Source organism: Canis aureus, unplaced genomic scaffold (assembly GCF_053574225.1).
Source record: "Canis aureus isolate CA01 unplaced genomic scaffold, VMU_Caureus_v.1.0 ptg000124l_RagTag, whole genome shotgun sequence".
Classification (NCBI taxonomy): domain Eukaryota; kingdom Metazoa; phylum Chordata; class Mammalia; order Carnivora; family Canidae; genus Canis; species Canis aureus.
Window position 1 is genome coordinate 817,430 of NW_027554438.1, and position 144,179 is coordinate 961,608.

Sequence of the window (144,179 nt, forward strand, 5' to 3'; positions counted from 1 at the left end):
CGACCCAGCAATTGCACTGCTGGGGACTTACCCCAAAGATACAGATGCAATGAAACGCGGGACACCTGCACGATGTTTCTAGCAGCAATGTCCGCAATAGCCAAACTGTGGAAGGAGCCTCAGTGTCTATCGAAAGATGAATGGATAACGAAGATGTGGTGTATGTATACACTGGAATCTTCCTCAGCCATTAGAAATGACAAATACCCACCATTTGCTTCGACGTGGATGGAACTGGAGGGTATTATGCTGAGTGAAGTAAGTCAATCAGAGAGGGACAAACATTATATGGTCTCATTCATTTGGGGAATATAAAAAATAGTGACAGGGAATAAAGGGGAAAGGAGAACAAATGAGTGGGAAATATCAGAAAGGGAGACAGAACATGAGAGACTCCTAACTCTGGGAAATGAACTAGGGGTGGTGGAAGGGGAGGTGGGCGGCGGGTGTGGGTGACTGGGTGATGGGCACTGAGTGGTCACTTGAGGGGATGAGCACTGGGTGGTATTCTATATGTTGGCAAATTGAACACCAACAAAAAATAAATTTGTAAAAAAATAATAATAAATTTAAAAAGCCCCCTCCTTTCCACGCGGTGGCCCAGTGCCGCAGCTGCCTCCTCCAGGCTGCCTTCCATGAACTCAAAGAGACGGAGAGCTGGGATATCAAGCCGGAGAGCAAGTACTTCCTGCCCGGGAGCTCCTCCACGATCATCAGATCATCGCTTGTGCTGTGGGAGGCCAGGGTGTTCCTGGCAATGGTTTCAGCCTCACCGGGGCCCACCCGGACAGTCCCTGCCTCCGGGTGCAACGGCGCTCCCGCCGTAGCCAGGTGGGCTTCCAGCAGGTTGGCGTGGAGACCTCTGCTGTGGGATCTGGAGCACCCGGTCCGACGGGGACCTGACCTTGACTGGACGCGTCCTTGTCAAGTGCCCTCCCTCAGGCCGGCTGGGTCAGCGGCTGGGGCACGTGCACCGGCCCATTCTCCCCATCCCCCACCTGGCCATCCCTCTGCCGTGAAATGTCAACGAGAACTTTGGGCCCCACAGGGAGCTGCCCTTAGTCCCCATTCTTGCCGCAGCTGTCCCGGAGGAGCTGGAGAAGGGGACTCCTGAGCCTGGGCCTCTCAATGCTGCAGATGACCGCCACCACTCCTTCTCATGTCCCTTCTGTGGCCCCTCTGGGACTGAGCCCCGAGGAGATCTTGGAGGTGGAGCTGGGCCTTGCTGGCACGCAGCCTGCGGTCCTGGCTGGTGCCTATGAGGAGTTCATCTTTGCGCCTGGCTAGACAATCTGCACAGCTGCTTCTGTGCCCTGCAGGCTTTGATCGACTCCTGTGTGGCCCCTGCCTCTTTGGCCCTGGAGCCCCACTGTGCATGGTCGCTCTCTATGACAACGAAGAGGCGGGCTCCGAGGGTGCCCAGGGGGCTCAGTCACTGCTGACAGCTGGTGCTGCGCCGCATCTCGGCCCCCTCCCAGCACCTGACGGGGGTCGAGGAAGCCATCCCCAAATTCTACATGATCAACGCAGACGTGGCCCACGCCGTGCACCCCAACCACCCAGACAAGCACGAGGAGAACCACAGGCCCCTTTTCCACAAGGGCCCTGTGATCATGGTGAACAGCAAGCAGCGCTGTGCCTCGAATGCGGTTTCCGAGGCCCTGATCTGACAGGTGGCCAACAGTGTCGGGGTGCCCCTGCAGGATCTCATGGTGCGGAATGCCTCTCCCTGTGGGACCACCATCGGACCTCTCTTGGCTTCTCGGCTGGGCCTGCAGCTTCTAGATTTAGGCAGCCCCCAGCTGGCCATGTACTCCATCCAGGAGACCGCCTGCACCTCAGGAGTCCTCCAGACCATCAGCCCCTTCCAGGGCTTCTTGGAGCTCTTCCCTTCTCTGAGCTGTAACCTCTTAGTGGATTGAGGCCTCTTGGAAAGACTTCTCTTACACTTGAGAAGTTGTCAACTGAGCTGAAGCTAGATTATTAAAGTGGATTTTTCGCATAAATAAATGGAAAGAAAGAAAAAAAGAAAGAAAAAATGCTATTATGAGTTAGAATAAGCACAAGTGGATTGCCACAGTTCTATTCTGGTATTTGGTATTATAAAGAATGACTGTATTTAAAAAAATGCTTGTATTTTAAAAATCTCATCTTACCGGACCTCTACCTTATCTACCAAATTTGGCCTTAAAACCTTGCTTAAAAAAGTAATGTAATCCTATACATTCACCAACATTTAAGTCTTGTGAAGGGTAGGAAGTAATTAGTATCAAATGTTTCTTAAATTAAAGACTATATGCTTTTAATTTTTCCTCAGCTGTCTTATCCACTTTCACTATGGAAAATATTAACTTTCCACAGATTAGACACGATTGAAACAATTTTTAAGAGGGGAGAAGTATTGGTAGAACTATTATACAATAAAGTTGAAATGAAAACATCTCAAATATGCAAGTGAGTGCTTTTTTTCTTAACTACTTTGCAAATGTTTCAACTCAATGCTTCTTATTATATGACTACTCGCTTAAAAAAGGAAATAAATATTCATGTGGCCTTCTGAATTATTTTATGTATCACATTCAGGCATAACTGATGAGGTCTAGCAATCAGATTTTGAACATTATGTAAAATAATTTACTGAAGTCTTAGAGTTTTTTTTGTTATACCATAGTGAAATGTATTTCACTATATTTCAACACATATTAAATTAGTTGTTTCGAGCAAAATAAAGTCAATCTATAGTTTTTACTTAATATACAGCTTATAAACTTCAATGTTAAATGATTTTTTCCTGATTTCAGAGTTGTCTTGCACACTGCTCATTGACGCATGATGTGAATAAGAACTGAAAAGGCATTAGACATGAAGGGAGGCATTTGCAGATTCGTGTAAATGTAGGCCAAACAATAAATATAAGAATCCTGTTAACTTGCCATTGTAGTTTTCAGTTTTAAAAATGCTAACCCAATAATTAAGCTATACTCCTTAAGAAGCATATTTAATTAATATGAAGCTCACTAACTAAAAACATATTCACTAGTTTTAAATGTTATCAAAATCACGGTTTAATTCAAATGGACATAAAAATGTTTTTCTTCAGATAATTCCATTTATATACATGTTGATGTTCTCACAGGCTGTATAAAGTCCCTGCCATGTTCATTTCAAGATGGAGATATACAGCATTTACTTCAGTTCACAAAGTGTGGGCATAAAACAATCTACAGAAGCGTTTTATAGGGTTTAAAAGAGTTCTAATCACCCATGCCAACTGCACTCCTCTCTCAACACAAAACTGCTTTTGAAACCAAGCATTCATTTGCTAAAACAAGGCATCTGCTGTTAAAGAGATTGATTATCCTGGGGCCTGACCTAATTGGGAGATTAGATATGCTTCTCTACTATGGATAGCATGGTTTATAAAGAAAAAAAAATAGACCAAAAAAAGAGCAAACTTCTTTTGGACTCCAAGTGCACTTTTATTTATTTCTAATTTTTTTAATGATAGTCACAGAGAGAGAGAGAGAGAGAGAGAGAGGTAGAGATACAGGCAGAGGGAGAAGCAGGCTCCATGCACCGGGAGACCGATGTGGGATTCGATCCCGGGTCTCCAGGATCGCGCCCTGGGCCAAAGGCAGGCGCCAAACCACTGCGCCACCCAGGGATCCCTCTAATTTTCTTTAAATGGAAACAAACAGTATTACAAATGTCAGGTTGGTGTGTTACAAGTTAAAAATTCATTGGGTTCATGTCATTTCTTTGGTAACAGGTACACATTCACTTGCATCACATAAACCAAACATTAACAAAAAATGACATGTTGTCATATCCTACTGAGTTAAGATCATTATGTAATACATACACACACACATGCACACACACAAAATCTGGCCTTTTACTGATTCATTTCAGTGTTTTCTATTGCCAGTTAGGTGTCGATTTTTTCCCCCAAACACAGACATCACCTCATTGCTGTGGCTAATTGCATTTTTCTTTCTAGCCTTTGACAACCAGACCTTTGTTAATGCTATTCACCAATATATCAGACTCAGGTCATCCATCCAAAACATGACAAAAGACCCAGATGCTCATGTAAATTGCACTCCCCAAAAGTACTGCCCTCTGCCTCCATACAGATACAGATCTGTGACCCCCCCCCTTTTTTGTTCACTCCCTTTGTTTTCTCTTAATCTTTCATGGTTGGAAAAAGTGATTATTTATAGGCTTTCAGAAACATTATACTTTGTTTACATAATAAATCAAATAATCAAGTTAATTATGAAGTTGGATAAATTGTCTACCCAAAATTCAAAAATTGCTTATTCCAGTTGAACTTCAAAATGGATTCATTTTCCACAATAAAGACTTCTTTCTACCCATTTTTTGCCCTTTCTTGAGCTCTTGAGATAAAACCAAGTTTGTCCTCTTTCACTGAAGAAAAAGGAAGAAAAAAAGGTTCATGTAGAAGCGTCCAAGCAGAAATGCAGGAGTGAATCATTTATGAAATATAATTTAAAAGACGATCTTAGGTACTCGATGTTTTCTTACTGCCTTTGGCACAATTTGCATTAAGCATTAGTTACTCAAAATTTCTACTTTCCTAAAGCCTTAAAGATAATTTTGAGATACTTAGAAACTAGTGTAATGATGCTTTTAAAGGAAGGTTATTATGGATTCAAATGGCAGAGGGAACAAACTGTTGTGTAGATATATCCACATGCCAGATCCAAGACTACTTTCTATTCATTTCCATTCATTTTTATATACATTTTCACCTCATATACTTAAATGTTTACTATGTTTCAGAGTCTAAGTCACTGTAAGGGAAGGCAGAAACTGAGAATTTATTAAATAAGAAAACAATGTATCCAGACAGAAAACCAATGGCAATATTTTAGTATTCCAAGGTGAGCTTCAAGATCAAGTTAACATATATGATTTTCTGAATTTAATTTTAAAGACTTTCAAGTCCGAATACAATTATGTGAAAACTTAATAAACGTATAGGGTTACTGGAGCGACTATCCTTATCTCCTACTCAAAAATACAACCACACTAAATTTGACATGCTCATCTGTTAGTTATAATCCCATGGAAAAAAGAAGAAATACTTTATTGAATTTATTCAATAAAATGACATCAAACATTAATGACCATTACAGCTTAGCAAATATTATGGAATATGGCAGTAACATTAGGAATGGAACATCAGGTCCTCAGTTGATTGGACTCTCCTGTGGCTAGGCCCAAATGTGCAGGCTTACTCTCTGAATCAAGTAAGAACAGAGCAGAACAGCTCATACAGATAGAGCAGTGGAAGACAAACCAAACAAGGCCAACAGCAAAGGGTAGGAGCTAAGAAGAAGACTGAAAGTTTGGAAGAATTAATGAAGCAGAAATCAAAGATACCGAAGATAGGAAAAAGTGAGGGGGGGAGTGATGACTTTATGATGATGGGGTAAAACAGGCTTCTCCTGGTAATTACAACATTCACCAGATTTAAACAGAGAAGAAAGTCTTGAGTGCTTCTTGCCTAGACTGTTACAGAGCTTTCCAATCTGTATTTCATGGCAGCTACCATCATGTTACTAAAACATCACTTTAGTTACATTCTTCCCGAGTTTCAGAACTTCCAATGGCTTCCTCATGTCTCCTGGGAAAAGTCCCAACTTTTCCACCTGCCACACAAGGCTCTCTAGAAAGGGGACCCCGATGTGATCTAATTACATGAAGACTGTGTCCTGGGTAAAAAGTGAACTGGTTTGGCCCTTCCATACTTTTGGTCTGTTGATTTTAAGTTCTGTGCTTGTAATGTCCTACCTATATGTCTACATCCAAAAAGGTTATTGTCCTACCTTTTCTTTATGATCCACATAAGACTTCATGTGCTCAATGTAACCTTCCCCAACAGCCACCCACCATCTTTGCCTGCTGAAGTTCCAAGTACCCTTCAAGAACTACTATGTCCTCCAAGAAACAGTCCCATAGTTACCTTTGCATTCATTTTGCATTTACAGCATATATTCACTTGGTTCTTATGTTATACCTCTTCCTTTACAGCTATTTTTGTGTATTGGCTCCCCAGATAGATTTACCTGGAAAAGAAAAGCCGTTTTCTCTCCCTCTTGTATCCATACAGCTCCACATCATGTGATAAATAGTACTCGGGAAACATCTATCGAGGAACAATGCTCTGTGCTATTGTTTTTCCCTTGGTTGATTTATCTTCCCATTTCTCAGAATGGCTACCCCCAGAATCTTTCCAATCCCTTTTCCTTGTTTGCCTATCTTTGCCCTCCCCAACTTCCCTATCTTACTTCCTCCTCCATTGAGAAACTGAAGGTCATTCCGCACTTCATGTAATGCTTCCCAAAAAATAAAAGTTCATCTACACTCCTGCCTCTCCTTTCTTATATATTTTGATTTTCCAAGAAGGAAATGTCTCTTCTAAGGCTTATTCTCCAGTTGGGTCCTTGATGTCACTGCTTTCTGTGGTTTCCAGTGTCTGGCTCTATTAGTTCCACCTTTCTGACCTTCAACTTTAGTTTTTATATTGCTCTGGCTCATCCTTCCTCTTTATTTTATTCCTAAAAATAATTTAAAATTAAAATTTAAAAGAATAAATTAAATTAAAAACACATATTTCCTCTTTGTTTTATTTCTAAAACTAAAATTCCTCAAACCCAGCAATGGCTCATGTTATTTCCCCACCCTCCAATTTTCTTATTCACGAAACTTTTGCTTCTATCTCCTCATCCCTCACTTCAAAACTCAGCAAGACTTCTGTCCCTACCATGTGGCCCAAATTGCTTCCTCTTAATTCATCAAAGATCTTCTAAATACAAAATCTGATGATGTTTTCCCTTTCTTATTTGTGTATAGTGTACTAAGCTACTAAAACTTTTTTTTCACCTAACTCAAATAGGTGCCTCTAACTAAATAGGTTTTTATGACATTCATCTCCCATGATTTGCCTCCTACTTCTTCTGACTTTCCTTCATCGCCTTTTTTTCCTCTGTGTGACATTTTATTAGTTACTACCCCTAGATCCTTCCCTCAGTCTCTTCTCTTCCTGACCTAAACTCACTTGAAGGAAAATGAATCTGATCCCACAAACTTAGTCATCATCTCCATGTATACAACTCTACTATGATCTCTAAGATTCCAGACTTTATTTATCAGAGATCAACCAAACACATATGAACACATTTTCAAAATGTCTCTCAATATCTCATCTTTTTACATTCTTTAAGATATTTATTTATTTATTTATTTATTTATTTATTTATTTATTTATGGCACACACACACATGTGTGCAAGAATGGTGGTGGTGGGGAGGACCACAGGGGGAGGGACAGGATAGGGGAAAGAATCCCAGGCCAACTGGTTCTCACGCCCCTGAGATTCTGACCTGAGCCAAAGCCAAGAGTCCTGCACTTAATGGACTGAGCCACCCAGGTTCCCCCCCTGCCCTTTACACTCTTACTGTACTGGATATTCTTTCTCATTTCCTTTTGCCAGAACTATCCACAGAATTGGCGAGCTGAGCAATAGACTGGATTTCAATCATTCTGTCCCTGGCCAGGGCATTTGTAAACAGCACAAAATAGAAAACAACTTCTAATGTTGTAACCCTACTCGGGATACCCCTTGGGCTACCTACTCAGAAAAGCTGATACTCCAACCTGGATCCCACTTCTGGTCTCTCTTACTCTACTTAGGACCTCTTCCCCTCATTTCCACCCTTTAAGATAATATCTTAAAGTGCAGGGTCTTCTCTTTGAGTGTCCACTAGGTTTCTGGCCATTCATCTACATTGTATTTCACTGCTACATGACTCCAAGGAGTTTTATGTCAAGAATGGAGGGGGGGACAGGACATAAGGGCCCACTGCCCATCACCTCAAAGGAGATTATTTAAAATATAGCCAGACTTTTCATATTTTCAGGATTCACATCCTGCTGCAATCTAGATTGTCAGGACTTGACCTCAGTTCTCTAAGTTGGGTGACCTTGGATAAATTTTTCAGATTCCTTCTATAAGTTAATTTTCTTAGCTATAAAATGCAGGCAATAATAGTACCTGACTTGCATGCTTGTGAAAGGATTAAATAAGTAGATTCACATAAAGCCCTTGGAAGAGTGCCTGGCAGAAAAGAAGTGCTCAAAAAATGCTAGCCATTATAATTCCACCTTGTTAGCCATAATGGTAAGAGAGTGTCTGTTCTCACCTTTTCCTTAGGTTGCATCATCTGAGGACTCCTTTAGTTATCCTAGATGTATCAGGATATGCTGGAGAAACTTGGAAAAAAGCTATCTAAATAAGAATGATAATTAATAAGAAGAATAGAACAAGAATAATATATTTAAAATAACCAAAGCTTCAGTTTTATTATCTCCTGTAATCCTCACAAAAATTTTATGTGACAAGTTCTATTGTTTTCTGGCGCATGTGCCCATGAACTATGCTTTTGGTAGACTGATTGGAGATTGCTGCTCCCTTAGATGATCCCATGACATTCCACCTCTGTGCTACCAGTAGTAAAATTATTTTACGGGATCCAAATGGACTTTTACCACATGAGAATTGTTGAAACTCATAAGAGGGTTTTTATTCTGTGCCTTCAGTAAGCTTAAGTGGAAAATGAATGGTGTCCAAAAGTCTGGGGCACCCTTTCCCAAAGAAATAATGTATTTTCCTCACAGGATTGGTCTGGCAGAGGCGACATGGAAAATGATAGCTCAACTTTCCACACAGGCAGGTCAGTCATCCAAGCTGCTTCCTGAAGGAAAATGTCTCTCAATTTCTCATGTCTACCTGAGAGTGGGGGCAAGCAGGGAACACTACCATCCCCAACTCAGGATGCCTTATCCTTCAGGCAATAGGATTTCTGTACACATACTTTCAACTAATGATTTGCAAAGTGAGATATGTGTACAAAACAATCCCTTGTGGGTATCCCCAGTGGTTCAGTGGTTTAGCACCACCTTCGGCCCAGGGCATGATCCTGGAGACCTGGGATCCAGTCCCACATCAGGCTTCCTTCATGGAGCCTGCTTCTCCCTCTGCCTGTGTTTCTGACTCTCTCTCTCTCTCTCTCTCTCTCTGCCTCTCATGAATAAATAAATAAAATCTTTATAAAGAAAACAAAACAAAAAAACAGTCCTTTGGGGGTATACAAAGAACTCTTAGAACTTCTACTTAGGTTGTTTTTTTAATCTAAGAAAATAAACTAAACTGTAATAAAATGTAACAAATGGATTGACACCAGCACCCTCAAGCAGCCTACACATCAGAAAGTTACAGGTCACTATTGGTATCTTGAGGAAATGAAAGTCAACTGTTTCAAGTTTGCTCACCCTTTCTCTATGGAGGTAACACGTGGTACTGGGCTATCTGACAAGAATTTCAGAAAAATTAACACCCAAAATATTCTTTTAAAGAAAACGTGACTTTTTTAAATGAATGAGCAAATGTTTTTCAAAAGACAGTCATGCTGCTGAGAGAGCATGTTGTATCAATTATTAAAAAAAAAAACAGGGGCAGCCCCGGTGGCACAGTGGTTTAGTGTCACCTGCAGCCCAGGGCATGATCCTGGAGACCCTGGATCGAGTCCCATGTCAGGCTCTCTGCATGGAGCCTGCTTCTGCCTCTGCCTGTGTCTCTGACTCTCATTCTCTCTCTGTGTCTCTACGAATAAAAAAAAACAACTTCACCTGTACAATTGAAAAACTTGGAAACAAATTTTTCTAACTTGTTTATAATTTTTCTAAATTACAAATTATTTCCAAAGGCAATTAAAAGATGGGAAACATTTAGTTCTAAACTAATAGAAAGATGTATTTTCATATTTTTAAGAAATGGGTCAAAACTGATTAATTCTTTCTTTTTAGATACATTCATTAAAATTAAAAATACAGATAAATAAAAATAAATAATAAGTCAATAATGAACTTTTTCCATTTTCATCTTCATATCTTTGTAATTTATCTTTTTAACTTTAATGGTCAAAAAAATTCAAAAACAAACAAAAAATATAACATTTGAAATACATTTGGTGTTAAAATAAACCAAACTCAGTATCCAACTTTTAAATAATTCTTTACAAATAATTAAATCAACTTTTAAAAAAGTGAGGCATATTAACCACATACACTTTAATATAGTTACTAATACATGAAGTGAAAGTAAAAATAAATTATCTTTCAATGTTATAATAAAAGTCATTTTTAAAGATTTTATTTATTTATTTTAGAGAGAGAGAGAGAGCCTGAAAGGAGGGAGGAAGAACCGAGTGGGAAGGAGAGAGAGAGAGAGAGCCTGGTGCAGACTCCATGCTGAGCTCAGAGCCAGACTTGGGGCCTGACTTCACAACCCTGAGGTCACAAGCTGATCTGAAACCAATGATGCTTAACAAACTGAGCCACCCAGGCTCTCCAACAAGAATCATTTTGAAAAGAAACATTTATCTCATCGTTCTCCAATTTCTAACTTTAGTATGTTTTAATATATATATTTATTTATTATGTTTAAATATAACATATATAAAATATAACAGTTGAAATACACATGTAAATATATATTTTAAATATATATAAAGTATAATAGATAGCACAAGTGCCTAATAGCCTGGAAATGTTTATAATTTCGAGATAAATAAACCATATTGGTGTATATTCATCACTTTTTCTGTTACTAATGGGATACACTATTTTAAACAAGATCTTTGAGAAAGAAAAGAGGCAGGTATATTCACATTTCCAGAGTCCTTCAAGCAACCTTCCTTCAAGTGCCAAGTGTACTTGGGGCATTAAGTAATGGCCTGCTTTTCCCATACTCCTTATCATTATCCTAAGGCAGGCAGCCATCCTAGGGATAGAAGCACAGAACTTCCTAAGTCCCTAAGATGTTTAGCTGTATTACAGTAGCATATTTGGCTGCCCTTAGGAGCTAAATATTATAATTTCTTATTAATTCAATGGAAAATAAAAATAACTCAAATTTAATAAGAATCTTGATGTAAAATTCCAAAACTAAAAAGGAACCTATCTTATTAATAACTGTTTAATTATATGAACTCATATCATCACTTTTAAGAATAACAAAATTCTGTGAATATCTAAATGCTTCAGCCTGTTGTGTCTCATACTAGGGTCTGCAAGAATATTCTTGGAGACCTAGAAATTAATGAAACTTCATTTCAAGTTTCCTTTGATACTAATGTAACACAAGCTTAAAAAGGTATATTCTGGATCATCCAAAAGACTACCTGTCAAAAGATGATTGCCATCTATTTCAGTGTGAAAAGTTAGCATCTTTATTTATAACTATACTGAGACCAAGGAATAATAAAAATATATCATTTAACTTTTAATCCACTTGATCTCCAACACTAAACCAAAAACTCTAGGGTTCAGTAAGTCTTTTTGTTGTCAGTTGATGTTTTAAAGACTATGTACATTACTCCAGAATAAAAAACACTGTCATATTCAATTTTTAAGGGGGAAATCCCAGCAGAAATAATAGAATTAATGTGCATGACTGATCTGTAACCTGATAAATATAGCTTGACTACTACATTGTTTGAATGAGTTATAAATACAAGGCAGGTTATAAGAGAATTGTTCCAGTTGAAAAAACCAAGTTTATCCAAAGAGAAAAAATATAAATTTAAAGTAAAGTGATTTTCCATGTTTTCACAAAGCTTTTTCTTCTCATAAGTATTTTATAAATTGGTATTCACAAATATTTGATAAAGACCCGTAGGTATGGTTTCTTTATTTTGTCTGTAAAGCTCAACAAGTATCTTTCCATTCACTCAGATAACATCTTAGTCTATTAGTTGATAGATTTACCAGAACCAATTCACCTTTACTTACATATAGATAAATAATAAAAATAACCCTACAAACAAAATATTCAGAAACGATAAGCTAAAAATGTATCATGGGCAAACGATGTTTGATCAAATTTAGTATATAATTATAAAATCATTTAGGAAATTAAATCTATTTTATTAATTTAATAACAACCATGGCTTGTTAATTTTTCATAGAGGCTCTGTATTGATAGTTTCTATATCTGAAACTGTTCTAAGTTGTTTTGAATTTCAATTATACTTTAAACACACTGTGCTGTCAAATCCAACTGACTGCAGAACCCATTCTTCATATATACATCATACATACACACATACACATTCCATCAAACAGTCTCCGGGGATTAAATATGAATAAGATTATCACCTACCTTTCAAATTATACCTTTGGTACCTAACATGGTTGAGCCATGAAAAGACTTCTAAGTGACTATTTGCCATTACCATAACAGAATTAAAATATCAAAACAAAATCATAACAAAACATGGTAATACTTTCTGATAAGAAACAACCCATATTGCTCTTTATAAGAACTTATGGAATTATTAATATGTTCTCAATAATACTTGGTTCTTAATTTTTACTAAAGATTATATTCTGTATAAGCAACTGGATTGTTAAAAAATATAAATTATACCAGTATGGAGATATATTTGTTCACTTTATTAAACCATTACTTATTAATACAATGTCATGATTCAAATTTGTTTTGCTACTTTTTTGAACATGTGGGCCAACAATCAAAGAAAGTCCTTAGCAGGAAATATCTAAGGGAAATAAATGTTTATAACAACATCCATATTTTAAAAAGAAAAAAGCAAATTCCCCAAAATGACATAATTGTTAATTTATTAACTAGGTGCACAAGAATCTTATTCAAAATTTAGTAAATGCATTTATTATTCTTCTTCAAAAACAAAGGAATCGGGTTGGGGTTAAAGGGGTGAGCCGCAGCCCTTGTCCTGTGCTGTCAGCCGGGAGCCGCAGGGGCAGCCTCTGTGCCCGGGAATAAGCTGCTCGGGAATAAGTTCCCCCACCAAACAGGCCCAGACACACTGAAGAGGTTGTCAGGGAATTTTGACCCACGAATTCACGGATTTTACCTTAGGATGAGAAGCTTGGAAGAGAGCGCACAATCCATGTCAATTGCAAAAACAGTGTAGTCCTTGAAGGAGCTAGAAATATTATTTGTAAAACTCAAGCCTCGAAAACTACCTACCAGACATGCTATCCTACTTGCTTAAATGAGAAATGCCCTAGTGTCTTACTGTTCTATGATTGCATGACAAGTTACTGCAAATTGATGGCTTAACACACATTTATTATGGTCGGGTAGATCAGGGGTTGGTGTGACACAGCTGGATGCTCAGCTTAAGAGTCTCACGCAGTTGAAATACAGGTGTCTCTGCAAGTGGAATCTCATCCACTTGCATCCATCAACCCAGAAGATCCAGGGTTCTCTTCCAAGCCCCATGGTTGTTGGCAGAATTAATAACTTTGTGTTTCTTGGACTGGCATTATTGTTTTGCTCGTTGGCCAGAGGGGAGTCTTGTGCCTTAGCCAGATGGCTCTTCCATAGACCTTCTCATACTGTGAGTCTCTCTGACTTCATGGAGATCTCTTTTAAGGATTCATCTGATTGGATTAGACCTAGTCAGTTAATTTCCCCTTTGATGATTTTTTTTTTTTTTTTTTTACCTTTGATGAATTTAATCCGGGAAGTGAATCCCATCATAGTCATGGGCTCTGGCCACACTCAAACAGAGATTATCTAAAATGTGCAGAAATGAAATTTCTAAAGCTAAAATCAAGTGGAACTTTAGAGGCCATGGATTTTTCTGCCATCTTAGAATGCTGCCTATGACAGTGTTACCATATATTGATCAGTTTGAATCATAGGTAATAGGTCAAGTAGCCCTACCATATTTTCCTTACACCCTTTAGTCTTTTGTACCTGTGTATATACACAGGTGTGTTTAAATCACCATCTTTTCACTCCTTCCACCAGGAATTTAGAGGCAGAACTCAGGCATCATACCGGTAGAGCCACATGCTCAGCTTACTACAAATAAAAATTGTTTCTCTTTCTGAGGAATTTTATATCGATACTCAGCACTTAAGGAAAAAATTTTCTTCGGTTTCATTTATCTGAATATATAAATAATTTTTGGTATAATTTTGGATATTCTAGAATTTAAAAGGCTGGCAAAGTATGTTTTTCATGTATAGAAGAAGCATTTATTAAATGCTTTTTTAAAGATTTTATTTATTCATGAGAGACACACAGAGAGATAGAGGCAGAGACACAGGAAGAGGGAGAAGCAGGATCCACGCAGGGAGCCCCACATGGGACTCCATCCCGGGTCTCCAGGATCATGCCCTGGGCCGAAGGTGGGCACTAAACCGCTGAGCCACCTAGACATCCCTTATTAAATACTTTTTTTGTGCGCTATGAGGAGATGTGAAATATTTAAGTTTAGAAGACCAGGTCTATACCTTTGGAGGAGTTTGTAATCTAGTTTTGTTTAAGTATGCACACTTGAAAAAAAAAACCAAAATTGAAGTCTCATAAACTTGGCTTTATCTGGCTTCTGCCTAACTCTATGGCTGTCTTTCAGATTACTTTACCAATCTGCGTATTCCTTTAGTCGCTTTTGCATCTCAGGGCTTTTCATAATGTGCTTACTGCTGCCTAGAAATTTCTGCCTGTTCAAATTAATTAATTGATTGATTTTTACTTAAATGTAACTGTATTCTAGAAATTTCCTTTGGCCTCTCAGGACTATAAGATCCTGCCCTTATGCATTCTCCTAGCATTTCAGAGCACTATTTCAAAGCAATGCTTCCATTGTTACAATGAAAACGATGACATTGTAATACTTCTGTAATGATTTGTGTTATATCTTCCCTGTTACCATGGAGGATCCATGATGAGATTTAGTGGGTACTCCATCAATATTTGTTGAATGAATGATCATTTGACTATTTGCCTAGGAAAATTTCATGGAAGAACCCAAGACCTTTTCAAATTGGAGAGCAGGTTGGATGGATGAGGTGAGGCCACATTTTGGGAGCTTCAAATATCCACCTGAGTTGGATGTACCAGGGATTTCTAGGCTCTTAGAACTGACATAATTAAAGGGGCATTTTTTTGAAGTGTAAATTCAATAGTGGTTGTAGAGTGGATTGTATATAGGTCAGTCTAGAGTGGTGGTCCTCAAACTTGAGAGTGTGAAAGAATCACTTGGGTATTTTGCTATATGTAGACTCCTGACTTTTATTCTCTTTTCTTCGAATCTGATTCAGTCCAGTACCATAGCCACTAGCCACAGCTGGCTCGTAGGCACTTGAAATGTGCTTGTCTGAACTGAGATATGCTACAATTATAAAAATACCAGATTTCAAAGACTAGTATAAAAAAAAGAATGTAAAGTTTCACACTGATATGGTTTTTAATTGATTACATATTGAAATAATATTTTCACATGCATCAGGTTAATTTTACTTGTTTCATTTTAGTTTTTGAATCTGACTACATGACTATTTAAAATTACATTTGTGACTCATCTGAAATTTCTGTCAGACAGTGCTGGTATAGGAGATGACACACTTTAACCAGCATCCCAGATGATCCTTACATTACTTTTAGAAAAGCTTTTATGCTTTTCAGATATTCCATAACGGATATTTTAGTAATGCAGGCCTAGGAAGTTGAGAGCCTAGACTAGATGGATGCCAAAGAGTTTGAATAAGAAGGTATATGTGTATCAGAACAAGATATTTTGAAAATTGAGTTAATGACTCAAAGGAAGAAGGGTACACTAAATAAATCCGAGGGGACAAGCCTGTAATACAGGCTAGTGTTGGTAAAATCTATGGGGATGTTAGGAAGAACTGCCCAAACTTGAGCCTATTCTGTTTCTTATTTATTTTGTAAACACTTAAGAATCCAGAAGCTTTGGAGAGATTTCTTTTTTTCTTTTTTAAGATTTTATTTACTTATTCATGAGAGACACAGAGAGAGAGGCAGAGGCAGAGGGAGAAGCAGGTTCCCCACAAGGAACCCGATGTGACTCCATCCCAGATCCTGGGATCTGGACCTGCACCAAAGGCAGATGCTCAACTGCTGAGCCATCCAGGCATCCCTGAGAGGTGTCTTTGCTATTTTAATTGCTCGGTTTGACATTGACATCTTATTTAAATCATCATGAAAGTTTTTAAAAACTTGTTTTCAGTTACTTCAGTTTAGTTTTATTTACAATTCAGTGATGTCTTTCTAATGTGTAGGAGAAGGCTATTTGGGCAATGAGAAGGATAAATATAAATTAAGATTTATTTCTGTAGAAAATTCAAGCAGAGAGCATAACCAGACAAAACCACATCAGTAAAAGAGATAACTATGAAAAAGTGTCATAAACAGGCCTACACTCAATATTGGGATGCTAAAACCAGAAATGAAATTTTTAAACTAAAAATCAAGTGGAACTTTAGACTGAAAGTAACTTAATTAATGACTTAGTTGAACAGTTGAAGAGTCTTATTTCCTCAGTTGAGGAGACTGAGGTCCTGAGTAGATATGTGATGAGTTTAAGATTCAATATCTAGTTAGAATATTTAGTAGTAGAATCTAGAGTTCCTGACTTAATCCCTTTTTAAATTTTATCAATTTAAAGACATGGTAATGAATGCTTTTATTTTTAAAGGCTATTTAAAAAAAATCAACTGATTTTAGTTTAAAGTTATTCCCCCCAAGACTTATTTATTTATTTATTTATTTATTTATTTATTTATTTATTTAGAGAGTATGCATGAGTGGGAAGGGCAGGGGGAGAGGCAGAGAATCTCAAGCCGACTCAGAACTGAGCTCTGAGCCCCATACAGGGCTCAATTCCAGGACCCTGAAATCATGATCAGAGCCAAAACCAAGAGTCGGAACTTTAACTTCCTGAGCCAACCACATGCCCCAAGATTATGGGTTTTTATTCGTTAAACTACACATTACTTGCCAAGAAAACGACAGTACAATCCATAATGAATTGTAGGTCAATACACAAATAGTTTCAACTGCCAGAAGATGGCACTGTTTACATGTGAAATAATACCTCTTAAAAATTCAGGGTATATGTTTAAATTCAGCTCAAAGTAAAATGAAGGAAAAATGTATTTAATGGCTTCCAAGCTATCAGTATATGTGAAATACATCAAAATGAAAAGCTGAATCATAATACATTACATATTTCATATCCTTGTAACTATTATAGGGATACCATTTATATTTACATTCACTTTGCATATTAATTTTTTACATGGACAAAGTATTGAATCATTTTTCTTCTTTTTTTTGAATCATTATTCTTATAGAAAGGTTTCTTTCAAATCACTAAGTGTTATTTTATTCTTGAGGCCAACATCTTGTCATAAAGCAAGTTTGTTCTAAATCTGAGAAGAATGTATTTATTCACGATAGACACACAGAGAAAGAGAGAGAGCGAGGCAGAGACACAGGCAGAGGCAGAGGCAGGCTCCACGCAGGGAGCCCCACGCGGACTCCACCCCTGGGCTCCAGGGTCAGGCCCAGGCTGAAGGCGCGTCAACCGCTGGGCCGCCCGGGCCGCCCCCAATTTCTTAAAAGCTGCGCGGGCAGACAGTCACCAGGCCCTCTCCAGCTGTGCTCGGTGCCACGCAGGCGGCTTCTTGACTGGCTCGAAGCATCTAAGCAAAAGTTTGCGGGGGGGGGGGGGGGGTCCCTGGGGCCACGTTAAGATGCAACCGGCGCGCAGTTCACATCACTTTGAAAACAAAAAAAACCAGAAAATCGCTTTGAAACTGCCGAACTGGGATCCTGGGCCTCACTCCGCAGGCCTCGGAGCGGGCGTCAGAGCCAGGTTTTGCAGTCCTCTCGCCTCAGCTGCGGCCCCGCGACCACAATTCCAGGTGCCCGCCAGGACCCTTCGAGCCCCGACAGCCCGGAAGCGCCTGACCACGCCTACCCACTGCGCCTGCGCGAGGCGCCCCCTCCGGCGAGCGGGGAGACTGGCGCTGGGCGGGCCGAGAGGCTCGTCGCGCCTGCGCGAAGGCCCCGGGGAGCAGCGTCGTTACTTTCCAAACGACTGGCGGGAACCGTTGGAGGCTGTGCGGTCGCCGTCTGGTCTGCCGGGCAGCAGCGCGCTCCCTCGTCCCTAGGCCTGGCCGTGGCGCCGCAGCTCTCCCGCGAGCAGAGGCGGAAATCGTGGCCCAGTTCTTCTGTGAGTCCCCCTCCCGCAGGCCAGAGGGCGGGGACAGCTGAGGCCAGCGGCCCTGGAGGCCCGGCCGGCCCGGAGGCGGGGGCCGGGGGTGGGGGGCGGCTCTGCTCCAGCGCCCGCCTGGCTGGAGAATCTAATCTAGGCGCCTTGCTCCTGGGGGAGCGGGAAGCCCAGGTGCTGCCCGGCCTGCCTCGCGCCGCGCCCCTGCACCAGCAGCCTTGCGGGAAACTGCGGATCCCACAGGCTGCCCAGCCCGGCCGCCCGGCACCACCCCGAGCGGTGGAGCCCAGTGCACTTTGAACAGCCCATCCACCAAGCTTTGATTCCGGTACTGAGGGCGATGGGCTAGATTTAGGACCAGGCCATGCTTGTACCCTCTGATAGACTCTGGCAGGAGAAGAGGAGGGAAAAGTGAGGAGAGGCTTGCTCTGGAGCATCCGACCGGTTAATCAATCAATTGCTAATCCAGACGCAAAAGTCTATTTCCACACCCTGTGATCACGTAACCTGAATTGGGGCTTGCATTACCCTGAGCTTGTAGTTCTACTTGGACGCTAGGTTAATGCAGTTTGGCATTTTTATTTCCGCATAAACGCAGGTATCGTGTTCTTTTGATTTAGAAGCAACATTTTTAAGGATTTTCAGTGGTACTTTTCCCCTACTCTGCTTTCAGCAAGACACGCACAAACGCACGTTTAGGCTTTTTCAGTTTGATGCCATGAATGAAACCGCAGCCACATCTAAATAGGCTTTATTTTCCAGAGTTACAAAGTGGAAATAACTTTAACATTCCTTTTGTTTTCAGCATTTGGCATCAACAGCATTTTATATCAGCGTGGCATATATCCATCTGAAACCTCTACCAGAGGGCAGAAATACGGACTCACCTTGCTTATAACAACAGATCCTGAGCTCATAAAATAATTCAATCATGTAGTGGACAAGTGAAAGGTATTTAATTGTTGAAAACCAATTTGAGTTTTGCAGGTCTTCTTGGACCCGTACTTTCTGGCATCTTGGTGTTCATTTTTCAGCTCTATACAAAGAGGTGTAGAACACTGCAATCTCAAATATAGTGATTCTCCATCGGAAGGAAGCAAATAATAAAGTGAAAGAAAGTCCACTCTTCCCTACCACATTTTGAGTGGGTTAAATATGTTGATGTTAGGAATCTGATCTGGCTTCACAAAACAATCTCTATCAACTCCTTTTGAAGTGATTTTTGCAGTTCGTGTAGCCACGTGGAACAAGTTGGAATTTTACATAACTATGATGATGTTTATTATTGGAGAGAAATCCACTACATATTTTTAACATGATATATTTTCTATAGCTGCCTAGAGTTTAAAACCGTCATTATTTTAAGATAAAAGAAAATGAAATTGGATCCAGCCTGGGAACTAAACTTAAAAAAATACTACTAATAGAATACCCAATAAAGTTTTTTAATGTCTTACTGTCTTCATTTGTCTTTGTTAAAATCCTGCCTGTACGTTAGCCATTTCTATCTGAACACCCCTTGTTTTTTCTTAGCTCAAGAAATTACTGAATACTTGTTGAATGGATACTTGTTCTCCATCTATTCTGTCTCTTTTTTCCATGTTTTTCTCTACTTAGGATTCTCACTTCTAATTTTTCTGTGTTATAGGATATTTCTCCCTGGCTCCTCATTTCACCTTCCAAAACTAGTTCCAAAAAAAAAAAAAATTACAGTAATTTTTTTATACCTGAGTCATATATATATATATATTGTTTGTTTGTTTGTTTCAAGAGGCTTTATTTTTAAAATTCTATTAATTGTGTTTTTATCATCTTCAGGGCTAAATCACCCAGGGTGATACTCAGATTACTTAGCCTGAAACATAGAAGTAACTAAGAATCTATGTCACCTTAATTTGATGAAGAAGCAAGCCCTGCCTAAGTTACTGGTTTTTAGGTTGTCTCCTTTAAGGCTACACTTAGGACATTTCACCTCAGTTGTATGTAGACCTTCTTATTTAATTTGTCCCTTTTATTTTAGTTAGAATGGAGGAATTGTTTTTCTTAGAGGCAAATTGTTCAATCTCTTTGAATCCCCATCCCTCTAGCCTTCTTAAGGAATCTACCCTAGTTCTTCTCTGGTATTTCTGATTTCTTTGTTTTGAGATATTTTCATTGGTTTCATGTGTCTTCAGTTTTAAAAGAAAAAAATTTCCACCCACCCCAGATCTTTAAGTGACTACCTAATCTCTTCCTCTTCCGAGCAAAATTGAGACAAGGTTGGTTTTTGTCAAGGGGTCAGCAAGACTGATGGCCCATATCCAGCAAATGGCCTATTTTTGTACTACCTGCAAACTGAGTGTTTTCAGATTTCTCAAGGCTAGTTTTTTAAAAACTACGCAAGAGACCTAGGTGGCCCACAAGTCCTAAATATTACAAGATTGTTTTTGTGTCTTAAAAAACAAAACAAAAAAAACTGTGTATTCTTGAGTATATTATCCCAAGTTCCAAGATTAATTCAGGGCTCATTATGAGGCCCCCTTATTATAATCTCTAAGATGACTTCTGACACATTCATAACTTTACTAACAATCTTTGTGTAGTTGACTCATAAACATACATCCAACCCAAGTCTTCTCTTTGCTCATATAGTAAGTGGCTCCCTTGATATCCACATGTGGCTAACCTAGTGATACTTGAAAACTAAATTTAAGGGGGTCCTGGCTGGCTCAGTCAGTAGAGCATGCAACTCTTGATCTTGGGTTGTAAGTTCCAGCCCCACATTGGGTGTGGAGATTACTTAGAAATAAAACCTTAGGGCAGCCCGGGTGGCTCAGCAGTTTAGCACTGCCTTCAGCCCAGGGCATGATCCTGGAGACCTGGGATCGAGTCCCACATCAGGCTCCCTGCATGGAGCCTGCTTCTCCCTCTGCCTGTATCTCTTCCTCTCTCTCTATCTGTCATGAATAAATAAATAAAATCTTTAAAAAAGAAGAAAAATAAAACCTTAAAAAAATTGTAAGCATCATGTCTCATTTCCATTCTCTTTCAATGAATGGATCAACCTTCCAACCAGTGGTATAAACCAGAAAGTTGGCAACTATCTCTGAGTATTTCCTCTTCCTTAGTCTCATAAGTATCCAATAAATCTTAACAATTTTAATCACGAAATCTCTTGACCCTACCTATACTGATCCATCTCTACCAATTTATCCTTCTATAAGCCTTCAGTACCTCTTGCTTGAATTACTAATCAATTAGCATCCCTAGATCCTCTCTTTACTTCCACTCTACTTTCCACACATCACAGCCTAAAGGATAGTTCTGAAAGTAAGTTTAATCACATCACACCCTACTTCAGACACAGTAATGACTTCCCTGATTCTTGAAGTATAAGTTCTTTAATTTACCCCATGTGACCTTGTGTGGTCTGACCCCTATGTATCTTGCACAAACCGACCTTGTTCATTCTCCCTTTCTTAACTGTATTTGTATTACCCTTTCAATCCTCTGGTCAGATACTTTTCGCTTTTCAGTATTTTAGACCTGTACCCTTTTCTGTAATCGTTTGCATATTTAATGGTATTTATTTGTAGAACTGAAGTCAAGTGAGAATTCCCTGAGTCAAATTTTCCTATATTCTCTCATTGGATCACATACTGCACCTTCTTAACATTTATTACAATTAAAAATTTGCATTTATTGCTGCAGTGATTAGATTAATGCTCATCTTCTGGAATACCTTGGATTAGAGTATACTGCATGTTCACTACTCTGTGCTTAGCATTCAGTACTAACTACATCTGGTACGGATACTGAGAATTGGACAATGGGAGCTAGGTTATTGTGAGGCAAGTTTTCTGTACAGGTTGGAGGAGTTCCAAAATACCAGTGGTAGGAATTTGCTAAGGGCAGAAAGTGAGACCTGGGAAGAGTTACTTTGTAATGCAGTGAACCAAAAAAGATGCCCTGTTCTGTATTGCAGATTGGTTATACAAGTGTTCAGTTCAGAAACTGGTGGTATTCATCTCAAATATTGAAAGCGGTGAAGTCCTTGAAAGGTGGAAGTTTGATATTGAGTGCGACAAGACTGCAAAAGATGACAGGTAAGTATGAATTAAACTGCTTCCACTTTCATAGATTTTTTTTCCAAAACTTGTTTTCTTGACTAAATGAGTTCTAACTATATTGAACTAGTTTCGTATAAGGTAGTTTGTTTCTAACTATGTTAGATCTCCCGTGGAGAAGAATAAGACTCACAAACTGTGCTCACAAAAGAGTCGTGCCTATTATGGACTTGTATAGTGTACTTTTAACATAACTGCCCTTAGTCTAAAATCCATAAATTTCACCCTTTAGTATTTATGGTGCTATATGTAAGCTACACATGATGTATTAGGTGGGCCATTTAATGGATTGTGTCAAGGTACTTTTAACCATGAAGTATTATCCTAGATTTTCTCCTAGCTTGATATGCAGCTCTACTGTATTTCATTTAACGCTATAAACTTCCTAAGACACTCTGAACTGAAGTTCTTAGATCCTCTGGATGGGAAATGCCCCCTCATTATATGCTAATTCTTAGCATTGTCCCAGGCATGCTTACCTGTAAACTCAGAACTCTCTCTCATAATGAAATATAGTTTGTTCCTGAAGCCTTTGGTCTGTTTTAGAAAATGTTTATTTTATTTTTTTAATGAATTTATTTTTTATTGGTGTTCAATTTACCAACATACAGAATAACACCCAGTGCTCATGCCGTCAAGTGCCCCCCTCAGTGCCCACCACCCAGTCACCCCCACCCCCGCCCTCCTCCCCTGCCACCACCCCTACCTAGTTCGTTTCCCAGAGTTAGGAGTATGTATGTTCTGTCTCCCTTTCTGATATTTCCCACACATTTCTTCTCCCTTCCCTTATATTCCCTTTCACTATTATTTATATTCCCCAAATGAATGAGAACCTACAATGTTTGTCCTTCTCCGACTGACTTACTGCACTCAGCATAATACCCTGCAGTTCCATCCACGTTAAGCAAATGGTGGGTATTTGTCATTTCTAATGGCTGAGTAATGTTCCATTGTATACATAAACCACATCTTCTTTATCCATTCATCTTTCGATGGACATCGAGGCTCCTTCCACAGTTTGGCTATTGTGGACATTGCTTCCAGAAACATCCGGGTGCAGGTGGCTGCAGGTGTCCCGGCGTTTCATTGCATCTGCATCTCTGAAGTAAATCCCCAGAGGTGCAATTGCTGGGTCATAGGGCAGGGCTATTTTTAACTCTTTGAGGAACCTCCACACAGTTCTCCAGAGTGGCTGCACCAGTTCACGTTCCCACCAACAGTGTAAGAGGGTTCCCTTTTCTCCGCATCCTCTCCATCATTTGTGGTTTCCTGCCTTGTTAATTTTCCCAACTCTCATGGTGTAAGGTGGTATCTCATTGTGGTTTTGGTTTGTATTTCCCTGATGGCAAGTGATGCAGAGCATTTTCTCATGTGCGTGTTGGCCATGTCTATGTCTTCCTCTGTGAGATTTCTCTTCATGTCTTTTGCCCATTTCATGATTGGATTGTATGTTTCTTTGGTGTTGAGTTTAAGAAGTTCTTTATAGATCTTGGATGCTAACCCTTTTTATCTGATACATCATTTGCAAATATCTTCTCCCATTCTGTAAGTTGTCTTGTAGTTTTGTTGACTGTATCCTTTGCTATGCAAAAGCTTCTTATCTTGATGAAGTCCCAATAGTTCATTTTTGCTTTTGTTTCTTTTGCCTTCATGGATGTATCTTGCAAGAAGTTATTGTGGCCGAGTTCAAAAAGGGTGTTCCCTGTGTTCTACTCTAGGATTTTGATGGAATCTTGTCTCACATTTAGATTTTTCATCCATTTTGAGTTTATCTTTGTGTGTGGTGAAAGAGCGTGGTCTAGTTTCATTCCTCTGCATGTGGATGTCCAATTTTCCCAGCACCATTTATTAAAGAGACTGTCTTTCTTCCAATGGATAGTCTTTCCTCCTTTATCGAATATTAGTTGACCATAAAGTTCAGGGTCCATTTCTGGGTTCTCTATTCTGTTCCATTGATCTATGTGTCTGTTTTTGTGCTGGTACCACACTGTCTTGATGACCACATCTTTGTAGTACAACCTGAAATCTGGCATTGTGATGCCCCCAGATATGGTTTTCTTTTTTAAAATTCCCCTGGCTATTCGGGGTCTTTTCTGATTCCACACAAATCTTAAAATAATTTGTTCTCTCTGAAGAAAGTCCATGGTATTTTGATAGGGATTGCATTAAACATGTACATTGCTCTGGGTAACATTGACATTTTCACAATCTTAATTCTGCCAATCCATGAGCATGGAATATTTTTCCATCTCTTTGTGTCTTCCTCAATTTCTTTCAGAAGTGTTCTATAGTTTTTAGGGTATAGATCCTTTACCTCTTTGGTTAGGATTCTTCCTAGGTATCTTATGCTTTTGGGTGCAATTGTAAATGGGATGGACTCCTTAATTTCTCTTTCTTCAGTCTCATTGTTAGTGTATAGAAATGCCATTGATTTCTGGGCATTGATTTTGTATCCTGCCACACTGCCAAATTGCTGTATGAGTTCTAGCAATCTTGGGGTGGAGGCTTTTGGGTTTTCTATGTAGAGTATCATGTCATCGGCGAAGAGGGAGAGTTTGACTTCTTCTTTGTCAATTTGAATGCCTTTAATGCCTTTTTTTTGTCTGATTGCTGAGGCTAGGACTTCCAATACTATGTTGAATAGCAGTGGTGAGAGTGGACATCCCTGTCTTGTTCCTGATCTTAGGGGAAAGGCTCCCAGTGCTTCCCCATGGAGAATGCGATTTGCTGTGGGCTTTAGGTAGATGGCTTTTAAGATGTTGAAGAATGTTCCCTCTGTCCCTACACTCTGATGAGTTTTGATCAGGAATGGATGCTGTATTTTGTCAAATGCTTTCTCTGCATCTAATGAGAGGATCCTATGGTTCTTGGTTTTTCTCTTGCTGATATGATGAATCACATTGTTTGTTTTATGAGTATTGAACCAGCCTTCTGTCCCGGGGATAAATTGTACATGGTCATGGTGAATAATTTTCTTAATGTATTGTTGGAACCTATTGGCTAGTATCTTGTTGAGAATTTTTGCATCCATGTTCATCAGGGATATTGGTCTGTAATTCTCCTTTTGGTGGGGTCTTTGTCTGGTTTTGGAATTAAGGTGATGCTGGCCTCAAAGAAAGAATTTGGAAGTACTCCATCTCTTTCTATCTTTCCAAACAGCTTTAGTAGAATAGGTATGGTTTCTTCTTTAAACGTTTGATAGAATTCCCCTGGGAAGCCATCTGGCCCTGGACTTTTGTGTCTTGGGGGGTTTTTGATGACTGCTTCAATTTCCTCCCTGGTTATTGGCCTGTTTAGGTTTTCTATTTCTTCCTGTTCCAGTTTTGGTAGTTTGTGGCTTTCCAGGAATGCATCCATTTCTTCTAGATTGCCTAATTTATTGGCCTATAGCTGTTCATAGTATGTTTTTAAAATCGTTTGTATTTCCTTGGTGTTGGTCGTGATCTCTCCTTTCTCATTCATGATTTTCTTAATTTGAGTCTTCTCTATCTTCTTTTTAATAAGGTTGGCTAACGGTTTATCTATCTTATTAATTCTTTCATAGAACCAACTCCTGTTTATGTTGACCTGTTCCACAGTTCTTTTGGTCTTGATTTCGTTGAGTTCTGCTCGAATCTTTCTTAACTCTCTTCTTCTACTGGGTGTAGGATCTATTTGCTGTTTCTTCTCTAGCTCCTTTATATGTAAGGTTTGCTTTTGTATTTGAGATCTTTCCAGTTTTTGAGTGGATGCTTTTTTTTTTTTTAATTTTTATTTATTTATGATAGTTACAGAGAGAGAGAGAGAGAGGCAGAGACACAGGCAGAGGGAGAAGCAGGCTCCATGCACCGGGAGCCTGACGTGGGATTCGATCCCCGGTCTCCAGGATCGCGCCCTGGGCCAAAGGCAGGCGCTAAACCACTGCGCCACCCAGGGATCCCTTGAGTGGATGCTTGTATTGCGATGTATTTCCCCCTTAGTACTGCTTTTGCTGCATCCCAATGATTTTGAATGGTTGTACCTTCATTCTCATTAGTTTCCATGAATCTTTTTAATTCTTCCTTAATTTCCTGGTTGACCCTTTCATCTTTTAGCAAGATGATCCTTAACCTCCACGTGTTTGAAGGCCTTCCAAACTTCTTGTTGTGATTTAGTTCTAATGTCAAGGCATTATGGTCTGAGAATATGCAGGGGACGATCCCAATATTTTGGTATCGGTTCAAACCCCATTTGTGACCCAGGATGTGGCCTATTCTGGAGAAAGTTCCATGTGCACTTGAGAAGAATGTGTATTCAGTTGAGTTTGGATGTAAAGTTCTGTAGATACCTGAAGTCCATCTGGTCCAGTGTATCATTTAAAGCTCTTGTTTCTTTGGAGATTTTGTGCTTAGAAGACCTATCCAGTGCAGAAAGCCTTAAATCGAAGTCACCAAGTAGAAGTGTATTATTATCTAAATATGTCTTAATTTTGGTTATTAATTCATTGATATATTTGTCAGCTCCCACATTCAGGGCATATATATTGAGGATTGTTAAGTCCTGTTGTTGGATAGATCCTTTAAGTATGATATAGTGTCCCTCTTCATCTCTTACTACAGTCTTTGGGGTAAAGTTCAGTTTATCTGATATAAGGATGGCTACCACTGCTTTCTTTTGAGGACCATTTGAATGGTAAATGGTTCTCCAACCTTTTGTTTTCAGGCTGTAAGTGTCCTTCTGTCTAAGATGAGTCTCTTGTAGACAGCAAATCGATGGGTCCTGCTTTTTTATCCAGTCTGAAACCCTGCACCTTTTGATGGGGTCATTAAGCCCGTTCACGTTCAGAGTTACTATTGACAGGTAGGAGTTTAGTGTCATCATGATATCTATTCAGTCCTTTTTTTGTGGATTGTTCCACTGAACTTCTTCTTAAAGGGAAATTTTAAGAGTTTCCCCTTAAAATTTCTTGCAGAGCTGGTTTGGAGGTCACATATTCTTTCAGTTCCTGCCTGTCTTGGAAGGTCTTTCTCTCTCCTTTTATTCTGAATGAGAGCCTTGCTGGATAAAGTATTCTTGGTTGCATGTTCTTCTCATTTAGGACCCTGAATATATCCTGCCAGCCCTTTCTGTCCTGCCAGGTCTCTGTGGAGAGGTCTGCTGTAACCCTAATACTCCTCCCCATAAAAGTCAGGGATTTCTTGTCTCTTGCTGCTTTAAGGATCTTCTCTTTATCTTTGGAATTTGCAAGCTTCACTATTAAATGTCGAGGTGTTTAATGGTTTTTATTGATTTTAGGGGGGGGATCTCTCTATCTCCTGGATCAGAATGCCTGTTTCCCTTCCCAGATTAGGAAAGTTTTCAGCTAGGATTTGTTAAAATACATATTCTGGCCCTCCGGCCCTTTCGGAGCACTTGGGAAACCCAATTAAATGTAGGTTTTTCTTCCTCAGTCTGTCGTTTATTTCTCTTAATCTATCTTCATGGTCTTTACATTGTTTGTCTCTTTTTCCCTCAGTTTCTCTCTTTGCCATCAACTTGTCTTCTATGTCTCCCTCTCATTCTTCTGCCTCATGAACCCTCATTGTGTGGACTTCTAGTTTGGATTGCACCTCATTCAATTGATTTTTACTTTCTGCCTGATTATATCTAAATATTGCAGTCATGAAGTCTCTTGAGTCCTTTATGCTTTTTTCTAGCCCCCAGTAGGTTTATAATAGTGCTTCTGAATTTCCTTTCTGACATTGAATTGTAATCCAGATTTTGTAACTCTGTGGGACAGAGGACTGTTTCTGATTCTTTCTTTTGAGTTGAGGATTTCTTTCTAGTCATTTTGCTCTGTGCAGAGTGGCCAAAAACAAGTTGTATTGGGAAAAGGAGAAAAAGAGAGGAGAGATAGAAGGAAAGAAAAGAGAAAAAGAAAAAAGAAAAAAGGAAGTAAAAAAGAGAAGAAACAGAGATAGAAAAATAAAGAAAGGAAAAAGAAGGGCAGGGTAAGCAAACAGAAATCAAAAAGCAAAAAAAACAAAAACAAAAAAAAACACAGGGGAGTATCTTCTATTTCTGTACTTTAATTCCCTTGACTTCCCCTGGAATTTGTCCATCTAGTTGGTCTTCTGGGAGACGGGCCTGTTGTGCTGATCTTCAGGTGTTAGCACTTGGGGGATCTGCTCTGCCGCCTGCCTGTTCCAGGGCTCAGTGGGGATTTTTTACCCCCTTGAGGCTCCAGAAGGAACAACCACAGTGGCAGCGGCCAGCTCTGGAGCTCTGGAGTCTACTCCCGCAGTAACTACAGAGCTCTCCATCTGCAGGGACCTGGATGCTCTGGGGGCGGGGCCGCTGATCTGCTCAGCTCGGGGCAGGAGCGTCCTTCCCGTCCTGGGCCCTCCTGGCCTCTTCCTGTCCTGGGGGGAGGCCGGATCCTGGGCTGTGTCCCTGGCGCCCTGTGCTCCTGGGCCTGCGCTGTTGGATTTGCACTCCACCGCATAGCCACCTCTCCGCAGAGCTGCCGTCCGGGCCCCTCTGAGCTGCTCCCGGGTCCAGCGATGCCATGCTGCAGCCCTTAGGGAGCTCAGCGCACTCTCCCCAGGGCACAGTTGCTCTGTTAGTGTCCCAGGGAGCCTGAGGGCATCCCCACCTTTCTGGGGTCCTGCTCCAACTCCCTGTGAGGCCTTTCCACCCAGGAAGATTGGTGAAGCTCCTGCTTCTTGGGGCCTGGGCTCTCCTGTCCTGGGGACACTCACCCCGGCCTTAGCCTGGCTCTTCGCGGGGCCCCTCTCCCTTGGATGCCTTTTGTTTCTTTATTTCTTTTTACCCCGTCTTCCTAACTTGATAGAAGCGTGAACTCTTCTCACTGTAGCATTCCAGCTGTTCTCTCTTTAAATCTCAGGCTGAATTCATAGATTTTCAGGATGATTTGAAGATTATCTAGGTAATTGGTGGGAACAGGTGATTTGGGGACACTAGTCTTCCGCCATCTTGCCCCTCCCCTAGAAAATGTTTAATTATAAATACACCTTGATATAACATCTTCTTTGAAGCACTACAGAATTAGACATTTAGGTATTCCTAAAAATACCAAAATGATTATGCCAATTAAAGATCTTAGATACTAATTGTTATCTTTATTTTACAACATCCTGAATGTTTCCTGACTTGAAGCACTCGGCAGGTTTTCTAGTCATCTGTTATTTAATGATCTAATACTAAGATCAGCCTTAATATCTGGAATAATAAATGAAATTATAATTGTTTTTTAAAAACTCCTTTGGAATGCATTACTTAATTTGAGTTTTGAAGCATTTAATCAAACAAATAATCTTATCAGTGTTTTAAATAACTTGTTAAAACTTAAAATGAATCAACTCATTTAGTTTCTTTGGTAGCACACCCAGAGAAAAGTCTCAGAAGGCCATCCAGGATGAGATCCTCTCCGTAATCCAACAGATCACAGCTACCGTGACATTTCTGCCGCTGTTGGAAGTCTCTTGTAAGTATTATATGACTTCACGTTGGTTCAGATTTCTTGTGGAAAGACTAAGCTATTACTTTAAGAATTAACCATTTTGTTGAATTTTTTCTTAATTATCCATGTCATGGTATATAAGTGAGAAAAACGTCATGAATCTAAAGCAATGCTGGTTGTGTTTTATTTACAAGTGCTGAATAGGGAAAGAATGAAAATTTTCTACAGTGCTCCTGAATATTTTGATGTAATTTCTTCCATTTCTTTTATTTTATACACATTTCCTTGTATATAATTAAGACTTAGACAGGTATAACTGTGTCTTTCTTTTCTAGATTAGTTACTCCTTCATTCATCAGATATACCCTAAATGCCTACTGTATGCCTAACACGGTTCTGGGCATTGGGATACAGCAGTCACAGAACCAAGATGTTCTTTTTCTCTGGCTTAGATTCATGCTGTCTCGTGATTAATTATATACTTTCTGCAAATATCTTTAGTGGTTCTTTGAAGAAAAAAATCAAGTTTTTCATTAAGTAAAAGGGAGTACAGTATTTTCTGTACTAAAATTTCCATTGAAGAAAAGCAATTAGCTAATATAACTGATTAGAGATCAAGCTAAACTAGCTTTTCTGACATGATAGCTGGCTCACATGTGAGGGAGACAGGAAGGATAGTTGTACCTTTCGAAAAATAATTGTACTTTAATGATCTTATCCAATTTAGGTTCATTTGACCTACTGATTTATACAGACAAGGATTTGGTTGTACTTGAAAAATGGGAAGAGTCAGGACCACAGTTTGTTACCAATTCTGAGGAAGTCCGTCTTCGTTCATTTAGTACTACTATCCACAAAGTAAATAGCATGGTGGCCTATAAAATTCCCACCAGTGACTGAGGATGAGATAAGGACAGTGATGTACTTGTAGTTCTCAGATGCGGTTTTCCTGAAACCAAGTCAACTATAGTTGATAAATTTTGTATCACTGGTTAATTTTTAGACTGGGAAAACTTAACATTCTACATCTATTGAACTGTGCATAATTGTCCAATTTTTTCTACCTGTATAACTTTATACAGGGTTGACATAAATTATTGCACATTGTTCAAAAGGGAACTAGCAGATCACATCAGCATTGTTGTCAATTCCTTGAAAGTGGTAACTGTAGATGGATAACTTTTGCCATAAAACTAAATGCCTTCTTAAATCAGACCTTTTGGTCAAGGACTTTGACTCTGGAATATAGGTAGGGAGATATTAAATGTAAAATACAGCAACAGAAGTCTGAATATTGAGAGTCTTTGTTTAGATTCTGAAATTATCTAACGATAACTTGCAAGTAATGAAACATTGCTCATAATAGGTCTCTGCCATTTATTTTATTTGTCTATTTTCCATATTGAAAACATTTCCAATGATTTGATTTTAATTTGTTGTAGAACTCGAACCTACAAAGCTACGTATATTGCCACTGTTTAAATTCCTGTGATACAGAACTCTTAATTTTTTTTATGTTTTCTAAAATCAAGCTTTAAATGATGATGAAATAAAGTTAAATATGTATGTTTAAAATTTGTCTTAAAATATGTTTATATTGGTGTGGTATTAACACATACAATAGAATGGATTCAGTATAGCAAATAATATCTTGTGCCTACTGAGGCCTAAGGATACAAATTTGAATAAATCTGGAGTTACTTTCAATTTAATGAACAAGCTTTGATTATATCCCTTTAATCTTATAACCTTAGACTTAAAATAAGCATCATTCTCTGTAAAAAATAATAGATGTCATTGGAATTAATTCATTTTAGCATGTAGTGTACTGGAGAACTTTTCTATCCTCTTAGCCTTATTGCCAGCCTAGTTTTCCTTATTTTTTAAGGGTCAGTTTAAGGCAAACTTCTGACGTCTTTTCTCATCTCTATTCTAAATGTTACCTTGTTTTGTAATTAAGTGCTTAGTATCAGACACCGTTCTAAGCTTTTTATATGATTTAACTCATTAACCTTCACTATAAAGTAAAACACATGGCCTGTATCACTCATTCAGAAATTACAAAGTGAGCACCTGTTAAAGTGCCAAGTATTAGGATGAATGAAACAAAGTCCTGGTCTTTCTAAAGCGTGAGATATGGAGAGGAAAATAGATGGCAATCTTCCAGGCAGTTACTACACAGGTTTATCTCATTATGTATTTGTCTTTGTTTTTTCACCTGAGTAATCTAATCTCTTTGATCCAGTTGCCTGCTTGTTAAGAATAAAGGGCAATTCTCTCATTGCAAGACAAATAAGTGCCAGTAATTGATGACAGGTATCGTGAATGCTACTGTGAAAGCCCATTGCCTTGAGAATTGTTGAAGCTAATTGAGGTCCACCCACATGTGTCCTTTTCCTGAATAAGAAAAGTAGTTCTGCAGAAATGAAAATGATGTTGAATTAAGGTATGGTCAAGAGTCTGGTTTTCCAAACATGAGGTATGTTACAAAGTGGACACTAGTAAGATTAAAACATTTAAATTCTGGGCTGTTTGTAACCTCTAAACATGAAACATTAGGTTGAGAAGGAAAGCAGAACTGAAAGTTCAGTAAAAATATGAAGAGTTAACAATTCTGGTCCTACTTTTGGGACAAAAGTTTGAAATTCTTTTTAGAAAGCAGTAACTGCTTTAGGAAACACTAAATACCTCTGCTAAATAAGCAGAAATAATGTGGTCATTCCCTGAAAAATGTTCACCAGTAGCAACTTTCTTAATAGATCACGGATAATACTTAAATTTCTGTCAGTTGTTTTTATTCGCCAAATTAAACAGTCCTAATATTACCACTTATACTTTGTGGCTTATAACACTACTGAGTCCTACTAGTACATATATTAGAGTTGAGTGGGAGCCAAGCTACAAGCTTTATTGGCAAAGCTCAATCGGAAAAGCTTTGGCCTATGGCTCCAACTAAACTTGTCCTGCCCTCTTTTCCTATACCTTGAAGTCCACCTTAAGAGGAAGATATTTATTTATTTATTTTTTTAAGAGGAAGATATTTAAACCAACAGATGCAAGAATTGCGAATGACCTATGAACAGTGGGTATTATGTGTAAGTGATGAATCACTAAATTATACTCCTGAAACCAATATTACACTATATGTTAACTAAAATTTAAATAAATGTTTGGAAGAAAAAAAGAGCCCTACATGACTTCCACACCATGTTATACAGAGAAACCAAGATTCTAAGAGAGCCTGATGGGCCTGCCCTGGACTCTTGACTCAGTTTTGCTTACCATAGGTGGAGGAATGGAAACATGTTCCGACTGGGCCTATCAGGGTCTGAAATAGAGCCCCAGAAGGGACTGAACCACACGTCTCCAGGATTCTTCTCCCAGTGTCATCAATTGGAGAGAGGAGTCAAGCCTCCATGGGAATTCACACAGAGGTGTGTAATAGTCTCATGTATTAATTGGCTTTTGCACAAACAACCATAGAATAACAATTTTTTCCCTGTAAGTCAGTGGGTTATCTGGAGTGCTTGTCTTCTTATCATGCAAATCTGCAGGGTACGTGTCTCCTTCTATCATTGAAGGGGCAATGCCTCACCAGGACTGCTAAAGCTTATCTTCAGAACTTTCACACTGACATTTTTGCCCATATTCCACTGATGCAGGTAAGACTTAAGGCTAAGCCAAACTTCAATGGGGCCAGAAAGTACACTCTTCCCATGGACTTGGGGAGAGGGCTGTGTGAAAATCTGGTGAAAGTGATAGTATACAGGATAGATCAGGATATCTAAATAATGCTACCCTGTAACTTGTTTTCCACCAGATGTCACTAATGCTACAATATTCAAATTAAGGTGAACTTTTAACTTTAATATTCAGCCTTTCCTATTGGGAATTAACATTGGGATTTCTGGCTACAAAGATATAAAGACATCAGAGGAAGAAAACACAGCACCTGTATTCGTTAGGTAATATTTCATTTAATTTTCCTGCTTTAGTGCACAAGTAGAATTGCAGGATCAATGGACACACAAACAGCTCTACATTTTTTAAACTTTAGATGGTCTCTTCTGTTCATGATCAAGAAGCTCATTTGGCTCCTCAGCAAGCTCATCAAGAGCAGTGTTTCTTCACCTTTCCTAATGGCTCCTACCCTTTTACATCCTTTTAGCAATTGAATGTCCATAACAAATTACTTTCCATTTACTGTACTTTACAAAGCTCCAGGTTTCTTTGGGAGCATTGTAATTACACTGTCCTCAGATGACTTTAACCAATTAATGGCAGGGACCAAAAGACAGAGGACTTAATCCTGTAACTTACCTATATCGTTCAAAGAATAAATCAAGTGTGAATTTGTGAGCAGTGGTGCAACAATTTCCCAACCAGTCAAAAGAATTGTTCATTAAATAACCTTTTACTCTTTAGGGAATTAATTTTTGGCTAAAGTTGTAAATAATAATATCTTCATCTTTTTATTAAATATGTAAAGTTCTGTTTTAAGTTATTTTTGTTCAATGTAACCATGATAAAAACTTGTGTTGGAATACTATGGAATAGAAATGCTGCTAAATTTCAAATTTTATTAGTTACATCTTCTTAGAGCAGATCTTTATTTTTTATTTCTTTTTTTTATTTATTTTTTACTGGAGTTCAATTTGCCAACATAGAGCAACATAGAGCCCCCCTCAGTGCCCGTCACCTAGTCACCCCATCCCCCTACCCACCTCCTCTTCCACTACCCCTTGTTCATTTCCAAGAGTTAGGAGTCTCTGAGAGCAGCTCTTTAAAGATCTTTCCATTCTTCATGAATATGGCTTTGAAAGCCAGCAGCATTAACTGATGCTTATTTTTAAAAAATCTAGTTGGGAAAGCTACTTAATCTTCATTAGAGTTAACAATCCTCTTCCAATCTGGCAAAAACATGGTAGCCTTAGCAACAAAACTATTAGAAAAGCTTAGAGAGGAAAAGGCCAAGCGTTGACCCTCTGATTACACAAGTCAGTTTATGTTACCATTTCACCTACTTTTGTGCTCTTACCATTTGATCTATTTTTATACTAGAGAAACATAATTTCATTTATTTGTATAAAGTCCATTCATCTGTGTATATCTGCACCATTTTGCTAGGCAAGCTTGTTTGCATAAAGGAACACATGAGATCAAAATCTTTATTGTTCTGGCATTTTATCTGTGCTAAAAAAAAGCCTCTGAGTATAAGCACGACCACACATACTCCACTATCCATGCAAGGAAAAGATCTCAAACCTCTTCAAAAACTATCTAGTTATGGACATACCCAGTGGATACCTAGACATGGATCTGAATTTCTTTCTGAATGGCAGTGTCACTGACTCACATGCATTATTACTTAATCCTCACAACAAACCTAGAGGGGTTATTGTTCCCATTTTACACGTATAAAACCTGAGACTCAGGAAGGCTAGGTAATTTGCTGAACTTCAGACATCCAGGATCTAACCCCAGGCCTGACCCTAAACCAATATTCTTTCTCATTGGTTTTCAGAAACTAAGCAACAGCGGAAGGTGCCCTGCTCCAGCTGCAGGGACTCAGCCAGAAAGACTGGAATACTACATGACTCTACCTGCAAGTTGGGGAAGGAGAATTCAACACTATTTGAGTATTGAGTTGCATTAAATGTTTACATATACATAGTATTTTTGCTGTATAATAGCATCATGCATTTTCTTCCATCAATGTTTTCTTCTCTCAATCTTTCACTTGTTTTTGTAACTACAAGCTGTGTTGGAATTTGCGCTTCTTTACAGGTTGGAACCAGTTTGAGAAAGGGGAGACAGAAGGCAATTTAAATGTATGTTATCATCCAAATGATAGGGTTCCCTAGTAAAGCTGGGTAGAGGCTTAGACCTCATGCAAAAACAGGGTTTGCTACTGCATCTCCATAAACAAGCCATGGGATGGCCAGACAACTGCAGTTGTCCTCACTCAAGCCCACTCCAATAGGGGACCAAGAAACTCTTTAAGTACAAAAGCTCTACACAGCTTCTATAGGTCTTTTAAAAGGTCTGTTCTACATTGTTTGGGATGGTGTGAGAAAGTGAAGAGAGCGACCCCAAATCTCTTCTCCAACACCATGTTCTGTCATCAGGATTGGAGTAGAATCCTGAAGAGGGGAATAACATGTATCCCTCTGAATGTTTGCCAGCTTTTTAATTTTTTAAATATATTACATTGTGGGTTCCACTGGCATCATGTGAGTTGTTTTAAGTAGCATACTCACAGGCATATTTTTTTTTCAGTTTTAGTAATTATGTATGTATTTTCATCTGTAGTCAGAAAGATACCTGTTTTTTTTCCTAACATGTTTTAACACATATTACCCTGAGCAAAGATTGTAAAGTCCATGCTGAATACTTAAAAACATGTATTTGTAGAGAAGTCATGAAGGCGGTGTACACATGATGGAAGGCTGAAAAACAATGTCATAACCCTTTGTACTCAGGCATCAGAAGGGGACCAGGCAGCTGTCCCTCTCAGCCGAGTGGTGCATGCTCAAAGTGCTGCTGTGCTCACACAGTCCCCAAGTCTGCTTCTCCCTACACAGAGTCCTTCTGGGACTTCTTGAAGGGCATTTTGTTTTTTGCCCATACAAGACTAGCACCATGAGTCAGATAGTACTAAGCTGAAAGTTCACTCTCTAATTCTATTTCTTATCTCTAATTATGCCCAGTCATGTCCAAAATAGCTCACCAGACTTTATGAAATGAATACAGAGAACTATATCAATATTAAAATGTCCCAAATTTGAACAATATGAAACTCATTTTTGTTACTCAACTTCCCCACAAACTAAATCCCCTTGCAAATAAAAGCTCATAGAGCTTTTATTTAAAGTCCAAATGCTCTCACTCTCCATTTTATACAATTGGCTCAGTGTCAGCCAGAGGCTTTTACTCAGAGCCAAGGTTCCTATAGCTGCAGCTGTGTCCTGGGATTTCACAGGAATGAGTATAGCTTCTTCAGCCTCTTCAAAGTTGCTTCAAATCTCTAATTAGTTCTAGTCTCCAAGGGGTCAGCAGTCACAAAAGAAACTGTCCACTATAGAAGTTGTCACAAACAAAACTGTGGTACCCCACTTAAGTGACTATGTAATGTCACCTGACACTGCTATCAGAGCACAGCAGATAACTTAGTAGCACCTATGCTGGAGACAGCAAGGACCTGGTCTCAGTCCGGTGGCAAGCCAGCCAGCTGCACCAGCACTGAATCCACGGCCTGTGAATCTGTATGACTGAGCAGAAAGTGCCCATCAATAGTTGTGCTTCCACATATTTAATATAGGTATTCCTTTGCTTTTGCTGTTGTTATTGTTTTGTTTTGGTCATGTGTCCCGGGTCTCCCATATATATTACCTACTTTCTCTCAGAGAGTGACATTTGAGACATTATTGCCTTCTTCAAAAATGTAGATAGGTATTCTGGTTTCTTCATTTCCTTGTGTCTTGTGTCTCATGTTTTGGCTACTTTGGTACAAGATTGTGAGACCACAAGTCTAGAGAAAACTTCTACTCCCAAATTCTTCCAAGTCTGTTCTCTCTAGAACAGGGAAGTACACTCTCCTCTGTAAATGCATGAGGAATGGGATAATGAACATCACCGTACTCCCTTAGTACTATGTTTAACTTACTAGTATATGACGTTTTACTTATTCTGAAAATGGTAATTGTCATCTCTCTTCCATAGACGTTTCATTCCTACCTAGGCAGGTTGAGTTGGGCCAGGCAAAGCAGTAGTTGGCCAGAATCAAGATTCTAAGAAAATAAAATACTGTGATCACAGTAAGAGGCAATGAGTCAGGATTAGTCTTTTGTCAAGAAGTAAAAGAAGGATAACAAAGTTTAGCAAAACTTTAAGGAGATTCTAGATATCCCAGATTAAAATAGTCAAAAGTTAGTATTCCAAAGAGTTGCACCATTGAAAAGATAGAACCCAAGCACAAGCCAAAAAGATTCCAAAAAACTTAAATTCAGGACAGAAACTTTTTTAAAAGCTTTTTTTAAAATTTTTTATTTATTTATGATAGTCACACAGAGAGAGAGAGAGAGGCAGAGACACAGGCAGAGGGAGAGGCAGGCTCCATGCACCGGGAGCCTGACATGGGACTTGATCCCAATTCTCCAGGATCGCGCCCCAGGCAAAAAGCAGGCGCTAAACCGCTGCGCCACCCAGGGATCCCCAGGACAGAAACTTTTCTAGTCTCTCTTATTCCTTCCTGCCTCCATAGGATCGGACTACTGGTGTAAGGAGAGAGATTGCAGATGGGAAGGAAGTGGTGCCAAGAGCTGCAGCTGCAAAAAGTCGAGTTGGTTTTGTTTCTTCTAACTTTTCAACTTAAAATTAATACATACACACATTTTAAAAATCAAGCAGTAGAGAATGATACCAAGTGAAAAGTAAATTCTCAGCCTGAACTTGTTCCCCGACTCATTTCCAGCTCCCTGTTTTTAAGTATTTTCTGTTTTCCTGGTGGTTACCACAATACCTCTGAAATATATGTTAATACTTGATTTCTTCTTTTATCTTGTTTATCAACTCTAGATAGCATTTATTGGAAGATGAGAAACTTATTTCTTTGATCCATCCATGTCTATGTTTTTCCAGTTACATTGCTTTGATATTTCTGGTGATTATCATTTTAAAGAGTATACTTAAACTCTATTTTGTTACATCAATTTTAGACAGTATATAATTGATTTCTTGCTATATAAATAAATAGGTGAGAAAAATCTGTGACATTATCTTCCATATCTCTCTGCTGCTTTAATATTCAGACTTCCATTGTTTCATATTATCAGTGTTACTATTAGATTCTCTTTTACAGTTGTTGTCTTCCAAGCTTTGTTTGTATGTTGATTCTACAAATTAAAATAGCATTTCCGTTATTCCAATGATTAAATTACTCCTTACTGAAGGACTAAATAGCTCTAGTTATTGAGAAAAAAAAGGGTAACCTTAGGTCAGGAAAACTGAAAGATGAATGTTCCAAGTGTCAAGGTCAAATGGGATTCCTTGAACTCAATCTTCAAGACTTTCTATTAAATTCAATTTGGTCGATGATACCTTTATTTTATTTTATTTTTTTAATTTTTTTATTTATTTATGATAGTCACAGAGAGAGAGAGAGAGAGAGGGGCAGAGACACAGGCAGAGGGAGAAGCAGGCTCCATGCACCGGGAGCCCGACGTGGGACTCGATCCCGGGTCTCCAGGATCGCGCCCCGGGCCAAAGGCAGGCGCCAAACCGCTGCGCCACCCAGGGATCCCCCGATGATACCTTTAATATACAAGAAATATTTATCTGCCTTTGTTCTTATTTCATAGCCACCTCTTTTTTGGCTTCTTGACTCTAAAGATGTTAGTTGGTTTTGTTTTCTTAATTTTTTTTTCCATTCTCTTGTTTTCCTCAGGAGTCTACTGTTATAATATCTCTTCCACTTGCACCTTTTTTTTTTTTTTTTTTGGTTTATTCTAAATTTTCTGGGTCTTTTTCCCAAATATGCGAGTGATGAAAAAGGTTCATCAGCACTGGTAGCATGATTTTCCACTGTGGTATTAGACCTCTTTCTTGAATGAAAAGATGGATGGCAGGGTCTTTGTACATATAAGCTAGTAGTACTGTTTTAGGGTACATTTCGGTATTTTGTTCATCATGTATCTTTTGAAAATTGACTTCTTTTATTTTTTTTGAAAATTGACTTCTAAAAATATTAAATTAAAATATCATATCTTATTTACTTAGTTTTTTGGTGCATCTCAAATTTTGTGTGCCTGGTTTCACTCACTGCAGTATCTATCTGCTTTGGGACAAGGACCTGGAAGGTTAAATGTAATTTCCAGATATGGTCAGTAGAGGGCAGCAAAGGGTAGTAGAGTGAATACTCAACTGCCAAGGCCTGGGCAAACCTTTTTTCCCTCTTTATAGAGATCAATTAGTGGTAGTAGAAAATCCAGAGTGCCAGAATCAGGATAGAAATTATCCATAATACTGATCCAGGATGGGTATCAAGCTTAGAAGGCAGTGGAAATGTTTAGTCACAAATTCATAGCCTGGTATCTATCAAAGAGATGTGAACCACTGGACATTAGGAGGGGAATCATTAGACTTTCACAGTCCTGACTCTTACTCCCAGCCTGCCTAAAACCTAAGATCTCGTTCTGTAAAGTCCCAGGAGTCTCCTATCCACATTGAGAGCTTTGCAAATTTCCTGTCTGACAGTCAGTTCATGGTACCAGCAGTGGCTCTGGGTTCCACAACCAGCCATTCCTGAGAGAAGAGACAGAGTGGGACATGGGCACCATACATAAACACTGACAGTTGATGAAAAACTCACTTATGTGTCAGTTAAATAATTTGGGAGCCAACCTAAATGGGATGTGGCTTAAAATACATTTTCTTTCCTCTTCCAGGACGGACACATTCTTTAGGCAAGGAAAAATTATAGGACTTTGAAATTAGACAAACTTGACGCTATGAATTATTAGGTATGTGGTTTTCAGTGCCTTAACTTTACTAAACTTCAGTTTCTCCAACTATAAAGTGGAAATAATGATTCTTACCTCACAAACCTGCTGCAAGGAAATGAGATGATGTCCATAAACTGCCTGGCAAAGAACTTGGCAATTTGTAGTTACTCAATTGGCATTACTACAATCTCCCCCTATCTTTGGTCATGGAGAATACCCATGATATTGTTACTATTTCTGAATAAAAAGTCTCATTGTCTCCTATAAGCATAACTAAATCATTTGAAGGATTACTCTGTTAGATATCATACTAAGATTTCTGCGGTATGATCTCATTTAATTCTCATAACAGCCCTATGAAGCAGGTGCTTTTATCACCATCCTGATTTTATAAATGACAACAGTGAGGCTTCAGAAGTGTAACTAGTTTACCCAGTGTCATGTAGGTAGTAAATTATGAGGAAGGATTAAAACTACATAATTTGATTCCCGACCTCGTGCTCTTGCCATTACATAATGTTTTCTGATGTACACATGTAATCAAAGATTTAAAATTTTAAGCGAAGAAATCAAAGAAGAAGTTTAAAAATAATTGGAGACCAATGAAAATGAAAACACAATGGTCCAAAAACTTTGGAATCCAGCAAAATCTGTTCTAAGAGGGAACCTTAGAGCAATCCAGCCCTACCTCAAGAAGCAAGAAAAATATCAAACAACCTAACCTTACACTAAAGAAGCTGGAAAAAGAAGAACAAATAAAACCTCAAACCAGCAGAAGAAATAAAATAATAAAGATTAGAGCAGAAATAAATGAAATAGAACAAAAAAAAACACACCAAGGTACAATCAATCAGATGAATGAAACCAGGAGCTGGATCTTTAAAAAGATCAACAAAATTGATGAACCTTTAGCCAGACTCATAAAAAAACAGAGAGAGAGGGGACCCCTGGGTGGCTCAGTGATTGAGCATCTGCCTTCAGCTCAGGGCATGATCCCAGAGACCCAGGATTGAGTTCCACATTGGGCTCCTTGCATGGAGCCTGCTTCTCCTTCTGCCTGTGTCTCTGCCTCTGTCTCTGTCATGGATAAATAAAATCCTTAAAAATAAGACAGAGAGGGCGAGAGAGAGGACTCAAGATTATAAATGAAAAGGATTTCTGTACATGTCTTTTGCCCATTTCATTATTGGATTCTTTGTTTCTTTGGTGTTGAGTTTAATACATTCTTTATAGATCTTGGACACTAGATATCTGATATCTGATATGTCATTTGCAAATATCTTCTCCCATTCTGTAAGTTGTCTTGTAGTTTTGTTGACTGTATCCTTTGCTGTGCAAAAGCTTCTTATCTTGATGAAGTCCCAACAGTTCATTTTTGCTTTTGTTTCTTTTACCTTTGTGGATGTATCTTGCAAGAAGTTATTGTGGCCAAGTTCAAAAAGGGTGTTTCCTGTGTTCTCCTCTAGGGTTTTGATGGAATCTTGCCTCACATTTAGATCTTTCATTCATTTTGAGTTTATCTTTGTGTATGGTGCAAGAGAGTGGTCTAGTTTCATTCTTCTGCATGTGGATGTCCAATTTTCCCAGCACCATTAATTGAAGAGACTGTCTTTCTTCCAGTGGATAGTCTTTCCTCCTTTATCGAATATTAGTTGGCCACAAAGTTGAGGGTACAATTCTGGATTCTCTATTCTGTTCCATTGATCAATGTGTCTGTTTTTGTGCCAGGACCACACTGTCTTGATGACCACAGCTTTGTAGTACAACCCAAGAATTCTCACAGAGGAAACATAGACATGGCCAACAAGCACATGAGAAAATGCTCTGCATCACTCGACATCAGGGAAATGCAAATCAAAACCACAATGAGATCCCACCTTACACCAGTGAGAATGGGGAAAATTAACAAGGCAGGAAACCACACATGTTGGAGAGGATGCAGAGAAAGGGGAACCCTCTTACACTGTTGGTGGGAATGTGAAATGGTGTAGCCACTCTGGAAAACTGTGTGGAGGTTCCTCAAAGAGTTAAAAATAGACCTGCCCTACGACCCAGCAATTGCACTGCTGGGGATTTACCTCAGAGATGCAGATGCAATGAAACACCAGGACACCTGCACCCCGATGTTTCTAGCAGCAATGTCCACAATAGCCAAACTGTGGAAGGAGCCTCGGTGTCCATTGAAAGATGAATGGATAAAGAAGGTGTGGTTTATGTATACAATGGAATATTACTCAGCCATTAGAAATGACAGATACCCACCATTTGCTTCGACATGGATGGAACTGGAGGGTATTATGCTGAGTGAAGTAAGTCAAGCGGAGAAGGACAAACATTATATGTTCTCATTCATTTGGGGAATATAAATAATAGTGAAAGGGAATAGAAGGGAAGGGAGAAGAAATGGGTAGGAAATATCAGAAAGGGAGACAGAACATGAAGACTCCTAACTCTGGGAAATGAATAGGGATGGTGGAATGGGGGGTGGGTAGTGGGTGGGGGTGACTGGGTGGTGGGCACTGAAGGGGGAACTTGACAGGATGAGCACTGGGTGTTATTCTGTATGTTGGCAAATTGAACACCAATAAAAATAAATTTATTTTAAAAAGAAATGAAAGAGGAGAAATAACAACACCACAAAAATATAAAGGATTTTAAGAGAATATTATGAAAAAATTATATGCAAACTAATTGGACAACCTAGAAGAAATGGGTAAATTCTTAGAGACATTATAACCTCTCAAAGATGAGTTGGGAAAAAATAGAAAATTTGAAAAGACTGATTATCAGCAATGAAATCAAATCAGTAATCAAAAAACTACCAAAAAACAGATGGCTTCACAGGTAAATTTTACCAAAGATTAAGGGACACCTGGGTGGTTCAGCAGTTGATCATCTGCCTTCAGGTCCTGATCCCAGAGTCCTGAGATCGAGTCCCACATTGGGCTCCTTCCATGGGGCCTGCTTCTCCTTCTGCCTGTGTCTCTGCCTCTGTCTTTCTCTGTCATGGATAAATAAATAAAATCCTTAAAAAAAATTTTTACCAAACATATAAAGAAGAGTTAACACCTACTTTTCTCAAACTACTTCAAAAAACAAAGAATGAAAGCTTCTATGTATTCTATGAAGTCAGCATTACCCTGATACCAAAACCAGATAAAGACACTACAGAGAGAGAGAAAGATAGAGAGAGAGAGAACTACAGGCCAATATCTCTGATTAACATACATGCAAAAATCCTCAACAAAGTATTAGCCAACCAAATCCACCAATACATTAAAAAAGTCATTTACCATGATCAAGTGGGATTTATTCTTAGTATGCAAATGTGATTCAATATTCACAAATCCATTAACATCATACATATCATCAACAAGAGAAGGGTAAAAAACCATGATTATCTTAATAGGTGCAGAAAAGCATTTAAAAGTACAACATCCATTCATGATACAAACTCAACAAAGTAGGTTTAGAAGGAACATACCTCAACAGAATGAAGACCTTATGTGAAAAACTACAGCTAATGTCATACTCAATGGTGAAAAAGTGAGAGCTTCTCCCCAAGATCAAGAACAAAACAAGGATTTCCACCCTCACTACTTTTATTCAGCATAGTACTGGAAGTCCTAGCCCCAGCAATCATACAAGAAAAAGCAATAAATGGCATCCAAATGGGTAAGGAAGAGGTAAAACTTTCACTATTTGCAGGTGCCATGATACTATATGTAGAAAACCCTCAGGATTCTACCAAAAATGGACTAGAACTGATAAATGAGTTCAGGAAAGTCACAGGATACAAACCAATATACAGAAATCCACTGCATTTCTATACACTAATAATGAAGAGAAAAAAAGAAATTAAGAAACAGTCCCATTAACAATTGTACCAAAAATAATAAGATACCTAGAAATAAGCTTAAACAAGGGAGTGAAAGACATCATATATATATATATATATATATATATATATATATATATATATATATATATACTGAAAAACTATAAAACATTGGTGAAAAAAATTGAAGACAACACAAATGGAAAAATATTCCATGCTTATTGATGAGAGAACAAGTATTAATAAAATGTTCCATACTCAAAATAATCTACAGATTTGATGGAATCCCTATCAAAGTACTAATAGTATTTTCACAGAACTAAAACAAGTAATTCATAAGCATGTATGGAACCACAAAGACCCCAAATAGCCAAAGCAATCTTGAAAAAGAAAAAAACTGGAGGTATCACAGTCCCAGATTTCAAGATATATTACAAAGCTGTAATAATCAAAACAGTATGGTATTGACAAAAATGGACAATAGATCAATAATACGGTATTACTGGCATAAAGATCACCTTAGAGTATCTCTTTTATTTGATATTTAGGGTGAAAACATAGGTGTTTGGTGAAATAGATGAAAACAAACCCGGGCAGCCCGGGTGGCTCAGCGGTTTAGCGCTGCCTTCAGCCCAGGGCATGATCCTGGAGAACTGGGATCGAGTCCCACGTCGGGCTCCCTGTATGGAGCCTGCTTCTCCCTCTGCCCCTCTCTCTCTCTCTCTCTCATTCTGTGTCTCTCATGAATAAATACATAAATAAAGTCTTTAAAAAAGAAAAAAGACCCCATCATTATTATTCTATTTAGAGCTCATTCATCAAATTAAAATAAATCACAATGGTATTATGGAAGAAATTAAGCTTTAGCTATTACTGCAAAGGTAACTGTGACCTGGTAAAAGAAGCTCCCTTTATCTTTCTCAGACAAACTTTTCTCTCCTTTGCTTTACTACAAGGAGAAGATACTATCAAACACTGTATCTTTCTCAATTAATTCCTTAAAACCAGTGACTCACAATCCTGGTTACATGTAAGAATCACTCAGAGAGCTTTTTCCAGATCTGATGAATCAGAACCTCTGGGGGAGGCAGTTTCAGAATGAGTGCCTGAAAAGCCTCCCAAGTGAGTCTGATGCATATCAGAATTGATCAACAGGACGAGATTCTAAAAGGAGAGAAGTTTTCCCGGCCTCTAAATCTCTAACCTCTCTGAAGGGAGATGCAGAGAATGGAACATAATCTGAGAATTGGGGAAGGTACAGAGATAAGTCTGCCTATATTTTTTACCTGAAATAGATTATTTTTTACCTGAAATAGATTTTGACAGGTACTTGATGGGAGGCCAGAAAGTGTTGCCCAATGAGCCTCCATGGTACTAAATATAGTCAAGCATGGCCAGACTAGCACTTGTCCTTTAAAAATGGTGAGAAAGGGGTGCCTGGTGGCTTACTTGGTTAAGTTTCTGACTCTTGATTTCGGCTCAGGGTTATGATCTCAGGATCATGAGACAGAGCCACAGGTCAGAATCCACACTCAGCACCATTTGTGCTTCTTTCTCTCTCTCTCTCTCTCTCTCTCTCTCTCTCTCTCTCTCTGCCCCCACCTCTTGTGCACATGCACTGTCTCTTTATCTCTCTCTCTCTCTCAAATACATAAAATATTTTTTAAAAAATGAATAAAAGTGGTGAGAAGCCTGGAGGCCACTATCTACATGCCACTTCTGTGTTAGTTTGGTTTTAAGATGAGAAGCCTTAATAAAGTCTAAAAGGACTACCAGGACTTGTGCTCTCACCTCTACCTAATTTACAGGCCAATTTCACTCTCCTGTACCTTCTGCCTGTGTCTCCAATCCAGCAAAGTCTTCCATGTTTCTGAAACATCAGTTAGTCACATTCTGTCCCTTCAACTGACAAATGTATCTTCCCTCCCTTCCTTCCTCTTTCTCTCTTCTAAGTAATCCCAAGTTATTCTTTAAAGGTCATTTCAAATGAGCTCCTCAAAGAAGCCTTCCTCTCCATAATTGAAATCAGGTGTCAAGCCCCTCCCTAAATTTCTCACCTCAATCTTTAATTTTCCTCTGCAGTACTTTCCAGAGGCTGTGTTAGGCAGTTATTGATGACATTCTCTGTTTAATATCTGTCTTCCCCCCTCCTCACTTAAATCCTGGTTTTGTGAGAGTTGGGCCTGGCTCCCTGTTGCCCAGACCTATCAAGTGCCTTTCTCCTAGTACAGGTTCAAACACTATCCGTTGAATGAATAAAGTAAATAAGAGAAAGACTATTTTATGTCATGCCTTTTTCCCTGTCCATCCCTGCCAGAAAACTATTTCATTCACTTGTTCAATACAGAATTTTTTGATTCCTCCGATGTGCCAATGTTTGTGAGAATTTAATGATAAGTCAGACATAGACTCCTTCCTTGAGGTCCATAGAGTCTAGTAGGGCATAAAAGATAGGTTTTCACATGCCTGTTACAGGAGCCTGTAAGGGAAACCACAAACTTTGTCTGTAGGATCAAATTTCTGTCCTCCACAGTTGTCAAAGAAAGACACTGTCCATGGTGGGAAGAGTGGGGATGGGGGGCCCTCGCAGGAGGCTGTGTGACCTCCTGAGTCAGTTGGATTTGAATCCTTCATATTATGTCACGGCTGCTTGGATTCAGAGTCCAACCTGTATGCGCAGGAGCCTCCTCATCTGTAAAACCATCAGTTTCCTAGTGGAAAGGGAACACTGTCTTCATGTAACATGTTTTTAACAGGCTCCTGTAGGTGCTTTGACACTGAAAGAGATGTCCAGGTGGCAAATCAATGGTTAGTATCACTAACCATTAAGGAAATGCAAGTGAAATCCACAGTGAGATATCACACTACACAGCTATCAGAATAGCTAAAATAAAAAATGACAACACCAAATGTTCATGTGGATGAGGGGAAACTGAATGACTCACACAGTACTGGGGAGAATGTGAAATGGCACAGCCATTCTGGAAAACAGTTGGACAGTTCCTAAGAAATAAAAAATAAAACTATAAAAAAACAAAAAACAAAAACAAAAACAAAAAAACATACCTAGCATATGACCTGGCTCTTCCCATCCTGGGCATTTAGCCCAGAGAAGTGAAGACTTCACGCTGACACAAAAACCTGTACACAGATGTTTATAGTAGCTTTATTAGTGACAGCCAAAACCTGCAGACACTTCGAACTCCTTCAACAGGTAGTTAAGCAAACTGTGATACATCCATATCATGATGTACTACTAAGGGACACCAGGAAATGAACTGTGAATACTTGCAGCCATCTAGATGAATCTCCAGTTACATCAAATGGGAAAAAGGAAATCCCCAAATTTCATAAACTATGTGATCCCATCTGTATAACATTCTTGAAATGGCAACATTATACACATGGTGAACAGATTTGTGATTGCCAGGGATTAAAGAGGTGGTGGAGGGGGAAAGAAATTTGTGTGGTTGTAATCGGGGAATAGGAAGGACCCTTGTGGTGATGGAAGTGTCTCTGGAAGACTCCATCTGTAAAAAAACTGATGTCATCTCTCTGTGTTATTTATTACAGCTGCAAATGAATCTACAGTTATCTCAAAATAAAATGATTACTTTTAAAAAGTCAAAACTTGGAGGCCAAGATAAGGAAACCAGTATGTCAGTTTGGCAGTTACAACATGAGCTTTGAATATGTGACATCATAATGGCAGTGACCGCGGACCGCTGCGGAATCTTCAGGCTTCAAGCATTTGACAGTACTCTGCCAAGTGCTGTAGACTCACTCGATTTCCCGTCCCGCGAATTGAAGAGAAAAGGATGTTCCCGTCAATCAGAAAGCACGCTGAGCTTACAGGTGGACATTCAAGGCTTCAGCGCATGAGGTAGTCTTCTGATCCACTATTTCTGACCATCCAAACAGACCGGCAATAACAGGAACTGTTGTTTTCTTTTGTTTCCTCTAATACATAGAAACTAATTAGTAACTCCAGCACCAGCTTCCTGAAAAGCTGCTCCTGTTCATAAGATTCAGTGCTGCTGAGCAGAAGGGAGCAGGCTTTATACATCCTTGGGGGAGGCGGAGACACTTTCTTGGCTCCATGAGAGAGCCAACTCTCTCTCTCTGTGAGACAGTTTTCAGTGGGTCTATGAAAATACCTGTCCTAGTTATGAAAGAATTTTTACACTCTGCTCAATTGAGTTGTTTTATTACCTATTTTGACCAGGAAGTCCTGTCAGAGCTCAGCCAAGTAATAGCTAAACTCTTGTGTTCAGAAACTTTCTGAGGTTTCCAATATTTTTGTTGATCTTTGAGAATTTTTACCCCAATTTTGAATATTGAATTAGATAAGATGGGGGTCAACTTCCAGGATCTTCAGTTATCTTCATTTTATCTTAACATAAATATTATTATATTTATATTATATTATATTTTATAATATATTATTAAATATATTATTATATATTTTATATTAGGCCACAAGTTGTCCTGTTTGTTGTTGTTGTTCATTCTCCTTCTTGTAATCTGCTCTACCTTTGGCTTCTTGGCTCTCGCCTACCTAATGGCTCACAATTAGCTCTGCAGCTTTCTCCACCACACCTCTAAGTGTTGGCATGCCCAAGGGCTTTGTCCTTGAAACTGTCCTCCCTCTGCATCAGTTTCCCAAGTGACCTCACCTCTTTCTATAGCTTTCTGTAACTCAGGGATCCTTGATTCTGAGCTCTGGAGCTCTGCTTTGGGGGTTGAGACTACATTTTAGTGTTGTGTGAACCTTGAAACTTGGCATTAAACTATATTGTGTATTTGACCAGTAACTAACTGCTCTGTGTTTGATGTCTTGCAGGAAGAGCTCGTCTGTGGAGGTGGACACCCACAGCGAAAGCACTACATCATCTGAGGGTGCCACTCGTACCTTGCTCATCCATGGCCCCGTTGAGCTCAAGAAAGGCTGGAGGAGGCAGAAGTGGCAGCTTTTCTTGTACAGCGATTTATTACTGATGTCTAATACCAAGTAGGTGTACCATGTTTCATGCTCTTGTGAATCTCAAAAAAATTGCATTCCCATTAACCCTTACTATACGAAAACATAACATTTTTTCCCTTTTGTGTTTGCCAATGCTTGAGTCCTTCATTCCATGAGTACTTCTGGAGGTCTTGTTTTGTGTCATGTCCCTGCAGCAAATACAATTGACAATGTGACAGACCAATGTCTCTCCTGCCTGGGACTTACAAATGATAAAATAAGAGGGGGAATGATAATGATTAGTGCTGCTGATAGAAGGTGGATAGGGGGCTGTGCGGAGAGGGTGGGAACGTGTTAGAGAGGAATAGTCTAGGAGGGCCTCTCTGAGGTGGAGCATTAAAACCAAATCTATGAGAGGAGAAGCAGCCACATTCCCAGACAATGTGCCTGAGCCATCGAGGCTGAGGGACTTGCAGGTCTACGTGGGTACAACCTGACCCTCAGAGAGAGGGGCTCAGGGAAGCCTGATTTGACTAGAGCCCAGAGCATAGGCCATGCTATCAGATATGATACTATGCTCAGGGGTCTAGTCACACAGGGTCTTCACAGGCCATGGTAAAAAAGTGGAAATATTTTGCCAAAGGATTTGTAATTAGGGGACTGACCAAATCTGATTTATATTTCCAGCAAATTTTTCTGACTGTTGCTAGATAATAGATGGATGGGTAAGCAAGAGTGGAATCAGAGAGAGTAGTTAGGGGAGGCAATAGTCCTGATGGATGGTATCAGGGCTCTATCTTAGCAGTTTAGTAAAAAGGAAAGATGGAGCAGGGTAGCCCGGGTGGCTCAGGGGTTTAGCTTCGCCTTTAGCTCAGGGCATGATCCTGGAGACCCAGGATTGAGTCCCACATCAGGCTCTCTGCAGGGAGCCTACTTCTCCCTCTGCCTGTGTCTCTGTTTCTCTCTCTCTCCTCTCTGTGTTTCTCATGAATAAATAAATAAATCTTTTAAAAAAAAGATGGAGCAGATAGATGGAATGTAGGAGAAAGAATTGACTGTGTGCATTTTCCTCTCAACCCTGAACACAAATGCATTGAATATCCAGTCTAGAACATGATGATTGCTCAATAAACGTGTGGGAGCAGGTCATGGAAGGTCACCTGTTTACTTACTCCATCTCTGTTTGCATTATTCACAAAACGTGGAAGACCAAGAACACTCCCACAAACAAAATATCAAGAAGTTTTTTGGTCATGAGAAAAAACTAACTCCCTCTTTTTTTTTACTGCTTTCACCCTAGATCTCAGTTATGCCATGTCATAGGTACGACATGCTAGTAATAATTTGGCAAAATGATATACTCATCTGAGTTACATTAATAACAATTTATCAGGGGCTTACTACATGTCAGATATTATGCTAAAAACTTTATGTACCTAATTTTGTCCAACCTTACAATGACCCTGTGAGATGGGAGTATTTTTATATTGGAGAACCTTGATGCTCAGAGGTCTAATGGATCTGCCCAGGTTACCATATTAGTAATGGACAGAGTCTACATTTGAAATCAGGTCTATTTATTTCAAAGCACAGGCTTTTATTCACTATGTGATGCTACCATTTCTATTCTCTCTTTTTTCCTGAATTTCATACAACATTCCATGAACACCTAGATTCTTTCATTATTGAAATCAACCCTTCCTTTACATTGAGTGAACAACTAACTCCAATCTGCTTGGTAAGAAATAGATCAGAATGCTTAGTGAATTGAAAAATGAAGCAAGTATAGCTATCAAAAAAATCAGAGTCAAAGATAGTAGTAAAATATATTTGAGACTAGGGAAATTGCCCATAGATGTAACCTTGAAGGTGGTGATGTCATAAGGAGGACAAAGAGAAAAGGAATGTCCAGGCCTTGGCATGAGGTCCATATGAAAGACTCTCTTCCTCCTGATAGAAGGCCAAGTCATTATTTTAAAAATGCAGACTAGTTACCATTCTCTTTATTTAACCAAGGTGAGTATGGGAGACCAAAATATGTGGGATGCATGCTGGGAACCACACTAGGAACATCACAGATGCCTCACCCACCTGGGTTTCTCAGTGATTGAGCATCTGCCTTTGGCTCAGGTCGTGATCCCTGGGTCCTGGGATCGAGTCCCACATCGGGTTCCCCACAGGGAGCCTGCTTCACCCTCTGCCTATGTCTCTGCCTTTCTCTGTGTATCTCTCATGAATAAAGAAAATATTTCTCACAGCCCTCCAAGGCCCATATTTTTTATCATCCACAGGCTGCAGAGATGAAAATGGGAACAGAGGAAGTCTCAGAAATGGTCCAGTCATACATAGGGAAATCATGCAAGAGATTCCAACCCAGGCCTGCCTTCATCAGAAGGCCATGTTCTTCCTTCCATACCATGTTGTACCCTTCCATCCTTAGCCCAAGAGACATGCTAACAAATAGCAAACTCATTTCCTGGTTGTTAGGACCTTGCAGACCACTCATATTCAATTTACAAGGGGAATATGTTCTTCTTCTTTTCTTTTATCTTTGTAATTATTATAGCATTAGGGACAGGAGAAGACTTTCCTTTTCTTACTAGAACTATTTATTGTCCTGGGTGCTGCTTACCTCTCAGCCGGTTTTACAGAGCCTATGATGTTCTACTAAAAAGATTTTTATATAAAGATAGTGTTGTTTTTCCACTAGAGAGTTGCATCTATTGAAGGGCTGAATTTTTATTTCGAATGGTTCATTATGACAAAACAAGTTGAACATTTTTCATCTTTCACATATTGCTTTTGAGATATGTCCTTATGTCTACTCAAGGGTTTTTATGTGACAAAATCTTTATCAATTTATTTGTTAATGTTCTTTGAAAGAGACTCAGTTCCCAAAAGATTATCTTATATACTTTATATTATACATTGGTAATATTAGAAAATGTAAGTGATCACAGGCATGTTAATTTCATATTTAACCCAAGGTCTTTGATATAGAGAGAACACAGATTTTTAGAATTCCGAGTTCGGGATATCATCATGGTCAGGTTCTGGTAAGAGCTCTTTTTCTGCTTGCACGCGGCTGCCTTCTCACTGTGTACCCCAAGGCATGTCCTCAATGCATGTATGTACACACATACAGATCTCTCCCACTTCTTACAAGACCATCCATCTTACTGGATTAGGACCTGACCTTGATGATCCCATTTAAACTTAATTACCTTCAAAAGCTCTAGCTCCAAACATGATGATACTGGCAGAGAGGGCTTTATGGTAAGAAGGTGGGAAAGCAGTGGGAGGGAGACACAATTTCATCCATAGCAGTAGCAAGCAGCACTTAATGCTTGCCACAATCTTTAGAAAACTACTATGAGATCATTCCCATAGTAAATATTTTGGTATATTTTTGATCACTGTTAATATGAAAAAATTTACCTTTTTTCTAGAAGGAAAAAACTAAGAAGAAATAGCCCCTGAAATAAAAAAAACATATTTCATCCCTGTCATGCCTTGGTCTTACATGGAGGAATCAATACCCTCAATCAATCTATTCAAATGAATAATCTGAGTTTAATGCCTAATTTTTACAATTAGCCATAAAAAAGGGGGTAGGCTGACCCAGGTTCCATTTTACCTCAGCTCAGCCTCAGGCTTCAGCTGGAGACTCTCTCATCTTTAGGTTGACACTACAGAATTTAACAGAAATTGAATAGTTGATTAATTTCTACCTATTTTTCAGTCAGAATTAGTGAATTTTGGCTTGTGTGTAATAATGAGGGGAATTAAATGTTTGTTTCTTCACAAAGAAATTCTATTTCTCTTGTTGTACAAGATGTTACTAATAGTGAAAATTGGGGATTTTTCTCACTTCTTTCATACACTAGAAACTTGTGTTCACAAGAATTGAAGTCAAATGGAATCTTCCTTATCATTTTTGGTATTCATTAGAATACTAAATAAGTTATTTTTCAAATAAAAATTACTTTAAAAATTAAAGTACTTTAAAGTACTTTAAAAATTAAAATAAAAATTACTTTATTTTTAAGAACAGTATCTACTTGGGGCCCTTGGGTGACTCAGTGGTTGAGTGTCTGCGTTTGGCTTAGGTCATGATCCCGGGGTCCTGGGATCAAGTCCCTCACCAGGCTCCCCAGAGGGAGCCTGCTTCTTCCTCTGCCTATGTCTTTGCCTTCTCTCTCTCTGTGCCTCTCGTGAATAAATAAAAGAAATCTTTAAAAAAGAAAGAAGAGTATCTATTTGATAAAATATTAAGATATTTGTACTAGTAGAAACCCGTGAAGAATTTAGAAAAAGGGACTGAACTTAGCTCACACCCTCTTTAGACATCACATTCCTCATCATTAGTTATTTTTTTTAATTTATTTTTTATTGGTGTTCAATTTACTAACATACAGAATAACCCCCAGTGCCCGTCACCCATTCACTCCCACCCCCCGCCCTCCTCCCCTTCTACCACCCCTAGTTCGTTTCCCAGAGTTAGCAGTCTTTACGTTCTGTCTCCCTTTCTCATATTTCCCACACATTTCTTCTCCCTTCCCTTATATTCCCTTTCACTATTATTTATATTCCCCAAATGAATGAGAACATATAATGTTTGTCCTTCTCCGACTGACTGACTTCACTCAGCATAATGCCCTCCAGTTCCATCCACGTTGAAGCAAATGGTGGGTATTTGTCATTTCTAATGGCTGAGTAATATTCCATTGTATACATAAACCACATCTTCTTTATCCATTCATCTTTCGTTGGACGCCGAGGCTCCTTCCACAGTTTGGCTATCGTGGCCATTGCTGCTATAAACATCGGGGTGCAGGTGTCCCGGCGTTTCATTGCATTTGTATCTTTGGGGTAAATCCCCAACAGTGCAATTGCTGGGTCGTAGGGCAGGTATATTTTTAACTGTTTGAGGAACCTCCACACAGTTTTCCAGAGTGGCTGCACCAGTTCACATTCCCACCAACAGTGTAAGAGGGTTCCCTTTTCTCCGCATCCTCTCCAACATTTGTTGTTTCCTGCCTTGTTAATTTTCCCCATTCTCACTGGTGTGAGGTGGTGTATCATTGTGGTTTTGATTTGTATTTCCCTGATGGCAAGTGATGCAGAGCATTTTCTCATATGCATGTTGGCCATGTCTATGTCTTCCTCTGTGAGATTTCTGTTCATGTCTTTTGCCCATTTCATGATTGGATTGTTTGTTTCTTTGGTGTTGAGTTTAATAAGTTATTAAGGAATGTAGAAATGAAATAAAAAATGAATTTAATTTGGTCAAAAGATGAAGATGACTATTAACTCACTGTCGTGAAATGACGAATAGTTACAGAATAGACTATGACCCCTGCTCCCAACATTTGTAAGAGAATGCCTCTATCTTAGAACAGAGGATATCTCCCTAGAATTCTGCAAAACTCCCCAGTTCACTGGGGCTTACCTTTTGGCATAAAGATTAAGGTAGTGGAAAGCAAGAAGGACATCATGTTAATACAACTATAATAAATGACTATTTTTAGAAATAAAAACTGCAGTTCTCCTCCTCTTCTTCTTAAGTCAGTTTACAGTAGATTATCGCTTTCTAATTTCTGCTGAGATAATCCAGTTGGGTCAGTGATTGAGAGTAAAGAAACACAGTAAGACCTTAGAAGAATCTATTGAAGTATAAAGCTTTGTTGTAACACGTTTTAAATATTTCCAAGCTAGCAACTGGCTTTATTAATATAATGCCTTGAGATTTATCCTCTCACTCCCAATATAAATCCCATGAGAAAGCTGAGCTGATGGCTCTGGGGACAGAAATGAGGCTGAGGGTAGGAAAGATGAAAAGGTTACTTCACGGTCAAGTGGTTACAAACATGGGCTTATGAGTTAGGCTGTCTGGGTTCAAACCCTGTCTCCTGCATTTGACAATTTATTTAAACTTTCTGTGAGTTTCCTTATTTGTAAAATGGAGCTAATAGAGACCATCTAGTGTAGTTGCTTGAGGATTAAATTTTTATATTTATATTTATAAAATATTTAGAACAGAGTTTGGCATATGATAAGTGTTCAAAACGTTATAGGAGAGTAGAAACCACACTCTGGGCTCTAGGATCATTCCTTGGTTCAACCAATCCTGGTGCTTTATTGAACTAAGGTTATTGGATGGCTTTTTCCAGGTCAATGTATTTGGAAGTTTCCACACAGGATCTTAGGTGTCTGTATATACACAGATACCTATATTAGAAAGAAAAAAATCTGTAAAAACAAGCAGATACCTGTCTATCATTCCCCTTGGGCATATATTTTTGACATGACAATGCCTTTTGAATTACTATCTAGAAAAATGATTTTATCTGTTAATTGACTATGTTCCATAAAAATCTTCAAGCACATAGATACAGGCACTTGGCTGTAATGTTGAAATAAAAAAATGTTGAAATAAAAAAATATGGAAAGATATTGGTATCCATCATATTTATATTCATTGTGTCCTAAGCTTTGAATCTACATTATCCTTCAAGTGGGCTTCCTAAAAGATTATTTTTATTTCATAAATCCCACTGAAGAGTTTTAGCTCTAATTTTTCCATGAATCAGTGGAGTCATAGGGATTTTTGCACATGAGGTGTCTTTCATCTCAGTTTAGTTCAGTGTTTTCCACATGTGTTTCTGAATACTAAGGAGTTCCAGAGTGGAGGATCCAAATTCCCCAGGCATTCCTTATAGGACTTGTAACTGTTTAAATCTCAAGCCCACCTGCGAGTCAAAGTTGTGAATTAACCAAATTAATCAATTAATTAATCAACCAAAATAAATCAATGGTGGTTTTTATCTTTGAGGTCAAAGAAGATTAGGCAGAAATTATCAAAAACCCATTTCACCCCTTCTTACCCCTCAGAGAAATGGGAAGTATCCATGACTTACATATAAGACCTCCAAACCACTGATCTTGGATTGATTGATGGACAGATGGATGGATGGATGGATGGATGGATGATTTTTCAGTTGGGCTCAGTCTGTAGGCTAACAATTTTTTTGTTTTAGCCAGAATCTATGGGAAAATGGTATGGACAAAATTTTAAGAAAGCAAATTGAAAATAACCTATGCTTTAAGGGCTAGAAAATATTTTTTAAATTAAGGTTGAAAGTAACTTTTAAATCTTTCTGATCCAAGCTTGTTTTTTTTTGTTTTGATTTCATCTCTCTCCTTCACACTCTTTAAAAGATTTATTTATTTGTTTGTTTATTTATTTATTTATTTATTTATTTATTTATTTATTTTAGAGAGAGAGCAAGCATGAGTGGGGGGAGTGGCAGAGGGAGAGAGGAAGCCGACTCCTCATTGAGTGGTGAGCCCTACACAGGTGCATGATCTCAAGAGCCTGAGATCGTGGCCCAAGCCAAAACCAAGAGTTGGATGCTTAACTGACTGAGCCACCCAGGTGCCCTTGGTTTGTCTCTCTTAAGAAAAAAATTGTATAACTATTTTTATAAGTCATGTATCATGTACCTTTGTTCAGCCCCTCAAACACTTTTTGAAGTATGCAAGTCATAAATGAATAATTAACTGCAATAATAGCCATAAAATTATGTGTAATAGGTAACAAATCCAGCAATAGCAAATGAATTAATGGTTTTCCTACAAAGCTCTAAAATATACAGTGGTTACTCAACACTCACCATTCAAAAATATGGCTATTTGCTGCCATTAGAGTGTTTTCAGTTTTCCAAGCCAGAGTTTGCTCAACACACACATTGCAAAGGCCCATCTAACCATTTGCTGTGTGTGCACAGAGGGTAATAGAGATGTGGGAGACCTGATTTGCCCCGGAGCAGTGAGAACTGGTCTCTAATGAACACAGCTGTTCCCATAACATTTTGAAATGAACTAACAGAGGTCATGTTTGGGATCTTTCTAGGTATAAGAAAAACTTTAAGATAAAAAAGAAAATACCACTGAACACCATGTGGATTGCCAACTGCATGGATACAGTGGGAGATGCCAACATCAGTTCTGGGAGGTCCTTTGTGTTGGGCTGGCCCACGGTAAACTTTGTGGCCACCTTCAGGTAAGACCGATGCCTTGGTGTCCTGTATCTACATGGCTTGAAAAGGATAACATTGAAATCTATTGTCTACCAAGCTGGTGACTCACTTTTTGACCTCCCATGACACTTGTTTTGCCTTGTACTTGGCCTAAGAAGGTGCTTATATCCACATGGAAACAAGTAGATAATGTATAGTGGGAACTACTGGAGTAATTTCCTTCAGTTTTGATCAATGGTTTTTCAAATGGGCTCTAGTAGCCACTTGAGGAGTTAGGAGTTCTAGTTCTGTGGAAGGAGAATCAACAGAGTGAGGTTCAAGGTCTCCTCTCCAAGATCCTGCCCTCTGATTCCCAGGGAGTATCTGCATTTTTAAATCACCGGAATAGATTTCTTGAGCAAGTACTATTAAAGGGTCCAATTAAATTTGAAAAATTGCTTTTACACTCCCAAGTTAATTCCCTTAACATCAGTATGTAATTATACAAATAAATTGATCATGCCGTTGGATACTAGGTTGCCTGAATTGCTGTGTACAGATTATCTTAGTTGGTGACGATCTAAAACAAAATATGATTCCATTGAGTAGAGTTTAGTTGTGTAAGACACATTTTTAGGCTGACAAGAGGATGGGGAATGTGGATCTCGACCCTGGATATCCTGAGCAGACACCTCTGAGTTTACAGGGATCATGCCACACTTGCATCTCTGTTTGAAACATCCACACCCCAAGCCTCATTCCTGTTTTATGCGGTTGTACTTAACACACTGCTTTCTTCTCCTCACCCCACTCCACCAAAATCTCACAGGTCATCATAAATGTAAGACAACAAAAATCTTTACAAGTTGTTAATTTATTAATCCTATAATGCAGCTGTTGAATTAATGAAAAATTTTCAAATCTTATTAGGAAGAAACATGTATTTATATCCTCTCTGCAGGTCTTCTTTTGCATAAAGATCATCAGTTCCCATTGCTTAATATCTGCTCCAGGTTGCAAGTGGAAGGAAAGAGTTTCAAATGGGAATTTTAAAAAAAAGGGAATATATAAAGTGTTTGGTAGGGGAGTGTCCAAAAAAAAAAAAATTTCCCCCTAATAGGAGGAAAATGTGGAAGCCATTTAACTATTAGTTAAAAAGGCTGTATAAATAGATAGAAGGCACATATAACAACATCTGGCACCTAATGCTTTTGTTATTGATTATTATTACTGTTCTGCGGATTGGCATGAGTAACTAGAAGCTGTGTCTATGCACCTAGGCAGGTTGGGACACTAAATGGGCATTCTACTTTCTTGATGCGACAGGTCCTGAAATGGTGATGGAGAGGGTGGGGAGTAGTGTTGCTGGTAGAATTATAGAATGTGACAGCCACTGTAGACAGTTTGATGGCTCCTCAATAAGTGAAACACAATTACATATGACCTCCAGACACATATCCAAGAGAAAGGAAAATATATGTCCATGCAAAAATTAATACACAAACATTTGGGGGATCCCTGGGTGGCGCAGCGGTTTGGCGCCTGCCTTTGGCCCAGGGCGCGATCCTGGAGACCCGGGATCGAATCCCACGTCGGGCTCCCGGTGCATGGAGCCTGCTTCTCCCTCTGCCTATGTCTCTGCCTCTCTCTCTCTGTGTGTGACTATCATAAATAAATAAAAATTAAAAAAAAATACACAAACGTTTGTAGCAGTATTGTTGACAATAGTAAAAGAAAGAAAGATAGAAGGAAAGAAAGAAAGAAAGAAAGAAAGAAAGAAAGAAAGAAAGAAAGAATAAAGAAAAAGAAACCAAGTGTATATCAACAAATATACAAAATGTGGAACAGGAGCTAGGGACAGGAGGGAAGGGAGAGTGACTGCTTAATAGACACATGTTTGCTTTGGGGTGATAAACATGTTCAGTCACGATGGTTGCACAGAACGATGAATATACTAAAGGTCACTAATGGTCAATTTTCTTTTATGTGTAATTTACCACAACCAAAAAAAATGCTGGTAAGTGATAAGCCCACATGTGAATGAGCCTTAAGACATTTGCAACTTTGGATATTAAATGCTGTGAAAATTTTAGCAGAGAACATACTGATCTTTAGTAATTTTGCATCAGGGGATTGATCTTTCTCAGAAGATCACAGTGATGAAGAATACGGTTTTTAGGAACTAATTTAACATATTACAATCTGCCATATGTATAAAGAAATAAAAATATTACAGGTGTTTTTTTCTGAAAAAGATATTCTTGTTTCTGAGCCAAGACAGTTCCATCAAATTGCTAAATTTCTTAAATGTGATTTAATTTGAATGGTAATATTCTTTATATCCGAATAGCCCTTGCAGCTGCAGGAACACTCTGAGCTATAATTAACCTTTTTCCAGTTCTGGAAACTAAATATCAAAGTGGTTAACAACATGCCCGTGATCACATAGCTTGCATCACATAGTCACAATTAAGTTTTCAGATTTGAAATCAACTCTTCTTCCTCTTTAGGATCTACTTCCCATTGCTTTAATAGAGTCCACCAAAAGCCCAACTCTAAGGGGAGTACAATTTACACATCCACATCCCTTAACAACGGGCTCCTGATATTTTTAATCTGGAATGGTGATCTTAATATGTTAGTAGGAGTATTGTACGTTCCTCAATTTTTTTCTTCTCATTTTTTAAATTGCAGTTCTTCAGAACAAAAGGAAAAATGGCGTTCTTACCTTCAAAGGTATTTTGTCAATGTATTATTATAAGTCTTTAACCCATGATGGAAAAAATGTAGATCTCTTCAAAGCAGTGCCCCCAAACTATGTTCCCTTCCCTTAGTAGAAATTGTTACACTATCCTCCAATGATTTCTTATTTAATTGTACCCTGGCCATTACTACAAATAACCTGCTCTCCTTTACATGCATATATTGCTTATTTTTTATGAAATTCTGGTTATCACTCTCATCTTCCCCCGCTCTCCAACCTCATGATTATAGCTAACATTATTCTCAAAACATATATTAAATTTCCATAAGTGCAGTTTACCCTACCGAGTAATGCTGAAAGCAACTTCTAATTCCTACATTTGAAGGTGCTAGTATGCCCTCTGGTCTAGCTAGGCAGGAAAGCTTTGGTGACTGGATCTGCTGGTCAAATCTCACATGACGAGAGTGATCCATTGTTTTCCGAGTCACAGCTTATTTTCCTGAAATATTTTTGCATGTTTCCTTCTGACCCAAAATTTGGTTTTGCTGAGCTTATTTATATGCATTTAAAAATAACAAAGTACGTTGAAAACATGATCAACATAAATTGATTGGAAAGTAAGGTAATTTATCCTACTCTATTTTGGGTTACTATCAAATTCGATTAGGTACATCATGCTAGCCAAAGAGAAGGAGCAGCCAAAAAGCATTCTCCTCAAAATCTTCACTGAGAACATCAAGAACTGTGCCTGTGTGAGTATTTTTAAGACCAACAATTAAATTCTGAGTTCCTAATTCTGACTGAATGAAAAAGATGGAGATAGAGGTGGAGACACAGAGAGGGAGGAAGCAGTGAGTTGGGGAGAGAGGAAAGAGAGAGCAAAAGGTAGGAAGAGAGAGAGAATATTTAGAAAAGTACCATGAGGAAAAATGTATTTTCCCCCTCTCCATGTACTGCTTTATAGACCTAAAAACTGCGTCCTAGGTAATATGAAGCAAGAGGAATACATACTACAGTGCTTAAGCAAGGAAAGAGTATCGGATGTTAAGTGTCTATAACATTTCTCTGGATCCTTCTAATTGCTTATAGTGGCTTGTAATACAGTGATTTAGAATCAACCATTTTTTCCCCAGTGGCCACCACTTACATACAGAATGGTCTGGATTGTCTCCACAGTCCTTTTTCCCCTCCAGATATTTTATTTGGTATAACTATAAACTCAGAGAAAAGTTGTAAGTATAAAAGTAATACAAAAAGACCCCGTATACTCTTTCTCTAGATTCACCTATTGGTAACACTTTATTCCATTTGCTTTATCACTTATTTTCTTTCTCTCTGTCTATTACATGTATGTGTATACTTACGTTTGAGGGTCATACATATACTATGGCCCTTTTTCCTTAAACCTAAGCATTTCTTAAGAATAAAGATATTCTACAGTTATCACCTTTAGTGAATTTAACCTTGGCATAATACTTTACTCTGCCATTCCCATTCTCATTTTGTCAGTTGACCTCAATAATGTCTCCTTTCTAGTACAGGATCCACTTAAGGATCAGGTGTTTCATTGAGTAGTTATGTCAAATGCAGAGGAGTTTTAAAAAGTCTTTTGTTCCAAGGAATATCAGGATTGAATTGAACTAAGAGGGATGACACTTTTAAGGGATCAGCATATTTCTATTTCAATTTCTTTATACCGTGGGGAGAAAAAAATCAAACCAATTGGCCCAGTTTTGTGTGTAAAATTTGATTTCTGAAATTGTAGTACAGTAGCCAAGACATTTACAGTGATGAACAAGATACTTTGGGTATCTTTAAATGGCATTTTTTTGTGGTTGTTGTTATAGTTTGAAGTAGCTCTAGATCACACAAAACATTATTTGAAGGTGGAAAAAAAAAGATATTCCTGGATAAAGCAAAAGCCATGCAAATATTTTGATCTGTTGCTAAGTGCAGGCTAGATGCACTGCATGAAGGAGAGAGAATTCTCTAGCAGCAGAGCACATTCTCGTCTCTGCCTTTGATATCAATTGTGGCAGTGGTTTACATTCAGAACTTTCCTTGGAAAATTACCTTGAATTTTTTAAAAATCAACTTTATTGAGGTATAGTTTGGGTGAAATAAACATTTCTGATGTTCTTCACCCATTATTAAAGATCCAGGTTTCCCACTGCACTGTTTCACTTCATCGTAGAAAGATGATTCTTAGCATTCCTTGTGCAAAACTGGTGCAAACAGATTTACTTAATTTCTTTTATCTGAATATGGCTTTATTTTTTGACACTGACTCTTGAAGGATATTTTTGGGGATGTAGAATTTTGTTTGCAGATTTTTTCCTTTTAGTCCTTTAGATGTCCCAGTCTTTTGCTCTTGATGCTTTCTGATGAGTAGTCTGTGATTAAACATTAATCCTCAGTAGGTGATTTGTCATTTTTTCTCTAGCTGCTTTCAAGTTTTCTCTTTATTTTTGGTTTTTAACAGTGTGGCTAGGAAGTACCTAAGCATGGTTTTCTTTGAATCTGTCCTATTTGACATATTCTGAATTTCTTGAATTTATAAATTGATGCCTTCACCAAATTTGGGAAATTTTAATCATTATTACATCAAATATTTCCTTCCTCATTATTTCTCTTTCTCTCCTTGTGACAGTTCCATTCTTTGCATATCAGACACTTTCACATTGTTCAGAGATCTCTCAGGCTCTGTTAATTTTTTCAATCTTTTCCCCCCTTTTCTTCTTCACACTGGATAATTTCTAGTATCTATTTTCAAATCACTGACTTCTTTTCATCATCTCCATTATGCAATGTAGCCTAGTCAATAAATTTTTAAAAAATATTTTTTCAGATAAAAATTTCTATTTTTAAATATTTTTCCTCTCAAAAAAGGAAAAGTCATAAATACTTCTTATTTCTATACTAAGATGCCTCTATTTTTGTTTATTGTGAGCACATTTTCATTTGTATCATTGAGCATTATTGTAATAGCTGTTTTTGGCTAATAGTCTAAGCATCTAGATCATCTCAGGTGTGGCTTCAGCTCTTGAAAATTGATCTCATTTTCCTGGTTCTTCATATATTAAGTAACAGTTTGACTCATGAACAAAAACTAACTTTTCTTTTTCTTTTGAATTATTTCAAAAAATAGTTTGTTTTTCTGAAGTTATTTGTTTAGAGAGAGTTCCTTCTAATGGAATTTGTCTGTTGGGAGATCCTACAACATGCAGGAAAATATACATACATCCCTTGAATTACTATTTCAATGACTATTTGAATGACTATTGAATTACTTTGGACCATCTGTGATATCAAGTAATTGCATTCAATTCATAGGAAGAAAAATACAATGAAAGGACAAGGAATGAATTATGAAAGAGCATCTTTTAACTTTGCTTTTAATATTTTCAAGGCCTGTGAGTGTCCACTTGTGCTGTTTCTTCTTTATGCACTGTTTCCTGAAGGACACAGGCCCCATTGCCTAAAAATGTTACAAAAACTGTATGCATAGTAAATGTTCTGGTTACATATTCTCTTATTTTAAAATGACTTTTGTAATTGAGATAGTTTTATAGATCCATCTCAGATTCCTATTAACCCCTTTCAGAAAATTTTCTGTAAACTTTTCCTAGTTGTATGGAGCAGTTTCTCAATGTATGGTCTGATAGAGAGCTATTATAAGTATCTACTCACTGGCAGAGTTGTGAATAGAACATAAACTTCTAACATTTCCAGTCTCATTTCCTAGATTCATTGGTTTTATTTGTCTTAACAGATTGCAACAATGGAAGTCTTAGTTAATCATGATGCCTGACAAAGAAAATACAGACTAAATAGTAGTTTTTAAAAAAAGTGTCTTTCATAGCCAGTTCTTATCTGATTTTACTGAAACCGACTATGTAATTACAAAGGAACTAAGCCATACTATACAAACACAACTCAGTAAGAGAGGAAAGTATCTAGTGCCTTCCTTTAATACTATCCCCCTCCCACCATTTTGGAAATAGCCTTATGGAGCTGAGGGTCACCCAAGTGCCCTCTTGGAATTCTCAGTTTTTCTCTTCCTTGCTTCAGCTGCTGTATTTTGTATGCCACAAATTCTTGGAGGGAAATATATGTTTTACTGACATGTTTCCTACTAGCTTCATGTTACATAAAAAAAAATGAAAATATAATTAAGGGTTCGTGTTCTACACGTGCTTTACTTTGTCATTACCTGAAAACAAGCTTTACCTTTGGAGTATGGATAATAATTTGACAATTATTTGGTCACATGCTTTAAATCTAAAAAAAATTTGTAGCAATTTTTCTTATTTATTTTTTACAGTCCGTAACTATAACAGTGACAAATTCCGACACGGCAAATGACACTATCAACATGTTACTAACAATGCTGGGAATAACCGTAAGTTGCCTATAAACTATTTTTAGTTTACGAACCAACTTTGACTTTTGAGATTTGTGTCTGTGTGTGTGTATGTGTATGTGTGTGTTGTGCACCTCCCATCATAAGACAGCTGATTATTGTAGATAACAGTCATATTTTGTCCTTCCAACTTTAGAAATTGAAGGCAGCAAAGCTATAGTATTAGCTTATACATGAGTGCTATCTTATATTCCCATTTTAAATTTTCTGAAAATTCAAAGTCATAGCCTAAAATTGGGCTATAATTTTAGAGTGCTAATAACAACATGCAGTTTATTGTATATATTTTAAATACAGACAATAACAATGTTTCTAAATTTCTTTTTTTTGTTGTTTCTAAATTTCTAAATATTTCCTCCTCTATTGGACTCTTTTCTGTGTTTTCAATTCTGATACGTCCCCATCCCTATTGACCCTAGTTATCACACAAGGAAGAACTCAATCTGTTTAATGAATCCTAAATTACATGTTCTGTTGTACCTTTTGACATAAAGACTACATGGCTACAAGCTACCTCTGTTTGATGCAGATCCTGAGGATGAAGCAGCTCATACTCTTTAGGAACTGGTAAAGACAAAGACAAGTTCTGAATAAGACCATGGATCTGGGGCATTTGTACATAGCACTTTCATCTTGTTTGGGTTTTAACTGTCTGTTCTTTACCTTTTGATGGTGCTCGTGTGAGTTGCTGATATCTTTTTATGAAAGAGAAATATATTTGAGGATGAGGTTTTATAAGGGAAAAAAGAGGGACAGTGATAGATGGAGAGAACCAAAAGGAGCACTTGGAAAGCACAGCTTCTTATCCAAAATCCTCTGTAAATGTGACGTGACATAATCATAAGATTGTTTGTAAATTCTATCTGACCCAATGGTATAATAAAGCCCTTTAAAACTTCAGAGCAACTGGAATCTGGCAGAAGAGATCAATGATTTCTGTACAAACAACATTTAATAATACATCCAAAATAAAATTGAATTTATATGTACTGACTAAAGCACATCTCTACATACATTTCTAACCTGTATGATATATAAACCCTAAGTAAGAATTAAATCCTGGAAAAGAGAGTGAGTGGTTTGAGGGATGAAGGTGGGGAGATTGATTAATGATTTAACTCATTTTATTTCACGTTTGTGATTTTCTTTGCTTAAAGTGATCAATGTCACTAGGCAAAGAATTTCTATTTTAATGAAGAACTGGGGTTATTTGGCTTTATGTATACCTGATTTAAAGGATTCCAGCATGGCATTTCCAAACCCTACCCTACCTTATTAGCTCTTACTTCTTATTTGCAATACAATCTTGAGCAGATTTAGCTGTGTGTGTGTGTGTGTGTGTGTGTGTGTATCTGTGTCTGTGCCCATCCATACCTGTGACATTCCTTCATAAGGTGAAGGCCATGATTTTTAGTCAAGAGTCAAGGGCACATGGTAACTATTACCAATAATTCTATTTCAAACATTTATTGTTTTAGTCTCCTGGAAGACTCTTTAAAATAGTTCAGCAATCTTTATAATTTAGAATTGTTTGTTTCAAACAATTGGGATTTCCAGTATTACTGGGCAATAATTCTGCTGGGAGTAATCGTTTTCTGCATCTGACATGTCTAGAGTCCTCATCCTTTCTCTCCCTAAAGTGGGGTTTGCCTGCCCCAAAGCCTGTGGCTGACTTCCCTCCACGATCTCCTCAAGGTCTCTTGGGCATTTGTCTCCTTTTGTTCAGGGCTGCTGAGCTATTGATGCCTCTCAAGTTACTTTGCTCAGGATTAGTCATAGCAGAGTATATGGCTCTCTGGACAACATGCATCTCTGGGCAGGGGCATTTGGAGACAAAAGCCAACACTATCCAAGGAGTCTAGAGACAGCAGAAGAGAGGACTCTGAGATGAGACTTTTACTCCGTAGTAAAGGGACACAAATCTCATTTCTTATGCCATGGATCACCCACAAAGTGAGGGGCTGGCTGTACTGTGGTTTCCCGGTCTTTATCAAAAATTACAAGAATCTGGGACAGTCTATTGGAAGTTGTGAGGGGAACTAGTTAACAAGTACTATAGCTACCTCCATGGACCAAATGCCATTTATCCTGGCCCCAATTCTTCTTTTTGGAAATACAGATATGCTAAGGAAATGTGTTCTTCAAGTACTGTGAAAGATTTGTTTTGACACCTAGTTCTTTTTGTTTCCAAGGGCTCTGAGAAAGACTTCCAGCTGTGGGTGAGTTCTGGCAAGGAAAAACTTCCACTAACTGGTAAGTGTCAGGGAAAATCTAAGATGGGATTGATTAGGTTCAAAATTGTAACTCAAAGTTTCAAAGTAATGGTTGTTCTTTCTTAAGCTTCAAAATCCTTAAAAGTGAAAATCACATGTTATATTCCCTCACATGTTTATTAAATAATTACCAGGTACTGTTTCCCAGGCATTGATAACATCTCTTCATTCAGCAGCTATGATTTAGTGAGGGAGAGAAATGTAAATTTTTGTTTCTACTTCTTGTTACCTGACAAACAGAGCTGTCTTGAAAAAGTGTGATTATTTACTATTTACTTACTTATTTACTCACTTAGGTATGAAAGCAAAATGGATGGGAATTTTTTTCCCATACATTTATTTTTCATATTTCAATCTTGAATTCTAGTTCCTAACTACTAAGAAGCCTCTATTTTGTGAGAATCCTCTAAAATCCAGTTATGTCCCTGAATCTGGTTACAGATATGTATTTAACACCCCTGCCCTGTGCCCACTTTTCTCTGCATCATAAAGAAAATGAGATAATCACATTTAAACTCCTCTAGTCTTCACTGATGAAATCGCCTGCACTTTGCTGTTTCTCAGGTTTTTTCCATCACTGATCTTAAGGTTATTGATAAACAGATTGCACCTCTTCTAAAATAGTTATTAGCACAAGTTCTCTGAAAAAAAATCTTTGGATTAGCAAAATTGTTTAGTGTTTCCAGTAATGGAAGGATTTTAAAAAAAGAAAAAGAAGACAGGGTCGGTAGCAGACCTTGAAGTATAGTAATAGATGGTAATGGTGACAATAATCTCTTCTAGAAATCTTAAAGCATTCCTTCTTACATGAAATTCTTTATCCTTGGGCAGCCCGGGTGGCTCAGTGGTTTAGCACCGCCTTCAGCCCAAGGCCGGATCCTGGAGACCCGGGATCGAGTCCCACATCGGGCTCCCTGCATTGAGCCTGCTTCTCCCTCTGCCTGTGTCTCTGCCTCTCTCTCTCCCTCTCTGTGTGTCTGTCATGAATTAAAAAAAAAAGAAATTCTTTATCCTTTTAATAAACCTGTGAAGCTATAACTCTTTTTCAAATAATCTGGAAATCTAAACAACCAATTTCCTTTTTTAAAAAAAACAACCAATTTCTTTCTGCAAAATATATATTCCCAGTCTTAGACTATAGAGTCACAAAGCTCATCACTGAGATCAAAATCCCCCAGTACCACTTCCTGTTTTGAATTAATGTTGATATCTTTGTAAAAGTTGGACAGGGGCAGCCCTGGTGGCTCAGCGGTTCAGCACTGCCTTGAGCCCAGGGTGTGATCCTGGAGAGCTGGGATCGACTCCCACATTGGGCTCCCTGCATGGAGCCTGCTTCTCCCTCTGCCTGTGTCTCTGCCTCTTTCTCTCTCTCTGTTTCTCATGAATAAATAAATAAAATCTAAAAAAAATGGTTAGCAGTAAAAAGGAAAAAAGCTAAATACTTATATATGTTTTAATAAAGTGCATTAATTTAGATAAAAATGATGTAGATGAGGGAACCCTGGGTGGCGCAGCGGTTTGGCACCTGCCTTTGGCCCAGGGCGCGATCTGGGAGACCCCGGATCGAATCCCATGTCGGGCTCCCGGTGCATGGAGCCTGCTTCTCCCTCTGCCTGTGTCTCTGCCTCTCTCTCTCTCTCTGTGTGACTATCATAAATAAATAAAAACAAAAAAGAAAAAAAAATGATGTAGATGATAACTTTTTAGACTTTGAATAGCTTCACACACGAACGCAGCTCTAAGGAATCTGAAGAGCCTGTTCATGATGATCCATTACAGCATTCAAAATGCATTTTTTAAACATACTCTCAATTCTCAATTGTGGATTAACTCCTGGTTATCTTGGCTTGGTTGTATTGCTGTCATAGAAGCTTCTTTTTCCTTAATGGAGGGAAGTCCCTGTGATTCTTGTGAACATTGCATTTATGACGGATGAAAAGAACAGCAAAAGCTCCTTTAGGTACATTCAATAATAAATCTGAAATGACAGAATGAGAATTTTCATTCTATTCTTAAAAAATGAAATCCATATCATTGCATAGGGTCTTTGAGAATTCTCTAGAGAGGAAAAACAATTTAAAGCATAAAAGAGCAAAACAAATCACTTGGCAGGCAATTCTGGATGGCTGTGGGTGTGGTTTTCTATTCTCTAACCATCGTTTTACAGTTTGCTTCTGGGTTTCCCACTCTGCACACCCTTCCTTCTGATCATTGCCTGGCAGGACACCCATAGAGGGAGGGCAGCAGTGGGAGGGAACCATAAAGCATAAGGGCAACACATCCCACTACTCTCGAGTAGCTCTGGCTGGAGAATTGACAAAAGGAAATGAAAAAAAAATCTGTTCGACTGACATTCTGTTGGAGAGAATAGTGAAGATAGCAATTCTTTATATATATACTCCAAATATTTAAAAATTTATTAACCAAAAAATAAAAATAAAAAATAAATAAAAAATAAAAAATATTAACCACCAATGCTTATTAATATATTCACTCTGATAAGTTTGTGTGTGGACAAGCATTTCAAAGAATGAATGTAAGGCTCGACGGTGTCAAGTAATTTGCCTAAGATGTATAGATCTAGTTAGTGTCAAGGCACAAACTAGAAAAACTTAAACATTCTCAGAAACACAGAAAAAGTCAGCATTGTTTAATGCACTCATGAATATATGTATTTCATGTAACATGCTTTAAATTGTTTTCTCTTCTTAAAATCTTTCCCTTGGGCACACGCTTTCTGTAAGGTGTTCCCACAAGGGTGCATATGATGCTCACTCAGGAGGCACAGCCTTCTTTATCTAGAAGTCCCAGAAAAATACCAACATATACAAATAGGGTGATGCTTACACTCGTGGTAAGGTAGGTTTGATGACAGCCATCACCATCAGCCTAAATATTCAGGTTTCTTTCCATACAGGACATGAACATCCCTATGGAATTAAAATGAGCCATCTTCCATCTACTAAACTGCTGCCAAAGGAAGCAGAGGACTCCGTCTCTCCTTCCCCTACTCAGGAGTCCCTCCTTCTGGAGCAGAAGATCACAGACATGCAAATCCATTTCATACTGAAGCCCAGGCACCCAGCCCAGAACAAGCAAGGGAGAGGTGAGCCACTTGCCTTTCTTCAAGTGCCTTCCCTTGGCTCATGTCTCCATGCTTAAACACAATTCAGACACACAGTTTATTCTTTCTGGGTGAGCTTATTGTCATCAATGAGGAGGAACAGTATAGGAAAGAATGCAAACACTACCAAAAATCAAGCTTAGAAAAATTCAAAAGTCTGACATCAAGACCCAACTCATTTCTATGAAGGTTGTTTTTCTTGTTTTAAATCTTTTGGGAAGACCATTAACTCCTGTCTTTCTCTATATCCCCAGAGCACTTTCAAGGCTGCCCTGAGCCATGCCTTGTGCTGAGTAGTATATCATATATTTAGTTTAACGAGTTGTAGGCAGCATCATTTATGTTAAAGTTGAGCAAACTGAAGCTTTAAAATGCTAAGCTTCCTCAGTGGCAGGACCAGGATGCTTCTGGTGCAGGGCTGGCACCCACATGAGTGGAGGTGGTGATGCACTCACTACATCCCAGAAAAGCCAAGTGGCCGAGTGTTCAAGGTTATTTGGTGAAATGTTCCTCATTTGTTTATCCTTCGACAACTTGGCTCATCTGCTGACTCTTAAAGAAATCAGTTATTTAAGCAATGTTAAGGTATCTTCAAAGGGAAACATTCACAGCTGAGCACTAGAAACTTTGAACTCAGCTTCTCACTGCTGGTCACCTTTTCTTTGGAAAGCTCTTCCTTCATAGGGAATGTTGAGTAATTAAAAATCATCTCTGGAAACTGGTGCATATGCATTCATAACCTCTATAAATGCATTCATAACCTCTCATTGTTTTGCTTTTCTATGATTTCTTTCAAGCCTTGTACTTGTGTGTAGGTGTATATTTACATATATGTTTGAGTGTGTGTGTGAGGAAGTGTGTTTCCACACTTCATTGTGGTTTAGTCTCTTTTCAGTAAATGTTCAACCTATTTAACCGAAAACATCATCTCTGGGTGGGTTGGTGGGGTATGACAAGAAAACACAGCCACCAGAGGGCCAGCATGTAATGACAACATCCCAAGGACCCTGACTGCAGCAAGTCATCCTTGAAGATGGCCCAGAGCAGAGGAACATAGAAGTAGGGCTCAGGCAGATTGTGTCCTGAGAAGCAGATCCTTTGGATGGTAGAACTTGAGCACTCAGAAAGCCAAAGAGGAAATCTGAGGCTGAGGGGAGACTGGCTGTGAAAGCAGAGGATTACCACACTCAGCCTGATTTGCATACCAAATCCTTCTAGCTTTTAAAATCAGATCTGACACCTGAACCCACTGTTCACTCCAGTAGAAAACACATCTACAGGTTCAGTGCCTCCTGATGCAGTGTAACCGGCAGTAACTGATGGCACAGGAAATACTGACCTTCAATCTGATCAAGTCCCAAAGTTTAACCATCAGTCTGAAGGATATGGGTAAGAACTTATCAACACCATGAGGATGCTGTTAGCCAACATCAGAACGAGGAGAGTTCTACAAATAAATGACTCAGTTTCCCTCTTCTAGCCACTACAATGAACACACTGTATAATGGCAATGGTGAAAATAAGGCTAAGTGAATTAAAATACACTAATCTCCCTTCTTCCTTAGATTCAGGCCAGAAGACCATGAAAAGCACTGTTTTCAGAGACTGGGCCTTTTGGTGGCGCGCTGGCACTTGCCAGAAAAACCACTGCAGAGTTGCACCATCTGCAAAACCACGACAACTCTTTGGGGTTTCCCTCACAGATATCTGTGATAAGGACAACTTGCCCTTCCCAATACTGGTAGGTCTCAGTTTGGTCTTTTATTACCTTCCTGAGGAGAGGGACCTTGGAGAGGCCAAGTGTTCTCATGCAAACCAACCCTTAAATGGAGAAATCATTAGACAGACCCTGGCTTTGGCTGAGAAGCTTTGCTAGTGTCATTTGATTTACCTACTGCAGAGTCATTTGGCCAATACAACAGAACGACGTTTTGTCCATTCCACTTGTTTCCACAGAGACCCATGTAGGCCTTGTTCAGATCAGTCAAAATGGACTCTGTGTGCATGAATCATCTTCACATTCTGCTATTGTCTTCCTGAACTCACAGTAGTCGCAGGTCTCCTTCAACTGAGTCTACTTAATCTAACAACTGAAAATATCTTACCTAAGCATAAAGTCTCATCCTGAGGCATATATGAATCTGCTAATTCTAAAAGAGCATGTTAAATGACAGCCACAGCGTTTGGCCTGTGTTATCTCAAATCAGTGCACTGAATTTTCAGTGTGGAAATTTACTGAGTACCCAGTACCTCTGCAACCCTGCACTAGATTTGGGAATGTTATCCTAGGTGTGAAAAAATTTACCATGTTAGTTACATGCTTGCTACTACCCCAGTCCTTGCATCACAGCCATTTTAGGGGGTAGCTGGAACTATTATCCTCCACACTTTACAAATGAATTAGCTTTCAATATAGTTCGCATGTGCCCCAGGTCACACAAATGATCAGAATGATAATAGGTTTCCGATCCCTTGGTCTATCAGACTCCAGCCCTTATTATCTTTCTACACTGCAGGGAGAGAACATGAAGATAGAGCAAAAGACAGTGAAAGACTCATGAAAGAAATGTAATCAGATAATAAGAAGAGAGCATTTGAGGTTTTGTTTTTTTTTTTTTTAAAGAGGAAGGGAAATAGAGATAGTAGGAATGGAGGATACAAACACTTAAAGAGGAATCAACAAATGGGAAATGAGTATGGCAAAAAGATTTGAAAACATGGGGAAGGGCATCTATGTAAGAGAATAAGGAGCCAAAACTGGTAAAGTAGGAGACAGGCGAGGATTCCACAAAGGCCTAGAAACACAGAAGTTTGATTTAAAAGGGTAAATTCAATGAAAAAATCTGATTTAAATAAGTGATTACAAAGTTTCAGTGTATGTAAGGTGGATTTTGGGTAAAACTATAGAGAGACATTGACTAAAGAATCTAAATTGACTTTAGTCTTCCAGCTCTAAAACCGTAAACCATCCGATAGCCTAGCTCTTTCAAAAAGGAAGCAAGCTTTTGCTCTGGGCTTGGGATATGAAATGCCATATACTCTTCTTTTTTTCCTACAGGATATGCTTTCCGTGATCAATCGGAAAGGACCACTCCTGGAAGGCATCTTCAGAAAACCAGCCTGTATAAATTCATGCAGAAACCTAAAAGAGAAACTAAATTCTGGGGACAGAGTTAACTGTTACAGCAAATCTGTTCATGTGGTAGCATGTGTTTTAAAGGTGGGGAAAGTTCTAGCTTTACCACACATGGGTAACTGAAGCTGTGATTGGTGTCTTTCATTACGATTGCCCAGGAACCAACATAGGCATAACTGATTAAGAACTTGTCAAACTGGAAAACACTTCATGAAATCAAATTTAAGGAAGCTACTGTAGGAGTTAAAAGCCCCATAAATTAGAAATACTTTCTGTTATCACCATGAACAGCCTACCTGAGGACTCCATGCAAAATACTAATACTAATATGACTACTAGTAATAATAATAAATTTCAAAGTATACACTGACACATACATAATATTTACCAAAGCAAACATCTGCTTTTGATGACATCCTCACCACGCTCCTAATGAAGGCAGTTTCCAAAAGAAAAATCATATGAAAAATTTGAGAATAGGTAGGGAATTTCACAATAGTAAGCAAATGTTTACTTTATGAGGAATACAAAAAGGCTCAGTGAGGTGACCAATCATTCTTAACCATCACTGTCTCCTGTTTCTTGATGTCTTTTACTTTATAACTCATGAAGGAAGGATTTTGCCATTTGTGTCTCCTTTCACCACATCCTCGGCATCCTTTAGTTAATATTTGTGATGTCTAGCCCACCATCCAAGGTTATAATGACATGTTAACCAGCTCTTGCTACATGCCAGTTTGGATAAATCGAACTTTTGGAGTAGGTGCAACAGACAAAAGTAGTTTGGAATTCTGGAAAGTCAAGAGATCGATTCAAGAACTAGATTAATTTGGAAATTATACAGCTACATCACAGATATCCTGTTCTATTGCTAAACCGTAATGGAGAAAGATATGAGAACTAGAATAGAGAATTTAATCCATCTACCTTGGCACTTGCTAACAGTTATCAACAAAACTAAGTTAAGGCAGTAATGATGACACTCTTAGAATCAAGGTCATATTTGGTCCTTCCTTGTCACATTTGGTCTTTTCTTGTCCCCCATTTCTTTTCTTTTAATTTTTTTTATTATTATTTATGATAGTCACAGAGAGAAAGAGAGAGGCAGAGACATAGGCAGAGCTTGTCCCCCATTTCTGTTCAACTATATGAAAGATACCAATAGTCCCTGACCACTACTACATTGGACTACAGTAAAACACACCAGTAAATATATATATAGGCATCAAGAGACAGGGGAAAGAATGATGATACATTAGGTACTCAAATAGCATGATAAGTGTTGCCCTCTTGAAGGTGCACACATACAATTGATGTTTCTAGCAAGACTTAGTAGGATCCTTTCTCTTTCCGTGTTATAGGCACAGACTAGGAAGATGGTGACCACGTGTGCATAGAGTTCTTAGGCATTTCTGAAGCTTTCCCTACCTAAAGTTGACTAATCTTTGTGGAGAATCAGACTCTGCAACCTTGGCCTGAATAGTATCATGTCAAACTCTCTGGAGAATTGGCCTACACTAGAAATGAATACATCCTCAGGACCATCATGAGTTTGCCATTAGACTCTCTACTTTTGTACAGTACAGGAAAGGAAGAATGAAGCGATTATGAGAGTAGCTTTTGTAATAGTTTGCAGAAAAGCACACAAAAGTGCCATATGATAGAAGGGAGCTTTGTCCTCATTTACACTGAAGCCTAGGCTCTGCTTAGATGCTTTCATTTTTGTTGGAGAAAATCCACACACCTGCTTTTCACGTGCAAGTCAATAGAGAATCAGAGCAGAGTTCCATGTGGGTCACAGTTTGGGTATCTATGACGTAAGTAGAGACTGAACTGAAGTTTGCAACTGTTTTCTCTGTAATATTTCCAATATCTATATTGCATATGTGAGTGTGTCTGTGTGTATTTTTCTTTTATCCACATAAGGATTTTCTTGAAAATATCGAAGGAAGTTTACTTTCATCCAAACTCTATGAAAAATGGCTTGGTGTTCTTAACGAAGTGACTGAGAAGGAAAAAATAAATGCAGCCCAGAGGTAATGATGCAATAATTACTCTACTCTGGTCATGGCTCAGAATACAGCCAATATACTATTAGGAAAATATTGGCTTCCTTCTTGCCACTTTGACCACTAAAATAACATTCAATGCCAAATAGTTTCGATTCTTCTCACCAATGGAGGCCAGTTTCAGAATACAAGCATGCCTTATGGCTATTATTGTACTTCTCCTGAACTTATTAACATTGACTCCTTAGTCACTGTACAACTTCTGAATATATGAAACTGGTACACAAAGTCAGTGGCCTGAGAGATGCCAGTGCATCAACAGCCAGTGGCATAACCTAAAGTTTGTCGAATATTTAACCAGAGAGGGTTAGCTCAGAAATTGAATTTGGTAAAACACTTTTGTGTACGTTCATGCCTGGAACTCTGCTACAGCAGGTTGCATACTAGATCTAGAAAGATGTTCTCTGCTTTCCGTCTCTATACTTCCAACTGCTAAGTGCAATGACTTGCCTTATTCAAAAGTGCATCTTTCTGACTTTAGGCTTCTAACACAGCTGCCAAAAGCGAATGTTGTTCTCTTGCGATACCTTTTCGGTGTGTTATACAACATTGAGCAACAATCCTCATCCAATCAGATGACAGCTTATGATTTATCAGTGTGTATAGCCCCAAGTATTCTTTGTCCACTTAATTCCTGCAGCTTGGAATTGGAAGACAACTTCATTAAAAAGGTAGAGAGATCTCTCATATGTGTCCCCTGGGGTTTAGAATCCATGCTTTGAATCTGAAATGTGTAGTAGTAATTGCGAAGGATCAGTTCTGAAAAGTGCACATCTTCATAGGCTTTCTTGGAATGGCAGAGTTTGCTATCCTTCTCTGGTGGAATATGGGAAGGGGTGTTGTTAAAGTGGGAAACGCAGAGCAGTTGAGTCGCTTCTTTCCCATCCAGGAGATTCAATACTAGACTGACTAAACAAAAGAGAGAGAAGAGTGATATAATATGATAGAAAAGACCTGGGCTCTGGAGTTTGACAAGGCAAGGTTCAACTCTCAGCCTGATCCTGGAGGGGGGAGCTTGTAACCTTGGGCAAAGCCATGGTTTCCTCATGACACAATGGTAACAAGACCCAGCTCCTGTGGTCGTTACTGGCACATCCTAGGTGGCTCGGGCACTATGAGCACCCATGGCTCCAAACACATTGGCTTTGCTCTGAAAGTTGTGGCTCATTTAGAAAAATACTTGGCTACTCTTTTGCCTCTGTTACATCAGACAGAAACTAGTGAGATATTCCAGAACATCCTAATGAAGCCACAGATGCCTAATAAGATGACAGCTTTTCCCCAAGCTCATGCCGAGAGCCAGCATTAAGCAAAGCAAGACATGAGAAGGGACTGTGGTTAGACAGACAGACATGATTTCCCCCAGCCCTGTGAGTTTTTACTCAAAAAAAAAGAAAAGAAAAGAAAAGAAAACATCAAAAAAAAAATCCACAAGAATATCCACTTTCCAAAAACTATTCTTCCCTATTTAAGAAATGGATTTCATAGGACTTTGTCTATGCTTTTTACATTTTAATCAGTTATGATACTAAGTTACAATCCAATATTTTCTGGAAGCAAAATTTTACAAAATACATAAACTTTTAGAAGGTACATTACTTTGAAAACTATCCTAGTTTTAAAGATGTAACCTTTGGTATCACAATGTTAGGTATTAAATTAGGCAACAAATTAGGACTTTAGTCCACTGACTAGTAATATTTTAAAATCTGTACCCAAAGTACAACAAAAAGTATTACTCTTTCTTATTTTATTAGAGAACTTGCGTTTCTATATATTTTTATCAACTCTGAATTTTTCATAGAAGTCTTTCACATTTTTGGTTAGATCCAAGGTCTATAAACAAAATGTGACTTATAACTCTTCCATATGAAAAAGAGCACCCCATTGTGTTCTTTTTGCATTACAGGCTTCTCTTGTACAGTTTTTGATCGAAAATTGCCTCAAGATATTTGGAGAAGACATCACTTCTCTCTTGGGAGAGAATTCAAAGAGTTGTCATAACAATGAGAAGGCTGCAGGTACTGTGAATAGTTTAATAGGCTTAGGGAGACATGGACAGCAAGGTTCCCAAGGGTCATGGCAGATACTTAGCCCTGTTCTGGAGCCCAGAGCATCCCCAGGGCAATGATTCCCAGCTGCTCCTTCTTCTGAAGACTGGCTAGCAGGTCAAGGGAGGTTTCACACTGTTGGAGACCCAAGAAAGCATAGAAACTTCCAGATGTTTCTGGCAGTATTAGGAGATAGCATGGTATGATACAGTGTTTGGGAATTTTTTTTAACACAATTTTAAATGGATCCCACATCTATATTATATGATATATGTAGTTAAACGTATAATGCATAAGTATTAATTTCTACTTATAATATATAAATTTGCTCTGGTTGAAACCAGAGCATGCGACTTTTATTCCTGCTCCATCCTCTTTTTGATCAGTGGCTCTTGAGGCACCACAGGATTCCAGTGCTCTTTAAAATGAGTTGAAAGGAACCAGCATCATTGAGAGAAAAGGACTTGACTTGATGTCAATCATCTCTCCAGAGTACAAACTCCAGTGCCCCCATTTATCAGATATACAACCTTTGGCCAATTACTAGCTTGGTATCACTCTATTCATGCCTAAAATGCTGGATAAAAGTAATGTCTAAATCTTAGAAATGTTGTCAAGATTCAATAAGATAAGGGATGTAAAAACATTTCTAAAAAGCAAATATTAGAACTAGGAGAAGTTCCCCTGAGACTAGTGCGAGTATTATTTGAGCCTAGCTAATCACAGCTCACTGGCAACACCCCATTTTTTGTAAAACAGAGTTTAGATTCAGAACCTGGAGACACACATCATCAATCCCTCCATACTTTTGACATGTCTTCGTTTTACGACATATACCTCATTGTGTTGAGGGAAGCCTTTGGACAATCCGTGTCATCAGGAATTAAGATGAGTCTAGTGCCATGTCTGAGAATATGCTGGTGCAAGACAAGTGTTTGTTTTTCATGTCCTCAGTGACAGAAAAACAAACTGTTGAATCCAAGCCAGTGAGAGTGATAGTGATTTCCAAAAGAGCACAACTGCAGAATGCTACCAAGTCCCCATGTGGTCCATCCACCTACATGTCTACAGTTTAGTAAGTCACCGAAGACTGGAATCTCCATAATGACCCTTGACACTTCCTCTTTATCTCTTTTTCCAATGAATGAGAAATGAACCCCTTCCAAGACCCAGCTATTTCCATTTAAAGTTTTTTCCTTGGTCCCATATATTCATATTGAGGAAATCTTCCCACAAATTATCTCCTGTATCTTCAATGCCTATCATATCCTATGACATACCTTTTGAATTGTATTGTACTGTGTTGTATACTTTTATATGGATAATAAAAATCATTCCATAACTCAGTAGTTTACACAACCATTGCTTTGGTTATGATTCACATAACACTTCAGTGGAGACTCATCTGTGCAGTTCTGGTCTCAGACTGGATGTGAAAGCAGAGGATTTCCAAACTCAGCCTGATTTGGATACCAAATCCTTCTAGCTTTTAAAATCAGATCTGACAGCTGAACCCACTGTTCACTCCAGTAGAAAACAAACATCTACAGGTTCAGTGCCTCCTGTTGCATTGCAAAGACAGTAACTGATGGCACAGGAAATACTGACTTTCAATCTGATCAAGTCCCAAGGTTTAACCATCAGTGTGAAGGATATGGGCAAGAACTCAACAATGCCATGAGGATGCTGTTAGCCAACATCAGAACATGGAGAGTTCTACACAACAAATGACTCAGTTTCCCTCTTCTAGCCCTGCAATGAACACACTGTATAATGGTAATGGTGAAAATAAGGCTAAGTGAATTAAAACACACTAATCTCCCTTCTTCCTTAGATTCAGTCCAGAACACCTTGAAAAGCACTTCTTTTAGAGACTCGGCCTTTTGCCAGCGCATTGGCACTTCCCAGTACAACCAGTGCACAGCTCTACTGTCTGCAAAACCAGGACAGCTCTTTGGAGTTTCCCTTACGGATATCTTTGATAAGGACATCATGCCCTTACCAATACTGGTAGGTCTCAGTTAGGTCTTTTATTGCCTTCCTGAGGAGAGGGACCTCGGAGAGGCCAAGTGTTCTCATGCAAACCAACCCTCAAGTGGAGAAATCATTAGACAGTCCCTGGCTTTGGCTGAGAAGCTTTGCTAGTGTCATTTGATTTACCTACTGGAAAGTCATTTGGCCAATACAACAGAACGACGTTTTGTCCATTCCACTTGTTTCCACAGAGACCCATGTAGGCCTTGTTCAGATCAGTCAAAATGGACTCTGTGTGCATGAATCATCTTCACATTCTGCTATTGTCTTCCTGAACTCACAGTAGTCTCAGGTCTCCTTCAACTGAGTCTACTTAATCTAACAACTGAAAATATCTTACCTAAGCATAAAGACTCATCCTGAGGCATATATGAATCTGCTAATTCTAAAAGAGCACATTAAATGACAGCCACAGAGTTTGGCCTGTGTTATCTCAAATCAGTGTAATGAATTGTCAGTGTGGAAATTTACTGAGTACCCAGTACCTCTGCAACCCTGCACTAGATTTGGGAATGTTATCCTAGGTGTGAAGAAATTAACCACGTTAGTTACATGCTTGCTACTTCCCCAGTCCTTGCATCACAGCAATTTTAGGGGAAGCTGGAACTATCATCCTCCACACTTTACAAATGAATTTGAAGCTTTCAGTACAGTTCGCATTTGCCCCAGGTCACACAATAGATCAGAAGCATAATAATAGGTTTCCGATCCCTTGGTCTATCAGACTCCAGCCCTTATTATCTTTCTACACTGCAGGGAGAGAACATGAAGATAGAGCAAAAGACAGTGAAGGACTCATGAAGGAAATGTAATCAGATAATAAGAAGAGAGCATTTGAGCTTTTTTTTTTTTTTAAAGAGGAAGGGAAATAGAGATAGTAGGAATGGAGGATACAATCACTTAAAGAGGAATCAACAAATGGGAAATGAGTATGGCAAAAAGATTTCCATACTTGGGGAAGAGCATCTATGTAAGGGAATAAGGAAACAAGACTGGTAAATTAGGAGACAGGCGAGGATTCCACAAAGGCCTTGAAACACGGAAGTTTGATTTAAAAGGGTAAATTCAATGAAAAAAAATCTGATTAAAATAAGTGATTACAATGTTTCAGTGTATGACTCTAAGGTGGATTTTGGGTAGAAACTATAGAGAGACATTGACTAAAGAATCTAAATCGACTTTACTCCTTCCAGCTCTAAAACCGTATACCATCACATAGCCTAGCTCTTTCAAAAAGGTAGCAAGCTTTTACTCTGGGCTTGGGATATGAAATGCCATATACTCTTCTTTTTTTCTTACAGGATATGCTTTCCTTTATCAATGAGAAAGGACCACTCACAGAAGGCATATTCAGAAAACCAGGTAGTATAAAATCATGCGGAATCCTAAAGAAGAAACTGAATTCTGGAGACAGAGTGAGGCATTACAGCAAATCTGTTCTTGTGGTAGCATTTGTTTTAAAGGTGGGGAAAGTTCTAGCTTTATCCACACATGAGTAAGTCAAGCTGTGATTGGTGTCTTTCATTATGATTGCCCAAGGAGCGACATGGGCAAAACTGATTAAGAGCTTCTCAAACTGGAAAACACTTCATGAATTCAAAATTTAAGGAAGGTACTGTAGGAGTTAAAAGCCCCATACATTAGAAATACTTTCTGTTTTCACCACACACCACCCACCTGAAGACTTCATGCAAAATACTAATACTAATATGACTACTAGTAATAATAAGAAATTTCAAAATATACACTGACACCTACATAATGTTTACCAAAGCAAACATCTGCTTTTGATGACTTCCTCACCACACTCCTAATGAAGGCAGTTTCCAAAAGAAAACTCATATGAAACATTTGAAGATAGGTATAGAAGTTCACAATAGTAAGCACATGTTTACTTTATGAGGAATCTAAAAAAGGCTCAGTGAGGCAACCAATCATTCTTAACCATCATTGTCTCATTGTCTCCTGTTTCTTAGTGCCTTTTATAAGTCATGGAGGAAGGATTTTGCCATTTGTGTCTCCTTTCACCACATCCTAGGCATCCTTTAGTTAATATTTGAGATGTCTATCCCACCATCCAAGGTTATAACGACATGGTAACCACCTCTAGCTACATGCCTCTTTCGATAAATCTATCTTTTGGAGTAGGTGCAACAGACAAAAGTACTTTGGTATTCTGAAAATTCAGTAGATCGACTCAAGAAATAGATTAATTTGGAAATTATACAGCTACATCACAGATGTCCCATTCTATTGCTAAAATGGTAATGGAGAAAGATGTGAGAACTAGAATAGAGAATTTAATCCATCTACCTTGGCACTTGCTAACAGCTCTCAACAAAACTATGTCAAGGCAGTAATGATGACACTCTTAAAACCAAGGTCATATGTGGTCCTTCCTTGTCACATTTGGTCTTTGCTTGTCCCCCATTACTGTTTAACTATATGAAAGATAGCAATAGTCTCTGACCACTACTACACTGGGCTAGAGTAAAACACGCCAGTAAATATATATATAGGCATCAAGACACAAGGAAAAGAATGATCATCCATTAGGCACTTGAATACCATGATAAGTGTTTCCCTCTTGAAGGTGCACACATACAATTGATGTTTCTTGCAAGACTTAGTAGGGTCTTTTCTATTTCCGTGTTATAGGCACAGACTAGGAAGATGGTGACCACGTGTGCATAGAGTTCTTAGACATTTCTGAAGCTTTCCCTACCTAAAGTTGACTAATCTTTGTGGAGAATCAGACTCTGCAACCTTGGCCTGAATAGTATCATGTCAAACTCTCTGGAGAATTGGTCTACACTAGAAATGAATACATCCTCAGGACCATCATGAGTTTGCCATTAGACTCTCTACTTTTGTATAGTTCAGGAAAGGAAGAATGATGCAATTATGAGAGTAGCTTTTGTAGTAGTTTGCATAAAAGCACACAAAAGAGTAAGTTCCATATGATGGAAGGGAGCTTTGTCTTCCTTTCCAGTGAAGGCTATGCTCTGCTTTGATGCTTTCATTTTTGTCAGAGAAAATCCACAACCTGCTTTTGCATGTACAAGTCAATGGAGAGTCAAGCTGACCCCCATGTGGGTCACAGTTTGGGTATCTATGAAGGAAGTAGGAACTCAACTGAAGTTTTCAACTAAGTGTTTTCTCTGTGATATTTCCAATATATATTTTGTATTATATATGCATATATATGTGTGTGTGTGTGTTTCTGTGTATATTTGTGTGTATTTTTTTTTTTATCCACATAAGGATTTTCTTGAAAATATCGAAGGAAGTTTACTTTCATCGGACCTCTATGAAAAATGGCTTGGTGTTCTTGACGAAGTGACTCAGAAGGAAAAAATAAATGCTGCTCAGAGGTAATGATGCAATAATTACTCTACTCTGGTCATGGCTCAGAAATACAGCCAATATACCATTACAAAATATTGGTTTCCTTCTTGCCACTTTGACCATTAAAATAACATTCAATGCCAAATGGTTTCTTTTTTTTAATAATAAATTTATTTGTAATTGGTGTTCAATTTACCAACATACAGAGTAACACCCAGTGCTCATTCCGTCAAGTGCCCCCCTCAGTGCCCATCACCTATTCACCCCTACCTCCTGCCCTCATCCCCTTCCATCACCCCTAGTTCATTTCCCAGAGTTAGGAGTCTTTATGTTCTGTCTCCCTTTCTGATATTTCCCACACATTTCTTCTCCCTTCCCTTATATTCCCTTTCACTATTATTTATATTCCCCAAATGAATGAGAACATACAATGCCAAATGATTTCAATTCTTCTCACCCACAGAGGCCAGTTTCAGAATACAGGCATGCCTTATGGCTATTATTGCTCTTCTCCTGACCTTATTAAGTAGACTCCTTAGTCATTGTACAACTTCTGAATATATGAAACTGGTAGACAAGTCAGTGGCTTAAGAGAGATGCCAGAGCATCAACAGCCCATGGTATAACCTTAAGTTTGTCAAATATTTAACCAGAGAGGGTTAGCTCAGAAATTGAATTTGGTAAAACATTTTTGTGTATGTTCATGCCTGGAACTCTGCTACAGCAGGTTGTATACTAGATCTAGTAAGATGTTCTCTGCTTTCCGTCTCTATACTTCCAACTGCTAAGTGCAATGACTTGCCTTATTCAAAAGTGCATCTTTCTGACTTTAGGCTTCTAACACAGCTGCCAAAAGCAAATGTTGTTCTCTTGCGATACCTTTTCGGTGTGTTATACAACATTGAGCAACAATCCTCATCCAATCAGATGACAGCTTATGATTTATCAGTGTGTATAGCCCCAAGTATTCTTTGTCCACCTAATTCCTGCAACTTGGAATTGGAAGACAACTTCATTAAAAAGGTAGAGAGATCTCTCATATGTGTCTCATATGGGGTTTAGAATCCATGCTTTGAATCTGAAATGTGTAGTAGTAATTGCAAAGGATCAGTTCTGAAAAGTGCACATCTTCATTGCCTTCCTTGGAATAGCAGAGATCTTTATCCTACTCTGGTGGAATATGGGAAGGGGTGTTGTTAAATTGCGAAATATAGAGCAGTTGAGTCGCTTCTTTCCCATCCAGGAGATTCAATACTAGACTGACTAAACAAAAGAAAGAGAAGAGTGGCATAATATGATAGAAAAGACCTGGGCTCCGGAGTTTGACAAGCCGAGGTTCAACTCTCAGCCTGATCCTTGAGGGGGGAGCTTGTAACTTTGGGCAAAGCCATGGCTTCCTCATGACACAATGGTAACAAGACCCAGCTCCTGTGGTCGTTACTGGCACATCCTAGGTGATTCAGTCACTATGAGCGCCCATGGCTCCAAACACATTGGCCTTGCTCTGCAAGTTGTGGCTCATTTAGAATAATACTTGGCTACTCTTTTGCCTCTGCTACATCAGACAGAAACTAGTTAGATATTCCAGAACATCCTAATGAAGCCACAGATGCCTAATAAGATGACAGCTTTTCCCCAAGCTCATGCCGAGAGCCAGCATTAGGCAAAGCAAGACATGAGAAGGGACTGCGGTTAGACAGACCGACATGTTTTCTCTCCAGACCTGTGATTTTTACTCAAAAACAAAACAAAACATCAAAAAAAATCCACAGGAATATCCTCTTTCCAAAAAACATTCTTCCCTCTTTAAGAAATGGATTTCATAGGATTTTGTCTATGCTTTACACATTTTAATCAGATATTATCCTAAGTTACAACCCAATATTTTCTGGAAGTAAAATTTTACACAATAAGTAAAGTTAAGAAGGTAGGTTGCTTTGAAAACTATTCTAGTTTTAAAGATGTAACCATTGGTATCACAATGTTAGGTATGAAATTAGGTGACAAATTAGGACTTTAGCCCACTGACTAGTAGAATTTTAAAATCTGTACCCAAAGTACAACAGAAAGTATCACACTAAGTTATTTTATTAGAGAACTTGGGTTTCTATATATTATTATCAACTCTGAATTGTTCATAGAAGTCTTTCACATTTTTGGTTAGATCCAAGGTCTATAAACAAAATGTGACTTATAACTCTTCCGTATAAAAAAGAGCACCCCATTGTGTTCTTTTTGCATTACAGGCTTCTCTTATACAGTTTTTGATTGAAAATTGCCTCAAGATATTTGGAGAAGACATCACTTCTCTCTTGGGAGAGAATTCAAAGAGTTGTCATAACAATGAGAAGGCTGCAGGTACTGTGAATAGTTTAATAGGCTTTAGGGAGACACAGACAGCAAGGTTGCCAGGGGTCATGGCAGATACTTAGCCCTGTTCTGGAGCCCAGAGCATCCCCAGGGCAATGATTCCCAGCTGCTCCTTCTCTGAAGGCTGGCTAGCAGGTCAGGGAGGTTTCACACTGTTGGAAACCCAAGAAAGCATAGAAACTTCAAGACATTTCTGGCAGTATTAGGAAATAGCATGGTATGATACAGTGTTTGGGGATTTTTTTAACACAATTTTAAATGGATCTCACATCTATATTATACATGTTGTTAAGCATATAATGCATAATTATTAATTTCTACTTATAATATATAAATGTGCTCTGGTTGAAACCAGAGCAGGGGGGTTTTATTCCTGCTCCATCCTCTTTTTGATCAATGGCTCTTGAGGCACCACAGGATTCCGGTGCTCTTTAAAATGAGTAGAAAAGAACCAGCGTCATTGAGAGAAAAGGACTTGACTTGATGTCAAACCTAGGTATTTGTGTATTGGTGCTGGCTCTCAATTGGTCCCCATGTCTTCCATAAGGTAGCTTCTCCTCCTTTCATATGGTGGAGGAAGAGTTCCCAGAAGCAAGAGGGACTTTTCAAGAGTTAATGTGGGAGAGGACTGTGCAAAGGACCACGCCAAAGGTGGTGGTTTACAAGATGAGGAGGCATTATTTCTTAAGACCACACATCATAAAACTCACAGCAGCACCAGTACACGCATATCCTTTCCTTCACTGGCTTTTCCTCCTCAGTTCTGTACACCAGCATTTCCTAAGGGGTATTCCAAGTAGGGTAGGAAGAATCTTTGAAATACTAACTCATTTATTTTACCTGAGATATTCCTTCCCTCATCCTTCTTCCTGTCTTAAGCTGCCTTAAGAGACAACTCACCTCCTCAGGGAATAGAAGCAAGAGGAGAATATGAGGAAAACGGTGCTCTTTGATGCTTATGAGTCTTAAAGACTTAGCTTTCTAGGAAACAGAAATGATTCATGGCATAGAGTAGAAGATTTACGTGGCAATCGCAAGGGGAAAAAGCCCAAAACCACTAGGTAGGTACATGGGATATCTGTACCATTTCCTGCATGGAAACCAAATGGAAGCAGAAATTCCTCACAGAACAGTGAGCTGACATGTCTAAGAACAATGGGGCCCTCTATGTCCATGCAGAGTTTCTTATACCTCAACATGGAACATGTATCTCCATCAGTCCCAGAAGAGTATGGAAGAAAAAGGAAGCCACTGGGTGTGAAAGACATGCCTCAGCAATAGGAGTACAGGCCAATTTCCCAGGACCAGAGAGCAGTCTGGACACTGCAGCGGCTATTTATATACATCAATGACACAGAGCAATCAGATAAGTGCACTTCACCATTTTACAACCTGTCTGGCACCAGAACACTCCAGAACAGACACACTCATGGGGGCAATTAAGAAAACCTAAATCTCTACCAGTCTCGGAACAGAGAACCAAACTGGACAACAAGTGAGCTATTTAGAACTACAGAACTGTACATTTCTGACTTATGCCAGTGTATAGACGGAGATTGCTATCAGTGCATATAGAATATATGATCCATGCATTGTTTTCCCTTTCCCAGAAAGGGTTCTCTCGTCAAATAGGCTTGGGAAATTCATATTTTCCTTTTGGAAGTCAAATGCACCCGTTTTTCCCAGATTTATTTGACATTATTCGACCCTTTTGAAGCGACCCCATTCATTAATGATCCTGGGAATATTTATTGCCTTGTGCCGAGTAGTATCTTATACATTTAGTTTAACTTGGTGTAGGCAGCATCATTTATGTTACAGTTGAGCAAACCAAAGCTTTAAAATGCTGAGCTTCCTAAGTGGCAGAACCAGGATGCTTCTGGTGCAGTGCTGGCCCCACATGAGTGGAGGTGCTGATGGACGTACTATATCCCAAAAAAGCCAAATTGCCCCGTGTTTAAGGTTATTTGGTGAAATGTTCCTCATCTTTTTATCCTTCGACAGCTTGTCTCATCTGTTGACTCTTAAAGCAATCGGTTATTTAAGCAATGTTAAGATATCTTCAAAGGGAAACATTCACAGCTGAGCAGTAGAAATTTGAACTCAGCTTCTCACTGCTGATCTCCTTTTCTTTGGAAAGTTCTTCCTTCAATAGGGAATGTTGAGTAATTAAAAATCATCTCTGGAAACTGGTGGTCTATCAATGCACTGCTAACCTCTTATTGTTTTGCATTTTCTATGTTTTCTTTCAAGCCTTGTACGTTTATGTAGGTGTATATACACATGTATGTTTGAGTGTGTGTGTGAGGAAGTGTGTTTCCACACTTCATTGTGGTTTAGGCTCTTTTCAGTAAATGTTAAACATATTTAACCAAAAACATCATCTCTGGGTGGGTTGGTGGGGTTGACAAGAGAACACAGACACCACCACATAGCCAGCATGTAATGACTACTTCCCAAGGACCCTGACTGCAGAAAGTCATCCTTGAAGATGGCCCAGAGCAGTGGAACCAGAGAAGTAGGGGTCAGGCAGATTGTGTCCTGAGAGGCAATTCCTTTGGATGGTAGAAACTTGAGCACTCAGAAACCCAAGGAGAGAATCTGAGGCTGAGGGGAGCCTCGCTGTGAAAGCACAGGATTAACAAACTCAGCTTGATTTGCATACCAAAAACTTATAGCTCTTAAAATCAGAAAAAAATAAAAAAATAAAATCAGATCTGATACCTGAACCCACTGATCACACCAGTAGAAAACAAACACCTACAGTTTCAGTGCCTCCAGATCAGTGTAATGGCAGTAACTGATGGCAGAGGAAATAATCACTTTGAGTCTGATCAAGTCCCTAGGTTTAACCGTCAGTCTGAAAGTTATTGGCAAGAACTCATCAATGTCATGAGGATGCTGTTAGCCAACATCAGAACATGGAGAGTTCTACACAACAAATGACTCAGTTTCCCTCTTCTAGCCTCTACAATGAACATGCTGTATAATGGCAATGGTGAAAATAAGTCTACGTGAATTAAAACACACTAATCTCCCTTCTTCCTTAGATTCTGACCAGAACACCAAGGAAAGCAGTGCTTTCACAAACTCGTCCTTTGGCCACTGTGCTGGCACTTGGCAGAACAACCAGTGCACAGCTGCACCGTCTGAAAAATCAGGACAGCTCTTTGGAGTTTCCCTCACGGATATCTTTCATAAGGACAACTTCCCCTTCCCAATACTGGTAGGTCTCAGTTTGGTCTTTTATTGCCTTCCTGAGGAGAGGGACCTCGGAGAGGCCAAGTGTCCTCATGCAAACCTACCCCAAATGGAGAAATCATTAGACAGCACCTGGATTTGGGTGAGAAACTTGGTAGTGTCATTTGATTTACCTACTGCAGAGTCATGAGGCCAATACACTGAACGACGTTTTGTCCATTCCACTTGTTTCCACAGAGACCCATGTAGGCCTGTTCAGATCAGTCAAAATGGACTCTGTGTGCATGAATCATCTTCACATTCTGCTGTTGTCTTCCTAAACTCACAGTAGTCTCAGGTCTCTTTCAACTGAGTCTACTTAATCTAACAACTGAAAACATCTTACCTAAGCATAAAGACTCATCCTGAGGCATATATGAATCTGCTAATTCTAAAAGAGCATGTTAAATGACAGCCACAGAGTTTGGCCTGTGTTATCTCCAATCGGTGTACTGAATTGTCAGTATGGAAATTTGCAGAGTACCCAGGACCTCTGCAACCCTGCACTGGATTTGGGAATGTTATCCTAGTGGTGAAGAAATTAACCACGTTAGTTACATGCTAGCTGCTACCCCAGTCCTTGCATCACAGCAATTTTAGGGGGTAGCTAGAACTATCATCCTCCACACATTATAAATGGATTAGAAAATTTTCAGTACAGTTCGCATGTGCCCCAGGTTACACAATAGATCAGAAGCATAGTAGGTTTCTGAACTTTTGGTCCATCTGACTACAGCCCTTATATCTTTCTACACAGTAGGGAGAGGACATGAAGATAGAGCAAAGGACGTTGAAAGACTCATGAAGGGAATGTAATCAGAGAATAAGAGAGTATTTGAGCTTTTCTTTTAAAGAGGAAGGGAAATAGAGATAGTAGGAATGGAAGATACAATCACTTAAAGAGGAATCAACAAATGGGAAATGAGTATAGAAAAAGATTGCCATATATGGGGAAGAGCATCTATGGAAGGGAATAATGAGAAAAGACTGATAAAGTAGGAGACAGGTGAGGATTCCACAAGGCCTTGAAACATGGAAGTTTGATTTAAAAGGGTAAAGTCAATGAAAAAAATCTGATTTAAATAAGTTATTACAAAGTTTCAGTGTATGTAAGGTGGATTTTGGGTAAAACTATAGAGAGACATTGACTAAAGAATCTAAATTGACTTTACTTCTTGCAGCTCTAAAACTGTATACCATCCGATAGCCTAGCTCTTTCAAAAAGGAAGCAAGCTTTTGCTCTGGGCTTGGGATATGAAATGCCATATACTCTTCTTTTTTTCCTACATTATGTGCTTTCCTTATCAATCAAAAATGACCACTCACGGAAGGCATCTTCAGAAAATCAGCCAGTATAAAATCATGCAGAATCCTAAGAAAGAAACTAAATTCTGGGAACAGAGTGAACTTGGACAGTGAATCTGTTCTTCTGGTAGCATGTGTTTTAAAGGTGGGGAAAATTCTAGCTTTATCCACACATGAGTTACTCAAGCTGTGATGGTGTCTTTCATTATGATTGCCCAAGAACCAACATAGGCATAACTGATTAAGAACTTGTCAAACTGGAAAACACTTCATGAAATCAAAATTTAAGGAAGGTACTGTAGAAGGTAAAAGCTCCTTACATTAGAAATACTTTCTGTTTTCACCACACACCTCCCACCTGAGGACTCCATGCAAAAGACTAATACTAATGTGACTACTATAATAATAAGAAATTTCAAAATATACATTGACACATACATAATGTTTACCAAAGAAAACATCCTGTCTCTGATGACTTCCTCACCATGCTCCTAATGAAGGCAGTTTCCAAAAGAAAAATCACATGAAAAATTTCAGAATAGATCTAGAAGTTTACAATAGTAAGCAAATGTTTACTTTATGAGGAATATAAAAAGGCTCAGTGAGGCGACCAATCATTGTTAACCATCATTGTCTCCTGTTTCTTGATGCCTTTTACTTTATAAGTCATGGAGGAAGGATTTTGCCATTTGTGTCTCCTTTCACCAGATCCTAGGTTATCCTTTTGTTAATATTTGTGATGTCTAGCCCACCATCCAAGGTTATAACGACACAGTAACCAGCTCTAGCTACATGCCTCTTTTGATAAATCTAACTTTAGGAGTAGGTGCAATGGACAAAGGTAGTTTGGAATTCTGAAAATTCAATAGATCATCTCAAGAACTAGATTAATTTGGAAATTATACAGCTACATCACAGATATCCCATTCTATTGCTAAAATGGTAATGGAGAAAGAACTGAAAACTAGAACAAAGAATTTAATCCATCTACCTTGGCACTTGCTAACAGCTCTGAACAAAACTATATTAAGGCAGTTATTATGGCACTCTTAGAACCAAGGTCATATGTGGTCCTTCCTTGTCACATTTGGTCTTTGCTTGTCCCCCATTACTGTTTAACTATATGAAAGATAGCAATAGTCTCTGACCATTACTACACTGAGCTAGAGTAAAACACACCAGTAAATATATATATAGGCATCAAGACACAATGAAAAGAATGATCATCCATTAGGTACTTGAATACCATGATAAGTGTTTCCCTCTTGAAGGTGCACACATACAATTGATGTTTCTTGCAAGACTTAGTAGGGTCTTTTCTATTTCCGTGTTATAGGCACAGACTAGGAAGATGGTGACCACGTGTGCATAGAGTTCTTAGACATTTCTGAAGCTTTCCCTACCTAAAGTTGACTAATCTTTGTGGAGAATCAGACTCTGCAACCTTGGCCTGAATAGTATCATGTCAAACTCTCTGGAGAATTGGTCTACACTAGAAATGAATACATCCTCAGGAACATCAGGAGTTTGCCATTAGACCATCTACTTTTGTACAGTTAAGGAAAGGAAGAATGAAGCAATGATGAGAGTAGCTTTTGTAGTAGTTTGCAAAAAAGCACACAAAAGAGTAAGTGCCATATGATAGAAGGGAGCTTTGTCTTCCTTTCCACTGAAGCGTAGGCTCTGCTTTGATGCTTTCGTTTTTGTTGGAGAAAATCCACAACCTGTTTTTGCACGTGCAATTCAATGGAGAGTATGAGGTGAACTCCGTGTGGGTCACAGTTTGGGTATCTATGAAGAAATTAGGGACTGAACTGAAGTTTTGAACTAAGTGTTTTCTCTGTGATATTTCCAATATATATTTTGTATCATATATACATATATTTGTGTGTGTGTGAGTCTCTACATCTGTGTGAGTGTGTCTGTTTGCATGTATTTATTTATTTTTCTAACCACATAAGGATTTTCTTGAAAATATCGAAGGAAGTTTACTTTCATCGGAACTCTATGAAAAATGGCTTGGTGTTCTTGACGAAGTGACTGAGGAGGAGAAAATAAATGCAGCCCAGAGGTAATGATGCAATAATTACTCTACTCTGGTCATGGCTCAGAAATACAGCCAATATACTATTAGGAAAATATTGGCTTCCTTCTTGCCACTTTGACCACTAAAATAACATTCAATGCCAAATAGTTTCAATTCTTCACACCCACGGAGGCCAGTTTCAGAATACAGGCATGCCTTATGGCTATTATTGCTCTTCTCCTGACCTTATTAACGTGGACTCCTTAGCCATTGTACACCTTCTGAATATATGAAAATGGTAGACAAAAGTCAGTGGCCTAAGAGAGATGCCAGAGCATCAACAGCCCATAGTATAGCCTTCAGTTTGTCAAACATTCAACTGGAGTGGGTTAGCTCAGAAATTGAATTCGGTAAAACATATTTGTATACATTCATGCCTGGAACTCTGCTACAGCAGGTTGTATACTAGTTCTAGTAAGATGTTCTCTGCTCTCCATCTCTATACTTCCAGCTGCTAAGTGCAATGGCTTGCCTTATTCAAAAGTGCATCTTTCTGACTTTAGGCTTCTAGCTCAGCTGCCAAATGTGAATGTTGTTGTCTTGCGGTACCTTTTTGGAGTGTTATACAGCATTGAGCAAGAATCCTCACCCAACCAGATAACACCTTATGATTTATCAGTGTGTATAGCCCCAAGCATTCTTTGTCCACCTAATTCTGGCAGCTTGGAATTGGAAGAGAACTTCGTAAAAAAGGTAGGGAGAGCTCTCATATGTGTCCCCTGGGGTTTAGAATCCATGCTTTGAATCTGAAATGTGTAGTAGTAAATTGGATGGATCAGTTCTGAAAAGTGCACATCTTCATAGGCTTCCTTGGAATGGCAGAGTTTGCCATCCTTCTCTGGTGGAATATGGGAAGGGGTGTTGTTAAAGTGGGAAACACAGAGCAGTTGAGTCACTTCTTTCCCATCCAAGAGATTCAATACTAGACTGACTAAACAAAAGAGAGAGAAGAGTGATGTAATATGGTAGAAAAGACCTGGGCTCTAGAGTTTGACAAGCCAAGGTTCAAATCTCAGCCTGATCCTTGAGGGGGGAACTTGTAAACTTGAGCGAAGGCATGGTTTCCTCATGACACAATGGTAACAAGACCTAGCTCCTGTGGTTGTTACTGGCACATCCTAGGTGTCTCGGGCACTATGAGCACCCATGGATCCAAACACATTGCCTTTGCTCTGCAAGTTGTGGCTCATTTAGAAAAATACTTGGTTACTCTTTTGCCTCTGCTACATCAGACAGAAACTAGTGAGATATTCCAGAACATCCTAATGAAGCCACACATGCCTAATAAGATGGCAGCTTTTCCCCAAGCTCATGCCAAGAGCCAGCGTTAGGCAAAGCAAGACCTGAGAAGGGACTGCAGTTAGACAGACAGACATGTTTTCTCCCCAGCCCTGTGAGTTTTTACTCAAAAAAAAAAGAAAAGAATAGAAAAAGAAAAAGAAAAAGAAAAAGAAAAAGAAAAAGAAAACATAAAAAAAATATCCACAGGAGTATCCACATTCCAAAAAAATATTCTTCCCTATATAAGAAATGGATTTCATAGGATTTTGTCTATGCTTTATACATTTTAATCAGATATTATCCTAAGTTACAACCCAATATTTTCTGGAAGCAGAAGTTTACAAAATAAGTAAACTTTAAGAAGGTAGGTTACTTTGAAAGCTATCCTAGTTTTAAAGATGTAACCACTGGTATCACAATATTAGTTATTAAATGTCACAAATTAGGACTTTAGCCCACTGACTAGTAGTATTTTAAAATCTGTACTCAAAGTACAACAGAAAGTATCATGCTTTCTTATTTTATTAGAGAACTTGCGTTTCTATATATTTTTATCAACTCTGAATTTTTCATAGAAGTCTTTCACATTTTTGGTTAGATCCAAGGTCTATAAACAAAATGTGACTTCTAACTCTTCCATATGAAAAAGAGCACCCCATTGTGTTCTTTTTGCATTACAGGCTTCTCTTATACAATTTTTGTATGAAAATTGCCTCGGGATATTTGGAGAAGACATCACTTCTCTCTTGGGAGAGAATTCAAAGAGTTGTCATAACAATGAGAAGGCTGCAGGTACTGTGAATAGTTTAATAGGCTTTAGGGAGACACAGACAGCAAGGTTGCCAGGGGTCATGGCAGATACTTAGCCCTGTTCTGGAGCCCAGAGCATCCCCAGGGCAATGATTCCCAGCTGCTCCTTCTCTGAAGGCTGGCTAACAGGTCAAGGGAAGTTTTACACTGTTGGAGACCCAAGAAAGCATAGAAACTTCAAGACATTTCTGGCAGTATTAGGAGATAGCATGGTATGATACAGTGTTTGGGATTTTTTTAACACATTTTTAAATGGATCCCACATCTATATATATGATATATGTAGTTAAACATAAAATGCATAATTATTTATTTCTATTATAATATATAAATTTGCTCTGGTTGAAACCAGAGCACGGGACTTTTATTCCTGCTCCATCCTCTTCTTGATCAGTGGCTCTTGAGGCACCACAGGATTCCAGTGCTCTTTAAAATGAGTCGAAAAAAACCAGCATCATTGAGAGAAAAGGACTTGACTTGATGTCAAACTACCTCTCCAGAGTACAAACTCCAGTGCCCCATTTATCAGCTATACGACCTTTTGCCAATTACTCTAGCTCGGTATCACTTTATTCATGCCTAAAATGTGGATAAAAATAATGTCTAAATCTTAGAAATGTTGTCAAGATTCAATAAGATAAAGGATGTAAAACACATTTCTAGATGGCAATGAATAGAACTAGGAGAAGTTCCCCTGAGACTAGTGCGAGTATTATTGGAGCCTAGCTAATCACAGCTCATTGGCAACACCCCATTTTTTGTAAAACGGAGTTTAGATTCAGAACCTGGAGACACACATCATCAATCCCTCCATACTTTTGACATGTCTTAGTTTTACGACATATACCTCATTGTGTTGAGGGAAGCTTTTGGATAATCCGTGTCATCAGGAATTAAGATGAGTCAGTGCTGGTGTAAGACAAATGTTTGTTTTTCGTGTCATCACTGACAGAAAAACAAACTGTTGAATCCAAGCCTGTGAGAGTGATAGTGATTTCCAAAAGAGCACAACTGCAGAATGCTACCAAGTCCCCATCTGGCATGGGTCCATCCACCCACATGTCTATAGTTTAGTAAGTCACTGAAGACTGGAATCTCCATAATGACCCTTGACACTTCCTCTTTATCTCTTTTTCCAATGAATGAGAAATGAACCCTTCCCAAGACCCAGCTATTTCCATTTAAAGTTTTTTCCTTGGTCCCATATATTCATATTGAGGAAATCTTCCCACAAATTATCTCCTCTTTCTTCAATGCCTATCATATCCTATGACATGGTTTTTGAATTGTATTGTACTGTGTTGTGTTGTATACTTTTATATGGATAATAAAAATCATTCCATAACCTAGTAGGTTAGACAACCATTTCTTTGGTTATGATTCACATAACACATCAGTGGAGGTTCATCTGAGCAGTTCTGGTCTCAGCTGAGGGAACTTGTGCACTTGCAGTTAGCCTGCAGCTCATCTGGAGCTAACCTAGGTGTTTGTGTATTGGCGCTGGCTCTCAATTGGTCCCCATGTCTTCAATAACGTAGGTTCTCCTCCTTTCATATGGTGGAGGAAGAGTTCCCAGAAGCAAGAGGGACTTTTCAAGAGTTAATGTGGGAGAGGACTGTGCAAAAGACCACGCCAAAGGTGGTGGTTTACAAGACGAGGAGGCATTATTTCTTGAGATCATACATCATAAAACTCACAGCAGCACCACTACCGCACATATCCTTTTCTTCACTGGCTTCTCATTCTCAGTTCTGTACACCAGCATTTCCTAAGGGGTATTCCAAGTAGGGTAGGAAGAATCTTTGAAATACTAACTCATTTTTTTACCTCAGGTATTCCTTCCCTCATCCTTCTTCCTGTCTTAAGCTGTCTTAAGAGGCAACTAAATCACCTCCTCGGACATAGAAGCAAGAGGAGAATATGAGGAAAAGGGATCTCCATGTTGCTTATGAGTTTATCAGAGTTGGCTTTCTAGGAAACAAAAATGATTCGTGGCATAGAGTAGAAGATTTAGGTGGCAATCTCATGGGAAAAGCCAAAACCACAGGGTAGGAATATAGGATATCTGAACCTTTCCCTGGATAGAAACCTAAAGGAAGCAATAATTCCTGACAGAATAGCAAGCTGACATGTCCAGGAAAGATGGGGCACTCTATGTCCATGCAGTTTCTTATACCTCAACATGGAACACATCAGTTAGTAAAAGTATCTCCATCAGTCCCAGAATAGTTGGAAGAAATAAAAAACCACTGGGTGTGAGAGACATGCCTCAGCAACAGGAGTACACACCAACTTCCCAGGATCAGAGAGCAATTTGGACACTTCAGCAGCTATTAGTATACACCAATGACACAGAGCAACCAGATAAGTGGCACTTCACCAATTTACAGCCTCCCCGGCACCAGAAGACTCCAGAACATAGACACACTCATGGGGGCAATTAAGAAAACCTAAATCACTACCAGTCTTGGAACAGAGAATCAAACTAGGCATCAAGTGAACTATTTAAAACTACAGAACGGTACATTTCTGACTTATGCCAGTGTATAGATGGAGATTGCTATCAGTGCATATAGAATATATGATCCATGCATTGTTTTCTCTTTCCCAGGAAGGTTTCCCTTGTTAAATAGGTCTCGGAAATTCTTACTTTCCTTTTGGAAGTCAAATGCCCCAGTTTTCTTCCACATATATTTGACATTATTCCACCCTTTTGAAGTGACCCCTTTAATTAATCATCCTGGGAACATTTATTGCCTTGTGCAGAGTAGTGGCCAGGTGTTTAAGGTTATTTGGTGAAATGTTGCTCATCTGTTTATCCTTCGACACCTTGGCTCATCTGTTGACTCTTAAAGAATTCAGTTATTTAAGCAATGTTAAGGTATCTTCAAAGGGAAACATTCTTTTGAGCAGTAGAAACTTTGAACTCAGCTTCTCACTGCTGATCAACTTTTCTTTGGAAAGTTCTTGCTTCAGTAGGGAATGTTGAGTAACTAAAAATCATCTCTGGAAACTGGTGGTCAATAAATGCATTCATAACCTCAGGATACCTTGTTTTCCTTATTCTATGTTCCCTTTCAAGCCTTGTGCTTGTGTGTAGGTTTATATATACATGTATGTTTGAGTGTGTGTGTGAGGAAGTGTGTTTCCACACTTCATTGTGGTTTAGGCTCTTTTCAGTAAATGTTCAACCTATTTAACCGAAAACATCATCTCTGGGTGGGTTGGTGTGGTATCACAAGGGAACACAGCCACCACATAGCCAGCATGTAATGACTATTTCCCTTGGACCCTGACTGCAGAAAGTCATCCTTGAAGATGGCCCAGAGCAGAGCAACAGAGAAGTAGGGTCAGGCAGATTGTGTCCTGAGAGGCAGATCCTTTGGATGTTAGAACTTGAGCACTCAGAAAGTCAAAGAGGAAATCAGGCTGAGGGGAGACTGGCTGTGAAAGCAGAGGATTACCACACTCAGTTTGATTTGCATACCAAATCCTTCTAGCCTTTAAAATCAGATCTGACACCTGAACCCACTGATCACTCCAATAGAAAACAAACATCTACAGGTTCAGTGTCTCCTGTTGCATTGCAAAGACAGTAACTGATGGCACAGGAAATACTGACCTTCAATCTGATCGAGTCTCAGATCAGTCTGAAGGATATGAGGAAGAACTCTTCAACACCATAACGATGCCGTTAGCCAACATCAGAACGTGGAGAGTTGTACACAACAAATGACTCCGTTTCCCTCCTCTAGCCACTACAATGAACATGCTGTATAATGGCAATGGTGAAAATAAGGCTAAGTGAATGAAAATACACTAACCTCCCTTCTTCCTTAGATTCAGGCCAGAAGACCACTAAAAGAAGTCTTTTCAGAAGGTTAGCCTTTTGGTGCTGCGGTGGTATTTGCTGGAACAAGTGCACAGCTGAGCCTTCTGCAGAACCCAGAGAGCGCTTTGGAGTTCCCTCTCGCGGATATCTGTAGTAATGACAACTTGCCCTTCCCAATTCTGGTAGGTCTCAGGCTGGTCTTTTATTGCCTTCCTGAGGAGGGGGACCTCAGAGAGGCCAAGTGTTCTCATGCAAACCTACCCCAAATGGGGAAATCAATAGACAGCCCCTGGCTGTGGCTGAGAAGCTTTGGTAGTGTCATTTGATTTAGCTACTGCAGAGTCATGAGGCCAATACAGCAGGACAACTTTTTGTCCATTCCACTTTTTCCCAGAGGCCCGTGTAGGCCTGTTCAGATCAGTCAAAATGGACTCTGTGTGCATGAATCATCTTCATATTTTCCCATTGTCTTCTGAACTCACAGTAGTCTCCGGTCTCTTTCAACTGAGTCTACCTAATCTAACAACTGAAAACATCTTACCTAAGCCTAAAGACTCATCCTGTGCCAAGTATGAATCCATGAATCCTAACAGAATATGTTAAATGACAGTCACAGAGGCATCTTCAAAAAATCAGCCAGTATAAAATCATGCAGAATCCTAAAGCAGAAACTAAATTCTGGGGACAGAGTTAACTTGGATAGTGAATCTGTTCTTGTGGTAGCATCTGTTTTAAAGGTGGAGACTTCTAGCTTTTTCTGCACATGAGTATGTGAAGCTGTGATTGGTGTCTTTCATTATGATTGCCCACGAACTGACATAGGCATAACTGATTAAGAACTTGACACACTGGAAAACACTTCATGAAATCAAAATTTAAGGAAGCTGCTGTAGGAGTTAAAAGCCCCTTACATTAGAAATACTTTCTGTTTTCACCACACACTGCCCACCTGAAGACTCCTTGCAAAATACTAATACTACTATGACTACTAGTAATAATAATAATAATAATATTATTATTATTATTAATAACAATATAATATCAGTCCATTCATCCCTAAAATGTGGATAAAAATAATGTCTAAATCTTAGAAATGTTCTACAGATTAAATAAAATAATATATGTAAAATACATTTCTGAAAAAGCAGTTAATGGAACTAGGAGAAGTTTCCCTGAGACTAGTGTGAGTATTATTGGAGCCTCGCTAATCGCAGCTCACTGGCAAAACCCAATTTTGTTAAACGGAGTTTAGATTCAGAACCTGGAGACACATATCCTCAATCCCTCCATACTTTTAACATGTGTTCATTTTTTCTTTAGTGTAATCCATATCATTAGGAATTAAGATGAGTCTAGTGTCATGTCTGACAGTATGCTGTTATAAGACAAATGTTTGTTTTTTATTTCATCAGTGACAGAAAAACCACCTGTTGAATCCAAGCCAGTGAGAGAGAGAGAGTGATTTCCAAAAAGGCACAACTGCAGAATGCTACCAAGTCCCCATCTGGCATGGGTCCATCCACCTACATGTCTATAGTTTACTAAGTCATTGAAGACTGGAATCTCCATAATGATACTTGACACTTCCTTTTTCTTTATTCTTCCCATGAGTGAAAAATGAACCCCTTCCACGATCCAGCTATTTCCATTTAAAGGTTTTTCATTGGTCCCATATATTCATATTGAGGAAATCTTCCCACAAATTATTTCCTCTATCTTCAATGCCTACCATATCTATCATATTACATAGTTTTGTATTGTGTTGTGTTGTATGTATTTATATGAATAATAATCATTCCATAACTCAGTAAGCTTGACAACCATTTCCTTTGGCTATGATTCACATAACACTTCAGTGGAGGCTCATCTGAGCAGTTCTGGTCTCAGCTGAGGTCACCAGTGCACTTGCAGTTAGCCTCAAGCTCCTCTGGAGCTTACCTAGGTGTCTGTCTATTGGCGCTGTCTCTCAATTGGTCCCCATGTCTTCCATAAGGTAACTTCTCCTCCTTTCATATGGTGGAGGAAGAGTTCCCAGAAGCAAGAGGGACTTTTCAAGAGTTAATGTGGGAGAGGACTGTGCAAAGGACCACGCCAAAGGTGGTGGTTTACAAGACGAGGAGGCAATATTTCTTGAGACAACACATCATAAAACTCACTGCAGCACCAGTACCACACATATCCTTTCCTTCACTGGCTTTTCATCCTCAGTTCTCCACACCAGCATTTCCTAAGTAGTATTCCAAGCATGGTAGGTAGAATCTTTGAAATACTAACTCATTTTTTTACCTCAGGTGTTCCTTCCCTCATCCTTCTTCCTGTCTTAATCTGCTTACAAGGCAACTAAATCACCTCCTCGGACATAGAAGCAAGAGGAGAATATGAGGAAAATGGAGTTCTTTGCTGCTTATGAGTTTTACAGATTTAGCTTTCTAAGAAACAAAAATGATTTGTGACATAGAGTAGAAGATTTACGTGGCAATCTCATGGGAAAAGCCCAAAACCACTAGGCAGGTACATGGGATATCTGCACCATTCCTGGATGGAAACCAAAAGGAAGCAGAAATTCCTCACAGAATAGTGAGCTGACATGTCTAAGAGAGATGGGGCCCTCTACATCCACGCAGAGTTTCTTATACCTCAACATGGAACAGATCAGTTAGTAAAAGTATCTCCATCAGTCCCAGAATAGTATGGAAGAAATAGAAAGCCACTGGGTCTGAAAGACATGCCTCAGCAACAGGAGTACAGACCAATTTCCCAGGACCAGAGAATCAAACTAGACATCAAGTGAGCTATTTAGTACTACAGAACTGTACATTTCTTACACATGCCTGTGTATAGACTGAGAGTGGTATCAGTGCATATAGAATATATGATCCATGCATTGTTTTCCCTTTCCCAGAAAGGGTTCCCTTGTCAAATAGGTTTGGGAAGTTCATGCTTTCCTCTTGGAAGTCAAATGTGCCAGTTTATTCCACATTTAGTTGACATTATTTGACTCTTTCGAAGTGACCCCATTAATTAATGTTCCTTGGAACATTAATAAACATTTCTCTAAATTTATTTCTTTTTTTTTAAAGATTTTATTTATTTATGATAGTCACACACACAGAGAGAGAGAGAGGCAGAGACACAGGCAGAGGGAGAAGCAGGCTCCATGCAGGGAGCCCGATGTGGGATTCGATCCCGGGTCTCCAGGATCGCGCCCTGGGCCAAAGGCAGGCGCCAAACCGCTGCGCCACCCAGGGATCCCTCTAAATTTATTTCTTAAGTCAAAGTTTAACATTCCACTCCCTGCTTAGAAGCCATCAATGGATTTCAATAAATCTTTGGTGTTTTCCTTTTTTTGTCCAAAAAAAAAAATCTCATCTTTAAAATCCTCCCCAATGCAGCCTGCTCTAGTAATTAGTATTGTCTTCACTCTTTCCCAGTGCAGATCCTTTAGTTTAGCTGGGTCAGACATATCCTTGGTTCCTGAACACAGCACACTCACTTTTCTACTATAATTCTCACCTCTTCTTGGACTCTGCATTGCCACACACTATGTAGGCTAGCCATTTGGGTTCTCCAATCCCAGTAATTTCACAAAGCCTTTCTGATCTCAATTTAATTTTTTCTTTATAAAATATGAGCACCTAACCCTACTAGACAGTGGCTCACATGCTGCTTTGACCATCAGGAATTATGCTGATGTGTTCATACGTTATACAGAAAATCCAAATTCCTGAGGTAAACAACTGTATCTTGTGTTAGTTTTATAGTACTTTTAAAGCCTGGCTAAATGTCTACTCAAAAAAATGTACGAATTAATATGTTCAATTTTCTAAGAGTATAGAGATTTTATAGAGACTGGTAGAAACTGCAAGTTTTAAAACATGAGGTTGAACACAGCACATGAAATTTTAGGGGGCGACAATAAGACATAGGTTTGAGTAATTGTTTTAGATATGACTTCACAGGCTGAGTCACATGTTCTTGGATAGACTATTTTTATTCATTATACAAACAACGTGATATTGGTGTGATATATTTGGGAATAATTGCATGTTTGTATGAAATTTAAATATCAACAATCCAGAATAAAAGGGGCAAAACACATAGCTGGGTAAGGCATCTGTGAGTTTTTAAACCAAGGAAGATATTGGAAAAAAAGGAAAGAAAGAAATTGACAAGAAGAGGAGATAGAAATACAAGGAGGTATAGAAAAGCTGAAACAACTAATTTGTCAATTGTGACTCATAGAAGAGATTTCTGACATAGGGAAATAGTTAATAAATGTTAGTTTTGCCCTCAGGATACTCCAGCATAATATCTCTGAGAACAGCAATTCATTTCTTAATTTTGAAGAAAAGATCCTGAGAACTCTGATAAACTGTAAAAGGATCTAACTGCATAATCTAGAATGAGTGACAGGCAATTAGGTGTTCCCCATTGGCCTTTACCATACCTGGGAGTAAGATGTGTGTAATCATTAGTTAATATGCACTTAGTGATACAGTTAAGGTTAAACATGTCTAAAAGTAAAATAAAGGTACTTAGAATGACTATCTTACTTTATTCCAGAAAGAAAGTTACTCACAGGCTACCAGTATAAGAAAACTATTTCTCAAAATTGGTGGATCAATTACCATGATGAATCTCTCTCTCTCTCTCTCTCTCCCTCTCTCTCTCTAATAACACTCAGTTTTTATTCATACGAGGAACATGTAAGAATTTGGTGAATGGAATATATACCAGTACAAGAAACCAGCTTTTTTTCAGAGAGCACTGAACAATGCCTTTTATATTTTTCTGTAATTCTTTCTATGCTAGTCGAATGGGCCAATAAATACTCTGAAGATTTATAGTGGATGGTGACTATTTTCCAGTTTTGTTTTGTTTTACTTACCCATAGCATAACTGGTGCTACGAGCAAATTGGTTTCTTCATAGTCTTGGGCCTCAATGTCAGTATTAATTTAGTTGGCTTACTCTTTTAAAGAATGAAGTCATTCCTTTGTCAAATAAAAGAAACAAGTAGAAAAACCAAACTGCCAAAGGAAAATTGTAATTTCTTAAAGTGGATAAAGAGAAACTGCTTTATAAGAATGGGAGGTTTTCCAAAATGTAAAAGTATAAAACTAGTTGGGAAATAAATAAACAAAACAAAGCAACACCATCCTCAGGATAATAATTATCTCTGTGCAAGGAAAGACTAGGATTAGGAGAAAGGGGAAAGAAAGAAACTCCAAGCACACATACATCAATTTAAATTCTTGGAAGATTTAAAAATGCTTACACTTCACCATGTGCTTCATACTTCTGAAGAACATGTTGTAGGTAACTTGATCATATAAATATCTACCACATACCCATGCATACACAAACGCACACATTGAATTGTATATGTAAACATACAGAACACTGTTAAATGAATAAGTAAACAAACGACAGAAATTTTAAGATTTTGTATTTATTCATAAGATACCGATAGAGAGGCAGAGACACAGACAGAGGGAGGAACAGGCTCCTCACAGGGAGCCAGATGCGGGACTCGATCCCCAGACCAGGATCACACCCTGAGCCAAAGGCAGGCAGGTGCTCAATCACTGAGTCACCCAGAGGTCCCTAAAGTACAGAAATTCTTAGCATTCAGCAATTTTATCTGTGATTCCTCTGTATTGATGATCTGGTTCACTCAGTCCAAGTGGCTGAACAGTAGTACTCCATTATATGATGATACATTTATGTGTGTACACATCTAGTCAAACTTTCTAGAGGCTTACCTAGTTTATTAGCTTTCAAAGAAATTGATTTTTTAAATCATCTCCATAAATGTTTTTCCCAGGCTTATTAATTTGTGTTTTGTTTTTATAATTCTGTTGCTTCAACTTTCTTACTCCTTTGATTTCTTCATCTAGCTTCTTGGATTAAATGCTAGCTAATTGTAGTAAATATATTTAAGACTATTCATAACTTCTAAGTATTGCTTTAGCTATACCTCACAAATTTATTTTTCATATTTTAGTTTGTTGATAAAACCATTACAGTTTATGATTTTCCTTGTGAAGTCTTTTTTAACCTAGTCATTATTTAAGCTTTTGGGTTTTTTTTTTTTTTCAGATTTTCTAACCTGTAGGATTTTAATTACTAGCTGTAATAGTTAATTTCTAATTAAACTGCACTGTAATCAGATAATATGGTTTGAATAACTATGACTCTTTGTGACTGAGAGTGTACAGTTAATTTTATAAATATTTAAAATGTTGCATGCATGCTTTAGGAGAATGTGTATTCTCTGTTGTATTCTCTTTTGAGTGCAGGGATATGGAAACTCACAATTATGTCATACGTGTTACTCAAATTCTCTATATATTCTCCAAATGTGCAGTTTCTGAGAGAGGTGTTAAATTTTGCCATTATGCTTCTGTGAGCTTTTTTTAAAATTTTTATTTATTTGTGATAATCACAGAGAGAGAGAGAGAGAGAGAGAGAGGCAGAGACATAGGCAGAGGGAGAAGCAGGCTCCATGCACCGGGAGCCCAATGTGGGACTCGATCCCGGGTCTCCAGGATCGCGCCCTGGGCCAAAGGCAGGCGCAAAACCACTGTGCCCCCCAGGGATCCCTCTGTGAGCTTTTCACTTTTATTTTGTAATTCTGAGTTTTCGTAGTTGCTGGCTTTTGGTGTTTTATGGTTTAAGTCTATATTATTAGGCACATACAAATTTATAATTTCTATAGCCTTTTCATGAATTATAAATTATAACTTATTTGCTTTATTCGCATTAATGCTTCAACTTCATACTCGCCTTTGACAGATATTGTTGCACTAGCTTTTTTTTTTGGTTCATATATGCTTAGTCTATTTCTTTTTTTTCTTTTTATATTTTCTGTTTTAGGTTGTGTGTGTAGATGTGTCCCCTGTAAGCAGCATATAACTGATTTTTTATATCCACACTGATAATTTCTGATATTTATTAAAGCGATTTAATCTATTACATTTATTGTCATTATAGTGTATTTCGAGTTATACTGACAAACCATATTTTGTATTTTTATTTCATCAAAGATTTCTCCTGGTTCCTTTTTTCTTCTTTCCTAAGTTTTGTTAGATTCATAAATCATATTTTTGTATCCTCTGTGTCAATTTTTATTTATATTAGAATTTCTTAGCTATTATGTCTTTGACCACTTTTTCCAATATTCCTCTATTATCTCTTACTAGAATCCATTAAAATTTTATGAAACAATGATTCTCAAAGAACACTCGATACGAACAACCTTTTCACTTTTCCTCTTTGTACTGCATCCTGGGTAAAATTCTCAGTTCTTTTTTCCAGTTTAATTCCTTAACCTTGGTCATTCTAGAGTCTATTCTCTTACTTTCATATTTTTTCTTTTATTTTTTCTTTTTTCCACACCTATATGTTTTCTGGGATTACTAATCAGATCTTTTTCCTATTCATACAATTTTATATTTTTTCAATAAAGATCATTTCAGGGGCACATGAGTAGCTCAGTCGGTTGAGTATACAATTCTTGATTTCAGCTCAGGTCATGAGATGGAGCCCCCACATGGGGCTCCTCACTGGGCGGGGAGTCTGCTTGAGATACCTTCTCTCCTTCTCTCCTTCCCTGCTCTCTCTCGCTCATGTGCTCTCTCTTCATTAAATAAAAATCTTTAAAAAGATCATTTCATTCATTTTCCCCTCTGATTTTGGTACCAAGAAGTAGGTCTTACTGTGACAAATACCTAAAAATGCCAAAGCAGCTTTAGAACCGGGTAAGGGGGAAGGATGTAGAAGTTTGGAGGGCCACACTGGGAAAAGCCCACATTGCTGTGAAGGAACTATTGGTAGAAATAATAGATGTTGAAGGCGATTCTGGTAAGAGTTCAGAAATAAAAGCAAGAGCTTCAGAGATAGACTCTATCTTCTTAGAGAATACATAACTAATCAGAAACAGATTGTTCGAAATATGGATGTTGAAGATTTTTCTGTGAGATCTCAGATGGAAATAAGGAACGTGTTATTGGAAACCATAAAAAAGGAGAACCTTGTCATGAAATGGCAAAAACTTGTCTTAATGAGTGTTCCAGTATTTTGTGGAAGTTTGAACTTGGAACAATAAAATCGGATATTTATCTGAGTAGATTGCTCAGGAAAGTTTTAAAGGAGCTTGTTTCCTCCTGACTCCTTATACTAAAATGCAAGAAGATAGAAATGAGTTGAAGAAGGTATTAAGCACAGAGAAGTCAGGACTCAAAGATGTGGAAAATTCTCAAGTTTCCTAATTTCTCAGTTTGTCATTTCTGCTCTAGCACTTGTGCTCATGCTCTTGCTACCCCTAGACAGTTCCCTTCTTGTCCTCTTCCCATCCATGTCCGACCTATAGAGTCAGCTTCCCAACAAAGTCTGTCTTGATTTGATCAGCCATGTTGGCATTTTCTCTTGTGAATTTCTGTAGCCTTATAATCATTTTCCTGTGATTTTTGTGACATGTAGTCTTTAAGGCACGTTTCATTTTTTAATTTTACATTTTCTGAAATTGAAATTTCAATTTTACTCTTTTGTCTGTGTATATATCTATATCTTTTTCAGCAATTCTCTGTTTACCCATCAAATGCTTTTTATGGATAACACATATGTAATCCACGGGTTCTAGAATATGAGGAAATAGAAAATGTGACTTCTGAATGGTTCTCAGGTGGTTCTCCATGGCACGTACCAGAGCAGGGCTAGAGCAGTGGGAAATTTAAGCAAACCAGTGGAGCCTTGCTCTGGTCACTCCACAGCCTTGAACAAGCAGCTCAACGCTTTTTTTATACTTTTTGCTTTATTATTTTATTTTTGGGTCTGAGCAAAAAGTTTCGTGAACCCAAAAATATTGGTATAAATGTGTAGTATGTTTTAGCTTTGTCTCTCTTAGGAGAACACAGGCTTCTGCACCCAAAGAGACTGGCACAGTTATGTCTAGATAATTGGGTCAGCTTATTCTTGATTGGTTTGTGTGCAAACATGCAGACTACATCCATAGTCATCACTCCTCTTAATCTTTCAAACATCTCTGAGCCAATCTCCTAAATGTTAGTTCCCTTCTAACATTTTCCTTAAAAAAATGGTGCCTCAGGCCTCCCAGAATGAACACAAATTTTATAGCATTAATAGTTCTTTGCAGACAGCAAATTTTAGATTTCTTTCCAAAGCACATGAATGGATTTTAAGAAAATCTGTAAATGGCTATAATTTAAGAAGAAAATATTATCCTTAAGAGAACATTATAAATTGGAGGGAAAAACAACCACAACTTTTATCTAGAAACTTGTTATCTTCTACCTCTGCCCCTTCTCCTGCATGCTCTCAATCAATCAATCAATAAAATCTTTATTTCAAAACAGGAAATGGGCTCACACAATTGTGGAGTCTGGCAAGTCTCAAATCTTTGTGTATTGTGAAAGAGAGTGGTCTAGTTTCATTCTTCTGCATGTGGATGTCCAATTTTCCCAGCACCATTTATTGAAGAGACTGTCTTTCTTCCAATGGATAGTCTTTCCTAATTTATCGAATATTAGTTGGCCATAAAGTTCAGGGTCCACTTCTGGGTTCTCTATTCTGTTCCATTGAACTATGTATCCGGTTTTTTTTTATGTGTCTGCTTTTGTGCCGATACCACACTGTCTTGATGACCACAGCTTTGTAGTACAACCTGAAATCTGGCATTGTGATGCCCCCAGATATGTTTTTTTTTTAAATTCCCCTGGCTATTCAGGGCCTTTTCTGATTCCACACAAATCATAAAATAATTTGTTTTAACTCTCTGAAAACAATCCATGGTATTTTGATAGGGATTGCATTAAACGTGTAAATTGCCCTGGGTAACATTGACATTTTCACAATCTTAATTCTGCCAATCCATGAGCATGGAATATTTTTCCATCTCTTTGTGTCTTCCTCAATTTCTTTCAGAAGCGTTCTATAGTTTTTAGGGTATAGATCCTTTACCTCTTTGGTTAGGTTTATTCCTAGGTATCTGATGCTTTTGGGTGCAATTGTAAATGGGATGGACTCCTTAATTTCTCTTTCTTCAGTCTCATTGTTAGTGTATAGAAATGCCATTGATTTCTGGGCATTGATTTTGTATCCTGCCACACTACCCAATTGCTGTATGAGATCTAGCAATCTTGGGGTGGAGGCTTTTGGGTTTTCTGTGTAGAGTATGATGTCATCGGCAAAGAGGGAGAGTTTGACTTCTTCTTTGCCAATTTGAGTGCCTTTAATGTCTTTTTGTTGTCTGATTGCTGAGGCTAGGACTTCCAATACTATGTTGAATAGCAGTGGTGAGAGTGGACATCCCTGTCTGGTTCCGGATCTTAGGGGAAAGGCTCCCAGTGCCTCCCCATGGAGAATGATATTTGCTGTGGGCTTTTCGTAAATGGCTTTTAAGATGTCGAGGAAATTTCCCTCTATCCCTACACTCTGAAGAGTTTTGATCAGGAATGGATGCTGTATTTTGTCAAATGCTTTCTCTGCATCTAATGAGAGGATCCTATGGTTCTTGGTTTTTCTCTTGCTGATATGATGAATCACATTGTTTGTTTTACGAGTGTTGAACCAGCCTTGCGTCCCGGGGATAAATCCTACTTGGTCGTGGTGAATAATTTTCTTAATGTGCTGTTGGATCCTATTGGCTAGCATCTTGTTGAGAATTGTTGCATCCATGTTCATCAGGGATATTGGTCTGTAATTCTCCTTTTTGGTGGGGTCTTTTCTGGTTTTGGAATTAAGGTGATGCTGGCCTCATAGAACGAACTTGGAAGTACTCCATCTCTTTCTATCTTTCCAAACAGCTTTAGTAGAATAGGTATGATTTCTTCTTTAAACATTTGATAGAATTCCCCTGGGAAGCCATCTGGCCCTGGACTCTTGTGTCTTGGGAGGTTTTTTTCCATGTCTTTGTGTCTTCCTCAATTTCTTTCAGAAGTGTTCTATAGTTTTTAGGGTATAGATCCTTTACCTCTTTGGGTAGGTTTCTTCCTAGGTATCTTATGCTTTTGGGTGCAATTGTAAATGGGATTGACTCCTTAATTTCTCTTTCTTCAGTCTCATTGTTAGTGTATAGAAATGTCATTGATTTCTGGGCATTGATTTTGTATCCTGTCACGCTGCCAAATTGCTGTATGAGTTCTAGCAATCTTGGGGTGGAGGCGTGTGGGAAATATCAGAAAGTGAGACAGAACATAAAGACTCCTAACTCTGGGAAACGAACTAGGGGTGGCGGAAGGGGAGGTGGGCGGGGGTTGCTGGTGAATGTGTGATGGGCACTGAGGGGGGCACTTGACGGGATGAGCACTGGCTGTTATTCTGTATGTTGGTAAATTGAACACCAATAAAAAATACATTTATTATAAAAATAAAAAAAATTAAAAAAAAAACTTCTGATGTAAAATAGAGCAAAAATGCTCTGGGAACACAATATGCTCTCTAATCGCTTGTCTATAAAATAGCCACTGTGTTCTCTGTGACATAATCTTATTCTAAAGTTTCTTGGCCTGTCGAGATTGATAATTTACCTAAGTAAAATAGTTGAGGTATACTTTTTTTTTTCCTGTGAAGAGTACCTGTTTCCTAGGATCAAATCACATGTTTTCTGTGTAACAGAGTTTTCTTTTTATTCTCTTGTCTTTTCTGTTGACTTTTTTCCATGTCAGATTTTTAAAAAAAATTTTTTTTTAATTCTTATTTATTTATGATAGGCACACAGTGAGAGAGAGAGAGGCAGAGACACAGGCAGAGGGAGAAGCAGGCTCCATGCACTGGAAGCCTGACGTGGGATTTGATCCTGGGTCTCCAGGATCGCGCCCTGGGCCAAAGGCAGGCGCTAAACCGCTGCACCACCCAGGGATCCCAGATTTTTTTTTTGTAAGATACTTTAAAGATTACTGTCTTTGCCTGAGCCCCTCCGAGAAAGATAGCATATATGTTAGTGATTTGTGATTGTTGTTTTTTATTTATGGACTTAGTTTTTTGCCTAATATAGTGTCCCATTCCTAGGAATCCTATTAAATTGTTTCCTTGCTGTGTGTCTGATTATTAGCTGTTATTAAAACCACCAGAGACCATTTTAGTGGCACCTGGATGGCTCAGTTGGTTAAGCATTTGACTCCTGATTTCACCTCAGGTCATAATCTCATGGATTGTGGGATCCAGCCCTGAGTAGGATTCCACACTCGGCAGGGAATCTGCTTCTCTCCTTCTTGCTCTCCCTCTTCCCCTCCATTTTTTCTCTCTCACAAATAAATAAATAAATCTTTTTTAAAAGGAAAGAAAAGAAACATTTACATTTGTTTGAAACTTCACTTTTTAATACGACCTGATGAATGTGCCATAAATATGAAATTAACTTATTTTGCACAGTTCACTCTTTTGAATACACCTGTCATTTTTCTGCTTCACATAAATATCCTTGATTAAAAGTTGCTTTATTTTTACCAAGGGAATAATTTAAAAAGTATTATTTTGCTTAAGTCATTGTATCAGCCAACTTTTGCCAAGAAGACTGCTCAAACAAATAACCTTAAAGTCTTAGTGGTTTATAGCAACAAAGATTTAGCTCTTGTCCATGCAAGTGTGGGGTACAGGAGGCTGTGCCTCTTTCCAGCATTTGGTTCCACTTGATGTGTAAAGGAACAACACTTACAAGAGACATGCATTTTTCTGGCAGAAGGGAAAGAACAGTCACCCAAACATGACGACTCTTGAAGCATTCTCTTGGACATGATTCACTTTGCTTCCAGGCACATTTCATGTGCCAATACAAGTCACTTGGTCGAGCCTGATATAGTACACACCTCCTACACACACACACACACCACTCTGGGCTAGATCACAACTTGGTACAGTCCCCCCTCCTGGGTTGGGAGTAAATAAATAGGAATGCAATGCTCTGTTACAGTTAGGTCTTTCTTATTTTTTACTAATAAACTTATTTTTTATTGGTGTTCAATTTGCCAACATACAGAATAACATCCAGTGTTCATTTTAAAGATTTTTTCTATTGTTAGGGGAGTATTAATGATATATTTTGTGAATTTTACTGTGGAAATAATTTTTTCCTGATATTTTTCAGCTTTATATTTTGAACTCTGTAGAACTGATGTTAATATACAGGTTGAGGTTGAATTAGGATTTTTGTAAGGAAGAATTAAGTGAAAGGATATTACATATGGAATTCTTACTTCCTACTTCATTATATTTTATTTTCTCCACTGTATAACTTGTCTCCTACTTCTATTGATAATTGAGTAGGAGTTCAAACTTTCCTCATCCATACTGCTATGGTTTCAGTTTGTAACTTTAGGAATTTTGAAGATTATTTCCTACTCTATTGATTAGTCATTAGTCAATTTGGCTGGATAATCTGACACTATCTTCTACCGTTTCAATACACTAAATTATGCCTTTGCCAATTTCATAGTCATATGTTTTTTTTTACAGCACCCACATGTGGACAGCATTCTGCCAACAAGTAAAGAGAAACCAAGTTAAGTCACAGACAGGTGCAGCTGAAATACCAAATCACCCATTGCCTTTTCTAGAGTTATATTTACTTGTGCACAGTGGGGACTATATTTCCTTACAAAACAAGAGATAGTTACATTTGCTGTTTTGAAATAGCAGAACTGAACCTCAAATGCATGAGATCATGAAATCTTAGTGGGGTATGGTACTTGAAAAGGGACAGTGGGCAAGTTGTCAGAGAAAGTGGAGATTTGTGAGTGATGCTGGATGTTGGAAGGAGATAGGAAATTTGAAAAGTAGATACATCTAGATATCCAGGAGTAAATGTTTTGTGATAGTGATAGAATCAGAAAGAATTAGACTGGAAGGCATTGTGAGTTTATTTGGTCTTAGCTATTGCCACAATACAGAAGCAGTTCCATTGGTAAAAGCTTATCAAATGGTGGCTTACATGATCCTGTGTAATTTCAGAGAAGTCCCCTCCCCCAATCTTCCAAGATTGTGTATTCCACTTTTTCACTGTCATACCCCACTTAAGTGTTTTTCTTAATTCCATACCAACTGTCCTTTTCATAGGGTGAGGTCTGAGAGGGGCAGCAATGATCACATCATCCTGTATATGCATTTCTCTTTAACTTCATTAAAGCTCTTGGGAAAGATGTTATTTCACCTGTGATTGAATCTACTTCTGAAAGGGATGAGATTATAAAGTCTACCTACACTATTTTACAGATTAAGTGAAAGAGTTTCAAAGATGATGAGACTCACCCAAGGTGAAATGGCCCACATGGGAAATCCAAAGCCAGAAGAACAATCTTGTCTCCTAATTAAGTGTTCTTACTTTGTATATGACATATAAGTGGCTATTTCATGAGTATATTAATATCAGATGTACATAACAGAATATAAGTTTTTTTCCTGCTCATAAGATTGAGGTAGCATAGTAAATAATAGGTGTCTGGCCAAAGAAAGGAAATTATTTTGTGAGTCATTGAAAATTAAGCAGAAGAAATAAAAGAAATATATGAGGACAAATTCCCTTTAGCCCTTAAATGCATTGGGTTGTTTTAGCCTCCTTTAAGAAATGTTTTATCCAGGAAAATTGAAAGCTATATAGATGAACTCATTCTATTTCACTCCTGAGTTCACTATGCCAGTTCTTCTCATGGTTCTAGTTCTAGACTGGCTCTAGGATTTGGTAAGTGTGAGCTTTACAATTGTTTATCATCGCTTAGTCTCAATTCCCCCATCGGTAAAATGTGCACAGCTTGGAGGTGTTCTTCTGGGAGATGGACCCAGATTTTTTTGGATTTTTTAATCCAGAATTACTCTTTTAGGTAGGTGCTATTGATCCTATTTTGTAGATAAGGTAATAAATGAAGTTAAGATAACCTTTCCTGAGGATACATTGCTAATAAGTTGTATACCAGAATCCCAAGTCAGGTCTGTCTGATTCCAAGGCAGAGTCTCTCCACCCAGTGTACTTGGAAATGCACTTGACATTTTCATCCATCTCTCAGAAGGTGAAAATCTGATAAAGTACGTGATATTTTTAGAAAATTGCCAAGTGCTATATTGATGTGAGGTATTGTTGTTTCTTTTATGTGTTCTTAGCCACTTATTGGAAAATAGCAGTACGATCCAAGGCATAAATAAGTTTTATATTTTCTGCTTTACGGATGAGGAAATTGAGGCCCATGGGATAAGGAAGGATATCTACATAGGCAGAAAGTAGCAGAGTAGTGTCAGTTCCTAGTCTAGTTCTAAAGCCCATCATCCAGTCTCTCTCCTTATTCCTCTCTAGACCTGAGTTTTTATTCTGGCATAGGGGCTGATTCCATCACTATGTACTGATCCTGTGTTGGAACTTCCCAATCAGCTAAGACACTCTAGCAAGGTAAGAGTAGGTTACTAGTATGGAAAGAGGTAATGACATTGACGATAGTATTTTTTAAAGACTATATGCATACAGGTAATCATTCAAACTTCATGACAGTTGGATATAACACTATATGGTGGCCCTTCCATACTTTATGAATTCAGAAACGGTCATCGTGGTGCATTAGGATTTTGGCAGAGCACCCGCCTCAAGAGAATACTCTGTAGCAGCTCTACCATAAGGCACTATCTCCAATTTTCCTGTTGAATCATTCCAGCCAGGTTACTTACTACATTTTTCTGGGCTTGTTCATCTTCATTTCCTAAGTTTGTTAAAAAAAAACCCTAACAATTAGGATATTCAGAGAAGCTCTTGTATGTGTAAATTTGCCTGTAAATCTGAATTCTGTATGAGATGTTACTACCAAAATGATGAATCTAATAAAACTGTAAGCCACCATGATTTTTTTGTGTCATTCAGAGAAACAGATCAACATTCTCCTGTACTTTACTTATTTGAATAGATTATCAGTCCAAAGGAAGAGCTTTGCAAGTAGTTTGTTACTAAAATGATTTATTTTTTGGTTGGGAATTATAAATGACTCTGTGTAGATTTGTTGAAGAATAGTAGTTAATTTTAAAAATGGCTGAATTTGGGTTATCCGGGTGGCTCATTTGGTTAAGCTTCTGCCTTCAACTCAGGTCAAGATCCCAAGGTCCTCGGATCAAACAACACATGAGTTCTCTGCTCAACAGGGAGTCTGCTTCTCCTTCTCCCTCTGCTCACCCCCAGCTCATGCTTGTTCTCTCTTGTTCTTTCCATCTCAAATAAATAAATAAAATCTTTTTTTAAAAATGAGTTGATTAATATTCTTTGGCACATGAGTGAAGGACCACATGAAAATATGTTGAAATATACAGAGAAGATATAGATTCAAAGCAAAAATCTGTAGTTAGTGTTTTATTTTGAACCTTAAGAAGAATTATTATTATTTTTCAACAGGAAATTTTCCTTTCTCTCTTTTTTAAAGATTTTACTTACTTATTCATGAGAGACACACAGAGAGAGGCAGAGACATAGGCAGAGGGAGAAACCGGCTCCATGCAGAGAGCCCAATGCAGGAGTCAATCCCAGGACTCCAGGATCATGCCCTAAGCTAAAGACAGACACTCAACCACTGCTGAGCCACCCAGGCATCCCAAGAATTATCATTAAATAGAGTAACATCTGTGAATGCTTGAGGGAAAACTGTAGTACCCTGGACTCACCCTTAAACCTTTTACTCTCATACTGCATGTACATTCTGTCAGGAAATAGCATCTGCTTTCTCTTCAGATCATACTGATTACTTCTCCCCATCTCCACTATTCCCCTGTCATAATATTCCCAAGTCATCACTATCTGTGACCTGGCTTATTGTAATAGCCTACTACCAAAGTCAAGTAAAGGAAAATATCAGTAAACTTTTATTTATTTATTTATTTATTTATTTATTTATTTATTTATTTATTTAGGAAACTTTTATTAATAAGTGTTTTTCTTCTATAGACACAAGCATTTTAATATGCTTTTTTTACTATTCATTATTTGTCAAATGTTGAGCAACTGTATGAGTACAGCTACTACTGTGGGCAACACATGGTAATTCTTGTTTGTTGCCTCGAGGAAATTATCTTTGGGAAAATGATATAAACACATATTAGAATCTCACTGATCATATGAATTAAATGACAAAAAAACACTGAAATGGATTATAAGTAACCAATAAAATTAAGACATTTTATATAGAAAAACTCCTGGAACCTACATGCATTTAGTAGATTAGATATGGAGAAGGATACAAATGAACTGTGCCTCAGATGATGATGATGAAGCGTTGTAAGAGAGGCCAGGTGGCATCTTTGCAGTTGTACTAAGGCAGGAACGAGTCCAGTGTTTTTGAGACGAAGTATACCAATTGGACTGAAAAATAAGATGTAGGTTCTTTTGAAGGATATTTGAAGATGAGAGGACAAACTGAGTTCAGATTATGGGAGTCTATTTGATAAGCTGTTGAAGCCATATTTGGGTTATGGCTGGTTCTGCCTATTGAGAGTCCTGAGCTGGGACTAGAGATTGGGGGATGCACCCAGTAAATATTATTGGTAGGAAATCATAAGTAGAGTTAAGAATGTGGTTTTGGAGAACATGATGGGTATAATTAGGGTGACCAAAAATTCTGTTTTGCTCAGAACTCTTTTTAGTTTTAACTCTGAAAGCCCCATGATCTGGGAAACTCTTCAGTTGCAGACAAAGCAGATGGCTGGTCACTTTAGATATAGTTCAGACAAGTGGTTGGGATCAGAGGTTCAAACCAGAGTGATGCATTAGTATGTTAACAAGTGAACAGTGCGTGACAACAGAAATCCAAAGCAATTCAGAGCTCTGGGAGGCAGTCGGTGGAATTGAATTATATTTTGGCTGAGATCAATTTGGCCAAATGAAATTTAGTCAAAAGCAGCATTGTCAGAGCAACTTTATTTGACAGTTGGGTTGAAATAAATTTGAAAATAAAATGAATATTTTAACCACAGGCTTTCAAGCTTTACATAATACTAATACTACTACTACTACTACTACTAATAATAATAATTAGTAATAATAATAGCTACTACCATTCACAAATGCTCATCATGTGCCAAGCACCTTATTCCTTAAAATCAGTCTATGAGATAAGCACTGTTATTTTCTCCATCTTGCAAATGAAGAAACTGGTGGTTTGAGAGATGAAGCTGTTTGCAGTTACACAGCCAATTAATCATAGAAAGAGACATTGAACCCTAGTCCACCCAAAGCCTGTGCTGTTTAGTCACTAAGTGGTACCACTGCTCGGCATCAAGTTTATTTATTTATCAAGGTCTGTTTATTATTTATTATTTTTTTACTGCAAAAATAACACATGTTAATTCTAGAAAAATTATAACATATGGACTAACAGAAGAACATGGTAAAATATGTACAATTGCTTTTACTTAGAAATAGGCTCTGCTATTTGCAAATGACATATCAGATAAAGGACTAGTATCTAAGATCTATAAATAACTTAGTAAACTCAACACCCAAGAAACAAAAAATCCAATCATGAAATGGGTAGAAGACATGAACAGAAATTTCACCAAAGAAGACATACACATGGCCAAAAAGCACATGAGAAAATGCTCCGCATCATTTGCCATCAGGGAAATACAAATCAAAACCACAATGAAATACCACCTCACACCAGTGAGAATGGTGAAAATCAACAAGGCAAGAAACAACAAATGTTGGAGCGGATGAGGAAAAAGGGGAATCCTCTCTTTTTTTTTTAATTTTATTTATTCATGGGAGATACAGAAAGAGGCAGAGACGTAAGCAGAGGGAGAAATAGGCTCAATGCAGGGAGCCTGATATGAGACTCATCCCAGGACCTTGGGATCATGCCCTGAGCCAAAAGCAGACGCTCAACCACTGACCCACCCAGACATCCCTAAAAGGGGAATCCTCTTACACTGTTGGTGGGAATGCAAGCTGGTACAGCCACTCTGGAAAACAGTGTGGAGGTTCCTCAAAAAGTTAAAAATAGAGCTACCCTATAACCCAACAATTGCACTACTGGGTATTTATCCCAAAAATACAGATGCAGTGAAATGCTGGGACACCTGTACCCCAATGTTTATAGCAGGAATGTCCACAATAGCCAAACTGTGGAAAGAGCCATGGTGTCCTTCGACAGATGAATGGATAAAGAAGATGTATATATAGAGAATGGAATATTACTCCGCCATCAGAAAGGACAAATACCCACCATTTGCTTTGATGTGGATGACACTGGAGGGTATTATGCTGAGTGAAGTAAGTCAATCGGAGGAGGACAACCATTATATGGTTTCACTCATATGGGGAATATCAGAAATAATGAAAGGGATTATAAGAGAAAGGAGGGGACCTGAGTGGGAAAATTTAGAGAGGGGGACAAACCATGAGAGACTCCTAACCCTGGGAAATGAACAAAGTGTTGTGGAAGGGGAGACGGGGAGGAGGCTGGGGTAACTGGGTGATGGGCACTGAGGAGGGCACTTGATGGGATGAGCACTGGGTGTTATACTGTATGTCCGCAAATCGAACTTCAATAAAGCAAACAAGCAAGGTCTGTTAACGTGTTTGATATCTTTTTCTTTTGGGAGCACATTGATAGGTATATATCTATACACACTGAGATATATATGTATATATATAGCACAATGATATACATGACATACATATATATTTTTTCCTCTAAAATTACATTTGAGGCTCTCGGAGGGGGCAGGAGATTCCAGTTACACACCCGCCAGGCTCCCAGCCCCCCACTCTTCTTGGCCATTTTGGGAAAATAAGGCTCAGAGTCGTCTGAGGTCAGAAGAAAGGGGTGCCAGCCTCACCCACAGCAGAGAAGAGAGGACAGAAGGATCTGAGATCCCTCTGAGGGCCAGGCCTGGGGCAACGGGTAGGGGCACCAGTTTTGCTGGGTTTCCAGTTTGAAAGGCAAGGGGCTCACCACCACGCCAGAGCCCGCCTGGAGAAGACAGATATTAGTAGAAGGGTGTGGGCAGGGCGGGGCTGGGGCGCTGGGCAGCGGCCAGTACTCTCAGAGCTGGCTGGCTCGATGTCTCAGCGCAGGCCTTCAGGACCCCTGCATGGCCCCCCTTCAGGTAGCGCCCACTAACCTTGATAGCCACTTTGTTGTAGTCACAGAATTTGAAGAAGTCCACGGGGGTGTCGCTGCTGCTGGCGACCGATGAGTCACTTGCCTGTGGAGTCTTTGATGTTGTAGGCACCATCATTGAACTCCAGCTGGAGGACATCGTAGCTGGAGCGGTTGGCATCCAGGGTGCCCATGACGGCAACCAATGAAGCCATGCTCTCCACGGAACACGATGACGGGACGGTTGATGAGCTTCATGAGGAAAAGCTCCGATCCCCTGCTCTCTCCACCAAGGCAGCCAGCTGCCGTTCTTCTTGGCTGTCACAAACTTGCACGGACACACGCAGTGTGATCCGCCGATCACGCCACTCGATGTCAAAATAGCAGCTGGCATTCTTGGTGGAGGCAGTGGATTGCACGCCTCCCGTGGCTGTCAGCGTCCAGTACGTCCCCGTGTGAGAGCCTCTGTCCCCCACTTCCCAGGAACTGTACCATCGGACCCCTCCTGGTGCACCTTCCCTGTGTCTGGCGAAGGCCGCGGGAAGGAGGGGGTGCAGCCAGCAAGTGCCTGCTGCTTGCTCCTGTGCACCAAGCAGGCTCACCCTCCGCACAGCCCGCTCTGGCCTGGGGCTCTGCTCTCTCTCCTTTCATCCAGGCCTGACTGGAATCAGAAAATGACCAAATCAGTATTTTTTTAAACGAAGCATTATTGCTGGAAGCACCCAGGCAAGCCTCGTGGTAGCCGTGAATGATTTTCAAGGGGTCCTGTGGGGGAATCTTGTAGCAGCATCTCCAGGAGTTGGTGCTCTCCTTGTCTGCTAGTTGGGGGGAGGTGCAGGATGTTCCCCTGAATCCAGAACCTGCCCCTACCTCCCCAGGAGGCTTTCGCTGGCCCCCTCCTTCCTGCCTGCCTATGCTTCTGTCCCCATCTGGTGGTGCTGAGCTCCCTCGCCACCTAAGCCAGAACCTCCCGGTGTGATCGGTGCTCCCTGTCCGACCAGACTCCTCGGGTCTCGGGGTGGGATGAAGCTAGGCGTCACCCTCCACCGGGAGCCCCATCGGGAAACCGCAGGCCCCTGGCTCCCAGCCCTGCCCCTGCCAGCCCCCCTACCAGTTCATCTCTGCCATGTATCTCACTCTGGGTGTCTTGGTCTTTTATGTTTTGTGTGATTTGTATAACTAAATGCCCATGATAGTAGCTTCAGACTGGAAAAGCAAAATAAAATAATGCGAGTGTATGCCCCCCCCAAAAATTACATTTGATACTTTTTAAAACCATTTTTTAAGCATTTAATTTATTGCAACTTCTCTTGTTGGACATTTGGACTACTGCAGCTTTTTGATACTCCAAACAGCTTACAGTAAAAAGTAATTAGCTGAAAATGATATACAAATAAAGCAAAATGAATTAAGACTGAAATACAGGGGATCCCTGGGTGGCTCAGCAGTTTAGCGCACCTGACTTTGGCCCAGGGTGCAATCCTGAAGTCCCGGGATCGAGTCTCACGTCAGGCTCCCTGCATGGAACCTGCTTCTCCCTCTGCCTGTGTCTCTGCCTCTCAATGTCTATCGTGAATAAATAAATAAAATCTTTAAAAAAAAGACTGAAAAACAAAAAATTCAGAATGATGGATGATATAATGCAAGAGACAGATAACGTAAAACCACTTGTTCTATGTTGTATTCTGATTACCAACACAATGAAAACCACTGGTTGAAGAATATTTGCTTTTCGGGTGCCTGGGTGGCTCATTCCATAAAGCATGGGACTCTTGGTATTGGCTCAAGTAATGGTCTCAGGGTCGTGAGATTGGCCCCCCCTCCTATGGTGCTGCTAGCTCAGCGGGGAGTCTGCTTGAAGATGCCCTCCCTTCTGCCCTCTACTCCTTCTGACTCCCACTCATGCTCGCTTTCTCTCTCTTCCTCTAAAAGAAATAACTTTTTTAGAAAAAGAATATTTGCTTTTTGAAAGATCATGTCAGCCTTCTTTCAGCTAAGGCATTTTTATTTTTTTTATTTCTTAAAGATTTTATATATTTATTCATGAGAGACACAGAGAGAGAGGCAGAGACACAGGCAGAGGGAGAAGCAGGCTCCATGCAGGGAGCCGGATGTGGAGCTCGATCCTGGAACTCCGGGATCATGCCCTGAGCCAAAGGCAAATGCTCAACCACTGACCACCCAGGCGTCCCAGCTAAGGCACTTTTTAAAAAGACTTTATTTATTTGAGAGAGAGAGATTAAGCAGGGGGAGGAGCAGAATGGGGGAGGGGGTCAGCCTGACTCTGCTGAGCACAGAGCTTGACAGGAGAACCTAATCTCAGGACCCTGCGATTGTAACCTGAGTGCAAACCAAGAGTCTGATGTTCAACTGACTGAGCCACCCTGAGTGCCCCCAGCTCAAGCATTTTCAACAGAATCACCTGGAGCCCATAGCAGGAACCATAAGCAGGACCCCAGACTCCAGGCAGAGTTTAGGAAGGGGTTAACTCCTAAAATGTAAATGTAAAGGGTGACTTTCTCTAATGGAGGGAACTATGTTCCGGAGAATGAGCCACAAACCTGGTGACCAGAAACTGATAGCTAGAATAAGAGAGGTAAATGTCAGGATCAGAATACGAAAGTAGTCACCAGAGCTGGAATACCAGGGCAGAGCCATGCTAATGACAATGGGGAGTTGCTGAGTTCCCAGGAGATTGGGTCAATACCCTTTATTTTTTTCTGAAGATTTATTTATTTATTTATTTATTTATTTATTTATTTATTATTTATTATTTATTTATTTATTTATTTATTTATTTTAGACACAGAGAAAGAAAGAGAGCAAGGAGAGAGAGAGAGAGAGAGAGGCAGAGACACAGGCAGAGGGAGAAGCAGGCTTCATGCCAGGAGCCCGATGCGGAACTCGATCCTGGGATCATGCCCTGGGCCAAAGGCAGGTGCCAAACCGCGGAGCCACCCAGGGATCCTCAGGTCAACCCCCTTTAAATTCTTGCCAAAGGGCACAGAATTTGGCCTGGGGGTGAGTCTACACGTGAGGAATATTGCCCCAAGAGCTCAAAAGAGCTCCAGGATTAGGAATCTGGCAGGTTCTGACAATGGGAAATTTTGAAGGAGAACAATATAGTGAAGAGTTATTATGTGATTAAACTAGAGAAGTTTAGGGATATTTCTGAAAACTATTGTGGTAGTGAATGAAGGGGGAGATTTTGGGCAGTGGTAGGAATTATATTTAGAAAGGTACCTAGAGATTTCTATTAAATAAATAGAGTGGAGAAATACCTGTAATGACATTTCTCTTCTTACCATATCTTGGCAAACAGACAAAACATGTGGTTGGACCTTGGTGGCTATAATGCTATTATTACTCTAAGTTCAGGTTTTAACTGGTACATTAAAATTTTCTTTTGTTACGGAGCCCCTAAATAGGCATGCTGTGTCTGTCTTATGATTGCAGTTTAAGTTAATGTTACCATGTTTTTTTTTTTAGGTGTTTTTTTTTATTTTTTTTTTAATTTATTTATGATAGGCACACAGTGAGAGAGAGAGAGAGAGAGAGAGAGAGGCAGAGACACAGGCAGAGGGAGAAGCAGGCTCCATGCACCGGGAGCCCGACGTGGGAATCAATCCTGGGTCTCCAGGATCGCGCCCTGGGCCAAAGGCAGGCGCCAAACCGCTGCGCCACCCAGGGATCCCTGTTTTAAAATTTTTAAAATTTTAAAATTAAAATGTTTTAAAATTAAAACTTATTATCTTTTCTTGCTGCTATGAAGGCCATCAGGAATCTAATGATTAATATTCTGGAAAGACATTTCAATTGAATTTCTTGGGTATTGATCAGATAAGTATTAAGATTTATGATTGTCTTCTGAAATTTTCATTAGGTGAGTCCTTTGTTGCTTTGGGTAACTCTTAGGAAGTGGTTTCCAAACCCTGGAAATTACCACTTTGAGTTAATTTAGAAAGAGACGTCTCTTTTGCTGAGTGTGTTGTTTTTTGTGTATTTTTTTTGCACAAAAAAGTAACAATTGTATAGAAGTTAATTACCTTCTTAATTACAAATAACTTTATAGTTTCTGGAGGTTTGGAATTAAAACACTTCCAAGGATGTTTAACTATTAGAGGAACATCCGTTAATTAACTGTAGCTGATGGTTAGATTTGCTTCAGTGCTTTGAACTTTTGCATCAAGCCTTTCTTGCCCAGAAATGATGACTATGATCATCATTTCTGTCTCTTCCTGGAATTTTCTAATATATATTGTTTTAAAAATTACAACAATTCTGTTCATTGTAAAAACCAAAACAAAAAACCCTAAAACTGTATTGAATACAGACTACTTTTTCTCCCAGCCTCCAAATGATAACTGTTAACAGTCTGATTCATATTTTTACAACTTTTCACAAGGATTCTGCTTATGTACACACACACACACACACACACACACACACACTATACGTTCCTCTTCCTCCCCTCTCCCTTCTCCCACTCACCTTACCTCTTCCCCCTCCTCTGTCTCCTCCTCCTTCACAGGAGTGTGGAGTGTGGTGATAATGCCAAGGGAGAGAAGGCTTTGTTCTGTGTTCTCTCCCTTATTGAATCTCACTCCTTAGTGGAGCTTACTGTCCTTGTCCTTTCCTCCCCTTGCCTACCACCAAGGTTCAAAAAATTCAGGCTATGCTTTGCTTCTCTTTATCCTCAGCAGCCAGACAAGGAACTCCCAGAACAAATCCTCAACTATGTAAAAGACAGCCATTCTGGGTGTTTCTCTTGGGGACAGCAAGCTAAGCAGCCCCAGTTCTGGCCTCCCTGGTGATTGGCTGAGGGTCCAGTGGGGTTTTGTGTACCAGTTCATTCCAAGTGTGAAGTTTCTCTGGGGTTTCCTTGGGAAGTAGGTTCTTCTTTGTAACATTTTTCTTGTGTCTGTTATGGGTTGAGATTTCTTCTGCAGTGGTTATCTATCATTTCAACCCTGATTTCTAATCTTCCAGACTTTTCTAAAATTTTTTCATGTGTTGATAATGGAGCTTCTTTTCTGCTCTCCTGTCATTTCTTTTTTTTAAATTTATGATAGTCACAGAGAGAGAGAGAGAGAGAGAGAGAGGCAGAGACACAGGAAGAGGGAGAAGCAGGCTCCATGCACCGGGAGCGTGATGTGGGATTCGATCCCGGGTCTCCAGGATCGCAACCCTGAGCCAAAGGCAGGCACAAAACTGCTATGCCATCCAGGGATGCCTCTCCTGTCATTTAAGTGGAATGTAGGTACACATGATGATTCAGTCAATTCCTTGAACCTCTCAGGTGCCTGATCTTTTTTTCTCTTTCTGGACCAGGGTTTTGGAAATTCTTTTAAGGTTTGTTTGTAGTTCCCCTGTCTTACAACATGAAAGTTCTAGCTTAATTTAAATATTCCAGTTTAAACGTAATATTAATCATAATTAGATCACCGATACCATATTGTTCTCTAGATGCAGAAATGACACGATTACTTAATAAACTTCTTTTTGCTGCATTTACAGGCCTCCACAAGATGTTATTGCATTGGACAAATTAATGATGTGGAATTCACTCTTAGAAACTTAGATAATTAGCCTTTCCTTTGATATATATGAATGTCACTATTTGTAATATATATTTTATGTATATTTTATGTATATGTATTTTATTTGCCAGGTAACTGAATATTGTCAGTTTCCTTTTCAGTATCTACATCAGTTGGAAAAGTAAAAAAAAAAAAAAAAAAAAAACCATAGTAACTTTGAACTGGCACGTGGTACTCAATGTATCTTAAAATGATTTTTTCTTAATCACTATTACAAACAAATGAATAGGGATCCCTGGGTGGCGCAGCAGTTTGGCGCCTGCCTTTGGCCCAGGGCGCGATCCTGGAGACACGGGATCGAATCCCACATCGGGCTCCTGGTGCATGGAGCCTGCTTCTCCTTCTGCCTGTGTCTCTGCCTCTCTCCCTCTCTCTGTGACTAAAATAAATAAATAAATAAATAAATAAATAAATAAATAAATAAATGAAACAAATGAAGAGGGCACCCTGGGTGGCTCAGCAATTTAGCATCTGCCTTTGGCTGGGGCCTGATCATGGAGACCCAGGATCAAGTCTCTCATTGGGATCCCTGCATGGAAAGCCATAAACTACCAGAACTGGAACAGGACGAAATAGCAAATCTGAACAGGCCAATAACCAGGGAGGAAATTGAAGCAGTCATCAAAAACCTCCCAAGACACAAAAGTCCAGGGCCAGATGGCTTCCCTGGGGAATTCTATCAAACGTTTAAAGAAGAAACCATACCTATTCTACTAAAGCTGTTTGGAAAGATAGAGATAGAGTACTTCCAAACTCGTTCTATGAGGCCAGCATCACCTTAATTCCAAAACCAGACAAAGACCCCACCAAAAAAGGAGAATTATAGACCAATATCCCTGATGAACATGGATGCAACAATTCTCAACAAGATACTAGCCAATAGGATACAACAGTACATTAAGAGGATTATTCACCATGATCAAGTAGGATTTATACCTGGGATGCAAGGCTGGTTCAACACTGATAAAACAATCAATGTGATTCATCATATCAGCAAGTGAAAAAACAAGAACCATAGGATCCTCTCAATAGACGCAGAGAAAGCATGTGACAAAATAGAGCACCCATTCCTGATCAAATCTCTTCAGAGTGTAGGGATAGAGGGAACATTCCTCAACATCTTAAAAGACATCTACGAAAAGCCCACAGCAAATATCATTCTCAATGGGGAAGCACTGGGAGCCTTTCCCCTAACATCAGGAACCAGACAGGGATGTCCACTCTCACCACTGCTATTCAACATAGTATTGGAAGTCCTAGCCTCAGCAATCAGACAACAAAAAGACATTAAAGGCATTCAAATTGGCAAACAAGAAGTCAAACTCTCCCTCCTCACCAATGACATGATATTCTTCATAGAAAACCCAAAAGCCTCCACCCCAAGATTGCTAGCACTCGTACAACAATTTGGCAGTGTGGCAGGATACAAAATCAATGCCCAGAAGTCAGTGGCATTTCTATACACTAACAATGAGACTGAAGAAAGATAAATTAAGGAGTCCATCCCATTTACAATTGCACCCAAAAGCATAAGATACCTAGGAAGAAACCTAACCAAAGAGGTAAAGGACCTATACCCTAAAAACCATAGAACACTTCTGAAAGAAATTGAGGAAGACACAAAGAGATGGAAAAATATTCCATGCTCATGGATTGGCAGAATTAAGATTGTGAAAATGTCAATGTTACCTGGGGCAATTTACACGTTTAATGCAATCCCTATCAAAATTCCACGGACTTTCTTCAGAGAGTTAGAACAAATTATTTTATGATTTGTGTGGAATCAGAAAAGACCCCGAATAGCCAGGGGAATTTTAAAAAAGAAAACCATATCTGGGGGCATCACAATGCCAGATTTCAGGTTGTACTACAAAGCTGTGGTCATCAAGACAGTGTGGTCCTGGCACAAAAACAGACACATAGTTCAATGGAACAGAATAGAGAACCCAGAAGTGGACCCTGAGCTTTATGGTCGACTAATATTCGATAAAGGAGGAAAGATTATCCATTGGAAGAAAGACAGTCTCTTCAATAAATGGTGCTGGGAAAATTGGACATCCACATGCAGAAGAATGAAACTAGACCACTCTCTTTCACCACAGACAAAGATAAACTCAAAATGGATGAAAGATCTAAATGTGAGACAAGATTCCATCGAAATCCTAGAGAAGAACACAGGCAACACCCTTTTTGAACTCGGCCACAATAACTTCTTGCAAGATACATCCACGAAGGCAAAAGAAACAAAAGCAAAAATGAACTATTGGGACTTCATCAAGATAAGAAGCTTTTGCACAGCAAAGGATACAGTCAACAAAACTCAAAGACAACCTACAGAATGGGAGAAGATATTTGCAAATGACATATCAGATAAAGGGCTAGTTTCCAAGATCTATAAAGAACTTCTTAAACTCAACACCAAAGAAACAAACAATCCAATCATGAAATGGGCAAAAGACATGAACAGAAACCTCACAGAGGAAGACATAGACATGGCCAACATGCACATGAGAAAATGCTCTGCATCACTTGCCATCAGGGAAATACAAATCAAAACCACCATGAGATCCCACCTCACACCAGTGAGAATGGGGAAAATTAACAAGGCAGGAAACAACAAATGTTGGAGAGGAATGTGATGGGAATTGATGGGAATGTGATGGGAATGTGAACTGTTGATGGGAATGTGAACTGGTGCAGCCACTCTGGAAAACTGTGTGGAGGCTCCTCAAAGAGTTAAAAATAGATCTGCCCTATGACCCAGCAATTGCACTGTTGGGGGTTTACCCCAAAGATACCGATGCAATGAAACCCCGGGACACCTGCACCCCGATGTTTATAGCAGCAATGGCCACGATAGCCAAACTGTGGAAGGAGCCTCGGTGTCCATCAAAAGATGAGTGGATAAAGAAGATGTGGTTTATGTATACAATGGAATATTACTCAGCTATTAGAAATGACAAATACCCACCATTTGCTTCAACGTGGATGAAACTGGAGGGTATTATGCTGAGTGAAGTAAGTCAGTCGGAGAAGGACAAACATTATATGTTCTCATTCATGTGGGGAATATAAATAATAGTGAAAGGGAATATAAGGGAAGGGAGAAGAAATGTGTGGGAAATATCAGAAAGGGAGACATAAGGTAAAGACTGCTAACTCTGGGAAACGAACTAAGGGTGGTAGAAGGGGAGGAGGGCGGGGGGTGGGAGTGATTGGGTGATGGGCACTGGGGGTTATTCTGTATTTTTGTAAATTGAACACCAATAAAAAAATGAAATATATTTTTCTATCTAGCATCTCGCCAAGAAAACTTGTAGGAAATGAAAAATGTAAATAATGGCACCAATAATGAATGACTCACTCTATCAACTATCCTCTTAAAGACTCATCATATTGTGAATTTATTTACAAGTTTATATTTGGTACCCAGAGTAACAATGTTATATACAATCTTTTCTTTTTCATACAAACCATTTTTAGTCCACCAGTATGAAGGAAAGGGATTTATAGGTTTGTTTTGCTTAATTCATCATTTTTCAATTCTGTAAAATTTTACTCAACTCCTGAAACAAGAGTTCATAGCAGAGATACGTATTTATCTTTCAATTATCACAAACAAGAAACCCCTCTTGGGTATATCTCTAGGTATGATATTTCTATACAGTTTTTTAAAGATTTATCTATTTTAGAGAGAGAATGAGCAGGAGACAGAGAATCTCAAGCAGACTCTACACTTAGTACAGAGCCCAATGTGAGGCTTGATCCCAAGACCCTGAGATCAGGACTTGAGCTAAAACCAAGACTTGGATGCTTAACCAGCTGTGCCAGCCAGGCGACACCTCTACACAGTCTTTAAAGATGTGTCTTAACATACTAAAATCTGGGCACCTGGGTGGCTCAGGGGTTCAGCATCTGCCTTTGGCTCAGGGCATGACCCCAGGGTAACGGGATCGAGTCCCACATTGGGCTCCCTACATGGAGCCTGCTTCTCCCTCTGCCTGTGTCTCTGCCTGTCTGTCTGGGTCTCTCATGAATAAATAAATAAGATCTTTCTTAAAAATATGAAAATCTTTAAGATTATAAATGTACAGATTATAAATGTATAAATGTATATTCAAATGTACATATGAATACTATGATTATTAAAGTTATTTTTAATCTTTGTTTGAAAAATTTCTAGAACTCGAAATATGCCTTTCAGACATTTTCACATTTAGAGACTATGTCATTTTCCTGTGACGGGCTGTATTGTTGGTTTGCAACCTTGAGGGCTCCCCAGGTGAAATCTGAATGTGGCCCCCACACACAGGGGGCTTGGAGATCCCAGAGAAAGCAACAGAGGATTCCAGATTGGCAGGTGGCTGTTTTAATAAACAAGGGAATATGAGGCTTATCCTAAGTGGCCCCAAGACAAGGAGATTCTCACACCCACCCACGCACTGGGACTTAACAGTTTAGGGGTTCCTGGGTGGCTCAGTCCGTGAAGCATTAGACTCCTGATTTCACGTCAGGTCATGATCTCAGGGTTGTGAGATCGAGCCCCACATCAGGCTCTGTGCATATTTAAAAAAAGTTTATACAGAGGACTTAACTTGGTTTAGTTATTTGCTCTCAACAACATCTTAATTGTCTCAAGAACACCTCACTCTCATCAGACTGCATCCCCAAAAGGGCTGCCGGCATGAGAATAGTAGCTTGCAGGCACATTTCAAGGACAGGGGAGGGTTTAAGGAGCTTCTTCTCAAGATCTTTGACCTAACATCTGCAAAGATCCTTTCTTCCAAATAAGGTGACAGACGTGTCCTGTTTCCAGAAATATGACGTGGGCATACCTTCAGGGGGAACACCATTTGACACTCCACAGAAACTACACATTATTATTACATAAAAACTGTGCTCCTGTCTCGGGTAAGAGAAATATTGGCCCCTGAAAGATGCCCACATTGTAACCCTTGGAACATATCATATTGCCATGCAAACAGGCTTCTGCAGAAGTGATTCAGTTAAGGATTCTGAGATGGGAAGATTGTCCCGGATTTTCCAGGAAACCCAATATGATCAGAAGAACCAGTGTAAGAGGGAAGCAGGAAGGTCAGAGTGAAGGAGGATGTGGCTACACGGCTGAGGACAGGGGGGCAGGTGCACACACCAAGGACGGAGGGCAGCCTCCGGAACCAGGAAAAGGCAAGGGACAGATTCTTCCCTACAGCATCCGGATAAAACACAGTCCTTGATTTTAACCTTACAAAACCATTTCAGACTTTTTCTTCTAGAAATGCAACTAATACATCTGTATTGTTTTATACCACTAAGTTCCAGGTAATTTATTACAGAGCATTGGAAATGACACAGGATGCAATGTCTTTCACGGCATATTAACAGTTGTGTGTTTAAGGACAGTCTGACTACCATGGTTTTAATTCACTGCTAGGGCTGCCTGATTTGAGAAAAGGGAAGTCAATTCTATTCTATTTCTACTCAAGGAATTATTTTATGTTAGTTGGGATGTTAACAGAATGTTAACCTGATGTTAACAAAATCAAGAATTTGAATTCTGTTTTGTTTTGTTTTTCCTTAGCTTCGAGATAAGACCTGCCATTGACCCTACAAGAGGATTCCTAACAGATGTTTTACGGGGTCACTCTCAGGAGTCCATGCTCTCTCAATATAGCCAGGTTTAAAATTCTTATCCCTGTTTAAAACTGTGAGATAAGTAGTTACACTTACCCAAAAATCATCCAAATCATTAGATAGCTAAATTTAAAAACAATCTATTATCTACTTCAAAATAAGATCTATTAACATAAAAAAAGTCAAGACCCCAGGGCATGCTACCTTTGTATACCTGGCCTTATAACTTTGATGGCTTGTAGACTTTGGATTTAAATTTCCCTAAAGCAAGAAACCAAGATATTTGGTGGAGAGAAGAGGTGGCAAGAAGTGTAGATATTAATGACCTGGTCTCTCAATTTAATTTTTGTTTGCTGTTATTTTTCTATTCCTATGTTATTTGAAAAGCATGAAAGTTAAATCCGAGTCGATATTCATTTTATAGCTTTTTTACATACATGCCACGTTAAAATTTTGTTTTATGTCTCACAAACTTTAATTTCCATTTTAAAGTTAAAAATCGGTCTCGAAGGTTATCAAAGTATGCAAAAGTATTCAAAAATTATATTTACTGTTATTAGAACATTTCATGTTGTTGCATATATTCTTTTAGCTGTTTGATATCATCCACTTGGCCTCATTATAATAAATGAGAGAAGATAGCTATGGAGCAAGTCTACCTTGTAACTTGGATGATTTCCCCACTTCATTTAATTGACTTTTCCCTACTGCTTTGCTCAGCATCATTTAATACCTTATGCCTAATTCTATTTAGAGTTTACAAATCCATAAAGTGAAAGATTGACTCCAACACTGTTACGACTTTCTAGTTGTGAACAGAACATAAGGTAATATTTTAATAGGCACTTGTTGCCTCAAATATACTTCTATAAATGTATAATGTTTAATTCTTAGGTACTGATTTTAATTTTTCTCAATATCATATAATAAAGCCTAGAGGAAAAGTGCAAAGGCCGTCAAGTCTATCACTTAATCTGCAAGAGCTAACAATACATACATTGAAACTATCTTGTTTCAAGATTTAATACCCATTAATATTTCAAAAGGTACTACAGATTTAGAAATTTTTAAAATTTGAAAATGTCCGATTTCTAAATTTGGTACACACTGAAGGAAAAAAAATTCATCCCTGTTCTTGCCATTTTTTTTTTCATAGAATGTGCACAGATCAAAAAGAATAGGTTGGGATTTTCCCTCAGTGGAAGGCAATAATTTTCAACCAGTTTCAATCATGAGAAGTTGTAATCTTCATCATCTTTCAGGAGCTTCACTGGAGAGAGGTCATTTGTCTTAGCCACTTAATGTTTACCAAGATACTATGTGAGTCATGTCATTGAAAACTGACCAGAAATTCACAGCAATTCAAAAGCCAGGCACACAGGCAATATTTCACAACTTTTTCTCCAACCTAGGCACGTCAAAGTATTTGTTTTCCTATATAAAATGTGTGCATGCATGCGTGTGAAATTAAGTCAGGCTGTTTTAATCCACCAGAGACTCCAACGACAATTTTAATGGTATTCTGATGAATAAATACTTGCCAAGGGAATGACTATATGAAAAGAAAATCATTTTCCAGTGTGCAAAACGCTGGTCTAGTTGTCATCCCACTTCCGAATTTATCTATCAATAAGCAAAAAAGAGCAACCATATTTTTTCAATGTCCTATCAGAATAAGTAATTTTTAAATGTGAATTTTTAAAAATTCTCCTGAAGCAACAAACAATATGGATCAAACAGACTTTGTGACCCTCCAGCTACTGTCCAATATTTTTCCCTGTAAATCACTGGTTCTCAAAATGTGGACCACAAAACTAACAGCACCAGCATCAGGTGGAATATTGTTAGATGAGCAAATCTTTTTTTTTTTAGACTTTTTATAGGCAGAGAGAGAGAGAGGGAGAGAGTCAGAGACACAGTCAGAGGGATAAGCATGCTCCATGCCGGGAGCCTGACCCGGACTCGATCCCAGGACTCCAGGATGGCGCCCTGGGCCAAAGGCAGGTGCCAAACCGCTGAGCCACCCAGGAATCCCCTAGAAGAGCAAATCTTAAACACACTCCAGGGAGTTCAGAAACTGAGGTAGTAGGGCCCAGGAATTTTCAAGGCCCCCATGAGATTGTCATGCAAACTGAAGTTTCAGAACCCTTGTTTTACGACCAACTCTGACTAGAAGTGTGCGTGCATGTACTCTAAACATTCAGAATCGCAACCTTGCAAACAGTGCACACTCATTTGCGGTATGGGTTCCCAAACTACCATTTAATAATGGAAAATACCACTGTAAAGTCAGCAGTGTAGAAATTTCAAGTAAACAAAGAATTATGCGATGTGGAAGTGCATGTATCGATGGGCCAACCACGTCTTCATGTTCGGCAGAACCGGGCTGGCAAGCTGTCACGGAGGGAGGCATCCATCAACTCCGTGTGTTCATAGAAGTAAACATTTTTCCTAAGACTTATTTTTTTTGTTGTAGAGAGAGAGCGAGCATGAGCAGGAGGGCCAGAGGGAGAGCGAGAGAGAATTTCAAGCACACCCCTACCTGAACATGAAGTGACGGGGGCGGATCTCAGGACCATGAGATCACTACCTGAGCCAAGACCAAGAGCTGGATGCTTAACTGGCTACACCACCCAGGCGCCCCAAAATTAAACACTTTAAACAATAGTAAATTGTCAACAGAGTACAAATCATGTTATATATTGTTTTCACATTTAACGGTAAATCTGCATTTAAAAATTAGAAGTATTCCATTATGTTGTATCAGAGGCCTCAAAACTTTTCTGAGGTACCTATATTTGGGGACACTTATATGAATGCAATGAGCAATAGTAATTCATTTTATACCTAACTAATTTAGAGGTAGCAATTTTTAAATATTCTCTCCTTATTCTACAGTCACATTTCCATGTGAGTAGGTGTTGAGTGATGAAAATATTCAACGGATTCAACTTTTATAGATTGTTTTTACTCTTTTGCTAATTTTTGGGAACAAAAGCATAAAACTTTACTACTTTCCTGATGTTATCCAGTGCTATATTTGCCAAAATATCAGTAAAAGCTGCACATGAATTTTAGATAATATCGATTAAACTTTGTTATTCTATAACACTTGCACATTGGAAAGTTCAGTTAGACAACAATGCCAAGGGATCCCTGGGTGGCGCAGTGGTTTAGCGCCTGCCTTTGGCCCAGGGCGCGATCCTGGAGACCCGGGATCGAATCCCACGTCGGGCTCCCGGTGCATGGAGCCTGCTTCTCCCTCTGCCTATGTCTCTGCCTCTCTCTCTCTCTCTGTGGGACTATCATTAAAAAAAAAAGACAACAATGCCAATAAAAGGAAATTTTAATATATTAAACTTAGGAAGTGTAGATTTTGTAAGTTCTCTATTATAAGTTTTATATTTCTAAATATAAATTTTGTAGTTATACTCTTTTTAAGAATATATGCATATATGGGCCTTGGCATCACAACTCGCTCATCCATAAAGTTAACATTTTTGATTATATAACAATCCAGCATTATTATTCTGGACTCACATGCCAAAAACTTAATATAAGTTATTTTTATGTATAATGCAGAACTGTCCATAAATGAGTCCCTCATCCTCCTTCCTTTTTGTTAGGTGTGTGCTTCTCTGACAGGAAAGGGAGGAAACCTGCGCTCCCTCTAAAACATCTTGAAACAGACACATACATACATATGTATATATATATATATGCATGCATAAATAAGCTTGGTTAAATATAGAAATTATGAATACTTAGAGTGATATTTTTTCTGAGTGTTTCCCATCCAATGCATCAAGTGAAGAAAAGGACATGAACTAATGGAATATGATATAGTAGATTTGATAATGTTACACTTAGCTTTATATATTTTAAAAATTTTAATATGGAGGATAAAATCTGTCTTAAAACGCATTATGTTCATTTAAAAAATGAAAATTAATATTACTTTTATTGATTCATTTTTTATTGAATTTGTTTTTTGTGTATATGCTACTTAAAATATGAAATGAAATTTTAATTTGGCTTAGTTATCAAATACTGTAGCCTGACCTCATTCTTAGCCATCAGCAACACTTTCAAAAAGGACTCAAATTAAAAAAAAAAAAATTTATTATATAGGTAAGCCATGGCCATTGTAGTTAATATGTAAAATATAGAAATGGATAAGGATATTGTTTATATATATATATATAAATTTAATTGTTTATATCATATATAAACAATTAAAATATCTACTAAAATATTTTGATTTAAATATGTTCAGTCTTTTACACCAGTGTATATTAAAATATGCATGTTTTGATACAGAATAGGTTTAATACATATTTATGTATTCAAATCTGTCCATCTGTTCTGGTGTGAATCTTCTATTATATTTAAGCTAAGGTGATTCTTCATCATGAAATCCAAAATTCAAATATTCACTTTTGCTGTTTTTTCTCTAGCTCCTTTAGGTGTAAGGTTAGCTTTTTTACTTGAGTTCTTTCCAGTTTTTGAATGGATGCTTGTATTGCGATGTATTTCCCCCTTAGGACTGCTTTTGCTGCATCCCATCGATTTTGAATGGTTGTACCTTCATTCTCATTAGTTTCCATGAATCTTTTTAATTCTTCCTTCATTTCCTGGTTGACCCTTTCATCTTTTAGCAGGATGGTCCTTAACCTCCACGTGTTTGAGGTCCTTCCAAACTTCTTCTTGTGATTTAGTTCTAATTTCAAGGCATTATGGTCTGAGAATATGCAGGGGAAGATCCAAATCTTTTGGTATCGGTTCAGACCCGATTTGTGACCCAGTATGTGGTCTATTCTGGAGAAAGTTCCATGTGCACTTGAGAAGAATGTGTATTCAGTTGAGTTTGGATGTAAAGTTCTGTAGATACCTGAAGTCCATCTGGTCCAGTGTATCATTTAAAGCTCTTGTTTCTTTGCAGATGTTGTGCTTAGAAGACCTATCCAGTGCAGAAAGCCTTAAATCGAAGTCACCAAGTATAAGTGTATTATCATCTAAATATGTCTTAATTTTGGTTATTAATTCATTGATATATTTGTCATCTCCCACATTCAGGTCATATATATTGATAATTGTTAAGTCCTCTTCTTGGATAGATCGTTTAAGTATGATATAGTGTCCCTCTTCATCTCTCACTACAGTCTTTGGGGTAAAGTTCAGTTTATCTGATATAAGGACCGCTACCCCTGCTTTCTTTTGAGGACTTTTTTTTTTTTGAGGACCATTTGAATGGTAAATGGTTCTCCAACCTTTTATTTTCAGGCTGTAGGTGTCCTTCTGTCTAAAATGAGTCTCTTGTGGACAGCAAATAGATGGGTCCTGCTTTTTTATCCAGTCTGAAACCCTGCGCCTTTTGATGGGGTCATTAAGCCCGTTCACATTCAGAGTTACTATTGACAGATAGGAGTTTAGTGTCATCATGATATCCATTCAGTCCTTGTTTTGTGGATTGTTCCACTGAACTTCTTCTTAAAGGGTAATTTTAAGAGTTCCCCCTTAAAATTTCTTGCAGAGCTGTTTGGATGTCACATATTCTTTCAGTTCCTGCCTGTCTTGGAAGCTCTTTATCTCTCCTTCCATTTTGAATGAGAGCCTTGCTGGATAAAGTATTCTTGGTTACATGGTCTTCTCATTTAGGACCCTGAATATATCCTGCCAGCCCTTTCTGGCCTGCCAGGTCTCTGTGGAGAGGTCTGCTGTTACCCTAATACTCCTCCCCATAAAAGTCAGGGATTTCTTGTCTCTTGCTGCTTTAAAGATCTTCCCTTTATCTTTGGAATTTGCAAGCTTAACTGTTAGACGTCAAGGTGTTGAAAGGTTTTTATTGATTTTAGGGGGGGATCTCTCTATTTCCTTCATCTGAATGCCTGTTTCCCTTCCCAGATTAGGAAAGTTTTCAGCTAGGATTTGTTCAAATACATATTCTGGCCCTCTGTCCTTTTCAGCGCCCTCGGGAACCCCAATTAAACGTAGGTTTTTCTTCCTCAGGCTGTCGTTTATTTCCCTTAATCTTTCCTCATGGTCTTTTAATTGTTTGTCTCTTTTTTCCTCAGTTTCCCTCTTTGCCATCAACTTGTCTTCTATGTCACCCACTAGTCTTCCACCTCGATAACCCTCGTCATGAGGACTTCTAGTTTGGATTGCATCTCATTCTATTGATTTTTAATTTCTGCCTGATTAGCTCTAAATTCTGCAGTCATGAAGTCTCTTGAGTCCTTTATGCTTTATTCTAGGGCCACCAGTAGCTGTGTAATAGTGCTTCTGAATTGGCTTTGTGGCATCGAATTGTAATCCAGATTTTGTAACTCTGTGGGAGAGAGGACTGTTTCTGATTCTTTCTTCTGAAGTGAGGTTTTCCTTCTAGTCATTTTGCTCAGTGCAGAGTGGCCAAAAACAAGTTGTATTGGGAAAAGGAGAAAAAGAGAGGAGAGAAAGAAGGAAAGAAAAGAGAAAAAGAAATAAGGAAGAAAAAAAGAGAAGAAAAAGAGAAAGAAAAAGAAAGAAAGGGAAAAAGGGTGGGGGAAGCAAACAGAAATCAAAAATAAAAAAAAAAACACGGGGGAGTATCTTCTGATTCTGTATACTTTAAGTCCCTTAAATTCCCCTGGAACTTGTCTGTCTAGCTGGTCTTCTGGGGGAGGGGCCTGTTGTGATTTTCAGGTGTTAGCACTTGGGGGAGCTGCTCTGCCCCTGCCTGGTGCAGGGCTCAGTGGGGGTTGTTTACCCCGTGAGACCCCAGGAGGAACAACCACAGTGGCAGGGCCAGGTCTGGAGCCCTGGATTCAGCTCCCGCAGTAACTCCGGAGCTCTCTGTCTGCTGCAGGGGCCTGGATGCTCGGGGGTGGGTCCGCTGATCTGCTCAGCTCCAGGCAGGAGGGTCCTAGCTGTCCTGGGCCCTCCTGGCCTCTGCCTGTCCCGGGGGGAGGCCGGATCCTGGGCTGTGTCCCAGTCGCCTAGTGCTCCTGGGGCCTGCGCTGTTGGATGTTTCTAGCAGCAATGTCCACAACAGCCAAACTGTGGAAGGAGTCTTGGTGTCCATCGAAAGATGAATGGATAAAGAAGATGTGGTTTATGTATACAATCGAATATTACTCAGCCATAAGAAATGACAAATACCCACCATTTGCTTCGATGTGGATGGAACTGGAGGGTATTATGCTAAGTGAAATGAGTCAAGCAGAGAAGGACAAACATTTTATGTTCTCATTCATTTGGGGAATATAAATAATAGTGAAAGGGAATAGAAGGGAAGGGAGAAGAAATGGGTAGGAAATATCAGAAAGGGAGACAGAACATGAGAGACTCCTAACTCTGGGAAACGAACTAGGGGTGGTGGAAGGGGAGGAGGGCGGGGGGTGGGGGTGAATGGGTGACGGGCACTGAGGGGGGCACTTGACGGGATGAGCACTGGGTGTTATTCTATATGTTGGCAAATTGAACACCAATAAAAATAAATTTATTATTTAAAAAAAAAGTGCAAGTAAGTAGACAGCACAGAGAGACCTGCATTTCTGCCTCCTGGGCAGTGAATGCCAAGTGGATCTTTCCAGGTTGGAAGGAAAAAGAGAAGGAGCTTCATGTACTTGTGAAACAGGACATAAAGCCACCCCGACAAGGCTTTGACAAAAGTTACCAGTACATACAAGATGAGCGATTTGTCTATTTGAGACTTAACTAGGGTGGCACCTGGTGTTCAGAAGGGCTCAGTGATGGGGTTGTAACAAGGAGAATGCTGCAGAAGCAGGCACGATGGGGACTCGGTCACGGGGGACAGTCTCTGAAGGTTGAGCCACTCACACGAACACGTGCCCCGTACCGCAGCCTTTCAAAGGGAGTCACACGGGATTTCTGGGTCTCGTTAGAATGAATTTACTTAAGAACAAACTTTCGTTATGGACATTCTCTGCAATCTGAGAGCGCAGCAACCAAAAGAAAAGCAAGGACATAATCCTGCTGCCTTTATAGGGGATTACGGAGATGCTCTGACTCGAGCCTTTAAACCCACTCTGGACACACCTCCTGTCCTGCAGGCCTTAAGACCCCTTTGAGGATCCCTGGGTGGGGCAGCGGTTTGGCGCCTGCCTTTGGCCCAGGGCGTGATTCTGGAGACCCAGGATCGAATCCCACATCGGGCTCCCGGTGCATGGAGCCTGCTTCTCCCTCTGCCTATGTCTCTGCCTCTCTCTCTCTCTCTGTGACTATCATAAATAAATAAAAATTAAAAAAAAAGACCCCTTTGAGCAGCTCCTTCCACCCATCGATGTGTCCGATGAACTGTGATCACATAGATGCAAAAAGGACACTTCACACCCAGATATGTCCCTGCTCAGCAGCGTCCAGAAAGTTGGGAGCCAGGCCGCTGCACCTCGGGGCCAGGTCCCCCTGTGGCCAGGCCGGTGGTGCAGCCAGGCCCAGCGCCCGGAGAGCACAGTGTGGGCAGCTCAGGGTGCAGGCGAGGGGGTGCTGTGATGTCCGGGGGTCGGGGGCTCCCACCTCCTCCTGGTCCCCCTGCTCTGCATGAAGGCTTCGGCTACTGGCTCCGGCCCAACAGTGCCTCGCCTAGGCCTGTGTCTCCCTTCCTGTGGGAAGCAGGACACAGCCAGGCTTCGGGGTGGCCCTGGACCCCTCACGCTCTGCGGGGGAGGGTCCCCGGGGGTCCATCAGCCTGGCGCCCCGGACTAGCCAGCCCGCCGCCTCCACACCAGGATGCTCCAGGGGCAGGACACAGCACAGGGCCCCGGGAGGGCCTGGCGGGTGGGAGGGTACTCATGTGACTGGCCCTCCTCTCCATCCCTGGGGGAGGGTGCTCCCGTGACCCAGTCCTCCTCTCCATCCCCAGGGGAGGGTGCTCCTGTGACCTGCCCTCCCTCCTCTGAATACTCCTGTGAACCTGCCCTCGTCTCCATCCCCAGAGGAGGGTGCTCACAGTGACCAGCCCTTCTCCCCAGTCCCAGCCCCTCTGCCCTGGGAAACGTCTGTCTTCATGTCAGTTGACACCTTGAGCCTTCCTGAGACCTTTGCCTCTAAAATGGGCTTAAAAACACAAAGGCTTTTACAGTTTGACTCCTTCTCGCTCTTAAAGGGCAATGATGGTCTCTTGCTGTTCTGGACATCTTACCTGTAATTAGAAGCAGTTCTCTGAAGGTGCATTTACCTTGTTTTCAATTATTAGAAAAAATTATTATTTTAATAAACCTGATTATCCCTGTCTTTTTGGCTGTGTGTGTAAATGCCCTATGCACGGACCTTTAGGGATGGAGTTCTGGATCATAGGCTCTATGTAGTTCATGTATTTTAATTTTATGTGCATTTTATACTCCATGAGCTATTGTTTCTGCTTTTAGGGTCATAATTTACTTACATTTGCCCACACAGTTTTTCTTTCCATTACTCTATACCTTAATGATTTTAGTGTTTCTCTCTGTTATTGTATTTTTGTCCTGGAAAAAGTAATTTTAGTAATTCTTTCAAATGAGAGTGTGCTGCTGATGAATTCACTCCGTTTTATTTTGGTTCGAGATATTTATTTCTATTCTTCAGTCCAAAAGATACAGATATAGAGTTCTGTTTGGCAGTCATGTTCTTTCTGGAATTTAAAGCTTATTCCATTCTCTTCTGGCTTTCATCACTTAAGATGATAATAGTTAACTGTTGATTTTATTGTTACTCCATGAAGGCTAAACTTCTCTTAATGCTCCCACCCCTGGCTGCTTTTCAGTTTCTAATTTCTTTTTAACTTATATTTTAATATGCTCAGATTCAGATGTCTTATGCTAGTTTGCTTGTTTGTGTTTAACTGCCTGGGATCTATCATTCTTGAATCTATAGATGATGCATTTTATCATTTTTAGAAAATCTCAGCCATTATTTCTTCATGTATTATGTTAGCATCACCTTTTCTCTTCTGTGTTTCGTCGTTTGCAATCACATAAATTAGACTTTATTCCATATACACACATTTTATCTTTTTCTTCCTTCTCTTTGTTCACTTGTAAAAACTCTTCTGGTGCTCTAGTCTGGATATTTTCTCCTGAACTTTATTCCAATCCTCCATTCTTCTTTACCTAAAACATGGATGAGTGACTTTTTTTTTTTTTTTTTTGTAAAAGACTAGATAGGAAATATCTTATGCTTTGTAGGACACACAGGTTAGAAAACTGGGCATCCTAATACACAGAGAGTCAGACACATTATGTAACCACGCGGCTATGACCTGTTCCAATACAAAATCCATTATCAAGTATTCTGCATTTGGACCATAGGCTGACATTTGCCAATATTATGTTTAATAGGACCTTTGAGTTCATAATTTCATTACTGTATTTTTTATGTCTAGAGTTTACATTAGACCATTTTCATAGCCTCTAGTTCTCTGGTGAAATTTAATATATTACCAGCTCTTTCCTGAGCACCTTCGTTGTCGTTATTTTGGCATTTGTGTCTGATAATTCCAATGTCTGAATCAGCACTGAGTCTACTTCTACTGCTGTTTTTTGCTTTTAGCTGTATCTCTTGCCGTGTCTGTTAACATCTTATGAAGTCGGAGTCTTAATTAATATGAAAAACTCTCAGAGCTCCAAATGATACATTATCTTCAGCCTGTAGTCAGCATATGGATGTATCACCTTAATACAAGTCAGGTCAAGCTCGATCAAGGCTGAGTTTTAGTGCTTTTAAGACCCGGTGTATTTCTGCTTCTCCCTTACTCCCGTGGTTACTTGTTTTCAGAAGTCCTACATGAAATTCTTGGGAATTTGTAAGGGGCCCTACTCAGTGGCAAGCCCTGTGTGCCATCCTGGTGCTGGAGCTGCCCACTGCTGCAGGACCCCAGCCCTCCAGCCTGTGTGGCCTCGGGGTCGCTGGGCTCCTGGAGGAGGCAGCGGTGCTCCCTTGCCCAAGTCTCACTTGCAGGGAGATCTTGTTACTCAGGCATGGCGGGTTTAGCATCCTTGGCGTCTGGGTTGCACCTACCAGTCTTCAGAAATGTGGAGAAACTCCATTTATGGTCTCCATCCCTTAGTAGCCATCCTGCTCAGCTTCTCAGCTATTCCCGCTCATCTTAGAAATGGATGTTTGCTTGTCATGAAGAGTGGCGTGTGGCACCAAGTCCTCCCCTGTGAGCATCTCTTCTCCTGCCATAATCACCTTTCAAGCACACACTTACTTGAGAATTTTTCATTGCCTTTAAATAGATGGTTGATTTTCATTGTCTGCTTGTTTGAATAATTTCTAGTTTTTTCCTTAGTTTTTTGCTTCGTTTTGAGAGGATGTTATATAGTTTGCTATGAGGTAGTCCATCTTACCAGGGAAATGAAAGTTTACCTATTATTTTTTAATCTCTTGAAAATAATTCAACATGACGTTTTCCCCTCTTTTTATCACTTGCATTTGCTGTATCAAAGTCATGCGCTGCATGTTTCCTCTCTGCTCCATGTCTGAGGAGATCCCTCAACCTGTGTTACCCACACTCCCTTGCTGCCTGGCTTCCTATTGGGTTTTGGGGGAAGGGAGTCCAAGCATGGCAGCTGAGAGGCTAAAGCATTTGTTCCCTTTCTTCATGGAAGGAAGCATTCTCACCCTTTGGCCTCAGATTCTGTGCAAAGGCTGCTCTCACACGGGTCTAGCTTCCGTTTGGCTAGACCGCCATCCTGCTTTGCCCTTTCCATGTACTTTGGGCCTAAGGGTAGGTGGTGGGGTTTCTTGTTTTTGCTGGAAACGTGGTATTTAACTTGACCTCGGTTATTCCCTTAATAGCCCCTTAGTTACGTTTCTTTCAGTTAATCTTTTGAATATGCCATCTGCTCTGCTTGGACCTTGACTGATACATATTCACATTCTTCATCAGGATAATGAGAGGGGCTTTTGGGGATTTATAGCTAGGATGGTTCATATTTTGCCCCAAACTATGGACCTTTTAACGAATGTAGCCTTGCATTCAATAGAGTCAAACCTAAAAGAACAAATAGTGATAATTTCATAAAAAGAACTCTCCAAATGCACGTGTACACTAATGTAATTTGTGCACCTACAAAACACAAGATTAAAAAACAAAATGTTAGTTATGAAGTAGAACAAGATACATAGAGTTGTTAAGAAGATTCCAGCTGGCATTGTAGTACAAAGGTAAGTCAGTAATTAAAATGCATTGGGCTGGACAAAAATGGGGCAGACAAAGCTCAACTGGCTTTAGTTTGTCAGTGTCACTGACTTTGAGTATTTTTCATTACTACAATGATTAGTCTAAGATTTGCAGTTCTTCCCTTGACATGCTGACCTTTTCACATTGATTCTTTCTACCTGCTGCTAAGATGCAAAATCAATATAATCAAACAGGCAAATCACTTGATACTGAAATTGCCTGATAATAGAGAAGAAAATCTCATTATCCAGTGTCCTTGGATGTGCTTATGCATCTATAAAGACAGGCCCAGAGACCTACCTTGAAGGAGACCTGTTACACTCCCACATCCAACATGTGACCTTAGTATTTAAAGGTGTGCTGTTGAACAGAATCCAGTGGGCGGACGTGCCTGCTGATGTTTGATGACATCTCCCCTTGATGATATCCTATGGTATTTCTTTCTCTTTTACTTTTATGGTAGTTTTGTTAGCTCTCCTCCCATCCCCATTTCTCTCCTGTTTTTCTGCACCTCACCTGACATAGAGCTCGTTGAAACCAGATATGTAATGGAACAGTTTTAAAGAGGTGATTCAAAGGGATTGTGGACCCTGGTCATTTTTCTTCCCTTCCCATCCTTCCACTCCTTTGGGAGACATGCTGGTCATTTGAAATATTAACAGCAGCCCCTTCAGCCTTTGTGGGGTTTTTTTCTGCCAGAGTCCTGGATCTTGTTCACAAAAACCCAAAGCAAGTTGCTTCCTTAGGGGGGTTACCCTGACACAATTCCTTAAATCATAGTTTGTCAGTAGTCATCCATGTATCAGTTAGCTTTAATATACTACTAATTAATCTGCATAAAAAAACTAACTGTAGTACATGTAAAATTTGTAAAAAGTTGTTTTTAGAGCACCTTGCTCTGTTTGGAAAGTTTTGACTATTAAATTTTACTCCCTGAGAAAGAAAATCCGATAGGGAGTTCTATGATTCAGGTATTTGCTGGAAATGATATTTTATTTAGCTGTGCTATGTGTTCATCATTGTCAAGAGTGGCAAAACATATATGCTGATTTAAGGGCACAGTGCATTTCCTTTTGAATATTTTATCAAAGTTAAGTTTCTTAGTTACTTTTTTTAAAATGTGGTAATGTATTTTATAATCCATCGTTTTGAATCTAGGAATCAAACTGGTAACAGGATAATATAAAGAATCTACAACACGTTTTTCCCTTTGGAAGCAATCTTCATAGAACTCATCTATAATAAGGATATTACATATTCTCTAAATGTAATGCATTCACGTTAACTGGTGATAAATTGAGAATGTTCATTCTTAATGTCTGGTTGGAAACTAGTCCCAAATTTTAAAAATTGCTGTTTAAAGAAATAAACAAGTCTTCTATAGAAAAAATGTATTTTTATAGCATAGTAATTCATTCCATGAATGGGGCAGATGGGGCTGGTTGGAATCATCATCTCAACTAAGTGCCTTTTATTTGCTGAGATTGGGTCTCATGTCTATAATATAAAAATGTGTTCTGACTAAAGAACTGTTGTTTATCTCAACTTTTAATGGAAAAAAAGTTGATCGGTGTTGGGTTTAAATTATGAAAACATTTCAGACTTAAACTGCAATTGAAAAATATATGCTTTTTTTAAACTTTATTTTTTAGAGTAATGTAAGCTTCACAGCAGGACTGGGAGGATCATGGAGATTTTCCACATGTTGCCCACTGCCACACACACGTGGCCTCCTGCGTTATCAGCATCACTCACTAGGTAGTGCATTTGTTACCAACGATGAATCTACATTGAACATCAAAATCACCCAGAGTCCAGAATTAACCTCGAGGTTCGTGCTTGCTGTTGTGCATTCCATGGGCTTAGACAATCATATAATGACACTTATCCATCATTCTAAAATCATATAGAGTAGTTCCACTGCCCTAAACATGTGCTCTGTACATTTATCCTTTCTTCTGCCACCGTTGACATTTTTACTATTTCCATATTTTTACTTTTTCCAGAATATAATTTAGTCATAATTACGTGGTCTATAGTCTTTTCAACTGGCGTCATTCACTTCATAATATGTACTTAGGGTCTCTCCATGTCTTTTCATGGCTTGAAAGCTGATTTCCTCTTAGCACTGAATAAAATTCCCTTGTCGGATGTACCATAGTTATTTTTCCATTTACCTACTGAAGAAGAATAGATAAAAAAAATGATGTTCCCATTGCTTCACATCCTCACCAGCAATTAGTGTTGCCAGTGTTCCAGATTTTAGGAATTCTATTAGGTATGTTGTGATATCTTATGCATTTTTCTATGGGCATATCATGTGGACTATTTTTCATATGCTTGTTTTATATCCATATATATTTTAAGGTCTTTGGCCCATTATTTAACTGGGTTATTTTTCTAATTGTATAGTTTTATGAGTTCTTTCATATTTTGGATACCATCTTTTATCAGATATATTTTTTGCAAATATTTTCTCCTGGTCTATACCTTGTCTTCTAATTCCCTTGACATTGAATTTCATTGAGCAAAAGCTTTTAATTTTAATGAAGCTCAGCTTATCAATTATTTCTTTCATGGGTTGTGTCTTGTGTTATATCAAAAAGGCATCACCATACCCAAGATTATCTAGGTGTTCTCCTATATTGTCTTCTAGTTCTAAGACACAGTTTTTTCTTTAAGAATTATTCTAACCACATATTTTATATACGCACTTTTTAAAAATATACCATTTATATAAGAGAAAAATGAATGACACAATGTTTGTATATTAGATTATATTTAGATTTTTGACTGTATAAGTGGCCAGTTTCTTATAAGATAAAATATATTTGCACATCATTCTGAAAAATGGTTATTATAACTATTTTTAAATGAAAAAAGATCTCATCTAATACAGCAAATTCTGTAGTACCATTGATAACACTGATAGAATCATCTTCATTTGGGGAAGTAATTACTAATAATTCATAATCTTGTGTTGGAATAGCTCTCTTAGAAAAAAGGATTATTTAACTATTTTATTAAAGGTTTCCTGGTCAAATGATGAGAGAATCTTTACTCTGGGAAACAAACTGAGGGTTGCTGAAGGAAAGTGGGTGGGGAGGGTAGGGTAACTGGGTGATGGAGATTAAGGAGGGCATGGGATGTGATGAGCATTGGGTGTTATACTAGATGTTGCAATTTTAATTTGTTTATTTTTAAGATTTTATTTATTTATTTACTGAGAGAGAGAGAGAGAGAGAGAGAGAATGAGCAGAGGGAAGAGGCAGAGAGTGAGAAGCAGGCTCCTTGCTTGAGCAGGAATCCCTGATGTCGGGCTCAATCCCAGGGTCCCAAGATCATGACCTGAGCCCACACAGACACTCCAGCAAATTGAATTCAAATTAAAAAAATCAAATAAAAGTTTCCTGGAATTTTGTGCTATGTTTTAGAGACTCCTCCTCCTGCCTCCCTATCAATGCATTCATTTATTCATCCAGCAAATATTTACTCAGTACTTTCATAGACACAACAGGAGTTTAAAGGATATTTCTATTATGGATAAATAATTAGATAGAATGCAAATAAGAGTGACATGCATTCTTTCTTTGATAAATATTTACCTCTCATGTTTTAATTTTTAGCTCACTGATCCTTCATTTATGAAG

General features: G+C 39.0%; 2 protein-coding genes, 1 long non-coding RNA gene and 1 pseudogene across 16 annotated transcripts; all 4 read left to right on the forward strand.

Moving 5' to 3' along the window:
- Positions 1-2,447, forward strand: part of LOC144309596 (aspartyl aminopeptidase pseudogene) — a 3,589-nt pseudogene extending 1,142 nt beyond the window's left edge.
- A 15,537-nt stretch (positions 2,448-17,984) lies between these two features.
- On the forward strand, positions 17,985-82,160 carry LOC144309597 (rho GTPase-activating protein 20-like). Of its 14 annotated transcripts, none has more exons than XM_077890676.1 (23): positions 17,985-18,125; positions 18,928-19,073; positions 22,087-22,207; positions 29,557-29,672; positions 31,894-31,964; positions 32,936-33,082; positions 35,173-35,287; positions 37,912-37,984; positions 48,832-48,999; positions 56,867-57,016; positions 59,667-59,708; positions 60,344-60,428; positions 64,001-64,078; positions 66,292-66,352; positions 69,290-69,478; positions 71,062-71,237; positions 72,555-72,716; positions 74,559-74,668; positions 75,183-75,372; positions 76,611-76,722; positions 78,587-78,762; positions 80,088-80,148; positions 82,051-82,160. In XM_077890676.1, the coding sequence occupies exons 6-23, from the start codon at positions 33,065-33,067 to the stop codon at positions 82,059-82,061; spliced, it is 1,977 nt and encodes a 658-aa protein (XP_077746802.1). In that variant the 5' UTR covers positions 17,985-18,125; positions 18,928-19,073; positions 22,087-22,207; positions 29,557-29,672; positions 31,894-31,964; positions 32,936-33,064; the 3' UTR covers positions 82,062-82,160. The 14 variants fall into 14 exon arrangements, with proteins under 14 accessions (XP_077746802.1, XP_077746801.1, XP_077746807.1 ...); XM_077890675.1 differs by lacking the exon at positions 31,894-31,964 and adding an exon at positions 31,965-32,094; XM_077890681.1 differs by lacking the exon at positions 31,894-31,964 and adding an exon at positions 33,525-33,613.
- An 811-nt stretch (positions 82,161-82,971) lies between these two features.
- Positions 82,972-101,915, forward strand: LOC144309601 (rho GTPase-activating protein 20-like). Its single transcript, XM_077890692.1, has 8 exons — positions 82,972-83,157; positions 84,381-84,492; positions 87,555-87,730; positions 91,011-91,120; positions 91,639-91,828; positions 93,097-93,208; positions 97,067-97,240; positions 98,471-101,915. Exons 1-7 carry the CDS (start codon positions 83,062-83,064, stop codon positions 97,210-97,212), a joined length of 942 nt encoding a protein of 313 aa, XP_077746818.1. The 5' UTR covers positions 82,972-83,061; the 3' UTR covers positions 97,213-97,240; positions 98,471-101,915.
- A 26,194-nt stretch (positions 101,916-128,109) lies between these two features.
- On the forward strand, positions 128,110-131,048 carry LOC144309602 (uncharacterized). Its single transcript, XR_013375552.1, has 2 exons — positions 128,110-128,413; positions 130,846-131,048. It is a non-coding gene; the product is annotated as an uncharacterized LOC144309602 (long non-coding RNA).
- Positions 131,049-144,179: the final 13,131 nt, after the last annotated feature.

Bases quoted from the DNA above. Each gene is read 5' to 3' on its own strand.
- LOC144309601 (XM_077890692.1), top strand. From the start codon at position 83,062: ATGACAGCTTATGATTTATCAGTGTGTATAGCCCCAAGTATTCTTTGT. The intron at 83,158-84,380 runs GTAGAGAGATCT...TTTGCATTACAG, and splicing joins AAGACAACTTCATTAAAAAG to GCTTCTCTTATACAGTTTTT. The intron at 87,731-91,010 runs GTAGGTCTCAGT...TAACCACATAAG, and splicing joins ACTTCCCCTTCCCAATACTG to GATTTTCTTGAAAATATCGA.
- LOC144309597 (XM_077890676.1), top strand. The intron at 60,429-64,000 runs GTGAGTATTTTT...TATTTTTTACAG, and splicing joins ACATCAAGAACTGTGCCTGT to TCCGTAACTATAACAGTGAC. The intron at 75,373-76,610 runs GTAGAGAGATCT...TTTGCATTACAG, and splicing joins AAGACAACTTCATTAAAAAG to GCTTCTCTTGTACAGTTTTT.